Source organism: Mytilus edulis, chromosome 9, assembly GCF_963676685.1.
Source record: "Mytilus edulis chromosome 9, xbMytEdul2.2, whole genome shotgun sequence".
Classification (NCBI taxonomy): domain Eukaryota; kingdom Metazoa; phylum Mollusca; class Bivalvia; order Mytilida; family Mytilidae; genus Mytilus; species Mytilus edulis.
The window spans coordinates 82,162,955-82,307,133 of record NC_092352.1 but is presented as its reverse complement, the minus strand read 5'-3'; the positions used below and the strand labels follow the sequence as shown (position 1 = coordinate 82,307,133).

General features: G+C 32.8%; 3 protein-coding genes across 6 annotated transcripts; 1 reads left to right on the top strand and 2 right to left on the bottom strand.

Moving 5' to 3' along the window:
- Positions 1-32,167: 32,167 nt before the first annotated feature.
- On the bottom strand, positions 32,168-51,110 carry LOC139489184 (uncharacterized). 3 transcript variants are annotated; one of them, XM_071275365.1, is made up of 6 exons: positions 50,980-51,101; positions 43,737-43,826; positions 43,321-43,388; positions 41,510-41,681; positions 36,432-36,632; positions 32,168-33,139 (listed from the first exon to the last, which is right to left on the bottom strand). In XM_071275365.1, the coding sequence occupies exons 4-6, from the start codon at positions 41,661-41,663 to the stop codon at positions 32,169-32,171; spliced, it is 1,326 nt and encodes a 441-aa protein (XP_071131466.1). In that variant the 5' UTR covers positions 41,664-41,681; positions 43,321-43,388; positions 43,737-43,826; positions 50,980-51,101; the 3' UTR covers position 32,168. The 3 variants fall into 3 exon arrangements, with proteins under 3 accessions (XP_071131466.1, XP_071131465.1, XP_071131467.1); XM_071275364.1 differs by lacking the exon at positions 43,737-43,826 and having other exon boundaries at positions 50,980-51,110; XM_071275366.1 differs by lacking the exons at positions 43,321-43,388; positions 43,737-43,826 and having other exon boundaries at positions 50,980-51,098.
- Positions 51,111-51,389: 279 nt separating this feature from the next.
- On the top strand, positions 51,390-66,188 carry LOC139489183 (uncharacterized). Of its 2 annotated transcripts, XM_071275363.1 has the most exons (6): positions 51,460-51,558; positions 59,726-59,822; positions 60,135-60,278; positions 64,029-64,172; positions 64,644-65,564; positions 65,838-66,188. In XM_071275363.1, the coding sequence occupies exons 2-6, from the start codon at positions 59,729-59,731 to the stop codon at positions 66,086-66,088; spliced, it is 1,554 nt and encodes a 517-aa protein (XP_071131464.1). In that variant the 5' UTR covers positions 51,460-51,558; positions 59,726-59,728; the 3' UTR covers positions 66,089-66,188. The 2 variants fall into 2 exon arrangements, with proteins under 2 accessions (XP_071131463.1, XP_071131464.1); XM_071275362.1 differs by lacking the exons at positions 59,726-59,822; positions 60,135-60,278; positions 64,029-64,172; positions 64,644-65,564; positions 65,838-66,188 and adding exons at positions 54,642-56,361; positions 57,083-58,260 and having other exon boundaries at positions 51,390-51,558.
- A 1,516-nt stretch (positions 66,189-67,704) lies between these two features.
- Positions 67,705-104,798, bottom strand: LOC139489182 (formin-like protein 3). The gene is made up of 23 exons (XM_071275361.1): positions 104,481-104,798; positions 89,261-89,353; positions 88,362-88,573; positions 86,889-87,027; positions 85,071-85,121; positions 84,769-84,867; positions 84,327-84,482; positions 83,307-83,423; positions 81,987-82,127; positions 80,964-80,990; positions 80,058-80,211; positions 79,229-79,383; positions 78,618-78,753; positions 78,105-78,232; positions 77,429-77,497; positions 76,877-76,963; positions 75,290-75,358; positions 74,261-74,332; positions 73,475-73,601; positions 72,626-72,723; positions 69,665-69,829; positions 68,178-69,035; positions 67,705-67,866 (listed from the first exon to the last, which is right to left on the bottom strand). Exons 2-22 carry the CDS (start codon positions 89,342-89,344, stop codon positions 68,409-68,411), a joined length of 2,913 nt encoding a protein of 970 aa, XP_071131462.1. The 5' UTR covers positions 89,345-89,353; positions 104,481-104,798; the 3' UTR covers positions 67,705-67,866; positions 68,178-68,408.
- Positions 104,799-144,179: the final 39,381 nt, after the last annotated feature.

The window sequence follows — 144,179 nt, the reverse complement described above, 5'->3', positions numbered from 1 at the left end:
ACGAAGTTGGTGGAAAGCGGAAGATAAATCTGGAATTTCGGCATTAGACAGAATACATATGCACATTGCGCTTCGAGAACATCATTTGGACAATGTCAATTTCGGGCGCTTTCCTCCACCAACAATGTATATAAAAGGGTGGCCTTTGCAACTATGGGAAGCTCTTGTTGCTAGTATTGACAGTAAAGCCATTTTGTACTCTCTCGCCAAAAGAGGGACATACACTGTTCGCGCTTTCTCTAGCATGATGGGGGAAACAATTTTTGCTGAGGTGACCAATCAATATAAATAAGGAACAAACGGCACTTTAACTGCAGCTTTTTATTGGGAAAAGTTTGGGACAGATGCACATCAGGCTAGATACAGAAAGGATCTTCACTTACCGAACGTCTAGATCAAGTGTATACAATCTAGTGGAAAACGACCATGCACACGAAAATTATGTCGGTGATAAATTGCAGACAAGACAACAATCACAAGATGAATTCATGTGATTGAGCCAAGGTAAAATTATATTATTCATTTTTAACGTACACGATTCAAAAGCGGAAACTCTGAGAACTGAACTGAACTACGGTTTTCATTTTGAAATGGCGTTTGCATAATTTGTTATGTGGTGTATATTGGAGGTCAATTTTGTTGGAATAATGGCAAGGAAAGAAATAACAATTTAAAAATTGTTTGGTAAATACCTGTATGCTTTCGTTTTCAAATAGGTAATTCCACATAAGTATAGCTAATTAGATCAATTTTTGGTATCTAGTTACATATGTATTTGGGTATTTAGAAGTATATATTTCTTTTCAATTCACTGGAATTGCAAGCTCAATCATACATATAAACACAACCACATTTTTATAAATGATGAGCTGTTATAAATTATTTCCTAACTAAGTGCACACATAATTAAACTAAGTGGATAAAAATGGAATCAAATATAGGCAACAGTAGTATACCGCTGTTCAAAAAGTCAATTTTCGATAAAGAGTAAACAAATCAATGAAACAAATCTAAACCAAAACCGAGGGAAACACACCAACCACAAGAAAACAGCAGAAATAGACATAAAGTCAAAAGCAACCACACACAGAAACAGACTGTCTGATTTACAGCTGCCATATTCCTGACTCAAAGCGATACGATATAAATGATAGTTATTTTTAATTTAGTTTTTACCGTATATTCAATAAGCACTTATATAGCAGGGATAAATTTTTTGATATAAAAGCACGTACACGTGTTTCTGGTAAACAACGTCTTGGAACTGTATATTTAAGGAGAAATGCTTTTCAGAAGGGTAAACTTGGTGTGCGGTGGGAGAAAGCAAGAGTTAACTAATAAAAACTGTTACCGACACGTTAAATGGAAATACCAAACGAGTAACAATCTATTATTTGCATGTACTAATCTGACAACTGAACTAGTTTGTTTTATTGTTATTTTTGGGGAAATACGTTATAAATGGTGATATATTTATATGTTAATAATGTTATTTGTTGACTTTTACGATTGTTGATTTTGATTGTTAATGTTGACACCTTAATAAACATTATAAACTATTATGAAATGCATAATTTGTTATGTGGAATATGATCGTATATTCGATGCAAATTTTCCGAAAATAATGATATGGAAAAGCAATTATGATCAAAAACAATATATTTGGTAAATACCTGCTTGTTTGTTTTTACAAAATTAATGTAGTTTCACATTTGTAAAGCTAGTTACGTTTATTTTTTATATCTAGTTTTTGTATTTTGGTACATACACCAAAACACACACACACACACACATACACACAAAATAAAGGAGCAACTCCGACTCAATAAATGAAGAATAAATTTAAAAAAAAACATGATATCAGAAATTGAAAAAAAAAACAAGACTGTCATGAGTATTAATTTTATGTGTCTGTCACAGGTGTTTTCTTTTTGATGTGAGCATCTAAATACCTCTCTGAAGTGAATATTTTTTCACATTAATCACGTGGTATTCCGCTATTATGGACGGCCTGGTGTTGTTTTAAATTATCCTTCCTATTATAATGTTTACCACATATTGAACATGAATATTCCTCTTTGACGGTACGTACTGAAACCCGGACCGGACCGGACTCCGGACCCGGACTTTGGTATGAAACCCGGACCCGGACCGGACGCCGGACCCGGACTAAATGCCGGACCCGGACTGGGTAATAATTCTGAATTTTCTTAGAATCACCTTTTTCTTTTTTTAATCAGGAGAAGGAAGATAATTTTTTGAGAACTGTAACACAGTACATTATAATAATAAGATAATCAAATTTGTTGATTCTCGGGTACACGTCTTTTATTAATGTTTCCGACGACAATCCAATAAGAAAAAAGTTGAATGAATAAAAATGAATAAGTTCGTCTCATCAAATCATTTGTGAAGTTTTTATATCTCTATCGATGTCTATAGTTTGCGAATACACCTAGTCCGGGTTTACTTCAGGTCACCATCCGGACTCGCCTGTTACATTTATATTTTTCGTTAAATGTCGGATAAATATCTTATAAATTTCTTATGTATTACATGCTTGATCAAATGTCCCGTCAATATACTTTACGACAATAAACAGTTTACACACAGTTAGTCGTCGTAATGCAATACACGCAGGAATAGTAAACTTCAAGCTAGTCCGGGGTCATGTCAGGTCACAGTCCGGACTCACCTGTTCAAGAATGTGTATTACATTGTTGAACGCCGCTTAAGTGTCGTTTATTGATTTTTCCGATGACAATCGAATAACTAAAGAAATAGAGAAATGAATAAAGGAAAAGTAAAAAGTAAAAAGGGGGAAAAAAATCTTTCAATTAAACAAATAATTTAGTATATTTATATACAATCCGTACACTCCTGGTCCGGGGTTATATCAGATCACAGTCCGGACTCGCCTAATTTTAATTTGTTGATTCTCGGGTACACGTCTTTTATTAATGTTTCCGACGACAATCCAATAAGGAAAAAGTTGAATGAATAAAAATGAATAAGTTCGTGTCATCAAATCATTTGTGAAGTTTTTATATCTCTATCGATGTCTACAGTTTGCGAATACACCTAGTCCGGGGTTACTTCAGGTCACCATCCGGACTCGCCTATTACATTTATATTATTCGTTAAATGTCGGATAAATATCTTATAAATTTCTTATGTATTACATGCTTGATCCAATGTCCCGTCAATATACTTTACGACAATAAACAGTTTACATACAGTTAGTCGTCGTAATGCAATACACGCAGGTATAGTAAACTTCAAGCTAGTCCGGGGTCATGTCAGGTCACAGTCCGGACTCACCTGTTCAAGAATGTGTATTACATGGATGATCGATCGCTGCTTAAATTTTATTGGAGCAATTCCAACTTTGTATCATCCAATCAGGAGCCGCAGAAGATTATATTCAGAGTACCATCTTGGGGTAAAAAATATCCCGGTTAACGTGTAACACAAGATTATTTCTGTATTTCTTACCAAAGGAATACTATTGATACGGAGATTACGAGTGAATAATTCATAAGCGATGTATATTAGTTTATTTTGACAATGGCTGCTAAAATAAAATTATTTCACTATATTGAACATTTTTATTTATTATTTCATTAAATCTCGGAGCTAATGCCCCTTTAAATCTGACTTCTATACATGCTTGATTATGATTGATAGTGTAGTCTTTGACACCTTTTGCGTGAAACATTGGATTGTTGAATTATTTTAATAGACTTTGTGATGACAATCAAATAAGAAAGTAAATCTTTTTTTTTTTATTATTTTATTTATAAATACCATGTTATCGACAAGTGACGCGTTATTTGCAATGTTGATATAATAATAAGAATGATGTGATGTGATGTGATTGCCAATGAGACAGCTGACAAAGAAGACCAAATGACACAGACATTTACAACTATAGGTGACCGTACGACACCAACTACAGATATGAGAATACTCGCAGTTACTGATCACAGCTAGTACAAAAAAGCAATCCATCATAGTTTTTACTTTGGTTATTTAAACACTGAATTACCAATAGCCTTAATGTATTTTGTAAGTAATTCCTGGTTAATTGTGTCTTCTTTTTCCTTTTTCTTTCAATTAAACCAATATCCTAAAGCGAGTGTAAACCTTTGTCAATAATTCAATCTGAGGAACAGTATTAGAGAAGAATTTAGAGAAACAGAATTCGGAGAAACCATATAAGTCTTAATAGAGATTAAAATAACTCGGAGGAACAATAAAAAGTCATAAGGCTTCTGAGGAACAACAAGAGATCATAAGAATTCGGAGGAAAAATCAAAAGGCATAAGAATTCGGAAGAACAATAAAAAGTCATAAGAATTCTGAGGAACAATAAGATATCATAAGAGTTCGGAGGAACAATAAGATATCATAAGAATTCGGAATTACAATAAGAGATCATAGGAATTCTTAATGATACTAGTTGACAATTCATAACATATGTACAATTGGGTAACGAAAGAGGTTTATATTGATGAATAGAATCAATGTGACATTCACCTGCAATTAACCTGTGCACAATCGGCGCAAATGAAAGATCGAAACTTTTAAAAATCGGCGCAAATGTCAAACACCCAATAAAACACGAGACTTTCATTACACAGTGACATAACAACGCGTAATTGGTGTTCTCATAAGAGGAAACTAATACTAAAAGTGATTAATTAAGACTGCCAAAACAATGTTTTAGAAAAGCAGGAATTCTATTTTTCCCTTAATGTCTAGAAGAAGAAAACAATACAAAAAAAATATAACCCTCGAATGTATCAAACTATTGCGCTTTACTCTTCCTATGAAAAGAATTTAATTTGCTTTCATTGATAATAAAAAAGATTTTATTAATTTCAATAAAACAATAACGACAAAGGAATTATTATATATCTCTTCCTTACTTTACTTTTAATTACTCTTTTTTGTTCAATTTTGCGCTCGGAATGTGGATTTTTTTTTTTAATTTATATATACTGTAACTAATAATTTATATGACAGTAATCTTAAAAAAAATCAAAGTGGTAAAAAACCCACAGTCCGGGTCCGGCATTCAGTCCGGGTCCGGTGGCCAGTCCGGGTCCGGGTCCGGGTTTCATACCAAAGTCCGGGTCCGGAGTCCGGTCCGGTCCGGGTTTCAGTGCGTACCCTCTTTGACGTCATGAGTCTTTTTGTGTCGTTTTAGATTGCTACGAAAATGGAAATTTTTGTTGCAAACAGTACATCTATGGTCTTTAACACAAATATGGATTCCCAGATGATCCTTTACTTGCTTCTTTTCTTCAAATAATTTGTCACAATATGAACACTTAAATTTTTTACTGTTTTCATGCTTTTTCAATTCATACTTTCCTTTAAAAAAATTTGCATGTAGTGCATTCGAATGGTCTTTTATCTGAATGAATTCTGGTATGTCTTTCATGGTTCGCCTTATTAAAGGATTTAAAACTGCAGTTTTCTAGTGAGCATTCGTATGGACCTTCATTTTGGTGCCTCAGTTCATGCTGCCGTAACGTTGATTTGTTTGTGAACAGTTTGCCACAGTGTGTGGTTATTATCTTGACTATTATTATAGATAGAGATAAACTGTAACAAGCAATAATGTTCAGCAAAGTAAGATTTACAAATAAGTTAACATGACCGAAATGGTCAGTTGACCCCTTTAGGAGTTGTTGCCCTTTTTAGTCTATTTTTAACCATTTTTCGTAAATCTTTTTAATCTGTTACAAAAATCTTTTCCTCTGAAACTACTTTGCCAAATTAATCCAAACTTGGCTACAATCATTTTTGGGGTATATAGTTTAAAAAATGTGTCCAGTGACCCGGCCAACCAAACCAGATGGCCGCCATGGCTACAAATAGAACATAGGGGTAAAATGCAGGTTTTGGCCTATAACTCAAAAACCAAAGCATGTAGAGCAAATCTGGCATGGGGTAAAAATGTTTATCAGGTCTACATGTATCTGCCCTGAAATTTTCAGACGAATCAGACAACCCTTTGTTGGGTTGCTGCCCCTGAATTTGTAATTTTAAGGCTTTTTTTGGTTATTATCTTCAATAGTATTATAGATAGAGATAAACTGTAAACAGCAATAATATTTAGCAAAGTAAGATTTACAAATAAGTCCAGATGACCGAAATGATCAGTTGACCCCTTAAGGAGTTATTGTCCTTTATAGTCAATTTTAACAATTTTTCATAAAATTTGTAAAATTTTACTAGCATTTTCCACTGAAACTACTGGGCCAAGTTCATTATAGATAGAGATAATTGTAAGCAGCAAGAATGTTCAGATAAGTAAGATGTACAAACACATCAATATCACAAAAAAACAATTTTGTCATGAATCCATCTGCTTCCTTTGTTTAATATTCACAAAGACCAAGGTGAGCGACACAAGGCTCTTTAGAGCATCTAGTTTTTCTTATTACATTTTGACTTACATAATGCATAACAAAGTGGTCTTATGTGTTCGATATAAAATGAAAATGTACAATGCATTCAATCGTTTATATTTGTAACTGTTTGTCAAAAGAGGAAAACATCTAATTACTGTGGATATATTAATGTTCATTAAGTAGCAGTTTTCATGGTTTTCCTGGATTCAGATCACGAATGCATATGTTCTATCGATTGTATCTCATATTATATAATTATAAATTTGATATAAATGATCTTTGTATCTTAATAAAATATTTTATATCAACCTGCAGAGTTTCTAAAGTACATGTATATCGTTTAGACATTTTCGACGGTTTAATTCACGCTTATAATATTTTTTTTCACTTTGGTTTAAACACTGTTCAATCAAATCTTTGGTTTTCTTTCAAAGATTAACCACGATTGCTTAATTTTTAAAACGAGTCCTTCTCGTATATACTTTCATTAACTTACATGACTTAGGAATTCGAATTTGAAGAAAATAATCAAGTAAAAGTGAGAACAACTTACATTTTTTTTTTGATTTTTCTACCCTATATACCACATTGCCTCACATTCTCATTAAGAAAAAATTCACACACCTAATTAAATGGGCATTTAAAAAGTCAGAATGTGAATATATATGTTCTAACTCTTTTAGGTTATTTTTAGTAGCAAAAAACTAAAAATCTTTGTCCATTGGACATGCTTTGATATAATATCTTCCCTTGAATTTTTACTAGATAACATTTTTGTTCGCTTTGGAGATTCCGTATATCGTCAGGTCTATCGGAATTCTAATGGGGACTAACTGTGCACCACTTATTGCGGACCTGTTTTTGTATTGCTATGAGTTACAATTTATGACAAAAATCAGCAAAGACCCATCGAAACAACATCTGATAAACAAATTTAATGATACTTTTAGATATTTGGATGATATTTTGGCTCTCAACAATTACAACTTCAGTATGTATACTAAAGAAATTTATCCTGTTGAACTTATTTTAAATAAAGTTAATACCAACAATGACCACTGCCCTTTCCTCGATCTTGATAACTATATAACTAACGGAAAGCTTAATACTAAAAGTTATGATAAAAGAGATGATTTTTCATTTCCCTTCGTTAATTATCCATTTTTAGATGGTGACGTTCCCTTGTCACCATCTTACGGTGTTTATATATCTGAACTTGTACGATTCGTTCGTGTATGTAACAATGTTTTAGATTTTAACGAGAGAAATTTATGTATTACTGAAAAATTATTACACCAGGGTTTTCGATATCACAAACTAGTCAAAACATTTACTAAATTTTATCATCGGTATAAGGACATCATTCGTAGCTCAACATGCAGACTTCTTATACGTTCAGGTATTTCTCATCTAATTTTTTATGGAAATATTCTTTATAACGCACCAAAACAAAATCTCAGTATTCACCACAGAAACTAACAAAACCTTTAAATAGTCTTATTTAGAAGGGATATAGTTACGATATTGTTGTCAGGTCATTAAAGATTGCATATTTTGGCGTTAATATTGATTCACTTATACGGTCTTTGCATCGGAACTAAACACATTTATTAAAAAAACAGTTGTTGGCATGACACGGATTATGTTCGTCTCATATATAGTATGATGGTATAATACTAAACCCCTAACGGTAAGGATTGTGTCTGATGTTCATATGATGAAATCATAATCTTTCAATCAGTTTAATTGAAGTCTGGAGCTGGCATGTCAGTAAACTGCTAGTAGTCTGTTGTTATTTATGTATTATTGTAGTTTTGTTTATTTTCTTTGGTTACATATTCTTACATCAGACTCGGACTTCTCTTGAACTGAATTTTAATGTGCGTATTATTATGCGTTTACTTTTCTACATTGGCTAGAGGTATAGGGGGAGGGTTGAGATCTCATAAACATGTTTAACCCCGCCGCATTTTAGCGTCTGCCCCAATTCAGGGGCCTCTGGCCTTTGTTAGTCTTGTATTATTTTAATTTTAGTTTCTTGTGCACAATTTGGAGTTTAGTTTATTATTACTGAACTAGTATATATTTGTTTAGGGGCCAGCTGAAGGACGCCTCCGGGTGTGGGAATTTCTCGCTACATTGAAGGCCTGTTGGTGACCTTCTATTGTTGTTTTTTCTATTGTCGGGTTGTTGTCTCTTTGACACATTCCCCATTTCCATTCTAAATTTTATTTAAGCTTTATTAAACAAACATTGTTAATATTGGAAATGTTAACTTTTTTCGGAGCACACTTGTAATTTGAATTTATCAGTTGCAAATCAGACCTATTTCTGCTTTTTACTGACCCTTGTGATAGGTCTGCTCGAAATCATGCATTTGAACAGGTTTTATGCACGAATAAAATGTCAATCTCTACTTTATGCCAAAGAAGTTGTACAGTTCTTAGTCACAACAAGGATTTTACTTACAGATGTATATAAAGTTGTCATGACAATATTCTTACTTCCAGGTGTTTCAGAAGATATAGCGATCAAAAAACCATCCAACGATGTTTTAAAGGCATTGTCAAATCAATATATAGGTAATAGTGGCATGCAGATTGGAATAGAACTTGGATTGGACAGTTCTGAAGTACAGCGTATTCAATACGAACACAGAGGAAAATTAATACAGCATAACGAAGAAATGCTAAGAGTTTGGAGCCACACATCATTTCCCAAGCCATCAGTAAGAGAGTTTATTGAAGCGTTACAAAGTGTTGGAAAGATTAATTGCGTGAGTGAAATATCATTTTAAACATTCAGCAAATATGTCTGCTGCATTTGTTTTAGTTTTTTCCTGTTTGGGGATTTTACCAACAATGTATGCACACAAACAAAACAATCAACTGGACATGAACACGGTATATTCTACAATCGTGATTGGAAATAGCACGCAATAGTGTATTATATTTCATTTAAGGTCACAAGAACAAATATATATATAAAAGTCAGAGAAAAAACACGCCTTTGTACAAGTCAATGTTAATTCTTTTATAATTGTCATCATTTAACATTTCAATGTATTTGATATCTGCCTTAGGCCTATTTATCTTAATAATATTTTCCAAACGTGCATTTGTATTCTAAAGGTCATACATGTTTTAAATTATTTTAACATTCGTGTTAATAAATTGATTTCGTCTATTATTGTTTCTCTGCATATTTTGAACCAATCACATTTACTTTCAACAAGTGATAATTTACATATAAAAAAGAACATGTGGTATGATTGCCAATGAGACAACTCTCCATAAGAGACCAATATGACACAGACATTAACAACTATAGGTCACCGTACGGCCTTCAATACTGAACATGCATTGTTACAATTTTAGTATTAAGAAAAGAAAACGTTAGAGAGAGTGAAAAAAAAATAACAGTCAACAGGTTTTCACCATTTTTAAAGTTTTCAACAATACGCCACAAGTGAACTGTAATTCCCGATAGTATAACAATGTCAGTAGACAGTGTGCTTCGGTACTGATATATCTTCGTTTTACCATTTAGAAAAATTCGTATTTGTCATTTTATTTTTATCATTAGTTTTGATGTATCATTGTGTTTGTTGTTGTAAAGATATCTCTAGATTTCAATAATCAGTAATAAAGGTACGATAATATTGTTATGATTTTTATGCTTTATCAACTGTCAATGGACTGTGAGACAAACTTTATTATAGGGAACTACGCAGTTTTTGGACTATTCAAGAAAATGGAAAATACTCAGAAGCACTTATTCTAATAGGGTTTCTATATAGTTCATGATTTCAAACGTGTTTTAAAATATCTACGATTGTCAATGAGCACACAGATGTCTAGCCTTTTCAAGGTGCCCGATTGCTTCGCCCTTACTGAACGACAAATATGATATTGATTTAGCATACAAACCTCTAACAATACTGTTTTATACGCAATTAGTAATCATTAGAATGTTTAACTCAATTAATTCTGGACATCTAAGCTCATTCATCAACGCTCTGCCCAGTGAGTCGTTGTAGCCTAGTGATCCCGGTAAACTTACAGGAGCCTCTGGCCTTTGTTAGTCTTGTATTATTTTAATTTTAGTTTCTTGTGTACAATTTGGAAATTAGTATGGCGTTCATTATCACTGGACTAGTATATATTTGTTTAGGGGCCAGATGAAGGACGCCTCCGGGTGCGGGAATTTCACGCTACATTGAAGACCTGTTGGTGACCCTCTGCTGTTGTTTTTTATTTGGTCGGGTTGTTGTCTCTTTGACACATTCCCCATTTCCATTCTCAATTTTATTACAAATAATAATACTACCAAAACTGGCTGGTCTGCTTCACAATTTAACTTTGCCTTGCTATTAACACAGATGGAAGTCTAGGGAATACAATGTATGACAAACACAAAGCTGTCGTTATTTCAATGGTCAGGTAAACATCAATAAACTCATCATGAATACCAGGATTAGCATTTTATATTAGCGCCAGACGCACGTTTCGTCTTCAAAAGACTCATCAGTTACACTCGAGGAAAAAAAACTTAAAAGGCTAAATAAAATACGAAGTTGAAGACCATTTGTGAACAAAAATTCTAATATATTTGCCAAATACAGCTTAGGTAAGTTATTCTTGGGGCACAATAGTCTAAGTATTTGAAAAAAATAAAGTTTTGTTAACAGGTTATTCATATTTATGATAATGATAAAACGTGCTCTATATGCGTAACAAATCACAGAAGCTATCTGCTTATTGTGACAGTCAGAAAAATAAATCCATCTCATGTTGTCGTTATTGTGACATTGCAAAATGAAAATCATAACCACATTTGTACTTACAATGTACCATGAGCAACACAATTGATGCTGTATGTAAAACACTTACGGAGTCAATTTAACTGATCCCGCTTAACGGTGGGTTTCCTGAGGTCAGTCTTTATAGTGTTTGATGCAATGTTAAAATGTTGTTGTTAGTCTTTATCTTTACCCGTTTTTCGCCTTTTCACGTGCTTTGGTATGTTTTGTCTTTTACGCACGTGCATGCAGATATTTTTTATGAATTTTTCTTGTAGCTTTGTAGTTTTATCCCTTTTTTGACAGAACTGTGTCATTATCCAATTATATTCCATCAAAATGAAATTATCTTTATTCATTTATTACGACCTCCACCCCCAATTTTTAAATAAAAACAACATAAATATCCCTTTTCCAAGGAATTTCTTACTTGTATTATGCTACATTTAAGTATTCTTGTCTTGAATTGTTGCTTATACTACTAACTTGGTCTATATGCCATTTTGAATTTCTTTGTTTCATGTTTGTGTGGGTTAATGTAGTCATGAGGGTTATAACACAATGTTGACTGCTGTATTTTTGATATATTTACCTCGTTTTTTTGTTCACGCATCGTTGTCAATATGCGTTCGTTAATTAAACTATTCATTGACCATTGTTGAAATAAAAAAATGTATTTAATGTGTTCTTTAAGAATATATTTCAAGTTAGCTTAAAGACCAATTGTGTTTTCATTCCGTCATCACGGGTTCCATTCGCACATGCGCTGTGCGATGATCGAATTTACAGCGAGAGGGCTTGTAACTATCTGTAAAATATTCAGTATGCCTTCAGTATTGTGAAAAATTTAGATAACAGCCTGGTACAAGTCTAGGTAGTAAATGCATTAGGGGAAATGTCGGCGTTTTAGTGTCTAGGAAGTCAATATGTCAACATCGGTGCAATTTATGAAGATTTTGATAAAAAAACAATCAATGTTACAGACCTTCTAAAATTCAAACTGACCATTATTCCGTGCGTTCATCGTGTATCGTGCGTGTTGCGTGCGTGCATCGTGCGTGTATCGTGCGTGTACCAATCGTGCGTGCATCATTCATCGTTCCGTGTATTTTCCGTGTAACGTGCGTGCATCGTGTATTCTTAATCGTGTATCGTGCGTGTATCGTGCGTGTAACGTGCGCTCATCAATCATTCATTCTTTACCGTGTATCGTGCGTGTATCGTGCGTTCATCAATCATTCATTCTTAACCGTGTATCGTGCGTTCGTCAATCGTGTATAATTGTGTATATCAGATAACGTGCATTTGACAAACGTTATCTCTAATTGTGTAACATACATTGCGGTTTTTTTTTATATAATAGTCGGTTATAGAGCTCACCAAAGCTTATATTTTTTCTCACGGTTAAAGTATATATATATGTTCCGACTTTAAATAAAATGTACAGTCATACTTACTTTCTTGTGAACACTTAATTAACTTCATCGTACATAACGTTCATAATTCAATTCAATTCAAATCAAATCTTTATGACTTTTTGTGTAAATATTTTTTCATCTGTGAATATTTCGTGGTTATTCAGTGAATCTTGGCTGGGACTGACACATTTTGATATAATTACATGTTGTACGTAAAAACAATAACATGATACTGACATTTCTACGACAGAAGAGTTAAAATTGGAATTTCTATTCAACTGAGCGAAATATACTGTTGGCCAACTGTTATTTGTTAAAAATATTCTGTCAATTAAAAACAAAAGTGCTTTCGCCAAATTTAGATGTGGGTAGCTCCACTAAAAATATAGAAACTGGAAAGTATGAAAGAAAAGAAGTCCACGAGATGACATGTGTTGTAGCTCTACTATTGAAGATGAATTTCATGTCATTCTAAAATGCCCATTACATGTAGTATTAAGACAAATATTATACATTTTAATGAACATTTTAACCTTTAATTACCAGATAGCATAAATTTTATATTTTCATTTAATAACGGCAATGTTACTGCTATAGTCGCAAAAAACACCAACAATATTTTATTTAAAAAAACTATACAAATCTTTGGTTGAACTAGCCTAGATTATAATTCTTCCCTTATTTGCTACTTAGATATTTTCAAATATTAAAGTTTTGGTAAATGCCATTATAAATATCATTTTTGTCTTAGTTTTTGATGGTCACATGCACGTCGTAATGTTATTACATTGAGAAAATGCAATATACAAGATTGTCGGGTAAATGTGGATTGCGGATTAAAATGTTAAATGTCAAACTTGATTTAACAAATTAAACTGAGGCGAATTAACACGAATATGTATATTCTCTTCAACAGTGTTTGAATTCTCTGTTCTGAATTTCATTTAAAGGGAAACTTCGCAAAAAAATCAAAAATTGATATTATATTCATTCTGTATAAAAATGTTCAAATTCATAGATATTAAAGTTTTATTCCGCTAGATAAGCGATCACCATCGATTTTAAATTTAGAGTATCAATTCTCCGAGATCCGCCATCTTGTCTTCTTTCCCGATGAATAAAAACGATATGTCTATAAACCACAAAGAAACAAAACTACAGTAACCGATGTAGTCGTAATTGCGTGTCGATATCTTGTCAATCGTACAGTTGTTTAATACGACTAACTAACTTGATACGGAAAATATTCTTACTTTTTTTAAATTACCATGGTCTGTTGTTTTTAAACTGTTGATATTGGAATTAGGTGAAAAGTCAAAGTTGAAATCATAAATAAGTGTTCCGTGAAAATTGTTTTCGAAAATCTAATTTGTTCATAATTCTTTAAAGTAATAAACTTTTTTCAAATATATTTTGATCTTCCCTTATCTGATCACCAGCATGGCTAAAGGTATTACTTCCAAAGGTATTGTGAGGGGTGTGAGGTGACACGTCCAGGTATTCAAGCGATTTCCTGTCGGGCTTGCAAGTTCATGCATCGTTTCACTTCTGCAGGTATTGATCAGTGTACACGGCTGATAACTTATAACTTATAACTTTCCATTTTGAACTATCAGATGTATAATATACAACTCTGTCTTACTTGTCATTACTAATGCCCGCCTCACACTGTCCCGATTTTTATATACGATGGACACCCGAATGCGAAAATTGTAAGTTCGTACGAAGTTGGTCCCGATCTCGTTAAAATACCAAAAAGTGACCGATGCAAGTACGATCAATGACGAAGTCTATACGATGGTGCCGAAATTATATACGATAGCAAAAGATGGACATACGAAGGTTAACCGAAGACGGGTATTTAAGCTTCTATCTCAGCCGAAGCCTACACGATGGATCACGAAGGCTACACGATGGATTACGAAGGCTAAACGATGGATTACGATGATGTCGTGATGGCCATACGATGTCTAAAAGACGTCGTGTACAGCTTACGATGCATTCAAATTATATGCCGAAGGCATCACGCGGTCACAGTGGCAGTTGTAATACAAGGTAATATTACCCTTGTGAACACTCTAAAACCAATATGCTTTAAAAGATTTTAACCAAATTTTGGTATATTGTTCCTACTTGTAATGATCTGAAATTTTTTACGTTCAAGGCCAAGGTCAAGGTCATGCAGATGGACTTGTTTTTTCTTCTTGAAATAGCATAATACACAGGAAATTGGTTGCTCATTTTTTTACCTGCTGGTTCTAAAGACAATATTAAAGGTATTTCCAGTTACTGAATGTTTTGGTTGATTTCTAAAAAAATAGTTTATGTATCAAATATAAATATTTAATTTAACATTTTCTGCATGTGTCATATACAAATATAGTGTCCATATTTGTCCCCAATATATTACATACGAAGGGATGCCACGCTCAGCATTGCCTTGTTTGAACTGTAAAATGTTTGCACTAGTCTGAATAATCACCCATAATCACGGTGGGTATGGTTGTCCTGCGAGAGAATGTTCTGTGCTGGTGATTCGGTCCTGACGGGTGCTGGTGATCAATGAAAAAATGTAAACAAAGACGAAAATGATGATTGTTTACGTTTTCACTCATAAAAAATAGAAGAAAACAGTTGAGATTTTTCAATTTTGTTTCTTATGGGTTCATATGTAAACCATTAAAAAGTTGACCCTCTAAACTGTTTCAGTAAGCGTAACACAAAAATGCTCATTTTCAGAAAATCTCGAACTGAAAAAATAAAACAAAAATGCTCATAGAGTCCGCTTTCTATACCGCAATCCACACGACAAAACTATTTTGTGAAAAAACATTGCAATTTATTAAAATTTAGCATTTTTTCAATTTATTCATGTCCTGATACTGTGCTGGTGGGTCCTGTCATTGTGCTGGTGGGTCCTGATACGGTGCTGGTGATTTTGGATAAGAAGTTGCTCATATTTGAAACAAATGTTACAAAATCAATAAAATTGGGCAGATAATTATTGTCAATAGGATCTATGACTCCTATTTTAGCTCTTGTGCATCCATTTGGCTGTTTAATATGTGTTTTCAAATGATCGTTACTTGTATTACACAATTACATAACAGGGCAACCTCTTTCGTCCAATATCAGATAACAATATATACTATCTGAAATAAAAATAGTTTTATTAAGATATTAAATGCCCCTTACATTGATGCTTCAACAATGATCAAAGGCCATGCTGCATAGACATGTTTGTTAGCGCTCCGCATACCCCTCCCCACTTACTCAACCCCCCCCCCCCCCCATTTCCTCCTTCATTGTTACAGTGGTGTAGCAACACTACAATTTATCACAAAAATAATAACACAAAGACACACATTATTGAACAACAAATGCTCACAGGTACTGAAAGCTAGTTCAAAGCCGCATTTTCAACTAATAGATAAACCATGTTCTCATATGCAAAAATCCCAATCGTGTCGATTAAAAAAGTCTCAAAACTTCAGTTCACATTTTAATGTTTGATTAAGCAGAACTTTAATTAAAAGTGTGCAGTGAATCTTGTGCTCACAATAGTTATTGTCATAATTATGTTTACATAAGACTTATAAGGAATTAAGAAGGTACCAAGGAATATTTTACAGTTCAATTTAATGATCATGAATGGAAGGAAATGGTACGGAAGTTTACATAGGACAAAAAGAAATTGATAGTATTTTTTGGCGAAAGACTTAAACGCTTCTTTGCATTATATAGTAAAACTCTTCTTTAAAAGCATGCAAAAAATAACTTTGATTGACTTGCTTGCTATGTTTGCTCCAAGGATATTTTCAAACAATAGGTAGGCGGAGATTCAATACATACTGGGATTTGATTGGACAAATACAAACTGACAGGAATTGAAGTTAATGTTTATTGTCCAAACAAATTTTAGTATATAGTAAACATACTACTTACCTGTCGTTTACAACCATCCAAACAATCATAGCAAGCAATATAATCAAGGTTTGCTTTGCATGTATTTATAGAAGAGCTGTAAATTCTAAAAAAAAAATCTTGTCGTAGATGGTTAAATCCTCAACAAAATATCATTAACTTTGTTGGAACGAATAAAGGTTTTAAATCAAATTTTTGTGGACTTTTTAGCTTCCACCCTGACAAGGCATGTTAGCTGTTCGTATGCTGTTGCACCTGACGCACTGAAACTTTCACATTTCCATCTTCTTTTCTGAAATATTTTACCCAGCTCATACTTGACAGGATTGTTATTCCAGTAAAAGGTGTAACCAATGACTTGAACACAAGTAGTTTTTTAATGTCATGGTTATCTGTCGCTATCTAGAATTATGCTTAGCATTTATTTCAGATGACACGGACTCCTCACCCAGGTGACCCTGCTGCCTTTCATAACTTTATCCGTATACAATTATTTTAAAATAGATAACCAAAGGCTGCAACTCATATTTTTGTATTTAAATGATTCGTTGTAACGAGAATATTTGTGGTGAATGGAAACTGTGAGGGTCAAAATCTTAAATTGCTTATAAATGTTGCTGGACCCAGTTTCGTTATCTGATCTGAATTTTCTAAAATGTGCAAGGTAGATAAACATTTTGATTTTTTTTTACTCGGTAAGTTTGCCCCAATCGCTTGAACGTTTGCAATATTACAGCCAATTTCAATGAGTGTGTAGACAAAGGGATTACTTTGGTTATCTTGCTTGCTGAACAGAAAAGTCATTGTAAGTTATGTAAACTACCCTACTTTAAGAGTAGACTAGTCCGACAAATGACACATCTTTCTGTCTGTAGGACCAAGCTACTTCGAAAGGAGGGTACTTTACCTTACCTAACAATGACCTCACGGTTTAGCTAACAAGCTATTTTGGAATTTTGAAATGAAAAAGCTAAGAAATCTTAGTTTTGTTAGTGTGTACTAGGTTTTCGAAAAAAAATACCTGATAACCCTTCAGACAAAAAAAAATGTTGAAAATATCTTACAGATACAGCAAGTGATTCTTAAAAGCTACATGTATAAGATACATTTTTCTTTTAAAATACAACTTTTAAATCTTACGGGAAACTATTCCAAGCTTAAAACTTTCACTGTAACCTCGCATTAACTTATCCCCCATCTCCCTCCCCCCGAAAAAAAACCCCAAAACAAGCAAACCCGCAATACTATTGTCATTCTTATAGTCAGCACTCAATTGTTCACAAACAAATGTGTTTAAAGCTGCTAAAGACATATGATTCAAACGCTCAGTAAGTCCTTTTTTCTATATTTTTGCTCTCCATTTTTATGCAAAACCTTTTACATTTTTATTTTATCGGTTATTGTTGAAAGTCGTACGATGACGTATGGTTGTTAACACATACTTTCTTTGGTTTCTTATGGAAATTTTTCCATTGACAACAAACATACCACATCATCTGCATTATATAAGTATTGTATAAATTACAACGTATTTTGGTAATCTTGCAAAATGATCGTAATCCCGAAAATCGTTAACATATTTTCTTATCTTAAAAGGGGCAAGAAGGGTTCCATCAACAGGCCAATAAATAAAATTACAGTTAATTTAAAAAATAAATAAAAAAATAGGTGTATTTTTTCTCTCATAATAACAGTAAACAGATTCACAACAATGTCAATTTCAAGAAAGCAGACCACAGTTAATTAGTCAATAACAATGCAGCATCAATGATCTTGAATATATGCTTCTTTTAACTAAAATATAAAGGCACAGAACCAGGACATTGGAGCACAGTACCAGGACCGTTTTTCTTATCACCAGCACAGCGTCAGGACAATTCCGTTTAACGAACTTGTACGACTTTTGCAATATAATATTGTTGTAATATACTTTGCATAGTACTTATGACGCATCAGAGAAAAATTAAGCAACAAAACAGTCGTTTTATTGCCGTTCTGATACAATGTAAACAAACCCACCAGCACAGAATCAGGACCCACCAGCACCTGACAGGACCAAATCACCAGCACAGTACGTTCTCTCGCAGGACAACCATACCCACCGTGCATAATTATGCCCATGTTTCCTGATCTATCTTAAAGGTAAGGTAATGGGTTCGTTGATCCCTTTTATTCAAAAAGAGCTCTTTCCAGGACCAGGAGAATATCATAATAATATAGACAAAAGGAAAGATGTGGGGAAAGCAACAAATGCGGCAAAATATGAAATATAGAAAACAAAATGGTTATGGAGTAAACATTCGTGTGACAACAACTCAGACGATACATACAAAATCAGAATTATGAAGAAAAAGTTGGTTTCCCTATATACGTGTACCTGCAGTGTTGGTGTACGAGGCGCGTTTATGATTTTCATTATGTTACTTGATATGAAAAATTGACAAAAAATAATATTTTACTTGTAAAGTAAATCCTGAGCCTGTAATAGCTGCTCTTCTTGTTCCATTTGAATTAATAGAAACAACGATGTCGCCTTTCTTGTTCTCATAGAATCATATGATATGAGCTCCATGTTTTGTGAATGTCTTTCTTAACTGTCGTATTAGACTGACCAGTGCATATCGCGCATGTCACTTTAAATGTATTATAGCGCGAAAATTAACTTACATTTAGCTGGATTTATTGCCGTCGTATTTCCATCTTGTCGCCTTCGTACTTTTATTAGATGGCAACACGACGGGATTACGACGTCTTCACGAAGTCGTGTTGCCATCGTAAGACCTTCGGGTAGCTTCGTGATTCATTCGTGTAGACATCGTAATGTCAAAACTGCCCGATGGAAACGATGGAAACACAAATGCAATACGATGTTCAAAGATGCATTCCCGGTGACATTACGATGGTGAGGATGGTGATACGAACTCAATACGAACCCTCAACATCGGACGCACCTTCGGGGATTTTTTAACATGTTAAAAAATATAGAACCCTTCCCGAAGTTATCCCCGAAGGCTAGAAAAAGTGGCCGATGGTTCTACGATGGTTAAAGATGGCACTACGAATAGCCCGATCTGGATACGATCAGTCCAGATTTTGAAAATTTCCATAATCGTGTTGCCATCGGCGTAAAAATCGGGACAGTGTGACGCGGGCATAAACTCATACGCTTGTTTATAAATAACATTTCTGGTGTAAAGAATATAATTCATAATATATAAATAATACCCAAAAAATAAGATTTGATGAAATTAAAATCTATTTAAATATTTTTTCCAAGGGTGAATTTGGGAAAATGTAATATATAGTCATTGTCAATAGTGAAGGACAGATTGGAACAGACCAGAAATATTGATTTAAAAAAATGTATGCACTTGCCGACGATTCGTTTATACGACTGGATATAAAGTTACGGAACTATAGCGCAATTTAAAATATATACGTGTATACATTGAACATAAGAAAAAAACATATATTTTGAATAAATAGGGGTAAAAGTGTTGTAAATAGACTAGCCAACGTATGCCAACAGTATGTAATCATCGAATGTCGATAGACTACAGTTGTATACCAAAAGAAGAAGAGAACCAATTTGATTTAAATACAGGTTGATGTATTACTTTTGCTTTGGTTCATTGAAGCTGTGGACCTAGGAAAATCACAGATTTATATTTCAATAAGATTGTTCTCAAACAAAGGAAGGAATTCGTCATCACAATTGTTATATATGCCACTGGACGAACACTAATTATCCCCAGGGGATGTGAATATTTTGCTGGGAAACTTTTGAGTATCAAAGTTTCAAATTAATTTCGGGATTTATTTTCTTTCTTGGTATTCAATAACCGAAAAAAGAATAAATTACTTGTTCGCTAAATAGGGATATTCTTGTCAGATAAAAGAATTTTAGTTATATTTAAAAAATAGGGAAATATGACATTAAATTGGTTCTGTCTTTTTTTAAACATCGTTAAAACGATGTGTGTCTAAGGTGAACGCCACAAGAACCCTGTAATACTAGTACGAGAGTATAGCATGTAAACATTCCTTCTCAATAATATGGTTGTATTGGAAAACTTTTCATACAGATTGACAACTCATTGTCCGATATGCATGTAATATTTGCCACATGACGCCCATAGTTCTTTCTACCATCATCACCTTATTCCTTGATATTGCTGTAAACATCGATGGTTCACACCCAAACAAAATTGGAGTAATGAACCTTCAGAGCTTCTCCGTGTTATACACTTGTGAAATATATAGACGAAATTTCTGTATTGAAATGAATCTACATCTCACAAACAGGATTTTCAAATAACGATTTTGAGTAATCACCTTACAAACCAATATAAACGTATGGCAAGATATAACCATGAAGGAATTTAGTTTTTGTCAGAACTCATCACTATATCATAAACGTATACGTATATATATGCATACAGTTTCAAATATCAAGAACAAGCGTTCGATGTCGATAGTCTGTTCTCTAACTGTTCAGAGTTAGACATGTCACTTGTTCATTCTTGGAAGCCTTCATATTCCCCGTCTAACGATGGGAACTCTTTCTGATTGTGTTGACTATAAATGCTTGTATGGTAATTCTGTCGTTTATCTGTACAAGCGGTTGCATTTCCTCTCCTTTCCCAACAAACAAACGAACGAAACGCAACTAGTCTGATTTCTCTGGAGCTCATCCTCAATGGCTCTTATACGTCAGGAAACTTACATGTATACTAATAATGATTGTTTCATGAACAACGATGTATGAACGAACTATTATAAATTCGTCAATATCTGTAATGCATGACTAAAGTAAAACTTTTATTACAACTACTGTATTACTTATTTGGATTAATGACGGCTATCATGTTCAACATTGCACAACTATTATCATAGAATTTTTAAAAAAATCCTCAAAAATCCTCAAAAGATATAATGCCTTAGCTTAGATAATTAGTATTCTTTTCACAAAAAGTTCGTGTAAATGATTGTCAAATGAATTTAATTATGTAAGAATAAAATGTTAAAAAGAAACTAAAAAAAAAATTATGCATGTTGTATGTTGTATTTTTTTGTCAATTAAAAACTTTAAAATTGCAATAGTTTTATTAGCATTTAAACACAGCCAGATTTGAATACAAGTTAAGAAATTCCGGTAAAGTCAATGATATCAAACAGATGTACAATGGTATATCAAATTGGGTAATATTGCATTTAGTTTTTATTAAAGATTAAAACTACTATTTTTTGCTTCATATTTGAATCTTTACGCCAATTGCCGCTAAGAAAGTAATCAAAAATTGTTTCCTTTTATTTTTATACATTTTCGGAATTACGAATCTGAATTTTATTTTCAATTAATTTACACAATTTAATTATTGTATCTTTATTCTCATCGTGTATTTAATCTTAGTGTATTAACATCATGACAGCATATACTCTAATCCTTTCTATTTATCCTTTCCAAATAACAACATTTATACCTGTGTACGCTTCGGCAATGGACATTTGAGCGCATTGACAGGACATTTGAGCGAAAAAAAAAGGACGTTTGAGCGCCAAAGTATAGGACATTTGAGCGCCTAAATTTTAGGACATTTGAGCGAAAATAAGAATAAGCGTAGGACATTTGAGCGAAAACAAGTCTTGGATAGAGAATTGTCTTATTGGCAATCAAAAAAAGGCTATCCCAAAAATCCCTTTAAGCCATTTACTAATGTCTGAATCAAGCTCTTTGTATTGTTGACTAAGTCCAACTTTCTGGATTTTTCGCCACCAGGCTTGGCCTAAGTGAAACCTACAGCATTTGATCTCTATAGACGGGAAAAAATCCTTCATAACTTTCATTACCCGTTCTTCAAAATCGACGTGTACTGCTTTCGGTTGAAGTGTGTGACCTTGATCGGAACATAGCCTAGAAAATCAACCTAACAATGTTATATAGGTTACAGTACGACCTTCAACATGGAGCCTTGATACCTAACCCTATATGTGGTAGCTTATATTCAAATGTGTTAAAAAATTAATCTAAAGGAGGTATAAGATAGACATATAATGATATAGATATAAATCAAAATTAAAAGAAGTTATGGAAGTTGAAGCGTAACAGACGAACAAGTAGTTTACATTAACATTAAATTTGTAAAAAAAGGTACTTACTGTACATCTCCAGGATATTTCTTCTCCTTTTAGTGTTTTGTCCACTCTATATCGGAAACTGTCACAAACAAGGCTTCTTTTTCCCTTATTAGTCTCGGTCAAAATAATATCCATTTTAACACGTACATGTATTATTAGTATTAAGATTTCAAGTGCCAAGGGACATTTCACAATGAATTATAGTAGAATTGATTGGTAAATAGAGATCAACTTAGGATTTCACTTACATAAACCAGCCAGAACCGGTCGAATTACTCGGGTGTGAAATAAAATAAAAAATATTTATAACTAAATCTTACTTTTTTTTCTTACTTTTAAAAAAAAATCTTAATTCGTGTAAAATTATCAGGGAAAATTTCGCTCAAATGTCCTGTCTGAAAACTCAGGTAAGGTTAATATCCCGGCGCTCAAATGTCCTATGAAGTCGGCGCTCAAATGACCCTATGTGCTTTTTTCTTTTTCGCTCAAATGTCCTATGCCCGTACGCTTGAACTCACACCTGCGGCTAAATAGCTACAAGGTAAACGAATTGACCTCAAGCCGAGAAATATACAGTGACCTTTACAAAATAATATACACACTCTGCTCACACATTAGTTGCATTGAAATGATTATCAAAACAATAACGGTAAATAGAACTGAAATATTTTCAGTTCAATATCAGTAAAAATGTTCAATAAATATTTTATGAAAAAAATCTCAACAATAATTAATTAAATTTATTCAAAAACATTTACTAGAGATAATTTTATAGGAGTTTAATTCAATCAATACAAAACGGTATATATATGCATATTCACTTTCGTTCATTCTTATATTGTGGTTTATAACTTCGACCATTCGTTAGCTGTGCGCTTTTAATTACGTATATTGTCGATAAGCTATAAGAGTTAAACAGATTTTATTTTTTCCCAGAATTCAATAAATCGGGCTAATACGTCACGACCCACTCGAGAATTCAACCAAAAAAGTTACAAATACTTGATTTTCTCCGTTATTAGAAGGAATAAAATTTAAAACTTTGCAAATGTGTTTTTTGTGTTAAGATGAACATAATTAGATGATAAGTAAAAAATCGCGGAATTTCCCTTTAAACTAAGCTAATTATGTTTTGTGGAAAATTGAATAAAAATAAACATTATGTGTACTTGAAGGCATTATTTTAATTAAACAAATATAAGATCAGGCAAATATAGCATGTATTCCTTCAGAAGGATTTTAAATTGAGGAACTTTTAAAACTTGAAATTGAATTTACAAGTTTAAGATATATAATCTTGGTTTTTTTTTGGTTTTTTTTATGATAAAATAGTTAAATATATGGTATTATCATAACAAGTCTTTATTTGAATGGAATAAACATGGAACACTTTCACGGATTCATTTTTCATTGTGTTCATGGTTGCCTATCAATGACACCGTTTTTAATGTATGTCTAAAAGATTATTATCCGAAAAAAAAACCCAATAGCTCGTTGTTAACTAGGTTGGTCCCCTCCGTAAAACATTCAGTATGCCTTCGGAATATACAAATATTAAGGTATTGTCAAGAATTTCAATGACGGCCGGGAAACAGACTAGTGGTTAACCTTCTATGATTATTAAAGAATGACGGATGTTTTATTTCGGTACGTCTAAACACTGCTAAGAATTCCTTGGTGCACTAAAGCCTTGACTATACAATGCCACTAAGGACTAAAAGGAGTGCTGTTATATGTATTATTTTTATATATATCATTCTAGAGATTGATATTTAATGCTTAAATTTCAAATTTTACATATAAATATCATAAATAAACGAGATATTCAACATTATTTAGACACGTGCCGGTTTTTCTTTGATATGCCGAAAATCAATGAACCGATTGACACGTGCCAAATAACATAACAACAGATTAAACAATCACGATCTTTTTATCTTAAGTAATTTAAAACAATTGTATCGAAAAGATTTATGCGTCAAATATTTATAATTATATGTGTTGTTCTTATTCAAAACAAGGATTTGTATAGTGATTTTATATACTTGTCTCACTATACAAATCCTTGTCAAAATGATAAAAAGGACAAATAATTTTGCTGTTTCTTTATTTCTTTCCCAACAAAATTGTTTGCCATAGGAGCACGACTTTGATGTGCGCTAACTTATAAGTAAGAGTTTGGTCAGCTTGTTAAAATGTTAATGTAAGATATACGAAGACAAAAGGAATATATATATTTTTAAGTGTTTTGTTTTTTATTTTAATTCCGACAAAGACGCGTTTATATACAAATGGTTTCACTAAAAATATGAGTAAATTCCGAAAATCATCATAAGAAACAACTATGTAAAGTTTCATGAAATGGATAAGCGGTTCTCAAGTTACAGTGCGACATGTGGACGCCCGGCAGACGGACGGACGCCGGACATTTGTATACCATAATACGTCCCGTCAGAATGTTGACGGGCGTATAAAAAAAGCGTAGTGCGCCCGTATGTCAGAAGGAAATCTGATTTGTATGTTTTTTGTCGAGTCTTCGACTTTAGTCTAACAAGCGAGACTTAGCGATCCTACATTCCGTCGGCGTCGGCGTCGGCGGCGTGTACAAATATTCACTCTGTTGTTAAAGTTTTTGAAATTAATAACCGTTTCTTAAACTTTCCTGAATTTCTAACATAACTTGGAAAGAAGCTTGTTTATGATCATAAGATAGTATCCAGAAGTTTTTAAACATTTATTAGATTCATAAACTGTCCTGGGTTTTTACCAAACTTGGACAGAAGCTTTTTTCAATCAAAAGATAGTATAGTATTTGATTGATTTATTTCCTCGTTTTTTGTTGAGCCTGCAATTAACAGAAAGAATAGGCGAGACACTGGGTTCCGCGGAACCCTTACGAATTTTTTTAACAAATTGTTTGTTTAACATATTGTATGAGATCATTTATGAAATAATGACTGTGGTTTGTTTATTACTCACTGTTGAAGGCCGTATGGTGACTTATGGTGAAAACTTCTGTGTCATTTTATTTCTTGCGATGAGTTGTCTCATCCCCAATCATACCACATCTTTTTCTTGTTATCAAAACTTTTAACACGTACTTTCAAAAACTTAAAGAACGATTGTACGAATATGTATTGAAATCTCGTAACCAGCATGTTCATTTGTGGACAAGTATCATTTGCGAATCTATAAAACACGTATTCGAAATGGTGATTAACTGGAAACCACTAAGTATACCAAAATTTGTGAAAACGCTACACGAACAAGTCAAGCGGACGACGGACGACGACGAAGTGATACCAATGTACGAACACCAAATTTGTATACCGGCTCGGAAAAACCGACATTAGATATATTGTTCTGTTGACAAATTTATTATTTACATGAAATATTTACAAAACACACTTAAGAAAATACTTCTTCGTTCTGAAATATTTTTTTCCAGCAACAATTCATTTATTAGTATCCAACTTTACCGATCTTGTCGATTAAACGTTAACACAACAGATAGGAGGATTCCCGTGTAATCAGTTATGTAATTTGACACATGTAAAACGGTTCATTGATTTTCGGCATATCAAAGAAAAACAGGCACGTGTCTTAATAATATCGAATATCTTGTTTATTTATTATTATTTTTCTATAAAATTTGAAAATTATGCATTAAATATCCCATAATATGAAAAGAAATTACATGTAACAACATCCCATCTAGTACTTAGTGTCATGTTATACGTTCTTAGTGCACTAAGGACTCCTTATCAGTGTTTAGACCCTCCCGTGGTTTTTTTTTTACCATGGGGTGTTTTTTATTCTGTTACTGAGGAAATTTTCTATTCTTTGTGAATCCATATGACAAAGACTCTGTTAAGGATAAATTTTGTCTCGTAGAACAATCGGTAGTTTTTTTCCATTTTTTGTTCATTTTTATCGGATATAAAAGATTGAAAAATACAAACAATTGATTGAAGTTTCGTATGCATCTATCAAGACCAAGCAATTTTTGATTAGAATAAAGGGTTGCCTTGGTTTTATAGCTCAAAACGGTATCATTCATTTTGCTTTACATCGGATTGAATAATGAAATAATAGCTCAGCACACTTCGGCGCAGACCAGCACACTTTGGCGCAATGGTGTGCGATGGTTTATATACCGCGGGATACCTCAATTAAAGTCTACATATGTGTAATTATTATGAGCAGTATTTTCGTTTCAATGTCAGTATATAAAGCATTTACTATAGTGTTATTGTCTATGGATGTTATAGTTCAAGTTGTTGCGTACTAATTGAGAGATCGTCCTATTTGATGTTTTGCATGTGGAAATCATTCTTGCTTCTACATGTTTCCTTACTTAATTTGTTCTTCTAATGAGATCCTCATTTACCATTATTTAATCATAAGAATAGTGTGTGGACCCGTATGTATTTAGGAAATGATACTCAATCGTACGTAAAAACAAATCTTTCGTATATTTCCCGTTTCACAGTCCTACATGTATATTGAATTTTAATCACAACTCAGTAAGTTGATACCAGCGCGGGGTACATGTATGCTTAAACCTCTTATTCTAGATGTCAGGTAACTTTCTTGTGTTTATGTTCATATGCTGGATTGCTGTCTGATTGACGAATACCGGTCATTTTATGTATATAGATTTTTTTTTAATTTTTTTTTTTGGGATGCACCCAGTTGCACCTTTTCATTTAAGATACATTTCCGTGACGTAACCTCGAAAGATCCGTTTAGAGATTTTCTGAAAATACAATGGTTTTTGCCTTATTCAAAACTAAAACATTAGCAAATATAACTGGTGGCCTTCGGCTGTCAAGTGTTCTTTTTCGGGTTGTTGTCTCTTTGACATATTCTCGATTTTTATTCTAAATTTTAAAATAATTTAAAATATGATTAACAATTGTCAGTTCAAAATACATTTAACAAGTCAGTGCGTTGATACAGGTTATATTCTACTGAATTTACTATATCCGTTATTATTACGTAACATATATATTATACAAGTCCTGTGTCCAGGTGGAAATAACGGGCCCGTAATAACAATATGTGATTTGTATGTCAGGTGAAAGTGACAACGGGTGGGTATGTATACTAAAATGTTTATCGTCTTCCATTATAAATGAGGGTGTGGATGGGGGTTTATAGAAGGAAATTATAGACAAAAAATAAAGAATACAGAAAATAATCAGACAAATATATAGAAAAAGAAAATGATGAGGTACTAGAAATGAATATACATGGAATAAAGAATGATCGGCAACAGGTAAAATAAATTATAGAAGAAATTGCCTAAAATTATAGAATACAGAAATAATCAGAGACATATAATGAATCCCCATTCAGACCCTCATGATCTAACATTTAAAGCTTTAGGAAAATTATGAGCATGCGATACAGTTTTAGACCGACAGTGATTTTTTTTTTACAAAATCAATCTGTACATGTGTATATGTGCTAAAAAATATATCTTCATGTGCTAAATTTAAAAGGGTTTGAATTATTCGACATTTACTTAATATTTCGGTTTCTTGGACCTTTCTGTCTTTTGAGCAGACACCCTTAACATTTTTTGTTTCAAAATATAAAGATATGCAGATTTCGGTAAAGAGATAAGGAATATCTTCGTTACAAAATTGGGTTCTTACTACATTTGTGTTACAATTCTTTGTTAATAATTGATTTTTGTTAAAAGAAATTGATTTTAATTAAGAAAAAACGGTATTTTTGTTGAATATTTATCTAGTTAAAAAAGTGGTTAATTTCTTCATAATAGTTGGGAAAAAAAATCTCCGTACGGTATGACTATCAAGCCACATGTTATTTCTAAAAAAGAAGGACATATGCTCTTAAGCTAATGGTTAAATCTCGAAAAAATGCATCTTTTCCCGATATTTCACAGTTTGTCGTCGCGCAAAATAACATTTACGGCATCAATTTTTAATGTGTCGATAAAAAGAACGAATTCTTCAATTATTAAGCAAATAAATTTCTGTCAAAAATCATTATATAGGAAACTATTATTCAGGTCATATAATATGTGATAAGACTGATAATAAAATACTAATTCAATGTCATGCAATAAGGTTTAAATGCTAAAAGTTTTTAGAAGAAAGAGTTTAATGTCTACTTTTTAAGATTAATTCTGCGAATTGTTTTTGTCTGCAAAAACATCAAACAGAGAGATGAAGAGAATCACAAGTAATTGAATAAAATGGAGGATTGAAATGGAGAATGTGTCAAACAACAATCCGACCAAAGAGCAGAAAATGGTGCGTCTAAACACGGCTAAGGACTCTTAAGTGCACTAATGAGTTATAATATGCTACTAAGGACTAAAAGGGGTGCTGTACAATTCAAACAAATTTCTTATCTAGATAGAGATTGATATTTAATGCATATATTCAAATTTAATCAATAAAAGATCACAAATAATTATAATTGAACAATGCCTGTGCCGGTTTTGTTTATTTTTTCCGAAAATCGCTGAAATATAAGACACGTGTCAAAAACACTATTACCTTAAAAAATAAAAAAAATAATTATTTGGATAAGAAAATTACCCTGACATTTAGATATATTTACCATAAAAATATGTTTTTAAATTTGAAAAAAAATCATTTAATATGCATCGGTTTATGAGCAAATGAAAAAATATAGAAAATTGTTAAGCTGTTTCGTTTTCAGGAAGGAAAATAATGTTTGCATCGAGAAAAATAGCCCCTCCCCTATAAATGATCATTAATTTACCTAAGTGGGGGCTTAAATTTCGACACCGATCGCGAGGCCTGACTGCTATAAACAACAGATTACGAACAGCAAACGGGGATACACCAATTGATATATATGAAAGACAACGACGGACACGGACACAAAATGATTGCACTGATCGAATAATTTCAACTACCATTGAGATCGATTTTTCAAATCTCCTTATCAAATTAGACATGCATTTTAAAAAAACATTGGGATATCTATTACCGTTTGGTTTCAAATTGGAATTAAAAATTGCATTTTCCCAAAGAGTTCTAGGTAAAACCCCGAGAATCTCACCTCCTAGAAATTTAAAGTGTCAGGATGTTTGAAGATATGTATGAATTTTTATACTTGAAATTGTATAAGGAATATAAACAAATTCAGTATGTTTACTGTACAAACAAACAACAGACATCAATTGTGTCTTATATTGTTTAATTCATTTTTACTGGGAGAAAACTTTGATTAATTGATTATTCAGTGGTTGTTTAAACGTCCAGTGGCAAACATTTCATGCATATTCAGGACGAAAAGTCGTTTCAGAAGTATATATTGAAGTATACAAATGTTTAAATTTTCTAATTATTTGGTAAATATCATTTTCTTAGCTAGTTCTAATCTAATTGTACGAATCAAATTTTTCTGAAAAAATAATATCTTTTGCTCTAAATTAACACATACGAATCTGATAACAATGGATAGTATAAGGAACATTGTAACTTACATAAAAAAAAAAAGAGATTATGATTGTTTAATCAGTTGTTATGTTAGTTCCCTCGTGTCAGTCGGATCACTGATTTTACTGTCCTGCTGATAAGTATACATGTAGAGAACTACAAAAATTTGCAGTGCATGTTAACATAAAAGAATCAATTAATTTCTGCTATGCTTGTAGTGAATACGAAAACAGCTTACAATACTTTTTTTTTTAGATATATACATATATAATCGTTTATAAAATTTATCCGTCAAAGTGAGAAAAAAATATATAACATGAAAATAAAAATACATTGATCATTCATTTATTGCAATCAATTATATCAAACATGTAGTTGAAATAATTTTTTAGAACCAGTCACTGTCTGTAGAGATAATGCGTCGGACATTGTATGCATAAAATATAATTTAGATTTTTAACTGTATGAAATAAAATTAGTAAGGGTTTCGCGGAACACAATGTCTCGCCTTCTTTTGCCGTAAACTTGAACTCTCGGGCTGAACAAAATCAAGACACTATATTTTGATTGTTAGGAACTTCTGTCCAAGTTCACAAATATTTCCGATACCTATAAAATCTCCGACTTTAATTAAGTTATTTGAATCTGAGCTGTCAAACTAGCATATTATCTATTATGCTGGTATCGGCAAAACATCAACAAGTATTGCCTTTAATTCAAATGCATATCAATTTTAAATACTATTCTAAATAAAATAGCTTTGAAAATCGTGTAAAAAGCGTTCGTTGTTCATTCGTCAATGAATCATTCAACGTGCGTGTATCGTGCGTGCGTGTATCGTGCGTGTATCGTGCGTGTATCGTGTATTTATCATTCATCGTGCATCGTGCGTGTATCGTGCGTTCATCATTCACCATTCATTTTGCGTTAATCCTCCGTGTAACGCTCATCGCTCATCGTGCGTGTATCGTGTATCGTGCGTGTACCGTGCGTGTATCGTGCATTCACCGTGCGTGTATCGTGCGTGCGTGTATCGTGCGTGTGGTCAGTTTGAATTTTAGAAGGTCTGTAACTTAATATTGAGTTAAACTCAGCCATTTAAATATATACGTTTTGCACATGTTTAACATTTCTTAAGTGGAAGTTTCATTTGACGTTAATCGTGTGTTAATATGTACGTTCATCCTGTGTTAGGCGCACCATCAAATGATATATTTTGGATTTTTATGCCCCACCTACGATAGTAGAGGGGCATTATGTTTTCTGGTCTGTGGCTCCGTTCGTTCGTTCGTGCGTCCGTCCGTCCGTCCGTCCGTCGTACCGTTCGTTAGTCCGACTTCAGGTTGAAGTTTTTGGTCAAGGTAGTTTTTGATGAAACTGAAGTCCAATCAACTTGAAACTTAGTACACTAGTTGCTTATGATATGATTTTTCTAATTTTAAAGCCCAATTACACTTTTGACACCAATTTCACGGTCCACTGAACATAGGAAATGAAAATGGGAGTCTCAATTATATTTTTTGGTCAAGGTAGTTTTTGATGAAGCTGAAGTCCAATCAAATTGAAACTTAGTACACTTGTTGCTTATGATATGATCTTTCTAATTTTAAAGCCCAGTTACACTTTTGACCCCAATTTCATGGTCCACTGAACATCGAAAATGAAAGTGGGAGTTTCAGGTTAAAGTTTTTGGTCATGGTAGTTTTTGATGAAGTTGAAGTCCAATCAACTTCAAACTTAGTACACACGGGTCATACTCATATATTTGATTTGTTATATATATACGGGTCATAATCACACCTGAACTTTTTGACCAAAATCATAGATGTGAAAGTTATTTCCGGTTGTAATAAGAAATCAATGACGGATTCGAACAAAACGATGTCCATTACAAGCAGAGAATGCTGTGCACCATAAAAAGACAGGCTGACAACGAGGTGTAAGTAATTTAATTTAGTCGAGGACCCGAGATGTCGCGGGTGTGTTCTATTTTGTATAAAAAAAATCACAACATCTAATTAGCAATTTTTAATGCATTCCGTTTAAATAAAATTACAGAGAGTAAAACAGGTATTAAACTTACAATAGTATTCATCGTATATCCCGTTTCAGTACAATGCAAACCTCTGCAAAACAATTTCGAATCACTGACATTGTCATCATAAAATGATCCAAATATATATTGTAAGAGGAGGGTGGCAACGGCATGACCTCCTTTAATTATACCGTAATTTCTGTTATAGTTGTCAATGTGGAACATTTCACTAACGATAGAGCTTACTAACACATACAATGAACCCAATGACAATCCCGTTAAAACTACAGATAAAACAATAAAAGCCAGGTTTTGAACAAAAAACATATTACTAAAAGAACATAGTGTTTGTAGCAGACAGGACAATAAAAGAAAGGGGAGTCTTGTCAAAGATTGTCGCAGTTTATCAGATAGCAATCCAATTACAATACCACCAATTGACGAAAATACGGGACCATAAATAACCATCTTAGAATCAAAACTACTCAACCCCGAAACTTGACTTAACACCGTTAAGTTGTTTTTTAAAACCGAACCCGTTGCAAATGCTAGCGTTGACAACCAGGCTAACAACTGGTAGTTTGGGTCTTTGACAATTTGCAGAAATGTCTTTTTAAGTATAACGTCTGTGGGATGCACTTCTTCACTCATTAAAATTGGATCGTGAGTATCATCGGGTAATATATTCGTATAATCTGTTTCCAAATGTACTTCACGAAGAAACAAAAAACAGAATATGTACACAAATACACTAAAGAAAAATAGAAATATCATCAGCTGTTGAAATCGGTGATTCTTTAACGGAATGATGTAATAAACAACAGAAAACAGCAGCATTCCAATACTGATACTTTCTCCCATTATTGCCATAATTATTCCTCTGTATGCTGAAGAAAAATTCTTCGCAACTATCTTCTGTGATATAATAATCTGAATAGAATCACTTAATCCTAAAAAAATAATAAAAAAAAATGAAATACACATCTGATTTTTAAAAATCAACATCATTCATGGCGGCTGAAAACATGGTTATCTCCGCCATAGTAAATAAGTGCCTGTCAAATTTATTACTCTGTACATGACTGATTGTCGTGTGTTGCCCGTGTATTTATTTTGTTGTTTTTTTTACAATTTATTCTTTTTGTGTGTCTTAAGCTTGTTGTTACGCTGTTGTGCCAGGTTTGAAGAGTTTTTGTTATTTCATTTTATTGAGGTTTTTACAATGTTTTCTTTTCTTTTGTTTTGGAGTTATCCTTCTGTCCAAGGTGTGAAAAGGGTTAGGAATTTGATAACATATTAACCCTGCCATATCATGAGTGTGTCTGTCGCAAACAAACCTGTAATGACGTTGTCGTCGTTTCTTTCTGTATATTATATTTGCCTTTCGTCTTATGTTTTAGAAATTAAAGGTCGCCGGTTAAAGTGCATTTTGATACGGAAGAGCATTTAATAGCTCGAAATACGGGATGAATTTTGGTCATTAAAGAAGGTCATGGGGCGACTTATAATTTATAATATGTACTAGTACGTCATTTTATCTTTGGTGAATAGACTCCACTTGTATTTTTATCTACTGATGAGTTAAAACTTTTTTCAACCGATTTTAATAGTTCGTTTTTATTTTGTACCTCTGTCCCGGGTTAAGGAAGGGTTGGGATCCCGCTAACATATTTAACCTCGCCACATTATGTATGCATGTGCCTGTCCCAAGTTGTCGCATGTTTATGTGTTACCTTGTTGTTTTTCGTTCTTTTTTTTTTCATAAATAATATTTTTCTCGTTTGAATTGTTTTACATTGTCATTTCGGGGTCTTTTATAGCTGACTATGTGGTATGGGCTTTACTCATTGTACGGTGACCTATAATTGTTAACGTGTGTGTCATTTGGTCTCTTGTGAAGATTTGTCTCATTTGCAATCATACCACATCTTGTTTTTTTATATAAGTTGTCTTATTGGCAAGCATACATGTACCACAATTTCCTTATTCTATAATAATTACATTACGTGTATATTTCACTATAATTTAATTTTGGATGTAACGCGTCTTCTGATTGGCTGACGTTATTTTGTTATGAGCACATAGACAAAATATAGGCATGTGACCGTAATGTCATCAACGTTTTTTTCATGGTTTTCTACGGTTTAAAATGGAATTTAGAATTAAATTATAAGAAATGACTGTAATATTTTTTTCTGTCTATTCGAAATACGCTACGCGCGTTATTCAATGTGCACCAAATTTTTTTATGTTATTTCTTCATAGACAGAAAAAATATTACAGTCATTCCTTAAATAATACGTTATTTTGATTGGTTAAAAATATCGTGTCATTATAAAATTAACATTTATTTCAAAATGAAATGGTACATTCATGATGACACGACCTTCCATAATAAAGAGCACAGTCAGGTAAATAAAAGAAAAACTTTATAGAAATCTTTTGGTCGTGATCCTTGCAAAAAAATGTAATAATGTGTACAAAAATGTATGATTAAATAATATGAGTAAAACAGGCCTAATACGGAATTAGCATGTGCATTACTGATGACGTTTCCCTGTTAATATGAATCATGATCGAATTAATATTGTTTACCGACCCCTCCAATACAGGTCCAGCACAGAAAAAGCCGTATTGACCCATGTTCACTTCCGGTTTCATTTTTTTACTCCTTACTACATTTTTGACGTATCGTAATTCATAAGATAAAAATTGTGTTATATTAAATAACATTTAAAAAAGGTGAATAATCATTGTGTTCCGTTTCTTGTAATAGTTTGTAATGGCCTTTACGAGAAAAACATCCGATCATTTTCACAAGTAGATCTCTAATTGTTTGAAAATGATTCAAGAAATCAATGATAATTGGTAAACTGTCTGAAGTATTTTTCAAAGCGACTTTATACTTTCTAGATCAAATGAATTCAAACAGCAAGTAATACTTTGTTGGACGAGCAATTAAAAGTTTAATAATACATCGTAACTAACGAAAAGATTTAAATAGATATAAGAGGATGTGTCAATGAGACTACTCTCCATCAAAGTGAAGTTTGTAAAAGTAAACCATTATAGGTCAAAGTTTGGTCTTCAACACAGAGTCTTGGCTCCCACCGAGCAGCAAGCATTAAGGGGCCCAAAATGAATAGTGCAAAACAATTGAAACAGGAAAACCAACGGTCTAATCGATATAAAAAAAAACAGAAACGAGAAACACTGATGCAACACATCAACAAACGACAACCATTGAACATCATGTTTCTGACTTAGGACAGGTGCCAAATATAAAGCGGATTTCAACGTTTTCCTTCACATGTACATGAAACAATAGTGTAACATCACAACACAATATAACATTTTAGTTAAAAGGGTTTACTCAATCAAAAGACATATTTACACATACAAGTCAACATACACTGAACGAATAAATATAATCTATGACGCAATGTAAATTAATTGATTGTTGGTTCAATCGAAGAATTGACATCATTTATTAAAGAATTACGAACTGGTTGTTTCTGTATTCTCGATCAGCTGTATTGGCCCTCAACTCGACAAGTCTTCGGGCTATACTGCTAACTTCAAAACTACAACAGGGCAAATGAAGAAACAGCCAGTTCATAACACTACAGTACTAAATGCTTCTTTTGGTAATTTTATAGGATTGTAAAAGCGTTAACCGTGCGCACATTAAATGAATGAAGCAATTCTGCGCTTCATACGAAATGTACTGTACTTCAGTCAACGCCATACCACCCAAATAAATTTACAAAAAGAAGCTTTCGGTTTTTAGATGAACACCAGTCCAGAATTTATCTTCATACGAAACGCTCATCCAAAAAAAATAAAGATAGTGTTGATAAGCCATGTGAACCAATTGAATCTATAACTGTTTACGAATGATTATAGCAAATTCATACAAACTTATTTTTATATTGCAAATTTAAAAGATCACAATTTATTATTAAAACCGTAAATTTCCCAGCTTAGTTTCCACGTAAAGTACCAACAAAAAAATGAAGTATGTTTTTGTTTTGGTATTGGTAACACAATATAAGAAGCCGAACCGGTTTATAATATACTGAAATCTATCTCTATCAAACCAATCTTAAACCTTTGTTTGATCGAGTTCTATTTATTTGATTTCTATTCTTCCTTGTTTTAAAATTATTCCAAAATGACATTCACTCAATAAGTCATTATACAATGTAGTATTTTTGAAAACCAATGTCGTCCTATACTCACCATTACATAGAAATCCGAACATAATGAAGTAACTATTTTGCATATGCTGATCCAATGTCGCCACCCATAATACAGTCGGTCCAATCAGAGTGAATACGAAACCCACCACCAGGAAACACATGGGATTTAATGAATCTGTAAACGTGCATAACACGAATCCAATTCCATTTCCTACAGTCTGGATGGACGCGAACATTTCAACTAATAAAACAAAAATATAAGAAAAATTAGAAGTTATTCAATATAAACAAAACTAAATATATATGAAGTCATTATATAAAATGATAATGATTGATCATCTAAAAATTGGTTTATTATGTTAAAATACATTACATTTCATAAAAATACCAGAATGTACAAATCTATGAGACTCATAAAATACAAATGTTACAGAATCATGTTTCTGTTAATATTACAGTGTCAAAATTCTGAAAATTGTAAGTTTCTTTCTGTGTTGTAGTTTCAAGTTTTTTTTTTCTGTCAGTCTGTGTTATTGTGTCATGATTCTATGAAATAGTGTTATGGTTTCAAGTTTCTATGTTACAGTATTAATTTCTTAATGTGTTACAGTGTAAAGATTCTTTGTATTAAATGTTTCGAGTTTCTATGTTACAGTATTAATTTCTTAATGTGTTACAGTGTAAAGGTTCTTTGTATTAAATGTTTCTTTCCAAACAACAGCGTGAAGTTATTTAGTGTTATAGTATCAAGTTTTTCTTCTTCTGTGTTAGGGGATTTGATTTGTTTGTGATACAGTTGCAAGTGTGTTACCGTGACTGTGTGAAGTTTGTGTCTTTGTTACAGTGTTAAGTTTATATTCTGTGTTACTGTGTTGAGTGTCTTTCTTTGCTACAGTGTTTAGTTTCTTTCTGTGTTACAGTATTAAGTTTCTTTCTGTGTTACAGTGTTACGTTTTTTTTCTGTGTTATAGTGTCAGGGTTTTTTCTGTGTTGCAGTGTCAAGTTTCCTTCTTTTTTTAACGTTAAGTTTCTTTTCTTTTTTCTGTGTTACAGTGCTTAATTTGTTTTTCTTTGTTACAGTGTTAAGTTTCTTTTTTTTTGTTACACTGTCAAGTTTGTACTGTTTCAATGTTAAATTTCTTTCTTTGTTACAGTGTTAAGTTTCTATTTGTGTTACACTGTCAAGTTTTGTTCTGTGTTTCAGTGTTAAGTTTCGTTCTGTGTCACAGTGTTAAGTTTCTTTTTGTTGTTCAGTGTTAATATAAAAATAGAAGATGTGGTTCAATTGCCAATGAGACAACTCTCCACAGGAGATCAAATGACAGACATTAACAACTATATGTGACAATAATGTCACCGTACGGCCTTCAACAATGAGCTAAGCCCATACCGCATAGTCAGCTATAATAGCCCAGAAATTAAGTTCTTTTTGTGTTTAGAGTGTTAAGTTTCTTTCACTGTAACAGTGTCGAGTTTCTTTCTTTGATACAGTGTCCAGTAATTTTTTTTGTGCTATAATGTCAAATTTCTGTTTTACGGTATCAAGTTGTTTTTCTGTGTTTTAACAGTATCGAGTTACTTTCTGAACTTGACGGATATACCTGTATGTGCAAATGACCATTTTGAAATCACAAGGTAAATCAATCTTTATAAAACGTGACCAACTATAAGGTAAACAAGGACAGACACTTTTTTCTTATTAGCTATCCAGTGATATTGTTTGCCTTAAATTAACGGAGAATAAAGGCTTTTTCCCCTGGATAAGAATCCCAGTTTGAAAAAAGATGGCTTAAAATTATTCCCAAAAAAACAACTGTTTTCCCAAACAGTGCAATCTTAGTAGTAATCGTGCAGGAATACCAACCCTTATGAAATTTAAAATGTTGCTGCAGCATTGCCGCAGCGTTGCGGCTTTAAACCTAATCAGGTTGCCAGAGGATTGTTGCCGGAGTAGTGCCGGATGATGCTGCTAGCGGCATTGTTCTGGCACCATTGCGACACTAATTCCTTTCAAAATTTAATGAGCACCACAATATAGCCAGAAAATTTGATGATGTCATTTCCTGCGTTTTTAGCTATTCCCTGTACTAGTGTGTTAGAAATCCACCATGTTGCTTGTGATTATAATTGTATTGAAGAATTGGTGTTCTAGCTGTTTTTTGTGCCCCACCTACAATAGTAGAGGGTCATTATGTTTTCTGGTCTGTGCGTCCGTTCGTCCGTCCGTCCGTCTGTTCGTTCGTCCGTCCGTCCATCCGTTCGTTCGTCCGTCTGTCCCACTTCAGGTTAAAGTTTTTGGTCAAGGTAGATTTTGATGAAGTTGAAGTCCAATCAACTTGAAACTTAGTATACATTTGGCCTATGATATGATCTTTCTAATTTAAATGCCAAATTAGAGTTTTGACCCCAATTTTACGGTTCACTGAACATAGAAAATGATAGTGCAAATTTCAGGTTAAAGTTTTTGGTCAAGGTAGTTTTTGATAAAGTAGAAGTCCAATCAGGTTGAAACTTAGTATACATGTTCCCTTTGATAAGATCATTCTAATTTTAATGCCAAATTAGAAAATTTATTCCAATTTCACGGTCCACTAAACATAGCAAATGATAGTGCGAGTGGGGCATCCGTGTACTGTGGACACATTCTTGTTTTTGAAAGATTTGAAGACTTGTAAGTAAACTCATATCAAGTAATTGCATGTATAGAAAAGATCAATCTTGCATTGTGTATTTCCAGGGGCGTAGCTAGGTATTCATTCAACTGTAGGCACAAATCGGCAGGGGGTCTGGGGGTCGCTGAAGGCCCCCAGCAGGTCCAGGGCAGAGCCCTGGTAGGAGGTTCAGGGGGGCTTCGCCCCCCCCCCCCCCCGACGTAAAACGGATTTCAGCGTTTTGGCTGCAAAATTTTATGCACAAAAATATTAAATTTTCTGATTATTTAATCATGATAATTATAATATACATGATGAAAAGTTCGAAGAATTATGAATAATTTACCATAACATCTGAATGGTGAATTAAATAACGCAGTACAATTGGAAAATCAAATATTAAAAAAAATTATTTACAATATGTACTGCCCAGCATAGATCCGCGTATCCCTTTAATTAAGCAGTACACCCTGTTTGGTATTTTCAAATCTATTCCCTTATGATCGATATATACGTTAAATTAATTGTTAGTACATATTGACGATCCTTCATTAAAAAAAATAGGCACGTGCACGTAAACACTGATATTACTATATAATAACACTAGAAAGACATCAACCATCAATCTTATGATTCTTAAACCTTTACCATAGCCACACAAACACATACACACATAGTCGATGCCTAATGCAAAAGTTCTGTTCTGTTCATTCTCACGTAAAAAATTCAAGAAATTCGTATTTCTTTATATCCCGCTCTACTGTAAAATCCCTACCTACTTAGGAATTTGAATAATTGTGGTCAGTACACGTAGATCTGAGAGTACTCAAAACTACTGGAAGCTAGTTTATAGATTGGTTTTTAAACATCTAGTGTAAAATATTTATGCAAGTTTAGAACAAAAAAAAAGCAAATTGATTATTTACAATAAACACAACAGGGAGTTTAGTCATGTAATAGGTGTTGTACAGGACGAAGGTCTGGAAATTTGAAAATGCCATGCATTGGAAAATGAGGGATTATTGGATAGGAGCAGAAACTTTGCCTTTCAGTAGACCAACTACGAACTCCTCAAAGAGTGCATTCTCTCTACAACTAGGCATAGGATTAAATGTCCCCATTCTGACCAGACGTGACTACGTATTTATACATCCTTCACAGCCAAACGGAAGACCAACATTGGCAAGTCGGGTGAAGACGAAGTGGAAAGCTAGTTGAAAACTAACAACAACTAATTAAAGTTCATGTGTCTAAGTTGAGGTTCATTCAAGTTTTTGTTAATAGAATTGAAATGATCTGAACGAAAGTTCTAGTTTATAGTTTCTATATAACATATAAGGTACACACATTAAAAACATTCAATTCTATCCAATATTCCATTCACTAAGGACGAGAGACTAGTACACATGACATTCGATAATTAGAGTTATGACAACTTCACTGGAGTTCATCTGCATATAACGTTGTTTATTAATTTTTTTTCAATAAAAAAAGATATTTGTGAAAAAATTATGTGTAGGCACGTGCCTAAAGTGCCTAACGGCAGCTACGCCCCTGATTTCAATAACATGGCCTCATCTGAGTTCACTATACATGTATCGGTGAAGTTTGTGTTGGTTTTTTTTTGCAGTAGTTTAATTGCATACTTGAAGTTTGGTAAATAACACAATATTATTTGCTAAACTTAGGGCTCATTAAAAATGTTCATTATTTTTTATCAGATACCGCTGACATTTATTTTATGTGCCTGTGCATACAAATTTATAATGCATGAATGCATGTTATATATATGCATTGACAACTTGTTTTTGCCGGCACAATACATTTTATACAAAGCACGGCCTATTCGCATGTGTTGTCACTAAAATGATGCAAGAATATAGCCGTATTAGCGCCGCAACAGCGCCACAATCATAATGCCAGAAAACTAATTTGCATACGAAATACGTTATAGCCGCATCAGTGCCGCAACACGATGCCAGAATATTGCCGCAACGGTACCAGAATATAGCCGCAATTATGGTGCCAGAAAACTAATTTGCATACGAAATATGCTATCGCTGCATCGAAGCCGCAACAGTTTGCAGCAACAAAGCCGCAGCATAGCCATACTGCTGACGCAACTATGTGCCAGAGGGCTTATATTTCCATAAGGGAACTGAAAACACTCATTTATACATTTTCATGCCTAAAATGACCATATGTGCATATTTAAGGGTCTACATTTAAGTATCAATACTAACAATAATGGGTATAATTTCAAAGCAGGGTATGACTCCTGAAAGGGGGTCTGCAAATTGAAGTTTCAGTCAAATTCATGGTTTATTCTAAATTTCCGAATTTGATAAAAATGACGCATATTTTCCCAATAAAAAAGGGTAGAGGTAGTTTTGAAAAAAGCCAACAATATCACTGCTATCATATGATAATCGCTTTTGGTTTTGGTTTAAAGATAAATCATCCTTACCTTGTTTCTTATTGATGTTAAATATAACTTGAACCTCATTTGCATATACATAGAATATATCCGATGGTCCCAACAGCATATTTGCAAGAACACCAGCAACAAACGACAACCATAATCTCAATTTCTGACTTTTGATCGGTGATGAAATATTCATGTCTGTTGAGTATTTATGCTTAAAATAATAATAAATGTAAAAATAAAAGATGTAATATGTTTGTCAATGTGACAATTTAAACTTATAAAAGATCGACTTACACCAAAGTTAACAGCTTTAGATCAACAAGGATTAAACAGGTCGAGAACTCTAGATTTTCTGACGTCAGAATATATTTGCATACATATATAGTAATTTCCAAAACACAAGGCCAATATGGTCTTGAAAAACTGACCAATCGACTCAATGCACTACAATGCATTGTGGGCTACTACGAGTAAACTACTACTTAAAACACGTCGAATTATTGGGAAAACAGTCACTTAATATATTGTCTGGGACTCTCATTACCAAAGTTTTTATTCTGCAAATATATTTAATGTAAAATATATAACGTAATCTTCAATTTGCATGCTCAGATTAAAAAAATATTGTTAATTGGCTTCACGATTCGACTTTCTTTTTCGCCTTGCAAAAGTAGTTGAACCGGTTTTGTGCATTGTTATGAATTGAACCTGCATTAATTTCACGACATGACACAGTGAAATATCCAATGAAGTGACCACTGTCCAGTAAGAAAATCATTTGAGCTCTTTTAAAACTGTATAATGTCATTGCAAAATCATTTTTGCCTAGAAAAACACGAAACTTTCATTGAAACACTTCTTTCTGTACTGAATGTGTATTTTTTTTATCAGGACCTGAACTAATAGTAAGAACATCATAATATTCAGTATGCTAAAAAGAAGTGTTATGAAAGCGGCAGGGGCGGGTCCAGCCATTTTAAAAAGGGGGGGGGGGGGTCCTAACCCTGGACAAAAGGGGAGGGAGTTCCAACTACATGTCCCCATCCAAATGCACTGATCATCCAAAAAAAGGGAGTCCATCCCCAGGAAACCCCGCCCCCTGGATCCGCCACTGAGCGGGTCAGTATATAGCTCAATACATTTTTTATAGTTTCATCCATCGATAATATCCGTTTTTTGCTAATTTAATCACAAAATATTAATACCTCAGAGGTTTTTTTATCATTCGGCTGCTGTCCTGTTGACATATGTAAAATGTCTCCAAATTAAAAGTCTCTGGATCATAGTGGGAGCCATATTACATGTTTGTACCTATCATTTTTTTTTTTCTAAGGATTGTCAGTTTTCCTATCGAAGGTCGGTGGTTTTCTCCGGGCACTCCGGCTTCTTCCACCAAAACAAACTGGCCGCCACGAAATAGCCTAAATGCAGGACTTTAAAGTGGCGTTAAAACACCAAAAGTAAAATCCATTCAAATCATTTTGATGTACGACCAATGATTACACATAGTCCTTTAGATTCTCAAAAGGTGAATAAGATAATGATTCAACAGAGACCATGCAGCTGATGTATATGTTAGCATTTTATGTCAATGTACGACTTTCAACAATGAAGACAAACCCATACCACATATATTAATATGTTAATGACTTTATGTTAAAACCGATGATCGGCAAAGAAAGTAGACCTGTTACGCTTATTCTTCTCTATATTTTTGCATATATGACCAAATGGTTGTTTGTATATATTTTATTTTTCATTTTGATTTGGGGTTTTTTCCCTAATATTTTCCCCCTATTTTTCATACACCGTAAACTCGTTTTACATACTTTCAATTGATTCAATAATACCTTTCAAAAAAGTTTCTACTCTGTCGGAAAACGTCTTCATCAGTATATCATTGATGTACTTATAATAACTGTAAAAAGAAAGAAAAACATAAAACAATAACATGCATTTGTGATGCATTTAATTTACTAAAGTTTTTTATTTTTGTAAATCGGCGTAAAATCTAACGAAATGCATGCTTGGTAATATTTTCCAGAGCATACACCAAAATACAAAAAAAAAGGTTTAATCCCAACACATGCTATCTGTGCGTGTCATGAGTGTTTACTGGTGGTCTTTGTTTGCTGTCTATTTTTTGTCGTCCTTACTGTTTGGATTCTTCTAAAATAAGTTCAATTTTAGATTTTAAAACAAGGAACAGATATGATATTTAAGTACGGCGTGCTCGACTTAAGTATGGATTTTATTGTATACTTACTGTAATAATAATGTTTTTTTCCTCCAGTATTAATCTGCAGTATTTTATATCATGAATTGACACTTGAGTGAAAAATGTAGTTTTGTATGCCTGAATATTTAAAAAAAAAAAATCATGCCGTATTTCTCTATCGATTAGGTACCGAATAATCATATTCAATAGTAGGAGGGAAAATGCTTCTGATTTTCTATAAACGTTCCATATACATATATATCACTGCACGGCCGACACTCGGCTAACCGAGAGATTGGTCGGTTAATCTATATTGAGTATGCGGCTATATGGGCGATTGGTCTGTTAATCGGGTTGGTTATACGTCTGTTAAGAGTAAAACGCACAATTTAATGTTAAACACTATTAAATATACAGATTTTTTGGCATATTATAAGAACCAAATAAAAAAAAGAAAAGTGTCTGACAAAATGATATCTATCATAGAACATTTTCAACCTGTAAAAACATTTCATAGTCTGCGCAGTTTTCAGTAAAACTAAAAGGCGTCGCGCAAGTGTGTAGTATTTACGTTATACGCATAGCATTTTTTCTTAATAAAAGGCGAAACAAACAATTTTAGATATCATTTAAAGAACACAAAATAGTACTTTGGTTCTAAAAAACAAATTGAAATTATTAAATGTTTCATAATTGTTATATAACGTGAATAATACCACGTTTTAAGGAAAATTATGGGAATAAAGTCTGTTAATGGGTTGGACAATTGAAATTGTGTCAGTTAAGAGTTATTTAGCCACGACAATATATAGTTTTGCTACCTTTATATTTTCCCACTGCAAAAGTTAAGAATGAGATGTTCTTGAGAGAGAAAAAAATGACAATACAGTATCCTTCTAGTAACAGTAGTTTTATTTTGACTTGCTTTTCATTTAATTGAAGGGTGTGTCACTTCAATATAGCGTGATATGGATTGGCCGCTTGAATATGCATGAATTTATTATTAACGTTTTCAATCAGCCTTAATTTTTGTGTCTGTTCAAAGTAGCTTGTTCTCAAATCCGACTGAAAGTGTCCCTCTAATACAACACAGGGTACATATAACCTGTTGTCGTTCTCATATGCACATGATATTTGTCACTGGACGTTAAACCCTTATTCGTCAGCATTATCCAACTGGTTCTTTTCTTCTATTACTTAATCATATGTTGTTTACAAATCATTCTAAAGAAGTAAATGGAAAGGGGCGAATGCAGCTAAATTTGGTTATCTTGAGTTTTCATTCATTTTGTTCCGTTTAGTTCCTTTCTACATTAATGCAGAGGAGAACTGTAGTTGTCCGTATGTAAACTTCTAGCATTTGTCACCAATATGAGTACATCGCAATCCGTTACTGTTTTAACACACAGGGCCGTTTTATGTCTGTATTCTTTAACAATTATAATTCCTCTCTCTCTGGACAATGCATCTCTCTCTACTGTCCTTATCTATTATTCTATATTCTGCGTCTCCATCCAGATTCTCGTGTAGGGTCCAGATTAGGGTTGTTGTTTATTTCTGTATTCTTTAAATTGTTATGTCAATTTTCTCTACATTTTATTTATCTTACTCATTATTTTTTTCTCTATTCTTTATACTTAAGCATCCCAATATATTTTACTTACTGATGTTTATTTACATTACGATGTTTATCTCTGATTTATATACTGGTTACCAATGTAAATGACAAATTGGCGTCATTCATGACAATTAAACAGTAAACAGAATCCACATGATATACTAGTATGCGACCATTCTTGGCTTTTTGAAACCATTTTTATCAATGGTCAATTTCCATTGTCTAAATTGGTCATTGTTCACGTGTTGTTTAAGAAATATTTGATGCAAGCTATAATACTTTATTGTAGTTTTAACATTGGTAGGCATTATATTCGTGATTATTTTTGCCCGAGCGATAGTGAGGCCTAAAATAACACGAATATAATGCCTACCCAAAACTACAATAAAGTATTATAGCTTGCATCAATTATTTCGATTCTGAATAGGACAACTTAGGTAATTTCTATGTCCGATAAGTATTAAGTGTAAAAGCGTTTGTGTAGGCTCTTCCAAGAACCTAACTCTTTTGTTTGTAAAGAAGCTAACGGCTGGCACTGTGATTTTTTGGGGGAGTTTGAACAGCCAGCATGAACGGTTGTCGTATCTAGGTCAAATATGTTAATTTCGGAATGCAACACATTACAGTCATCATAAATAAATTGGTACCATCATGTGCACCATTTAAGAGTTTAAAGTGTTTTAAAGTTAAGGAAATATATTAAGTGCATGATAATTTGATAAAATTCATTATTCTGAAGAAGTCAATATACGCATGTGCAAACAAATTTTATTGGATTTAGTGCATAGGTTTGTTCACAAAGCGAAAGAAACACGTCATATTAGAATTCCGTATAGTTTATGTTTCGTTATTCATGTGTTGTTATCGTATATTTTAGCTGCTCGCCTTGAGCCTACCCATTTGATCCGATAACAGTCACCCCATATAGCAATAAAATTATTCTTGAATGTGTTACCATTCATAACTCTTAACAGACCTATTAACAGACCGGGTTTTATATATCCGACCCATTAACAGACCAGGTTTTAAATAAAGATTGATTAATGTCACCAAAATACAGATTTTCCTGTAGATTTTTCGCACAGTGATATCAATATGGTTGACAAACATAATACCCGTCTTTTTTCGATATTCAAAATATTGTATGCAAGTAAATTCAACCAACGTGTCATTTGTGTACATTTTGTGTGTGTAAAATGTGTATAAATCTATTGATGAGTAACCCGCCTTTTCATTTTATAGATCGTACATCGAAGCTAGAAAAAAATTAATTACACCACTGGATTCAGTACATTGAATTGTTTTGCTAGACATGACTAACTTTTATGATAAAAATATATTTAAAAAGTTATACAATGAAATAGGCTGAACTTTCAATGATTTTCTCGATAACACCTGATTAACAGACTTTAGCCAACCCGATTAACAGACCAACCGTCGATATAGCCGCATACTCAATATAGATTAACCGCCCAATCTCTCGGTTAGCCGAGTGTCGGCCGTGCACTGTGTAGATACTATTCTGTACGCTATCCAGAAGTCGCGAGTTTTGCGGTAAGTTGATCATATGTACATTGCTTAATAACTAATTCAGCTGGAATCGATATTCTCAAATGGTTTAGAATTAAATTCGGCACATTCATTATTTGTATTTTTGCCTGAATCAAGAGATTTTCAGTCGGTGAACTTGAAAACAATCTTTTTACCCTCTTAGTGTACAAATTAACGTAAAAACAGACTTAATCAACTAATTTTAAATAAAGTATATTTCAAGTGGTGGTAAAAGTTTCAACCAGATCTTTGAAGCCAGAAATAAGAAAATTACACTTGTTTGAATTTCTCACTGTATGATCAGTGTTTATTTCACTGCATTCTAGTGGTGATTTCAAAGTTATTTACGATACATTAGAAGGTGGAATTTTTCTAAATAACACAAATATATTTCAATAAATTCACACCCTGAAAATATATGAAACATGTTTTAGCTTGATAGGGTGTACTCGACTTACTACATTAAGTATAACATGTTTAAATATTGCTAAAATAAATTACGAGGAAGTTTTGTTGTATATATAAGTTTCAGAAATGTCCTCCGTTATACTTAAAATTGTACAAACACACAGATTTAATTGTTATATAAAAATGCATGCATTTACACACATTCGAGGCCGTACTGTAGCCTAAAATTATAATAGCCCACAGTTCCCTCACTTTGTTTTGGATATAGAGCTGTCTCTTTGACACTCTATTGTACACCACTTTGTAAAGCGGGGGTTTATAGTGATAATGAAGTCCGTCTTTTCGTTCGTCCGTTAGACCGGTACAGTATGTTTCGTTGTTTTTGTAAGTGCATCTCAGATGAATGTCTGATGACAGAAATTACGCGTTATTGCGGAGGAGCATTAGCGCCACACATTTTTTTTAATTTTTCTTCCTATCTTTGCGTTACAACGCAAAACTTTGCGTCATAATGCAAACATTTGCGACATAACGCAAACTTTTGCGCTATAACGCAAAAGGTTATAACGCAAACCTTTTGCGTTATATAACGCAAATCTTTAGCGTTATAACGCAAACCTTTAGCGTTATAACGCAAACCCTTGCGAAATAACGCAAACCTTTGCGAAATAACGCAAACCTTTGCGAAACAACGAAACAACGCAAACGTTTTAACGCAAACATCTTGATTTCAATTATTCATTAAATTTTTTATATATGTCCGTCTGTCATTCATTTTAGTTGTGATTTACTAGTAGATAAAAGAGAAACATCCATACAAGGCCAAATAATTATAATATAACTATGCAAAGGAATAATGGAATACTTGAAGTGCAATTATACATAAATTTAGACTGATTTTTACATCAGAAAAGTATATAATTTAACAAAAAAGTAGATATATTATAGCATATAGGCTGGCATATTCAAATTGAAAGATAAAAAACAATGTCATACAATTGTGAAACTTCCAAGTCAAATAGACAAAATGATCTTTCTGCTTTAAAATGAATTATTAATAAGGAAATATTTAATGTTTTTTAAATCTCAGAAATGATAAGGATTCTTTGATAGAAAGTCATTGAATTTTTATTTCAATATAGTGAAGTATTTTTAAGATGCTTGGGTAGGAATTTGAATGGAGAGAACATCTTCATTCTATACATTTATTGCCAAAGGGTAGCTTGTTGTATTCGAACCAACTTTACACAGTTCTCAAACGAGAGCTTACTTTGAAAGTATATTTATATTCGGTTATAGCTATATTTATTAGCAGGGTAATAAGGGTTGATTTTTTTCTTCGGTATAATCTCAATTTACTCAATTTTCTTTGTAATATATATGTCGTGTACAAGTTGCCATTTTGTACAGGTTATAACATGTACAAAAATATTGTACATGTTATAACTTGTATAATGCAAAAATACAAGTTATAACATGTACAAAACTACCTCATACATGTTATAACCTGTACAAAATATTGCTTAAAAATGGTTTTAACTTGTACAAAATTTAAGGTTAATCTTAATGAAGTAAAATATACATTTAAATTCACCAATGCATAAAGAACAACAATAAATAGGCCAGAACGTGTCTTTTTCTTTAGAGGACAATGATCACAAAGTTTCAGAAATATATGTTTCATATGACTTATGTTGGCAAAATGTGTTTTACTATTGCCCTATTTTACTATTGCCCTCAGAGTGGACACTCACAATTATAATTCATCAAATAAAGATATTACTTTAACCTTGAACTTCTTGTGCGTGACAAGAAGTTCAAGGTTAAAGTAACATCTGTCCTGGCTATCCTCTTATGTCTTTTAGTGTGAACTAGAATGAAAGTATTTTACTATTGCCCTATTTTACTATTGCCCTCAGAGTGGACACTCACAATTATAATTCATCAAATAAAGATATGTCCATAGATAGTCATAAGAGGATCATAAGACATGTCCTAAGATATATCTTATGACAAGTCTTAGGAATGCTTCGTAATACCGACCCCTGGACATTAACTGTATCAAAAAAGGACAAAACACACTAACATGAAGGAATAATAAAAACGTTATGAAAATATTATTGAGGTCAATAACATCTGTTGCGATAATAGAAACATATCCTTATTTTTCGATTTTGTACAAGTTAAAACCATTTTTAAGCAATATTTTGTACAGGTTATAACATGTACGAGGTACTTTGGTACATGTTATAACTTGTATTTTTGCATTATACAAGTTATAACATGTACAATATTTTTGTACATGTTATAACCTGTACAAAATTGCAACTTGTACACGACATATATACTAGTAATAACATTGATATCATCTTGGGGGTCTTTATATTTTGCTGTTTAGTGAGAGCCAATGTTCCGTGTTGAAGACCGTATTTTGGCCTATGATGGTTTACTTTTACGAATAGTGACTTAGATGGAGTGTTTTCTTATTGGCACTCATACCACACCTTCTTATATTATTCTGCTCATTATTAGTCAATGATATGATCTAATTATTCAAGCATTTTACTTTGCAATGACTACAAAGGTGATAATTTTTTATACAGCCTCCTCCATTAATAACTGCTGTTTCCTTTGAATCTTAAATAAGAAATAAAAATCACGACTGGTCATACAGTCAAAAAATCTGAAATCGCTTCTATAATACAGTCAGTTCTAGACTAATTGTACAGTATATTTTTTATGGGAAATACGAATATTCTACTTAAATACGAAAAGATTATTGAAACAGTATATATTTAACTGTAAACTGATGCAAATATTTGCAATAAAAGATTATTTGCTTTGTACTACGAGAGCAAACTTGTCCATCGATTTCACTTGTTAATTACAAGTTGGAGTGATGCACACGTATATCTTATATTCTAATGCATGTTTTTGTTACAGTTACTCAAATGTATATGCTATACATACCTTGAAGATGTTCAAAGCACTAATATAGATATAGGGGTAAACAAATGATGAGAAAAGTCACTGTAGGCAAAACCGTCCTGTTAGCCAGTTGGAAATCATCGCTTCGAAAATCGCAACTTCCAGATAGCGTACAGAATAGTATCTACACTGTGTATATACATATACCAAAGTGAAAAGTACTTCACACAAATTCTATAGATTTTCTAAATGGATTTAGCATTTTTGTCAGCTAAGCTGACTGCTCAAGCCAAATATTTTAGACAGTCCACACACTTTATTACATAGACTTTTGGTATAAAATTTGAACCATGACAGATTACCTTTTTTGTTTTTCCGTGTCATGCTAACAATAATTGTTTACAAAAAGTTCTAAACAACCTCTACAATAAAGGAAAAACTCGTGATGAGACACTTAGAATTTACAAAATATAAGTCGAGCGCACCCTAGAAGGTGTACTTGAATTGTTTCAAATATGTACTTGTATAACTAGTCTATTATCTTCATTTAAAATCTGGATTACGGAAAACAATTCATTACAAGCACTGTATGTAGTTAGCCCTATCTATTAGGTGCAGAATTTTGACATATAAGTAGTGTATACATGGATAGGCTGTCGATTTTTTTTGGTCGAATTTCCATGAAAAAACAAAAGGGTACAAAATCCTCAAAGAATATATTAAGTTATAGGCAAAAGCTTAAACATTATTATTATATTTTATTGTGAACATATAATAAGAACTTACATTTAAACTGCATATTATTATCTCCTGATCTGTTAGTGAGAATCAATGATTACATGCATGAACGATGAACGTGGTGTTTGCTGTAGTCAAGGACCACTCGATTCAATAATATGTTTGGACAAAATATATCATATGAATAAGAAAGTCGAGTACACCCTTTGACATTTAAGCATGTTTCATAACAATCGTAACTACTCGGCCATTCTCGCTATGAAATACAATAACCGTTATTTCCGTTATTTCTTCGTGCTACCGAGAATTACTTACCTTTTACAAGAATTGTCGAACGTTCAGGAACGAAGGGGAAATCCTGTATTATTTCTAGATCTATATACATGTACAATAATTTGATGTATATCCCAAAGGTTTGAGGCTTTTGATCTCTGTACACAAGATCCTGGTACAAGTTCAGATACACGTAATCGCTCGTAAACGTTTAAGATTTATTTCAAATGAGTACAACGTTGCATAACTAACATCGCAGCTATATATAAAGGAGCTTGACAAGAGTGAAAGAACATAGCCAAGTATATCTTGTCCAGGACTCAGAGAGTAACAATAATCATAATTACTAAAAAGGTATTGTATGATAGGATATATCGATACTATGCGTCTTAGCTGTTCATAAACTTTCCAGCTTTAAGCTTTAAAAACTCAAGTGTTGCAATTTAAATTTAAATTCCGTCAGGGTATGATTATCAAGTATTGAGTATTTGCATCATCGATTAAGTTAACACACACTTCTTGAAATGTAAGCCCTTTTTGTTCACGAAGAAAATGTTTGATAATGACAAATCTTCTGTTTTCCATGTTGAATTGGTCTTTTTAGAAACTTTAAAATAACTTTTATTTTCCCCCCCTACTTCTTCATTTGAACTCTTGGGAATAGTAATTGTCTCATTGACAATCATAATGGTATCACCTTATTTTATGCGAATTATTGACATTTGTAATGAAATTTCATAGAATATTATGACCCCTGGCGTCTTTGTGGTATATTTAGTAGTGTCGGGGGTGGATTTTCACCCACACATTGATCTACTGATATAATAATATGGAAACATAAATATTTCTGTTTTCATTATTTTTATTCTTTCTTTGATTGAAGACAGTCTTTGAGATAATTTTAGTTTCTGATCAATTCATGGTTTACTTTTCGAAATTGTGACTTGGATGGAGAGTTGTCTCATTGGCACTCATAGTGATACCACATCTTCCTATATCTATATGTAACATACACTATTGAAAATATTACATTTTAATATTGTTTAAAAAAAGACGTGTGTCTTTGATTACTCTAATAGCCAAGTCAGTCCTTAAATGTTTACGTATAATCTACGGAGCAGAAACTGTATTCGTTATACCCATTACGATTCAAATCTATACACATGTAAGCATTTTGTTGATATCATCAGGTAATGTTTGAAATGTACCCTCTGATTTTCCGAACTCCGAAAAAACGGAAGCGTTAGGTATAAATACGCTATGAAATATGCTTTTATAAAATGTAAATAATATTTATTACTGTATACTATGTTTTTTTTAAACTGTTTGAATGTCTATATTCACTTATTTTTTCCTACATTGTTGATTATAAGTTCCATAACAAATAATGATGCTTCTTTTACTTACGTTATAAACGCATACTGATGGAGGTTTCAAATAGGTGCAGATTATAAAAAGCAAAAAAACAAATGAAATGTTGAGTAATACATTTGGAATAGTTATTTTAAGGATTCTTCAAAGATAACCATATTTACCGCTAGAATTTCACGAAGAGATTTTTATGATTTCCTTAATAGCAGTAACTCAAATGTTTGTATGTTTAAGTATTAAGCTTTCCGGCTATACCTACGATCTAATTTTTTACATAAAACTTGAATGTCTAGTGCAGATTACTACGCGGTGTGCACATTATATAATCATAAGCTCAGTTTTGGACGTTCAGAAAAAGCTAGTTTATCTAAATAAGGATGGAGTTAGACAACTCTTTATATCCGATAAGGTTAGGAATATAATTATTACGAGGGCAAATTGTTTTTAAAAGACAAATTCAGGGGTCAATTTTGAGGTTTTTGCAATTCTAGATTCTAATAAATACATAAATTTTCTCCACATTCCGTAGATCTGTTACTGAATGAAAAAACTCTCTGGTGTCTTCGGAGTTTTTTTTTTGAAAGGCAAAGGTAATTGCTATAGTCTTAATTCAAATCGCAGTCCAAATGTCCATCATACTTCCCGTTCGAATTTTGGAGTTGGCCTTTTAAAATGCAAAATTTTAATGCTGTGCGTATTTAACATTTTCCAAAAGCAGTCCAAATTTCCCACACACTGTTCGACTTTCCTTGTAGAGATTTTTTTATTACGCAGTAACTTGTTTTCATACTGAAAATGCCTGAAATATTTGCCACTGGATTTTTAACAGAAAGCGCTTAATCCTACCCCTTTAAAAGTGTCCTGTACCAAGTCAGGAAGATGGCCATTGTTATATTATTGTTCGTTTCTGTGTGTGTTGCATTTTAACGTTGAGTCGTTTGTGTTTTCTCTTATTTTTGAGAAATTGAGATAAGACGTGGCACGGTACTTGTCTATCCCAAATTCATGTATTTGGTTTTCATGTTATATTTGTTATTCTCGTGGTGTTTTGTCTGATGCTTGGTCCGTTTCTGTGTGTGTTACGTTTCGGTGTTATGTCGTTGTTCTCCTCTTATATTTAATGCGTTTCCCTCGGTTTTAGTTTGTTACCCCGATTTTGTTTTTTGTCCATGGATTTATGAGTTTTGAACAGCGGTATACTACTGTTGCCTTTATTAATCAATTTCGTGAACGCTTACCAAATTGTATGGCGTCGATCTAGTCTTTGATCATTTTGGTTAATGCTCTTAACAAGCGCGGTGTATTATTAACTATGTTTTACGCAATTTTTTTTTTTTTTTTTTTTTAATAATAATTGAATGAATTGAGCATGAAAATAAGTCGGGTGTAAATTCTTTTATATTATAAATTATACTGAGTTTGAATGATAGTTTAGTTCAATAAAATGTAAAGAATATTTATGAATAATAATTAATTCAATGTATTTTTTTGTGTATATCGATTTCAGTGACATTGTACACAGTTGATGTACAATAATACGCAATCAGATTGATAAAAGGAACGTCCAGTGGCAAATATTACATTTCAGATGAATAGTATAAACATCTAGCGGCAAATATTACTTTTATATTAAAGACTAGAACATTTTCATTTATATGAACATGTATTAATTTTAACTTGACCGACAAGTCGGATTTAAAACGTGTTAGCCCACATATTGGCAGTACGCAGAAATAATGGTCAACCTGGCCGCCTACACATGTTTATTTTTATTAAGACCGAACTTACTGCACAGTGTCTCCTTGGTTGCAGAGAAGATGCAAATACCAATTTGTTATACTATGATACAAATGTATTAAACAAACAACATATAATTTTATTTTTAGTTTGAAGATCCCTTATAATTCATAAACATAGGACAAATAAATCCTTCTACTAGTATTATTTCAGGCTGAATTTACAAGTACATGTATGTTGATACTTCCTGTAAAAGAATTTTCTTTTTTTCAATATACTAGTAGTTTTATTTTTGATAAATATCGTAAAACTATTTTTCCATAACGCAGGTACTTTTATTTTGCGACGTCACAGAAATGGAAAATTCCCATGCAAGAACAACTTTAGCATTCATACAAAAAAGGAAAAATATTCCTGAAACAATTACACTCGATGGGACTAATTTAACGATACCGGAAGTCCTTGCAGTCAGTATTGAGCCAAAATTGAAAGTAAATATTGGCAAGAAATCATTAGGAGAACTAGAAGCAAATGCAGCATACTTAAAAAAAAAGTTAGAAAAGGGACTCGTCGTTTATGGGATAAACACGGGGTTTGGTGGAAGTGCCGATGTTCGTTCGTGGGAATTTCAGGACGTACAGAAAGCGCTGATTCGTCATGTTAATGCTGGAATGGGGCGGTTGTTTCCAACCGACAAGGTCAGAGCTGCGATGGTTACAAGGGCAAATTGTCTTTCAAAGGCATACTCGGGAGTTCGTTCTGAGGTTGTCACAAATCTGACAGATCTAATAAATACCGATATTGCTCCCGAAGTTCCACTTCGTGGTTCCGTTAGTGCCAGTGGGGATCTGATGCCTCTAAGCTATATTGCAGCAGCAATAATTGGAAGAAAAGATTTGAAAGTGTCTAAAGGAGGGAAGATAATGTCTTGTCCAGAGGCTCTTGCAGAGGCAGGGATATCACCAGTTGTCCTTGGACCAAAGGAAGGACTTGCAATAATTAATGCAGATTCATTCTCTGCCGGATTCTCAGCTCCAACTCTGTATGACGCAAATCTGCTTCTACTTCTTACTCAAGTATGTACTGGATTGTCAATTGAAGCTTTGGAAGGAAGAACGGAAAGCTTTCATCCTCTTATACATAGCTGTCTTCCGCATATAGGTCAGAAAGAAATAGCAAGTAACATGCTGTCAATTCTAGAAAACAGCAAGCTAGCTATCACGACTTTAGACATGAACCTACCAGATAAATATGGCTTTCTGAAGCAAGATCGTTACAGTTTGAGAAGTTCGGCACAGTGGCTTGGGTCAGCTGCTGAGACACTAAACGAATCATGCCGAAGAATAACAATTGAACTGAACAGCGCCAACGATAATCCCATTATTGATCATCGTACAGATAAAATTTTGCATGGAGCAAATTTCCAGGGAGAAACCATGTCTATCGCAATGGATCAAACACGACAGGCACTTGGAATTTGCGGGAAGCTCCAATTTGCTCAATTTTCAGAGGTTGTAAATGAAAAGCTGAATTTCGGATTGCCACCGAATCTTAGTGGATGTGATATCAATGTGGATTTCGGATTCAAAGGCTGTGATACAGCAATGGCCTCTTACATGTCTGAACTCGATCACTTTGTCAACCCTATGAGTAATCATGTGTTAAGTGCCGAAACACATAACCAGTCAATCAACTCAATGGCTTTAGTCTCCGCTCGATTCACCTCAGAGGCAGTGGAAATTTTACAAATGATGACAGCAAATTTACTTCTTTTGACTGCGCAAGCCGTCGATCTACGTCATATCCGGAACATCGTTTTAAAAGAAGTCGAGGCGATGACACAAGAATATCCGGATCTAGCGACAACGTTAGATAAAATAGAATGGTATGAATTGTTGTTTTCATCTAAAAAGAAGACTGATAAGGAGGCGGATGTCCAATCAGGAAGGGACCAGTTTGCAGCAAACGATCGTCTATCGAAGAGATTGTCTGACTTGTACAGTTCTGCTTGTAATGGAAAATTGGATGCCTCCAAACAGATGGGTCAAGGTAAGTGTCATATTTTATATTTTTTTTTTGTATTTCAAATTTTAGTATTTTAATTTATGAGTTGCTTGAGGTTTGTGGGTCTTTCGACCTGTGACTGAAATAAAAAAAAAACCAGTAAAGATACTTTTCAACACAATTCATCATGATATTATAGGGAAAATTATAAAATGTCAAAATATTCAAAATCATTTGAACTTTATTTATCAACCAGTCTTACGTTGACCACTTCCGTTCTTATAAATAAAAGTAATATATTATACATGCAAAGAAATGAGGTTTATTTGCAAACTCATCAATTAAAATGTAAGAAATGAATGGAACGACTAAATTTTCAACAACGAGTAATATTTCCCGATGAATAAGGCGATAGAGTATGTAAGCCAATTAGATAACTACCCACCAAACAACGAATGCCGAATAAAAACTAGCTCATACTACGACCGCCACCTATTAGCATAGTAAACGCTAAAATTCCGAAATGACCATTATATGTAAATGTAAAAAGAGGAACCAACGACTAGATTATATTAAACAATGACATCTATGTCAGGCAACACCGCAATGCAAACTACAATATATATAAATCATTCTAATGGTGTGGCTTATACTTGAAAGACAAACTAGATCCAATGAAATAGCATGTGCATGTCTTCTTTGTTGGAAAGCAATTATTGATAGAATATTACATTTTGGTGAGTTCATACTTTACTTTCTATTGCAGGCACAATGAAAATGTACAACTTTATTCGAAAAGACCTTGACATTCCTTTCTACTGTGGACAAAATGGTATCGATTCCTGGCTTAGAAAGATCCTAGAGTCCATACAGAACAGAGATATAGAAAATGTGCTCGAGGAGATATTTACACCAATCGTGAACACAGTTGACATCAACGGCAAAATGTGAAGTTTTACCACGTTATCCGTCTTACAACTAAGAACATTTGTATAAAAACTCTTAAGGTTGTTTAAATGAAAAAGATATTTATTTATATTTACCATAATTCAATCATGAAATATTTGTATTAATGGAATGTTTTTCGAAATATAAGTTAGATGTAGAAATCTTTCATGTTAAATTAATTTTGTGTTTTGTAGTTAACACTAAGATGCGTGATTTTCATTTTACATTTTTTGTACTTGTATTAAAGCATTATTTACTTTTATAAGGAGAGACCTTTAGGATTCACAATAGTTTTCTCTCTCATTATTGCAAATCTCAGCAATCAATTATTGTATGAAATATTTTATAATTCATAAGTTGTATGATTTGAATAATAGTTGCAATAATGGACAACACAGATTCATAAACTCACAATGTTATGTCATACATAAATGGTTATGCAATGTTAAAATCTGTAGCGTTATGCATTCCAAATTGGGAACATTACATTTCCCTGAAAATCCTGAAAATTTAGTACATGCAAGATATATTTATATTTAAATAACTTAAGTGCCGTTTAACATATTTATTAGAATATTGGCCTTCAAAATAAGATTTTTTTTTTTTTAAAGAATAACATTTTTCATTTAATTTGAGAATGCATTTACTATGCCAAATTTTAAGTTCAGTTACTTTACGAAGAAAATGTAGCCTTGTTAAATGTTTTTCTTTTCTTATTCCTACTGTAAAGACAAAAGACACACTGTTTTGAATTGCATATTTTTTTTTTAACATTTATGCTAAGACTTTTTAAAGTAATTTCTATATTCATTGACACCTGTGCAAATGTGCCAAGGTTTTGTGAAACTTGACATTATGTAATTATGATAGGATATTGTGTTTTATCTATTTTCAACATATGCGTTTTGTTCTAATATAATTCATATCACATACATGTATTCACACACATGTAAATTATATGTTTTAAATGAAATAAATAAATATAACGGCTTTCTATATAGTACTTAGTTATCAATTGACAAAAACCTATTTTGTTGTCTTTTGTACCGTCAAAATATGATAAGTGGTTTCATAGTAGAGTTCGGTTTCACACCCAGACTCTCTCTTATTCACATTGTACCTCATACATACATGTATTCATATAACAATTTACCTTGTTGAAAATAACACTTTACAGAGATTGTGCTTACAAAAATGAATTTATAGAAGGTATCGGATTCGTTATAGAATTTATCGTGTAACTTTTCATATTCAAGAAAACAAGTTGATGGTTAAAGTTAGCTATACAAAATATGTTCATCCATTGGTAGAAAAGACTACATGTATTTAATTACCCAATTCATTTAACCACAAACAACAGAAGCCCATAACAAATTCAGACGACTATGCCCTGTCATTTGACCTTAAACAAGTTTTCACGAAAAAAAAATACACCTCATGATATATTTGTTATGGACCTACGACTATTTCTTCTTCAAAAAAAGAAATAATACTAGAAAAAGAAAGAAAACTGTTTTGACTGTTGTTCTCCAAATACCATTGAAAGTTATCAATCAGTTCAATCATTATGACTGTTATATTAAGCTTGAGTGAACAATGTTGCTTATTACTTTCATTTTTGCTCATTTGGTAGGATCATCTCGAGAAATGTTTGACATAAAAAGTAAAAGAAGTACGCATCGTATACCCTGGACAAATTGATGTTTCTAGTATGATAAGGCATGCTAAGCATAAAGAATGTAACACACTGTTACGTAAAATACCGTGTTATGTTGAATCACACATACAATTGCATATATAAAAAAATCACGTTTTAAGGGGGTCTATACCTGATGACCGATTTCAAATTTAGTTTATCGTTTCAAATTTTAAGTTCATCCCAGTAACTATTTTAGGAGCGACTGTGCTTACATATGTAGTTGCTTTATGAGTCTACATGGTAATCTGGTAAAATTCAAATAAGAAGATGTGGTATAATTGTCAATTAACAACTATCCAACAGAAACGGAGATGAACTGACGTAGGAATTAGCTCATATAAGTTATAATAAGGCCTTCAATAATGAGCAAACCTCATATTGTTAATTTAAATATAATATAAAAATATGCGTTTAAAAATAATCTTTACAACACAACATAACTGTGCGATGTTCATACATATGCTGGAAAATATGCATACCCACGATCTATATTTAAGTTCCCTACTGGTTTTGACAGGATGACTATAACCGAAAATGTCACGTATGCACCCAATAATACATAAGTTGCAGGTTTTTACAAGATAATTCTAGAGGAACATCTTAAAGTCTCCTCATATGTAATTGTTGAATATGGTACTCAACTCTTGGTTTGATGTAATGAACAGTTTTTTAATCTTGTCTTTATTTGGTTAAGTATTTTTTTAACCCTCTGGTATATTGTATAACTCGTGATTTAGTCGTACACATTACTATAATTTTCAGAGTATGGCCAAGCCATGTGAAAAGAAGGATGAAGCTCATGATTTAAAGGAAGACGCACAAGCTCCGGACGGCGGATGGGGATGGATTGTTCTCGTAGGTTAGAATACTTATATAAAGTTAAATATTTTGAAATGATATACAGATGATCTAAAGTGTTATCAAATTGAATATCAATTTCAATTGGGTTTAAATAATATATAGTAAAAAAGATCAGAATAAAGGGCGACCAAATCACAGAATACAGAGAGAAATAGACAGATAAAGAAAAGGGAATACATTCGTATCTACGGATGACTGTTGAGTGTAGTAACACGTTTAAAATCAATTATGCAATTTTAAGTAGGAATGAAACGTTACGACCTAATAATACTTTTTAACTGATTATGCATACATATTTATTTGATAAAAGGTGCAGTGTTACTGAACCTTTTGATCGGCGGTGCTGTGACTACGTTTGGTGTATTATACGTTGAATTGTTGGACTTATTCCATCAGAATGCAAGTAAAACAGCTTGGGTTGGTTCAGTGGCTAACGCAATGGGTTTACTTTTCAGTAAGTTATGTTTCTTTATTGTATAAATAATAGAGATAGTGAGGTTTATTGTTACATATTATTCTAATTTATCAAATTCCAATTATAGCAACGTTAAATGTATATTATTTTAAATGACTGTCATCTAACAATTTTTGAACGCTCTTTAACGTAATATATTCGGTTTGGCACTTCCATTAAACTATTTTGGCTTCGAGTATCGCTACCTACAATGTACCATGGATTCGAGTATCGCTACCTACCAACGTATCTAGTCTTCGTGATCGGAGGCACATAAGGCGACCATCATTTAATAAACATTATTGACGAAATGCGCCTCTAGTGCAGTACTATTGGTATCGTTGATGTTATTATTGACGTACATTCGAGTTGTATTCGTAATTAAAAGAGGGACGAAAGATACCAAAGGGACAGTCAAACTCATAAATCTAAAACAAACTGACAACGCCATGGCTAAAAATGAAAAAAAGACAAACAGAAAAACAGAAAAACAATAGTACACATGACACAACATAGAAAACTAAAGAATAAACAACACGAACCCCAACAAAAACTAGGGGTGATCTCAGGTGCTCCGGAAGGGTAAGCAGATCCTGCTCTACATGTGGCAGCCGTCGTGTTGCTTATGTGATTACAAATCCGGTAAATAGTCTAATTCGGTAGGTCACATTCATGAAAGGGAAGGGGATTGTAGTTACGACGTAAGGAACATATCCGATATCATTTGTGAAACGGTTATTCCATAACGGTCAACCAACTCGTGATGGCGTCCGTAAAATTTACGAAGGGATGATTTCAACTTCACCACTTGGAACTCTTGGTTTAATAGCTTCCTTGTGAGCAGTAACCCTCTATCAAGAAAATCATGATAGGAAATGCAAGCACGGGAATATCGTATCAATTGGGAGATATATACCCCGTATGCAGGTGCTGCTGGAATGTTGATACTTAGAAATGGAAAGTTCACAATTGGAAAGCTGAAATCATCTCTTTTGTCGTAAAGTTTTGTTTTCAACCGACCCTCATTGTCAATTTCTAGATGTAAGTCAAGATATGAAGCCGACTTAAATGTATCTGTAGTATCCTTTATCTCCAATTCGATGGGATAGATGCGTTCCACATAGTCACCAAATTTTGAATTGTTTAGTGAAAGAACGTCATCTATATAGCGGAAAGTAGAGTTAAAGGATATTGCTAACTTCTTTTCTTTCTTCCTAAGAAGTTCCTGCATGAAGTCAGCCTCATAATAATAAAGAAACAAGTCGGCAAGTAGAGGGGCACAGTTTGTTCCCATTGGGATGCCGACAGTCTGTTGAAAAACATGTCCTCCGAACGTTACAAATATGTTGTCAATCAAGAAATCAAGCATCTTGATAATATCGGTTTCAGAGAATTTTTTGTTTGAATCAGAGTGATTCTTTACAAAGTATGATTTATCCCTCCCTAAGACAAGATACTTGTATCTACGTTGGCCATTCTTTTTTATGAAGCAAAGTAATACCAACTCTTTCAATTTGTCTTTTAGTTTGGAATGTGGAATACTTGTGTAAAGAGTAGAAAAGTCAAATGTTTTAATACTGTTACAAGATGAAAGAGAGTTAGATTGTATGTACTCTAAAAGATCTTTGGAATTTTTAAGTATCCACATCTGATTCACGCCACCTCTAGAATAGGCAGTTTCACAATAACTTTGAAGCCCGTCTTTGATTGCTGATAAAATAGATGTTAATAATTTAGAAAGAGGTTTCGTGGAGCACTTGGAAGACCCAGCAATATACCGTTGTTTGTAAGGACACTTATGTAGTTTAGGTATCCAATACAGTGATGGAAGATCCAGTTCTTCATCTTTGGTTGAAATACCAAAGGAACAAAGAACAGACCTATGATTATCCAGGATTTCCTCTTTGGTAAGTGTCGTGAGGGTATATGTTGAGTTTCCAAGTGAATTGTCTATACCTAATTCGTTTATCAAGCAATTAATGTAGTGACTTTTACAGACAAAAACGATGTTATTTGGGGCTTTGTCTGCGGGGACAACAACATATTTATCATGGCGGTCGGATAAGTGTTTAGCAACATTTGGGTCTTTAAAGATTGACGTAGCATGGGCATTGATGGACCCATTCAGTTTCTTAATTCTGATTTGTATTAACGACCTCACTGCCTTAATCCATTCGGATAGAGTGTCTACGTCTTCCTTTTCACGTTTAGCCCATTGCCTGGCATAATCCTCGACTGAATCCATCAATATTTTAAAGTTGTATTTCCAATTGATGGATTTAGGCTCACGATATTTCGGACCTTTCGATAACACATTTCGTAGAGAAGTGTTATTAACAATGTTAAGGTCACCGGTAATAACGTGGCCAGCAGGATTGTATTTGAATTGGGAACTAGCACAAGTGCAATCAGGAGGTTTAGACTTGAAGTCGTCAATATCGAGATTCTGCAAAACGCGTTTGTAACTGAAAATTTTAGTTGCAATAGGTTTGGTATAGGTATAAGAAATTATTGGTACAGACTGGTCTTTGAAATAAGGAGGTATTTTCGATTGAACTAATTTATGATGAAGGATATTGCCTAGGTTGACGCCATCGAGACCTTTGTTGGCAAAGGAAAGATTAGAAAAGATCTTTTCTCTTTTTCATCTTTTCCAATGCGAACTGGCTTGAAAAGTCTGTGACTTGCAATATCCGAAAGTATAGCTTGAAGTTTGTATTGGTTTGAATGAGGGTTTGTAACAGTGGATTCCAAACATAAATTGAACAGAGAATGAAGTTTTGAAAGGGGTAATGAATAAAGTTTCGTGCGAATGTGATGAATACCTAACGGCTTTTGTATGAATGGCAGCAAGTCATTAATAGAGACATCATGCAGAGAAGGTGATGTATAATGACGATGACCATGACTGCGTCTACGTCGAGGAGTCGAGTTGAAAATATTCATCACATTCACCGAGTTACACGAAGGACTAGATAGAATACCTATACCATCAATTTTGTCATTGCAGCCATACGGTGTTGCAGTTCCCAATTGTCTAATCCAGTAGTCTTCTTTTTGTCTACGGAGAGTCGTTGAAAGATTAGGATTGTTAGAGCTATGGTATATCTTTTCGATAATGCGAACTGTCATAGAAACGATGGAATGATCGAGCTGATTGAAATGCTGGTATAGAATGTCGTTAGCATTGAGGTTAATGTCTGATCTATGACCTCACATACGTTTGTTTAGCCTTCCTTTCGTTTCACCGACGTATACCAATCCGCAAAGGTTGCACTCTAATCCGTAGACTACATTTATCGATTTACAATTCAGATCATCGTAACTTCTGGTAAAATATGACTTCTTGGTCAAATTGCTAGTGAACTCAGCATCTGTAATTAAAATAGCACAAGTTTTGCAGCCTTTGGTCTCACATTTTGAAATGCGACAGTGTTGTACTGTGTCATCAAAAACCAAAATGTCTTTAAGGAGAACTGAACATGGCTGTATATGTGTAATATTGCTTTTGTCACTAGAACGATGATCTGAATGAGTCGTGTTTGAGATATTAAAAGATGACATGTGTCGCTACAAGTGCATTTCTATACATACACTTTCAATAGAAATCTTCTTCAAAACCTTAGCTTGCGTTATTGATGCGTTTTGATACTGTACTGTTTACAATTCAAATGTCATTATATAATCCTATTGCAAAGTTCATGTATATGACAAACGTCTTCCGTAAACAAATCATTTAATACTTTTTAGGTCCTGTTGCCAGTGCGATGAGCACAAGGTTTTCCTGTCGCTCAATGGCTTTAGTCGGTGGCGTGATTACATCCATTGGTTGGATAACAACAGGATTTATGCCAAGAATAGAATATATGTTTATAACTTACGGCCTTGTAGCAGGTAATTTCAGTTTATATGCATATGGTGCCTATATATTGGTTTATAACGAAAACTCTTTATACCAATTAGGCGTATGTGCCATTGTTCCAAAAAAAAGAAACAGAAAATCAAATTTCGGAACTCGGTAGAAAAATATTACGGCAAACAAAAACAACTAGAAATACAACTACAACAAATGTGAAACACTTAAAAGAAAAATAAAGATTGATGAACACGAACACACTGCAGTAGGCGCGGTAATAATCTATGATTCTCCTAAATGGTAGACAATTCTCGCCTCACACTTGACACTTAATGTGTTGTTCATGTAAAATACATTATCATGAAACATCGGTGAAATAAACCGTGTGACTAAAAAGTTTAGAATATCGTTATATTTTGGATCATGGTCTGCAGATTATTTAGCAAAAGATGTGATCTTAGATATCACTAACATAAATCAATATACATATGTCCTATGTATTCATTTAGGTATTGGAAAGTCAATGGCAAACATTCCAAGTATTATAATGGTAGGGAGGTGGTTTGATAAAAGAAGATCGCTGGCTAACGGTCTTGCCACGGCTGGGGCAGGAGTAGGAACGTTTATCTTTGCACCACTTTTAGAATTTCTCTTGAGGAAATACGGTTTTCAAGGAACAATGCTAATTATGAGCAGTGTTATGCTTAACATTTGTGTTTGTGGGTCTTTCTTCCGTCCTGTCCCCCAGAATATCAAACTCAAAGGATCCAGTTTGACAGGGATCACAAATAAAGTATTTGTAATAGATGAATCTACTGATTTCTCTATGGCTGCTGACTGCGAGATTCCACACAAGACACCAAATGGAATTTCTAATAAAATCACAACAAATAACTCTTTAATTGATACAAAGTATCGACAATCAAATAATAATGAAAACAAAACTTTAAAAAGCTATTTAGATTACACATTACTGTCGAATCAGCGTTTTATTTGTTTCTGTATATCTGTCATGTTAGCAACGCTTGGTCACTCACCTGCATCTATTATGTTACCTGCATTGGCAATGCAATTCAATATTAAATCAAAAGAAGCAGCCTTTTTATTGTCCATCACTGGAATAGCAGATATAGTCGGGCGTATAACGTTCGGTGTAATATGTGACGTCAAGATTTTTAAGAAGAACCGACAGACCTTATATGTGTTCGCTATTTTCATAAGTGGTGTTGCTAACATGTGCTGTGGATTTGCTAGCGAATATTGGCACTTTGTGATTTATTCGTGTATTTTTGGATTATTTGCCGGTTCCTACAACGTTTTGACGCCAGTCATGTTGGTAGACCTTCTTGGAGTAGAGAACCTGGCGAGCTCATGTGGTTTAGCTCTGTTGTTTCAAGGTCTTGGATTTCTCGTTGGTCCACCTATTGCAGGTATTTATAATGGGGAAAATTTGTTTAATTATAATGGAAGAACTAACAAAATAGGTTTTGTAAACACACATTGTGATTATCAACAATAAAATTTATTAATCGGCATTTTTTACTTTAAACTACTCTCAATATAAAAAAAGAAGATGTGGTATGATTGCTAATGAGTCAACTCTCCACAAGAGACTTTGACTTCTTAAATTACATGTATAAAACATATTTATTCAAATGATATGTATTCAATAGATTTACACATTATTTAATTTTCTTTCACAGGATTTGTGACGGACATCGTTGGCGACTATCAATCAGGATTTTACTTTGCAGGAGTTGCTATGGTTATAAGTGCTATTGTCGTTAATCTATCGACTTTTTGTAATCTCTTCACTACTCTGAAGAAAGACAATTACGAAATAGACAGAGATGAAAATGGAGTAAATGACTTCCAATTTGTTGAACACATACAAAATGAAACGAAGCGGTCATCAGATATAACGATGATTAAGTTAAATGTAAGAAGTATTTGACATGATACAATTTATGTTATTATTCGTATTAATGATAAAAGGCATTTCATTTATACACTGGGAGTCTGTGTATTGCAGGAAATATAATGTACGTGTGCAATTTTGTTATGTTTTTTTTTCAATATGGTAGTTCTGGGTTGGGAGAGATGACTCTTTAAAACAGTGATGTATTTGTTAAAAATAAAATAACAAAAAATTAAAAATTAAAAACTCCGAGGAAAATTCAAATGGTAAGTCCCTAACCAAATAGCAAAATCAAAAAGCACAACCTTATCAAACGAATGGATAACAACTTTCATACTCCTGACTTTGTATATACATTTTCTGATGGAAAAATTGTGGATTAAACCTGGTTTTGAACAAGCCAAACCTCTCACTTGTATCGAATGGTAACTAGCTGACGTCCTCTGCTATTATTCATATGATAAAAAATGTTATTTAGGTGTTACTGTACCATTGATTCTAAGAGTTGTGTCCTTTATCCTACGTCTACCTGATTGAACTGTAAATAATATGGGATTGAAATGTTAGTTTATAACTAAATATGTTAAGTTTATAGTACAAACGCATAACAAAGGGACACAAATATGACTTCAATATTAGTAATTATAATAAGTCTGTTGGATTTACGATGAGATTATATGATAAAGTCATTGATACTGTTTTGAAACAAAATTTTGAGAATATTAAGATTTTACAAGAAATTTAGGTTACAGCCATCTTAGTTTAAGTCTAACGTTTAACTTCTTTGCTATTGTTACGGTTGTATTGGCATTGATTCGTATAAGAAAATTTGATCTTTGCCTCTAAAACGCTTGGTCTTGTGTGTTTTATGTATACTAGTACACGTTATTCTACAATATCAAACACGGATTCAGACGTTTTTTTTTAAATAGTTTACTCAATGCAAATTATTTCACAAAAATAAGGTCAAGTCAACAAAATAACTCACAACAAAGATAAAAGAATAATCTTTGATATAACAGTATAATAAACTCATCATAGATACCAGGACTAAAATTTTACACTTACGCCAGACGCACGTTTCTTCTACAAAAGACTCATCAGTGACGCTCGAATCCAAAAATGTTTAAAAGGCCAAATAAAGTAAAAGTTGAAGAGCATTGAGGAACAAACATTCCTAAAAGTTTTGCAAAATACAGCTAAGGTGATCTACTCCTGAGGTAGAAAAGTAGAAAAATTCAAAGTTTTGTTAACAGTTAATGTATCATTATGAACATGTCAATGATAACTCAAGTCAACACAGAATAACAGATAATATTGGAAATGCATTTGAAATGCATAGGAATCAAAAGTAAAAAAACTTGCATCACATCCTTGCTGGACTGTACAATTTACGACGGAAGACCTGATTACAGGTGTTTAAACTATCACCCTTTCGTAAAACAAGGTTTAATCCACCATTTTTCACATATAAACATGTCGGTATCAAGTCAGGAATATAATAGTTGTTATCCATTCGTTTGATGAGTTTGAGATTTGATTTTGACATTTAATTAGGGACTTTCTGTTTTGAATTTTCTTCTGAGTTCGGTATTTTGGATATTCTACTTTTTTCTATTCGTAACTGTTTTCATGAACAAAAATAAATAAATATATATATGTCTATTTATTGCACAGTCAATTAATAATATTGGCATGAGGTAATATACAGCTCAAATATAACAAATTAATATATCAATACAATTACAACTTCAGATAAAATAAAACTAGTGTTTTCCACCGTAGAGAAAATTGGAATTCAACAAGAATGTGTCCTCAGTACACGAATGCCCCACTCGCACTATCATTTTCCATGTTCAGTGGACCGTGAAATTGGGGTAAAAACTCTAATTTGGCATTAAAATTAGAAAGATCATATCATAGGGAACATGTGTACTAAGTTTGAAGTCGATTGGACTTCAACTTCATCAAAAACTACCTTGACCAAAAACTTTAACCTGAAGCGGGACAGACGGACGGACGAACGAACGGACGGACGGACGAACGAACGCACGAACGGACGCACAGACCAGAAAACATAATGCCCCTCTACTATCGTAGGTGGGGCATAAAAATAATGAATAACCAAACGTATGATAACATTTGATAAGCAATAGGTAAACATTGATTTATAAAGCTGAACACAGGTCTTACAAAATTTCTTATTATTTATTTACATGTGTTGTTTTATTGTTTATCATAATTTCGTTAGTGGTATATATTTATTATATATTGTTTCTTTTTAGCTTTAAAATGTGTTCCCTACAGCTTAATATATAGTATTTTCCCTTTTAGTCAAAATGGAAAATAAAATAATTTATAAATGAATGATAGACCGAATGGTATAAAATTTTCGATTGACAGGACTAGATAGATGGGTTTCGTAACCATTTAAATCTCCTTCAAACTCCTGAAGGATCCGTGACACCTCACTACTTAAGTCATCATATTGATTCTCAACCAAGTCAGGGGAGTTACTTCTTGGGTAGTCAGGTGGAGGCTCGTTTGTAAGATTAGATGTCAACAGAGGTGAACTTGTTCGTTGTTTACTTTCTTCTTTTGTCATGACATATTTTTTCAAACAACGTCCCCCTGATCCTTCGAATGCACTATCCCCGCTATCACTGTCCTGGTGTTTTAAATTACACCACTTCTCACCGTCTTTGTTTTTTGAAGTATACGATTGTTCTACGAAAACAGAAGGATCGACATATTGTGATGGTGTTGTCATTACAATCCAATTTTTTATTCGTTCCTTGTCGTCCATTTGCTTTGTGGCGTTCAGTCCAAACGTGTCCAAATCCGATTCTATTATTTCTTGAGAAAAGAGTTTTGATTCGGTTTGTTTTTGAAATTCATTTTCTTTTTGACTCATGTAGTCAGGAAACGGCTCCAAAGTGATATCCTTTGATAATTTTCTGACAGGTAATTTTTCAACTAAATTCTGTAATGAAATGAAATAATTGATATAAATAATTGTGAAGTAATATCATGAACAAGTGTTAACGTTCCTTTTGATTTAACTGTTGCAATGTTGTTATACAATCACATTTGTAGTTTTTATAATTTGGAAAAAAAATAAAAAAACAATACGTTACACGGTAAAGTCTTCATTGAAATATCTTTTTAAATATATACTGGAACAGACCATGCACTCAGAAGCTCTGCACACGAAACATATTTAAATTTGGTTACACATTGTTTTGTATTCCTAAACACTTTTATATAATTCATTTGAGTAGGCAAACACAACTTTAATGAAACGGTTTTTGAACTATTCAAACATGATTAAATGGAAGGAACAGTCAATACAACCATAACTACATTGATTTATTGAACGCACGAAAAAGGTAAGGACAAACAGCTGTAATGTCCATAATTTTAGCCGATGCCTGAAAACACAACATATAGTTTTCATTTTTATTTCAGCTTATACCGTATGCACTACAAACCATACAATTTTTAAATATGATAAACGCAGGATATATTTTACAATGTATCTGGAAATGTTTTAAATCGTTATTTATAAATGTTTAAATAGTAAATACTGAATTCTAACAGCCAAAAACATACCTCAAAACGTATTGCAAACGTATTTATGTTTGATAACATGTCTGCTGGTTCTATTAATTCTTTGTTTTCATTGCAAAGGACGCAAACATCATTAAATAGTTTGTCCATTTCTTGAAAATGTTCATAAAAAGAATTAAATCGGCTGCACACTGAATGGTGAGTTTTCTGAATAAAACTTAAGGAACAAAATGATCTACATGATTCAATATTATACATGTAAATTTGCATTACTTGTTTATAACGAAAATCATGTACACGACATACATAAAAAAAATCAATATTTAAAAACACCCGACCGAATTGAATTGTTTTGGTAACAGTTAATGAAGGTATATGTTATCAGCTCAAATACAACAAATTAACGTCTGATTTTTAAGTTCAGATGTGTGTTGAATTTTCATTTGAAACTACAACAAATCGTTTCAATTTAATTTAACACATATACTTCATTAAAATATGACATTTGCGTTAACACTTTTTTCTTTTAATTTAAAATAAAACACTTATTATAAAAAAGAAGATGTGGTATTATTGCCAATGAGACAACTGTCCATAAGAGACCAAAATAACACAGACATTAACAACTATAGGTCACCGTACGGCCTTCAACAATGAGCAAAGCCCATACCGCATAGTCAGCTATAAAAGGCCCCGATATGACAATGTAAAACAATACAAACGAGAAAACTAACAGCCTTATTTATATAAAAAAAATGAACGAACAAGAATGTGTCCTCAGTACACGAATGCCCCACTCACCCTTTCATTTTCTATGTTAAGTGGACCGTGACATTGTGATAAAAACTCTAATTTGGCATTAAAATTAGAAATATTATATCATAGGGAACATGTGTACTAAGTTTGAAGTTGATTGGACTTCAACTTCATCAAAAACTACCTTGCCCAAAAACTTTAACCTGAAGGGGGATACACGGACGAACGGACAGACGGACTGACGAACGGATAGACGAACGGACGCACAGACCAGAAAACATAATGCCCCTCTACTATCGTAGGTGGGGCATAAAAACAATTGTGTAACAAACAAACAAACGATAACCACTGAGTTATGTCTACCTGCTCGTTTCTGGCAAAAATTAAATATGCTTAATATTCTTTATACTATTATTATAACCAGATGCTCCGCAGGGCGCAGCTTTATACGACCGCAGAGGTTGAACCCTGAACAGTTGGGGCAAGTATGGACACAACATTCAAGCTGGATTCAGCTCTAAATTTGGATTGTGATTAAATAGTTGACACAGCATAGGTTTCTGACACAGAATGAATGTGGTCTAATGAACTTAAAAAAAATGTTTGCCTTTGAGCAATTCACTATGCTGTTGAATATTAATCCTCTCAAAAAAATGTTTGAAGAAATTTTCTTTTTATTTATGAAATCTGAAATGAAAAAAATTGACCCTCCAATTTTTTTTTCACATCCCCCTTTCCCTTATTTCAAAACTGATCTCAATTCAAATTTCTAATGAAGTTTGCAACAATAACTACTCATTTAAATACATCATAAAATATTAAAATGTAAAAAAAGTGCTTGTTATCACTGAATGGTAAAGATTGTTTTAATCTATCAGTTGGTAGTAAAAGTGAATATACATTGTATATTGTATAAAACAATGATTTAAGTTGATTCAACTACTATTCTGGACAAAGAAAGATAACTCCAATTGAAATCCAATTGGAATTTCTTGCTATTGCACAATATTGTGCAATTAGATATTTCTTGCTATGGTGGAATACTGTGCAATTGAAAATATTTGCTATTGCACAATACTGTGCAATTGAAGATTTCTTGCTATTGCACAATACTGTGCAATTGAAGATTTCTTGCTATTGCTGAATACTGTGCAATTGAAAATTTCTTGCTATTGCACAATACTTAATATAATAATTTTGGATCCTGATTTGGACCAACTTGAAAACTGGGCCCATAATAAAAAATCTAAGTACATGTTTAGATTCAGCATATCACAGAGGCCCAATAATTCAATTTTTGTTAAAATCAAACTTAGTTTAATTTTGGACCCTTTGGACGTTAATGTAAACCAATTTTAAAACGGGACCAAAAATTAAGAATCTACATACACAGTTAGATTCGGCATATCAAAGAACCCCAATTATTCAATTTTTGATAAAATCAAACAAAGTTTAAATCTGGACCCTTTGGGCCCTTTATTCCTAAACTGTTGGGACCAAAACTCCCAAAATCAATACCAACCTTCCTTTTATGGTCATAAACCTTGTGTTTAAATTTCATAGATTTCTATTTACTTATACTAAAGTTATGGTGCGAAAACCAAAAAAAATGCTTATTTGGGTCCCTTTTTGGCCCCTAATTCCTAAACTGTTGGGACCTGAACTCCCAAAATCAATACCAACCTTTCTTTTGTGGTCATAAACATTGTGTTTAAATTTCATTGATTTCTATTTACTTAAACTAAAGTTATTGTGCGAAAACCAAGAATAATGCTTATTTGGGCCCTTTTTTGGCCCCTAATTCCTAAACTGTTGGAACCAAAACTCCCAACCTTTCTTTTGTGGTCATAAACCTTATGTCAAAATTTCATAGATTTCTATTTACTTAAACTAAAGTTATAGTGCGAAAACCAAGAAAATGCTTATTTGGGCCCTTTTTGGCCCCTAATTCCTAAAATGTTGGGACTAAAACTCCCAAAATCAATCCCAACCTTCCTTTTGTGGTCATAAACCTTGTGTTAAAATTTCATAGATTTCTATTCACTTTTACTAAAGTTAGAGTGCGAAAACTAAAAGTATTCGGACGACGACGACGACGACGACGACGACGACGACGACGACGCCAACGTGATAGCAATATACGACGAAATTTTTTTCAAATTTTGCGGTCGTATAAAAATAAAAAGCGTACTATTATCTGTTTTGCAAAAGTAATACAAGTCATTTAAACATATACAAAAAGGATACATTAAGATCGTCTGATGGACACTTTGACTGTTCCGTTTCGATCACCTTGATACCACGTTTCGTTTCATCTATAAATAGCTGAAAGCTTTTGATGGAAACTGAAATAATAAACACAGAAATATATGCAAATGTAAATATCTTTATATTTGATTGAATGTTGTACAGGGTTAATAAAACTGCTGTCTTATATCCTTTTATATCACTGCACATATTCACATCAAGGATGTTCACTGTCAAAAAAAAAATAATCCGTATGTCGTACATTGACAGTATATAAATAGAACTAAAAATTAGAACAACATTTAAAAAAAAAAAACAAAAAAAAAACCCTACTTTTTTAAACATTGATTTTCAGTCTACATTCCATAAAATGGTAAAGAGAAATGTAGGAGCTATCGTGCAAAATTACAAATGGCATTCCATTAAATCAGAGGATTCCGAATATCTGATAAAAGATCAGTAACGAGAGGCCAGCGAGTATCCTTAATAACGAAATGCCTGATTGTTTACTCCTAGATGACAACCATTGTTTAAACTTTCAAGCATATACAAATAATATTTGTCCTCTTTATTTTATATCCTTGTTTAATTTGAAATAGCTCAAATAGTTCATGAACATTCACAGGAAATATCATCAACCTGGAATCTGAGCAGATTATGCATGTTTATGCATGTACGTCTGTTGTTATTTTCCCTCTCTTTGGACGGTCAGTTAGCAACCTTTTTGTATACTAGTATATATATAATATTATCTTGTTCTACTTATACACAACTTAAGGGTTGAACTCATTGTTGATCATAGTTGAAGGTCGGACGGTGACCTATAGTTAATAAATTCTGTGTCATTACCTTTTTCATCTATCTCAATTGATATATCTTTGTACCAGTGCAGTAAATGTGGATGTGTACTACATATTTCGTCAACTATAGTCTCCAAAAGATTCCATTTAGTAGGTTCCAGACATGTTGATTCCAACTGTAAAACGGCAAACTATATTTTTGATATCATTCAATGTTATTGACATGTCTTTTCTATGTGAATATACTATGTATTTTTAAACTATCAGTATATGACATTTCAAAAATAAGATTTACAATGGTTTAATTAATAGAGATTTCATATATTAGAGTCATTTATATAAAAGAAATTGAACTAAGGTAAACATAATTATCCACTTTAAAAAAAGATGTGTTTATTAAATTGCTCATGTGAACATGTATATTGTATGGTCTTAGTTTATAATTGTACATGTAAACATCCTCCTACTATTTCATATGTAGAACAGTTGTCTAATTATCAATAATCCATTATGTCTTTCTTGACATTTAACAATAGAAGGCAGCAATACATTCCTGAGTGTATATAATATCTATATCAAATATTGTATTTATATAAAAATATGTAACTAGTACATGATTTAATATAATTGTGTTTAATATAAGGAAATATATATTTTATATAAAAGAGGGGCAAAAGATACCCAGAGGGACAGTCAAACTGAGAGATAGAAAATAAACTGACAATGACATTGTTAAAAAATATAAAAATATATAAATACAAACAGACAAATAATGGTACACAAGACACAACATAGAAAACTAAAGACTATTCTATAGTATACTCTTTGTACTTACTTCTATTAGAAATGATAATTTAAAGTCTAATGGTGTAGTGTAGAAATTGTCTACCATGTAATCTTTTATTATCTGAAACAAATCAAGAATGTTCAAAAAAGCTCAATAATAAGTTGTGTAGTTATTTTAATCAAAAATGAAAATAAACAGCTTTCGAGAAACCTGCCATGACCAAGACAATGTATGTAATCCAACAACATGAATAAAGTTCAAATATAAGACGTTTTTTTTTTCTATTTATGCTTGGCTTGTTATATGCATGTTATTCGACATTTCAATTTTAATGGTAACTCTAGGATTTACATCTGCTGTAATTTCATTGTCCGAATAAAAATAATAATTTAAAAGTCCGAGATATTTGACGAGTCCACTGTAGTAAAACAAGGAATCAGCTCACTCTTTTGATTATTTTTTTCATACTTACATTTGGAAATTAGTTTTTTCTTTTCTTGGAGGCCTTATAAGTCAATTATACTTTTTAACTTTTTTTAATAGATTTAGTAACCTCCATTCGTTTGATGTGTTTGAGCTATTGATTTTGCCAATTGACTAGGAACTTTCCTTTTTTAATTTTCCTCGGAGTTCAGTATTTTTGTGATTTTAATTTTTACGAAATTTATATTTTAGTCTATACCGCTCTTGAATCAATAAACATTTATCAAAAATATTGGTAGAAAAGAAATGATAAATTAAACCAGTACATAAAGTTACCCTTAACCTTTTGTATTAATTATATATTAAAAACACACATGGCTTCAGATTTAGATTTTTTTTCCTCATAAAAATAAGTCATGTTAAATTTGAGTTAACCTTTCTCATTGATATTTTTTCATTAATACGTATTTTTTCTGTTCAGTAGTGCACATAGGAGACGAAATTGATAGACTGTATCCTCAGTAAGGACCAAATATCAATACACAGCGGAATTAAAGTATTCCAATTTGAGATGAAATGTTGTTCATATCATACTACTTTAGTACATATTATATTAGAAAATTATTATAAATAATTAATTGTCGTTGCACTCACCTCAAGTAAACTCTTAAAATGTTTAAATTCGATAACGGTTTTGCAGCAATCTTTTATTTGGCTAACTTCCTGTAACATATATAGTGCCATAACGTTTACAATGATAAACAGTTCTACAATTGTCAAAGTTTTTAAGGAAATGTATGAAATGGCTATTTTGGCTAAAAAACACTTTTGGACAGAAATCATCGCCTTCTCCTGTCATGTTAGGAGAACAAGTATTTGTGTTATCTTTTGTTGTTGCTTATACTACATAAATATGTGCTTAAACTCTTGATATTAAATTAAATATGTTATGTTAAATGCATTTAGAAATTTAAGTTCCCCCTTACCCCCAAAACAAAAAACGATGGAGAGAACAAAAGGATAACGGATTATTTCTTAAATATATATTGTTCTCACTAAAATTTGATTCCAGATTGATAAAAACTACTTAATCAGTTTGTTCTGCAGGTGTACAAGGACCACAGGAACATTTGTATATATAAACTCATTACAGATACCAGGATTAAATTTTGTTTTTACGCTAGACGCGCGTTTCGTCTACAAAAGACTCATCAGTAACGCTTGAATCCAAAAAAGTTAAATAGGCCAATTAAAGTACGAAGTTGAAGACCATTGAGAAATAACTTATTTCAGTGGTCATTGTTTATCATTCTTCTTTCTTCCCCTTTGTTTAGATTTACATGAAAATTATATTGCGTCAGTATCAAACGTTGTTCGTTGTAGGTATTCATTACGTACATATAGACAATAACTGTTTAGTGTCTTTAAATATCAGCTGTATTTGTACGAAGCTAGGAAACAAGGTGTATGCGAGCTTTAAGCGAGCTATTACACCTGTTTCGAGCCGAGCCGAGTACAGCTGATATTTAAAGACACTAAACAGTTATTGTATTTATCCTGCAATTAATTCTGTATATTATTTGTGTTTTGAAAGATACAAAAACACGTTTTGCATTTATTTTCGATTTGAGGCCCGTGTAGTTATACGATACATTAAACACACATTCAGCTGAAGACGGATTCGCAAAAAAAGAATCTCGAATGGTCAACAATAATACATTACTCAAGGTGAATAGTTATCTTTTTTAACATAACTAATTTAAACATGCATGGTGAAATTGACATGGTTGTTTTTGTTACACTATGATACACATTCAAGTTTTGAAATCGATAGTTGTCATCGTAGAAAAGACTGCTGTTCATGTGTGTATGTTATCAGAAAATTGTTGTTATTCTTATTGCTCTAAAGAAATGTTTGAAAACAAACAGAACGTATAAAAGTAATCGATACGTCGTTGGAATGCGATTGCAATACACATTCTGAGGTCACGCAGGTTCATACAATACTCAGTCCGGCAGTGGGCGGAGCTTTAAAGCGATATCTGTATAGTATACAGATACAGCATAGCGATATCTGTAGGGCTGAATCTGTATAGTAGAACACCCAATTGCAGGATAAACATTTATATTATGATCGTTCTCAAATTTAATTTACACTCACATAAACGAATAAAAATAACAAATAATACCATTATTTTACGATTAAGTCAAAGCTACAAAGTACACTGAATGCTTTCTTACCTTGTTCTTTCTATCGACTGTTTTCTGATATTTGTCCACAAATTGCATGATATTAAGCTTTTCTTCTAAGCGCTCAACAGCCATCATCTATCAAACATTAAGTACTTAATATTTGAACAAATGTCTATTTTACATTGCACACTAGTGTTCCATTTTCTCATTTATATACATATATAACAGGAGGTACAAAAATATTTGTCTCAAAAATTGTTCCTTGTTCGTTTTTCCTTAGTGTATACTGACCTGCTTAGAGCTAGAGAGACGAAAGAGACATTCAAATTCATAACACACTGACATTATCATGACAAAAAAATGACATAAAAAAACATATGACGGCAACATGTTATAAGATTCGATATTTGAATAGTCGTGAATGCACAATATCTATTATGACTGGTAATGTTGTAAAAGAATGTTAATCAAGTCGTTTTTTCCTTGTGCACACGTTTCTGACATCAATGTCCTATGGTCGCAAATGGACAACTTTGTTAAATTTAAATTTGTATTTTATTTTCATTTTTCTTTAGTGCACACAGTCAATAATTAACTCACCTGTACAAGAAACTGTTCTGCTTCTCCAAGATTTTCTAAATCGCATTCAAGGGTTAAAATATTTCTCATCTAACAAAAAAGAAATGTATTTCATAGTTTTTTTGTTTGAAATGAATTTGTTATTCAGGGGAAAAAATCTTATTGCTTATTAAAAAAAAAACAAGTGTCGGCAATCAAGAAGTTCAGCATAAACGGTTCTGAAAACGTTATGGTTTACTCCTAGGATGTTTTGTGTTGTAAATTCATGGGTATTCATATTATTGCTGCAAAAACCAGTAGCTGGAGTATATCTATTATCGGTTTGCCATATTTCAAGACAATTCAAATGATTCTTAATTTAGTGAATGCTATAGACAAAGCTTGTCTTTTCACTGCAATTTTGTAAATTCAAAAGTGAACGGTGTTCATATTGTAAAATGTTTGACAAACGCTTTAAATCTTTACAACTGTTACATATTCTCATCAGTATCTTGTATGCTCTTTAATTTCTTACTTTATTTGGCCTTCTTTTTTTATAACTTTTTTGGATTCGAGTGTCACTGGTAAGTCTATTGTAGACGAGACGCGCGTCTAGCGAAAATACAAAATTTAATTCTGGCATCTATGATGAGTTTATTGGTAACTATGATGGGTTTATCTATTGTACTGTTAGAAATACAGAAAATTCAGAAGTTACCTCGTTTTCAGTTGGCAACAGTTCAAATAATGCTTTGACATTTTCGGTAGCTATGTCCTCTATATCGTACGACTGTACACATTCCACAATTACGTCTAGTGGCAATCCTATTTCTTTTTGTATCTGCACTATTATTATAGAAATAAAAGGAATATAAATATAACATGCATGTTAGACTAGAACAATTATTGTATAAAAAATATGTTTTACATTTTAACATTGGGCCAACTTTCTCGGTAATCAAATTAACGACACATGTGGTTATCGTCTGACTACCAGTAACGGGGTTAAACGTTCGAATGCTATATTATTTGACTACCGTAGATGTACAAATGAATTGTCAACAAAATAGATTAAGGAAGAATGTATCAAACCTGTATGGTATCAACTTTCTGAAAATTTTGTAATTCATTTCTCCATTTAATTTTACTTAAACATTTGTCAATTATTCATGAAATTGTGTCCATCTCCTCTCCCTAATGTTATTAAAATTAACTCTAAGAAAACACTTACAAAATCTGTCTGCTCTAGTCTTTTCAATAAAAGTAATTTTTTCACTCTTTGCTTTGTTCTGTTCTCCACTTTCATTTCTCGGTTCAATGTTTTGGTTATAGTCGTGTTTCGGCTCACTTTTTTCTGAATTCAATGTCTAATAATATTTTAAAAACATAGTTGCATTCATTAAATCTGCAAACAAATATTTTAATGCTTAACAGGAATTTTCTATTAATTTCTCATTTTAAGCCTTATTGGATATATTAGACAAATTTGCAAAAACCAAACAAATGCAAGACATACAGCTCACCTTAATAAAACAATATCAATTCATAGGAAACTTACTATTTTCATAGATATTCAATGCATGCTATGCGAGGTTTAAATTGAAATCAAACAGGTCTATAAAAAATCAAATGCACGTGTACACTGTCTATTTTTGTCTATATTAATGTTTTGTGTATCATGTATGCAGTCTTTGTGTGTCATTTCGATAGTTAAATAGCGTCTAGAATAGAATACACACGAAATGATATAATGTTTATAATATACAAAGGAAAGACTAAAAGCAAAAATTTATCATGCAATACAGATGACAAGTAAGACATAATGAGTCATTTAAAACTTACTTTGTATGATAATGGTACAATTGTGTCTTTAGATTGTCTTTTTAAAACAGGAAATTGGTGGCCAGATTTTCGCCAATTGCGATTGCTTCCTCGGCGTATGATTGGTTGATTTATTATATGTGGCTCTGGACCAGGATTTGCTGTTACTGGTTGAACTAGAACATATTAACTATCATTTTACTGACAAATATTCTTGACTACTGCATAGTGCATATATATATTTGTATTAAAACACATGATTTCATATGTTTGTTGGAAATTTGTCATTGCAACCTATTGTTCTTTCTCTCCACGTTACATGAAAGTAAAATCGCAAAAATACTGAACTCCGAGGAAAATTAAAAACGGAAAGTACTTAATCAAATGGCAAAATCAAATGATAAAACACATGAAACAAAACCATTTCTGTAACTGTAACTTGTTCAGCGTTAAAATTTCTGTCTACAATGTATATCCGACTAGACACGGTATTCAAAACAATAAATCATCACAATGATATGCTTGAATATTTACCAGGAACGCTTTATGTTATCAAAATAATTTGTCACTTATAAAATGCCATTTTCTGTAAATATCAAACTTAAAATTTCAAACATGCATATATTTGACTACCTATGAAAGTCTTCTGATGCAATAACACTATCGACGAGTTTATATTTTAAATGATAAATACGTATTATCTTTTCTATTATTTAAACGTTTTATGGCTTTCCAAGATGTTTGTCTCAAACGTACTGGATGCTGCTTTTTCCAGAAACATTTTATGTGTGTATGAAACGCATATCATATTTGTCCTAAATTATATGGTACGCGTGCAAACTAAACATACCTTCAAAAGAATGGTTACTATCTGAATCTATAGAATCTAGTAGTTGATCTAACTCTTCCAATCCTTGAATGGTTTCCGGTTCAGGACTTTGCTGTTTATGGTAAGCATGGACAATATTATCTGGTTCTTGGTTTTGCTGTAATCTTCTAGACAACTGTACAGTGAAAACATATCATCAATTTATAAATACATTTAAATATATATGCTTCTTTATGTGGACTTATCAAGACAATTTTTTTGGTATTTATAATAATAACAAAATAAATGATTAGAATTGGTTATATATTGCAGTGAAACAATTTGACGATGAAGTTTTAGTGTTGAACGTAACAAAAAAGGTTAATGCATATCAAGGCGAGAGGATGTAAATGTGATATGGATATAAACATTTGTATATAAAGGTACAAGTTCACAAGGTTATAATTCACATGAATACAATACTGTCACATTACCAGTACAATAATTTCGAGTACAAAACGACCAGTCACTTATTACAAATGCTTTGTGCTCAGCAGAGACACATATATATATGTTTTCACAGGCCACGTAGCGAAGACGTTACAAAAGGAATTTGTTAAGACTTTGGTTTGACCCGGTCGGGGATCAAACCCATGACCTTCCGCGCTAGTGGCGATCACGATATCACAAAAACAAGTCCATTTAGGTTTTGGCAATTTGAGATTGGTTATGATGTGAACACTTATAAAGTGTTAGATAGTTTGGTTGCCTTAGTTTATTTTCATAATATTTGCAATACCGTTTCATCTGATCGATAACATAGCCGCAAATCTCATTTGCTTCCTTTCAATAGAAAACAGGATATCTGGTATCGACAATGAGCGAAAACAGAAAAAGAATGACGAAACATCGTATCACATTCCATACAGTAGTAAAATCTATATTTACCTGTAACTGTGATTGAAGTTCAAACACCTACAAATATATTTTTTTTGATAAACTGTTATTATCTTAAGTTGTAAATACATGTAGTTTATTTAACTTCAAAACGTACAAAATTTTCTAATACGCTACTCTACACTCTATACATGTCACTAGTTTAACCAAAAAACAAAGAGTTATAATTGAAGAAGTGATTTTTATTAATATGAATATGTTTTTAATGTTATATTTAACATTGCCATAAAAACGGACGGTTTTGTATGCCACAAAACCAGGTTCAAACCACTATTTCTTTTCTTAATATGTCCTGTTCCAAGTCAGGAAAATGGCCATTGTTATATTATAGTTGGTTTCTGTGAGTGTAACATTTTAATGTCGTGTTTCTGTTGTGTCGTTGTTCTCCTCTTTTATTTGATGCGTTTCCCTCAGTTTTAGTTGTAACCCGAATTTTTTTTCAATCGATTCATGAGTTTCGAACAGCGGTTTACTACTGTTGTCTTTATTTATTAAGGTATGCAATTGTTTTCACGAATTTATATTCCAAATAACTTTTATATAATGTCATCGCACCAGTTTACAAATCAATAGTCTCTTAAATCGTTATATTTCCCAACCCAAACAATTTGATATTTCTTTTTTTTTAAATTTATTTCACGTTTCGTGGAACCACAGCATATTCCATGTATGCGTATTGTGTGATATTGTGTAATTGCCACAGTTTTCAAAACTTTAAAAAAAAACCAATTCTGGCTACAATCCACCAGAGTTATAAATTCCAATCAAAACGGACTAATTAATTCATAAAACGATTAATGAAGATTGAAAATTGGTGTATTTTGCTTTAAAAAAATAGTTATACATGCATGAGACCTATAGTTGTTAATGTCTGTGTCATTTTGGTCTTTTGTGGATAGTTGTCGCATTGGCAATCATACCACATCTTCTTTTTTATATGAGGTCGATTACATTGACTAACTCAAAGTGTTGATGTTTTCTTAATTAAATTTACACATTAGTATTGAAGCTTACCCTTTGTTGTAGTTCAATGTTTAACTTGTATAAAGTTTCATGGGATTCTAACAACTGGTCCACATCTAAAAGACTGTTCCTGTAATCTATTATTTCTTTTCTTAATTCGTCTTTTTCGTCAGTCGATTTCATCTCCACGCTCTTAAAATTTATATTCAAATGAAAATTATAGACACATGATATAACGAAACATGAACAAGGCTAGTATGTGGTTAAACACACGCAGTTGTTGGTGTCTACTTGTCATATTACACATTTTCATTCTCAATTTCATGTTAAAATGCATTTGTTTTTTTCTATGGTCGGGTTGTTGTCTCTTTGGCACATTCTCCATTTCCATTCTCAATTTTATTATTACTATAAATTAAACATAATTTAAAACAAAAGTTCGAGATATTTTTTAGTGTGGACACGTACAATGTAATATTGTAGAAAGCAAGTTGTTATCCACATTCGCTCCCCAGACATTACAAGTGTCCACACTTGTAGCTTAGACAAAATGTAAAACTCGTAAAATTACAGCAGTATTATTTTTTGATAATTCTTTAGTTTTATTTATTCATCTTTATTTATAATATTGAACGTTGAATAGTTTAATGCGCTTCGTCTTGATTTTTTTTTAGACATGTATCATTAGTTACAAAGTAAAAGTACCATTCATTTATTGTTCAACAACATTGACAGTTTCCAAATTCACTTTTGTGCAACTATTTATCTATTGTTATAAATGTGTGATAAATTAAGGTAACAGTAGTTAGCCGATGATCAAATATCGTATTAAATTAAATCAGACAAGACGAATCGAAGAAAGCAACACACACTGAGAGAATCTGTACTAAAATGAGCCACAAGACGGGTGCTGCAAGCCGGGCAGGATCTGCTTTCCCTTTCGGAGCACCCGAAATCATCGCTAGTTTTCGGTGAGTTCGTATTGTTTAGTCTTTAGTTTTCTATGAATGTGTTTTGTGATCTATAGTGTGTCTGTTAGTTTATTGTTGCTGTTTAAAAGTGTTTTTGATTTAGCCATGGTTATTTTCGACTTATGAATTTGAATGTCCATCTAGTATCTGTGTCTTTTATTTAGTCATCAAAAATCAGAAAGAAGTGAGACTGGGTGCATCTACAGAGTAAGCGTATTCTGCTGTTTGTACATCAACCGTTATGCGTATCCAAACAGTCAAAACGACTATTGCTGCGGCGGTCAGTCAATGGGATTGATTCTGTATATACTACATGTATTTACATTTAATAACCTGTATTACTAAGAAAATTTTCGTTTTATGAATGACTGTAGTGTTTTTCAATGTACTTGTAACATACCGATAACAAAGATTTTATATCTAAACCAGCACTCTCCACTTCTGATTGGAGAAAAATCCGTGTGTTACCATCGGGCGAAGAGGTAAGAAGGGAATTTATAAACTTCATACAACAAAGCTGAAAGAAAGGAACTTGGAAATGTTAATTTGAAATTGTAATGAATACCACATAATACATTTGACAAATGCTATTGCCTCTAAATTAAGCCTTGCAGTGAAATTAGCTAAGGCAGTAGCTCATTACTGAAGTAAAAGATGAACACTTATTATATTCACACAACTTTCTTTTTTTCGACATGTAAATAATCATGCGAAACAATACATGTAGTTTTAGAAAATAAGATATAACCACGGTTTGTTCCTCTATACAATAAAACATTTGCATGTAGACTTTATTAAAATTACATTTTTTAAGAATATTTTGTAAATCATTGAATTACGAATACGACCTAAAATATAGTAACAGTCTCCTCAGGTAATCAAAACTTATGTAAAACTGCTTAAGAGAACAAACAATCTGATACAGCTAAAGAGACCGATTGCCCCAGCTTAACGTACAATTATTTAATGGTTGGTTTATGTTTAAAATTAGAAAAACAATATGTACAAATGTATATAGATATAAGAAGATGTGGTATGAGTGCCAATGAGACAACTCTCCATCCAAGTCCTAATTTGTAAAAGTAAACCATAATTGGTCAAAGTACGGTCTATAACACGGAGCCTTGTCTCACACCGAACAGCACGCAGCCCCTCCCCCTAAAAGCCCAATGTAAAACCATTCAAACGGGAAAACCAACGGTCTATTCCATATAAAAAAAAACGAGAAACGAGAAACATTTATAAACCAGATCTACAAACGACAACCACTGAACATCAGGTTCCTGACTTCGGACAGGTGCAAACAAATGCAGCGGTTTTACACGTTTTAATAGGCACCAACCTTCACCCTTTCCTTGAACAATAGTGTAACATCATATCATAGAAAGACACACTTTTAACAAGTCAATAATGTACATACCTGAAATGAGACTTGTATTGCACTGGAACCAGCCGTCATTAGCATGTTGATCAGAAACTTAAACCTGACCGGTTCACAGTTCTTTAGTCGAAAGTAAGAAAAGCATTCTAGGTCTCTATGGAAACCTTCATCTTCCATCAATACTTTACTCATAACCTTAAAGAAAATGAATCTTTAAAAAAAAATGATTTCTGATATTTGAAGTATACTTAACTTAATACACAATAATCCTTAACATGGATGTATTCTAAAAATTTCTCTAAAAATTGAAAAAAAACCTTCCATATACATTACTTATAACTCCCCTCTAAAAAAAAGGAATGGTTAAACAACTGTAAAATTAATCTTAATTAATCAGAATTAATTGAAAATGTTTTTTTTTATATATATGATATAGAATTTCAGAGCTAACGAGTCGTTTCTTAACGATTATCTAGCGTACCTCCAGAGCAGTACATCTTGCCATGACATTTGAACTAAGTAAAGCCTCGGCAACATTTTCTAAACCATACGGCACCTCTAGTAAAATCTTAACTGAACCCTGAAAAAAATAGAGTGAGATTTTATATGCATGATGATTCTACTTTTTATTGAATTATAGTAGATTGTGGGTTTGGTATTATGCCATTTAAAGCACAATTCAGGTTTTCTACATGTGTATCATGGCGACAAAGTCTTATTGTAAAACTCACAAACTCAAGGTGTGATTATAAATTTCATTCGTAATTCAGACTGTTAACATACCCTGTAACGGAGACAAAATTTGATGCACATTACACATTCTAACTCTTCTATCTGTAAAATAAAGAAGAAAAAACTTTTAAGAAAATATAAAGTTTGAACATCATGATATGATACAATGTATGGACGTTTTATTAATTGTAAAAACTGAAACTTTCAAATCATAGATTATGTCTTAGAAAAATTGTGTAGATGTAATTGTGACGAAAGGCTATGGGACGACTATGCATTAAAAAGGGCGAAGTCAGTAGTTACTGTCCCCTTTCCTATTTGAACCCTAAACATCAAAACATTGGAATTATAAGGTACAGTTACAATTTCTTTATTTGTCTTAATATTTACCTTAAACTTCATCGTATTAATAAGTTACATTTTATTAAAGTTACAGTGAGGTTAATCATCTGATAACTTGCATTATTTCGGACTATATTCTACTTTCCAATTCAAGTAGTTATGCATATATCTCTGACTATTTTATAAACTGGCAAATGAGTTGACTTGTATGAAGAATCCTCAGCGTGAGATGTAATAACAATATAAATGGTATTTTTATGGTCATCGGGTACCGTAATATCTTCATTGAGATAAGATATTATCGTTTCATTACTTTACATCCCTTGTTACTATGATATGCTCAATATGGCACAGTCCAATAAAGGTCGACTCATCCAGGGTTGATACACCCTCGTTACTAGGCAATATAGGATAATGGTATTGTCCAAAAGTGGTATATCCCAATCATCCAGGGGTATATAAACAGCCGTCAGCAGTCAGTCGGGGTCGGTATTACGATCAGATCACAAGTATAAGTGATAAGATAAATACCTGCTTATAGTTCCAAACATTGGATTCACTGCTCTAGTCTTTCCAATAACTGAAACTTAGCAGAAGTATTACCTTAAGCTATAAGTGAGCTGTATCGAGAGAAACATAAGAGCTAGAGAGCTTAGAGAGCTTCGTTGATAAAGATAAAGCGGAAAGAGCGACAATTTGTGAGCCAGTGGAGCTACAGCGCTAGTGAGTCTGTTGAGCTAAGAGCTACAGAGCTAGTGAGCAAGTAGATCTTGCTATTTAATTGACCTATAGAGTCAGTAAGCCAGTAAGGCTGAATAATCATTGAGCTGGAGGAGCTTTAATGAGCAGAGAGAGAGAGAGTAAGAGAGAAATTATAAACAATAAGCAAATATACAAGTCTCAGATCTCGAGAATCAACTCGGGTACGGACCCCAGACACGTTACATAATAACAAGATCAGACACACCTTTATATACCTACCGAAGTTAAAAAGGGTATCTTTAATTTTCATCCAATTTCGTTAAAAATGTTTTATATAAAAAAAAAATCTCAAAGAAACTTGCATTGATTATCCTGCATGTTTGTTTGGCATTTTGCTTATTCATTTATTATTAGCAAAGAAAGAATAGGTTTTCATGTAGAAAGCCACATACATGCATGGCAAACTTATTGAAATCACATGTCTGTCCTTTTTTCTCGCTTGTCTGATCAGTTACACTTTCAACCGAGTTTGTCCTGACCATTAACAACACAACAGATGCAACATGCATGTAAACTTTTTGTAGTGATTTGCTTAATATTGTCGGTCTTTCAGTCTTTTTTCTTTTTTCCCCAGAATTTTGTCGTTCTATTTTCGACTTATGCGGGTTTTATTCTTCCTTTGGTATCTTTCGCCTTTTTTTATGTCATGTTAATGAGGAATCGGGAAATACATGAGGCTCAAGGTGACTATTATAAACATTTTTAGGAAGAAGACCTCACATGATTTTTATCTCTAATACTATTATAATGTGTGTCACCACTTACCATTGCACGTTTTTTCGATTGTAATTTTTCTCTGGCAGTTCTTTTCATATCGTCTCTGGTAAATTTCTGAATATTTTTCAACAATGTGAGCAGCAGAACTAAACCGTTATTAGGACTGCTTATGAAATTCTCTAAAAATCTGAAAAACAAATTAAAAATTTACTGTGTTTGTATTCCAAGTATGTTTTTATACGTGTGTGGGCGTTGGTTGGGTTGTAAATAATTTCAATATTTTATTCTTTTTTATTATCAATTTCGATAATAAAATAAATATAAATTTTATCTGTATATATAATCCTTATATATTTGTTTTGAATTACATGGAAGGAGATAGAGGGCAGGTCAAAATGAAGTCAGAGTTCGATCTTTAAGGTGGTTTTCACATCCATTTCACAATCGTAAAAGTTTATAGGAATTGCAATAAAACTTGCCCTGTCATACTTTAAAAATATAAGACCCGTCGAACAGTTAGTATATTAAACAAAACTGAATAAGTTTAATTTATGAAATGAAAAGTACACAAAATATCATCCATAAAAAATTTGATGTCTGAATTAAATTTTCCTTTATGTCTTCCATACAATATATACGTTAATAACTCGCAGAACATCACAGATATCTGACCCTTTTTGTGATCTTATATCGGAATGTTAACCTGCTTAAATGGACAAAATATGTTTTTAATGATACACAAGAAACTCATTCTCATACATATAATACAACCGATGTAAACAATTTAGTATTTATGTACAACTATATTTTATTTGTATTTTAAATCTCGTATATTTAGTAAACTATATTTTAATTGCATTTTATTTCTTTAATGAGGCTGACAATAACTCTTTTGAAAACTTAATCTATTTGATCATAGATGTCCTTGAATCCATCGGTGAAAAATTGTGTCTGAGAATCAAGAATTTGTCTTGTCTTGTCTGAAATCAAGATTTATTTTGTAACTACTTTATACAGTTGATCAGTTAAATGACCCTATTAATTTAGAATAACGAAATTAAATGAGCATAATTTTCAGTCTAAGTCGGTATTTTTTTTTTTAGATAACTATTTTACAAAAGATGTATAATTTTAGCACACTACGAAACGGGAGAAAAGCTCGGCGAGATCCGTTTTTTTGTCCCGTTTCGAAAGCTTGAATACAATCACATTTTTCCGACAACATACATAATTATAAAATTATGTATGTAGATGAGTGTAACATCTATGAATATAACAAATTAAAAGAAAGTAAAAAACAAATATAAAACCGATTCACAATTTTTTTTCCTCTTTGCGTTGTGGTTCTTCTGTAGAATTATGCATTGACCAATATTGTATTAAATTATCATCACATAGACGGATTAGTTTGCGCAATATCCAAAGATAGAACCATAAGTAACATTGTAAAACTGATAAACTTATTCTTAACCTATAAGAATAAGTTTAAGTTTTTTTAAAAATAAATAAAAAAAGTTATACCTGTCATACGACATCTTTAAGTCGAGTTTGAGCTTCTTCAGTAGATAAGAAATTTGTTGTTCTGAACCGGTTCCAGAGTGTGAACTCCCGGTGGATGAGTTAGACCTGGTGCTCCCTTTACTGTAGGAGGAATCATCGGTAGGAGGATTTTCTGTGAATTTCCGAAGGTATTCAATATACTTCTCGACGCTGTACAAAGGTGGACGTTGTTTCTAAATTTAAAGAATTTTTTTCGAATATAACATATAAGTCAATGAAAGGAAAATGAAAAAAAATTAATATGAATTTTAAAATTTTACGTGCAAAAAACAACAGCACGTCAAAATGGAGTTATAATGGGTTTTTTTCCGGGTAATTGCCTTATTCTGCGAGACCACATATATGGTAACCCAAAGTTTTTGGTTTGGTTCGTGTTGTTCAAACTTATTTAAGTGTTTTAATGAGGTGTTTGGCCAGTGGACCTTTTTATCTTTTCGTCGTCTTGTTCGTCTTTTCTCGCTAATTCGATTATGCATCTTATGTTTGACAGCTAAGCCTGATAAACATTGCAGTTGTATCACGACTTTGTTTGTTGTCAGTGTCAAATCTGACCATAGCAGAAGGAATGTTAAGCTCACAAAAATCATATATGTAGAATTATTAAATTTAATTAAAAAAAAAAAGAAACCAACTTCAAAAGCATTTGCATTGCTGTCCCTCATCTCAAAGTCAGCGAAACCTTCAGCAAAATACAAAGCTGATACCTCACTGCAAGGTCCAGATGGCCGCTAACAGTAGTCAGGTTTAGCACAATTATGTGCCATTTACTGCATTTAATCCTGCGATTAATATTTCATAAAATATATAGGTAGCTTACGATAAGAAATAATAAAATGCAATTATTAGAGCAGATGACATACCTCGTTAAAAAGCATTTTCCATTTTTCATCCAAGTCCTTTATTCTTCTCTTTTGTCTGTCAGCTGGACTTTTTGGAGAAGCCATTTTCCGAATCTGTAACGAATCGGTATTATTATCGTCCATCTTTATTATTGTGCTGATTTTAAACTCATTGTACGACAATATATACCAATTAACATATGACAAAACAGTAATTGTTTTGTATTATTTAAATATTCAAAACAAAAAGAAGTCCGTTCCAATTTCTTAAAGGGATCAAGTTGGAATAAACGCTGATAGATTTAAATCGAACATTTTTAACATGGTTTTAAATCATTAAATGTTTAACAGACCATCTGCTGTCCTAACTGTCAATCAATGGCTAATCGATGTCCTTTTGTTATCTGACCAACATGAAATATACATTAATGTATTACGGAATTTGTTGATAACATAAAGATTTAGGTTTATTGGTAGAACAATTGGAGTACATTATCTTCTAAATTATTATAACCTTATTGCCAATTGACGGAAACTAACTTTAAATATATTATATAGATGTGAAAAATTGTCCATTTTGTGAATGAAAGAAGTGACATAAGCATTCAGTTGACTGTTTAGTATGCTAACATAACCAATATACATTGATGACGATACCCGAGGTTGATATCAAAGTAAAACAACAAAAAACCCGAACTCAGAGGTTAATTCGAAACGGAAAGTCCCTAATGCGGGGTTCACACATTGCCGATTATTGCTCCCGTTTGAGATCAGACAGCGATACGACACGAAAAGTGAAAAAGTCGGATTAGTATCCTCAATTATCTGGAATGTCCCATTATTGTCTGAACGCAGTCGTTTTAGTTCGTAACAGATTCCTACTGGTCGGGAAGGGTCCGAATAGTTCGGCAAAGCACCCCGACAGTTAGGTGCGTCCCGTAACATTCGGGGAAACTCAGCCGATTTTTTCTAGTCGGATTGCAATCGTGCCTATGTCGTGACAGATTCTGCTGTATCGGATCGAATTCCTAACAATGTTCTGTGTATTTGGGACGGTGTCCTGTTGAGCGGGAATGATCTGGAGAAGTCCCGACAATAACAGAATACAATACGACTGAGACCAGACAAAGCCGTTTGCAATGCGATAGAGCGGACCGTGATAGGATTACGTTCCGACAGTACCTGATCATCCCGATTATGCCGGCAGTTTTCGAACGGATAACTTCCGTCAGCGTCGGTTCACTGTCTTGTCACTATCTGATCTCTGTCGGATTACATTCGGTAGAATCGGGACGCAGTCGTGACAGACTCGGTCGAATTTTACCTGGCGAAAGATACAAATCGAATTTCCATCCACGATTCACAGGATCTTGATCAGACTTTTGACAAATTTTAATCGGGAATGGTCCTGTCAAGGACGGCAGTAAAAATCGTGAATGTGTGACCCCAGCTTAAGCAAATGGCAAAATCTCAAAAGCTCAAACACACCAAATAAGTGGTTAACAATCATTTTTTTTTCTCAAAAATTTGCAAATTGAAAGTTTATGATTGTTTTTGTACAAAACAGTTTTCTCTCTTTTTAACGTTGAAAATACGTTTTAGAGACGAAGTTTCTAATTTTACAGCTTGCCAGCTTGCCAGCGGTGGTATTTTCATAGCTTGTTAAAAGGAAACAGTTATATAAAACAAATGAAAACTAATCTTTATGATGAATATTTTATTGACCAATGTTATAAGCCCGAGTCAATTCAATTATGTCCTGGTTGATAAAGTTAGCACACTTATTCTGTTTTACTGACGCACATTCACTTTAAATTATCTAACTTGCAATGCTTTCATCAATTTCACTGTGAACAATGATTCAACAAATCGTTCGAAGATACCAAGTAACCAGTCGAAAATCTCTATTCGAAGACAAACATAAAACCAATTAAAGAACAACAAACTAAAGGAGGACGATAATAACCTAGTGTGAAGTGGTTTTCTTTTGTTGATGTGTTTCATAAATGTTTCTCGTTTCTCGCTTTTTTCTTTAAATTATACCGTCGGTTTCCCCGTTTGAATAGTTTTACACAGTAATTTTTGGGGCCCTTTATAGCTTGGTGTTTGGTGTGAGCCAAGACTCTGATCGGTGTTGAAGACCGTACTTTGACCTACAGTGGTGTACTTTCAACAAGAATGCACACGGTGAAATGTCTCACCTTATATACTGATCATTGATATTATGTTGATAGTCCTAAATTTAAAGCTTTACTACAACTATCACATAAACTTAACTTGGCATTATTCAAGCAAATGAGGCCAAGGTCATATCAACCTAACAAGAAATATATGTACATCATACAACAATTCAATACACCAAATATAGTTGACCAATTGCTTATTGTTTTTAAGAAACCGACTTAATCAAGAAAACTAAACATTGACCAATGAACCATGCACATGAGGTCGGGAACCATGCCCGGCAGACATGTACAGCTTACAATACTTCAATACAACAAAATTACGGTAGTAGACCTATTGCTTATTGTTTTAAGAAAAACAGACCAAAACACAAAACATTGGCGATGAGCAATGAAATGTGAAAATGGGTCACTCACAATCAAATATAACCTGCGAGACTGACATGTACATCATAAAATATTTCCATACACCAAACATAGTTGACCTATTGCATATAGTATTAGAAGGAAAGACCAAAACTCAAAAACTTAACTTTTACCACTAAACCATGAAAACGTGGTCAAGGTGAGATGATAGGCACCTGCCAGCTAGACATGTACATCTTACAATCATTCCATGCACCAAATATACTTAGTAGTTGACCTATTGCATACAGTATAAGACAATCAGAACAAAACACAAAAACTTATCTATAACCACTGAACCATGAAAATGAGGTGAAGGTCAGATGACAACTCCAGTTGGACATGTACACCTTACAATCCTTCCATACACCAAATATACTAGATATATTGCTTATGGTATCTGAGATATGGAATTAACCACCAAAACTTAACCTTGTTCTCTGATCTAATAAATGCATGAGGTCGAGGTCAAGTGAACACTGTCTGACAGACATGAGGACCTTGCAAGGCACGCACATACCAAATATAGTTATCATATTACTCATAGTAAGAAAGTAATTAACATTACACACTTTTTCAAGGACAATGGACATGTGACAGATGGAAACTGTGTAGTATAAAGCATCTATATACAAAGTATGAAGCATCCAAGTCTTCCACCTTCTCAAAAAAAAAGTTTGTAAGAAGTTAGCTAACGCCGCTGCCGCCGCCGTCGGATCACTATCCCTATGTCGAGCTTTCTGCGACAAAAGTTGCAGGCTCGACAAAAAATTTGACCTGGATGGAAAGTTGTCTCTTTGACACTCATACCACATCTTCATTCGGAAATTTAGGTAACAGTTTTTTACCAATGTTAAAAACCTAATAAGTCGATTCCAAAGATACAAACTAAGGGAGCTAACAAAAACTGATGAAAATGCATGAAATCCAAAGCGAGCAAGAACGGTTGTTCGGCAGGCTGAGTGTCTCCTGGTACGCATGCACCACCTCTCATAGGAAACAACAGTGCAGGCCAATGTCACAAACGGGGATATGACACAATCGGTAAAATTAGATTATGCGACTGTTCTTGTAAAAAACATCTGTAGATATATATATATATATATATATAATTGAGAATCGAAATGGGGAATGTGCCAAAGAGACAACAACCCGACCATAGAAAAAAACACAACAGCAGAAGGTCAAGAATGTATTAAACCATTTTTTCTCCCTGAGATGGATGCATGTTTTATTGCAGAATGTGCTTTATAGAACCTACCAGGAATAAAATACCGTGCTTACATTGTAATTGTAAGTTATAACGAAAACAGATATAGACTCTCCCCACAATTCACCTCGCGTTTTAAATAAAAACACACTCTGCAAAAAGCCCAAAACATATTAGAAGAAGAAAAAAAAAAGAAACACTGACTTGCATTTGACATATGGAGAATTCATTCCATTCACTAAACGCAAAGGTGCATAATTCTTTCAAGAGCCTAAAATAGTACTCAACTTTTACATTGAAATATAGTTGTTTATTATTAATCTTCAAACTTCGACCTGTTTCTAAATTTACAATCTTTTAGTTTACGAACTCGATCTTAAACGCTGATTAAATTTGATCAAGCATTTAAAGATTCCAACACCTTGAACAGTGTCCTCTTACCCAATCTTAATCATCGTAAAAGTAAACAATGGTCCAAATAGGGCATTAAATACTCATGATAAAAAATCTTTGATTCAACGTTATACTTTGTCAAACAGAAATCTTGAATTTTACAAGTGGTGGTCTTTGATTTCAATACGATGACACCTTATACAAAAGAGAGTGAGTGACACCTATCTAAAATTATGAATTATGATATAGTCGAAAAATGTTAACAATTATTTTAACACGCGGTCGTAATTATGTATTCAAAAATAGTCAAAATAATTACAAAATATATTTGAACAAAGCGTAATGCACTTTGTTACTTTTTATACCTTTCAAGATTTTTAAAGCTTGGTCACGTCATAAGTTTTATATATCAATATTATATATACATGTATATGTATTAGAGAGATCGCAAAGGAGATGTGAAAAAATGGTTTTGTTTTAATGAATAACCATGTACAAAATATTAAAAGTTAAGAATGATAATCGGTCGTCTCCAGGTAAATTTTGAATTAATGCTACACGGATAGTTCAAGACAAAGAAAATCGACATACATGTATTGAAGTGGTACCTTTGTTATGTCTGTAGAAAATGTTGATTAAGACACACATATAGCATTACAACCCCTTTAAATGTGACTAGAATACAAACGATTACGTTTCTCATGTCGAATATCTGTTACTGTATTTGTTCGAAGTAGTTAAGGAATGATTGTATTTTTTTTCTGTCTATGAAGAAATAACATAAAAAATTTGGTGGACACTGAATAACGCGCGTAGCGGGTTATTTAACAGTGTGCACCACATTTTTTTATGTTGTTTCGAATAGACAGAAAAAATATTACAGTCATTTCTTATAATTTAATTCTAAATTCCTTTAAACCGTAGAAAACCATGAAAAACGTTGATGACGTCAAGGTCACATGAGTTAATTATGTCTATGGGCTGATAACAAAATAACGTCAGCCAATCAGAAGACGCGTTACACCAAAAATTAAATTATTATTTAATAACACTGTTACAGGATTGTGACTTTAATATTATAAGGGGTATATTAGTTAAGTAATCTCAGCATTATCAATTTACAGATGCTCATGAAAACACACAAACCAAGAAAAGAAGCAACGAAACATAATGGAACTGCATAGGAAACTAGAACCAGTATAGCTGCATTGTTGATCACCGATTTGAAGTTGACTAGTTCTAACATACATGTCATATTGAAAGGAACAAAGACTGGCGTTCATTTGTTTGCCCAATAAATTATTCGATGCTAATTCTGAACAGTTCTTCTCGTCTAAAGAAAATATTGGAGATACTATGTCTTGTAGCGTTGACACAAGAAGACAACAACCCGACCATAGAGCAGAAAACAGCCTGATGCATATGCCAATACATGTAGGTCTTCAACACAGAGAGAATATACATATTTGAGTCAGAATATACTTTAAATCGTTGGCAGCAGATACATAGATATAAGAATATGTGTTATGAGTTCCAATGAGATGTATAAATTGGTCAATAAAGTGTAAGAGAAACGGTTGTTTCATTAACGTACAGTCACAAATATTTCAAGTGAACATGTATATATAACGAAAATAGTTTCATGTTTTCATTAAAACACATAGCCGTCCGGCACTAGATTTTAAAGTTAGCGTTGATAACTATTTTGAGTAAATGAAAATAGGAAAAATGTTGATTGTTTAAGTTGTTTGATGAAGTAAATCATATTTATCTATAACGTTTAAATATCTTGCACTATAATTAGGTCATCTGTTTAAAAAAAATCAGTCATGATATTGTGATACACATAAAAAAAGAATAAAGATCTAAATGACCCTGGTATGAAATAAATTCAGGGGATTTGTATTGACATCCTCTTTTATAAACTCTCTTTCTCCTCTACTCATCCACCAAATCAACGGATTAGACTAATTCTGCTGTTCTTTGTCTATATGGCATCAACGGCTGACATCTTACGTGTTCTCATATTCGTGAATTAAGGTTCAAAATATAATTTGTAATCTTAAGATTGTTACTTGATATGGGAAATGTGTCAAAGAGACAACAACTCGATCATTGAGCAGAAAACAGATCATGGACATTCGACACAGAAGGAAAATCCCGGTCCTGGAGACAGGCTTCAGCTGGCCCCTACACTAAAATGTGGACTTTGTTCAGCGAAAATGAACGTAAACTAATACAAATTACGTTGACATTAAAATTATTATAAATCAAATAGTTCATTATATTTCTTATTATTGTTAAGATTGGAGTTAAACTATTTTTTTTTGTATAATGGCTAAATTAAAATAAAAGTTACTTCATTACCATCCATTGATTGAAATTCAAGAGTCGTTGAAGATGTGATAAATAAATACTTGAAAATTATGCGATGTGCAATTTAACAGAGAAACCACATGTTATCAACACAAATTGGAGATTTGTCAAATTGGCATGAAATTGATCAGTTTTATTACTTCATATTAAAATGGATTATGATCATATTACAAAATATTACAAAAGATACAATGTGGTCTGTGGTCTGAATAAATCAACATTCTTTCAAAGATTAAAAATAGTAAATTTGGCTATGTTACGACGGGTTCGTCGTTAACTTTTGAACTTTAAACAAATCAGTCTTAATTCTAATTGACATGTTCACGGCATGCGATATTTTTTTGTTATTTATTACACGTAGTTTTTATTTCGTTTGTTATGAATATATACAATTGAAGATACAGCGGACATTTTCTACCATTATTTGATTGATTTAATTGATCGAAATCATTAACACGAAAAAATGTGCATGCATATATATGTACTTCATCTTTTCCAGCACATTCTAGGGATTACAGAACATAGTTAAGTATTTTCAGATACATGAATTTGCTAAATTTAATTCGGTCGCTAATTTGATTTTGATTAAATTACTTACAAATTAAATGAAGTGTTTTTGTACTACGTCCTATTATGTCAAATGCACATCTAAATGCAAATCAAATAGTTCGATGGAACTAAAATTCCATACATACACTCCAGTTGCAATATAACTCTATTCAACTTTTTTTTTAAATTGTTGTAATTAAAGTTAAACTAGTATAGATATTCATTATTTAACTTCCAGCAGGGTGGTTAGGTATACAGAAGTTGATATTGAAACGACTCCCACAAGAATTTTCGATCTGACATTCATATTTATGCAAACAGTGTCTCAAACAAATTCCTTAATAATCTTCTATAACGGCCATACAATGTAAATTTCATCCGGCGCTTGACAAACACTGAAGTCAAGTAAAAGTAAACTACTCCATTGAAATTGACATACAATTAAAGTTATCTTTGTAAATTTTCTCAAATGAACTTTTTACAACACTTTAAATAGACTTGTATATCGTGTAGCAAAATGTACATATTTAGACAGAACTTTTCTCAGGAAATTAAAAATACCTTAGCGATCTTTCGTCCTGATTAATGGGTTTATTATGCTATCTTCTAATTAATCAGTTTAGATTGTGGGTGTTGAAATTTAAATGCAATAATACAATTAGAAACATTTCTTGTATAACCTTGATGTGTAAATATGAACTACCAATTGTACTCGTTTGAAATGGTTTTTCTACAGGTTATACTTGTTGACAATGGTTTGGGGTGTCATAAAATATACAAAGTATCAAATATTGAAATCTTAAAAGATACGTTTAGCGCGAAAATAAATTAAACTTGCGTTATGGACAACATGTTCAATTACGAATTACACCACGTGGGTATATTATAATGAAACATAAATAAATATGTTTTGTATCTAATCGTCCTAATATTATTTCGAAATATATGCAGTGGGAAGTAATAGATTTCCCAATGGGAGTAAATCGTAATACAAATAGGTATTGATTAACATGATTAACTGTTATTTGCCTAACATTCTATTACATACAGTTTTCATAAAAATGATAAAATAAGATAAAGAACAAAAGTAAAACTTACACAAATAAACATTATCGTCTAAATTATATTAGAATTATTTCTTCTATAAAGCAAAACTATTCAAACGGAGAAAAAATAATGATAATGTGCTTTCTGTCAATGTTTTCAAATCAAATGAATGTTAAAAATATCATTTAAACAAAGCAATGTTTAATCGCAATACAGCACATTGGCTGATCCAAGGATGGGGGGTCCGGGGGATTGAACACCCCCTTTTTTTTGGACGATCAATGCATTTGAATGGGAGCATATAGTTGGACTCCACCTTTTACTCTGGGTTGGGAACCCCTCCTTTTTAAAATTGCTGGATCCGCTCCTGCAGCAAACTCAACTGGCTACAATTATGCATGGTGTTTTTAATATTGTTTCTGAATTTAGCTTCGGTGGAATCCACAGCCGATATAGCATAATACACTGAATTTATAAATACTATTGAAAATATTAACTGATAAATGATCTGAACATTCACATGCACTCAAAAGTTATTATAAAAATAAAAGTTTGGTTTTTATGTCAATTACAATGATCAAAAATACGATATTATCGCAAATAAGGCAACCCAACTCAGAAAACACAAATAAACGTCACTGAAAATGCCTTCAATGCCATCTGCAGATGTTATTTGATTTTTTTTCTTGTTTTTTTTCAAATTGAAAATGCCTTTTTTTCCCTTTTATGCACATTTCCAAATTGAAATAAGAAAATAAATGAAAATGCTATCTATTATTAAAGCAACAATAAATGAACAGACGGACACGGATCGGTCCAGTCAAAGCAACAAACTGTAAATACTATTATCTATTTTTCATGGTTATAAAAATATGTTTTCTTTAATATTAAATGATCGAAAAGGACATGGAAATATTCGATTATGTAGGGAAAAAAGAACACACGTATTATTGATGGCAAATATGTAAGAAAAATGTATTATCTTAATCAAATTTAACTGTACTCACAGAATCGCCATTTTCTTTAAAAGAGATGCAGTTAAGAATTGACAGAAGCGAATACATCACTTTCTACAACTGTCAAATGCGACACGATTACTTATTAAATTGTAAGAAAAATGTTTACTCCACCAAAACAATGTAAAAGAATAAAAAAATAAATGGCAAAAAAAAGTGTATACTAACATACCTACCTATGGGCGAAAATGCATTTGTACAATTTCCTTACATGAAAACATAGCAAAAAAATACTAATTATTGTAGTACCATTATACCTACAAGTTAACAAGATATATATAAAGTCACTAATGGGTTCAACTTAAAGGTAAAAATTGTATACAAACATTTAAAACGTGTCACAAACTTACAAACTGTCAAATCTTAGTTGATAAACAAATGGGATTAAACGATTTAAAAACAAATAATGACAGGATCATCCTTCAGATTTTTCCGTTGAGTTTGAAATTTCTTCCCATTGAAGTTATGTTACTTTTGAAGTAGTTCTTATGAGCTCAATGAATAAAGCATTACATTTTAGAAACACCGACCTTTCACACACACAATAATTTGAGGTCTTATTATATGGTATGTGGAAACTACGTGGACATTAAAGCAATGAATATTAAAGACGTGGAGTATCCATCATCGAGACAGCAACCCATCGACACGATAACAAAATAGACAATTAGATCAAATTAAAGTACAGTAGGCATCCTAAACGTGTTACATACGGTATATACTGTATGACAAGTTCAGAACAGAGTCTCTAATAAAGATCTGATATCAACACAAAATTCTCGAAATGGACCAACTTTGTTTTTAATATTTATGATCAAGTACAACATAAAGGGGTTACAATCTGGAGACAGGCACATGCATAGTTATTTTCCGTAGATATTCAACGATATGATCTAGTATATTTTTAAAGATTTTAGTATAATATATACTTTTTTGTAGTTTTATTCGTGTGGTTAACCTTAATGAGGACAATTTGTTTACAAATAAATCCAAATATTTCCAACCATAATGTATAAAAACTAAATTTATTACAAAAGAAACACTCAAACCTTAATACTACATTTTAAAATTAAAAGCATCTACTACTTTTTTAGTTATTATATTAAGCTTGTAATGGGGAAAATCAATAAAAAAATATGTATAACAGATAACAACAGATTTTTTTTATAATGCTTAGGTAAACATCTTCAGTTTTACAAATAGACAGTTTATTTACACTAAGCAAACACGCAAAAAATCCATAAATATCTTCAAACAACTTTATTACGTTTTGTATGTTTTATTAAATATGTGATTATTTATATTAACACTTGAGAACTGAAGACTACTTTAAGTCGTTACTAGATCGGAACAAAAATAAGTATCACGAAACAAAGAAAGTAATTTGTAAAAGTAAATGTAGCACATTTTACGACGCTCATGTATGTATAAGGTCGTTCAAGAAATTAGTACTGAATTTGGAAAATGTTTAGTACAAATCGTTATAAATATATGTAAACAAAAAGAGATTCATTATTTATCAAGAGTATCGGACAAGGTTATCAATGGGGTATACTATATGGACGTCGTATAAATGGCCATGTTTTATTCTGTCCACTGTTTGAAGCAACGTGTAAGCCTTAAAGCAACCGACTATCCCAAGGTAGAACTAGAAGAATTAATAGTAATATCCAATAAACCAATCAAACACTAAAACCAACGGCCTCATCTATTTAAAAATGAGAAACGAGAAACACTTATGAACCACATCAACAATCGACAACCACTGAACATCAGGTTCCCGATGTAGGACAAATGCATCGGGTTTAAAAGGTACCAACCTTCATCCTTATCTGAATCGGACTACTAACACAAAGGTTCCTGGTTCGATTCCCGTTTGGGATGAAAATTTCAGGAACTCAATTTTCGGCTCTCCCTTGACACCATCTGCGAGTATGGTCTTGAGGAAACGATGATAGTCCGTCGGAAGGGGACGATAAATGGCTGACCCGTGTTAAGAGAGAGCCATATCTCTTGCACGTTAAAGACACTCATGTAGATTTCGAAAAAGAGTAGGCTAATGCCGCTACAAGGCAGCACTCGCATCCGCAAAGTGGAAAGGGATTAATATAAGTTGCAAAACTTGTTTCCCAATCCACTATAAATAAATATGTTTAAACTAAACCTTATCTGAAAAAATAGTGTTACATCACAACATATAAAGACACACTATAAAACTAATTGAAATCTATTTCAGAAATTCATTACTACATGTATCTGTTGGGCTTCAATACTTCAGTAGATGACCCCCAATTTTCAACAGGAATCACTGCACCGAAAATATTCAGAATCAGTAAAAGAAGGACGGACGAAAGATACCAGAGGGACAGTCAAACTCATAGATCAAAACAAGAGGGGACAATTTAAAAAACTATTGATGTACAAAACAAATCGCCTTTTCGTGATATAGATCCCTATATTACTACATTTTAATATCAGACTCCCTCACTTCTGAGATGATGTTCACGTGACAAGATAGAGTAACAAGTTTGCATTTATCTTAGTTATTAAATAACTGTTTATTATAAAGAAGTAAAATGGATAAAATTATGCATAGTGTTGCCATTTTTGCTAGGCAAAATTAATTAATATAATCAGCAATTGTATTGCTTTTACAAAGTTTTTTTTCAAAACTAACTTATAAATATTTTCCTATTTTTTCGTCCTTACGTTTTTCTTTCATTTATAACTAAAACTAAATTTCCGCTACTTTTTGTTTAAATTGTGCTGAAGCAGAGTTACTGAACAAGTATATTATATTGAAATCACACGAACACGTCAACACCCGCAATCAATTTCACGTCCTGCAGCTTCTTACAAACATCTCTCTATAATGTTCATTCAAACTATCAGTATTCCCTAGTTATCAAACTAAATTGCATTTTCACTTAATGTCACTAATAGAAAATTGGATTTCGCTTATTATTTGATTATTTAATGAAAAGGTCTAACTCAATAAGACGTGTCTAGAAGCTTTTTTCTGTGTATTCATTCGTGTTATTCAACAAATACTGGGATATTATCAGTTAATTTGAAAGTAAATGAATCTTCTTTTGATCAGTACTAATCAATAGTTAGTAATTATTGTTTTTGACTGATATTGGCAAATTATTTTTCATAAAAACCAATTCGTGCTCGACAAACCGGAATCACGTTATGTACGAGCCGATAGTAACTGAACTGAATTTCTTCAAAAGTGTTTATTTCATTTTATTCAAAACATGAGTAAGATAGAATTGGCCATTTGCAAATGTATGTAATATTCAAATTTGTGAGACAGCCCCGAAATTTGTGTGGACCCAGAGAGGACCAAACAGTTTTTTTTTTTTATGTCGTTCTAATAAGCTGTTTGTGATATTACCCCATCCCCCTTTAATTATCGCTACCATTACATGATAATGATGTTTAACTTCTCCCGTAAATATAAGAATAAAAAATAAATACAAATATTAAAAAATTATAATTTTTGTTTTTGGGTCCAATTTTCATTTTGCATTTTATAGATTAAAGCATCTTTATATTCATGAAACATTTTGAGAGTAAATGAACATAATCATTCGCTTGAGTGTCACGTTAATTCTCACGCGTTTGCTAATAAATACTTGATAGATTAACGTAACGGCCGGATTGTAAAATAACTGATCGATGTTGTTTGTATGTGAAGATTTTCCCTTTTTATAGACATACATCACTAATCTATACAATTTGCAAACCGCTGATAAATCATTAAATTGACTAGTACCTTTCATTAGAAATCAATATTGTCTTTGTTTACGGTTCATCTTAAAGAAATTAACCAGAGATTATTTCAGTTTTTCCCCGTCATTACTCTCGCAGTGTGATTAAAAGACCAGCACGAATCCAATTGAAGCTAGTTATAAAAACAAAAGGATTTTCATGTTTTAAAATCTATGCTCCTAAATAGTTAAATTAAACAATCATGCTGTTTTAATATTTATAGCTTTTGTCACCATACCCGACTAATTTTCAATATCGAATGGTAGACAGGGTATACATGTATGTCATTCTGTCTTTTTCCCGTCCGTCAGTTAAAACTCGCACACCGTTTTGCTTTGAGTGATGTATAAATACACAGCCACGTCGGATCAAAATTAGCACATTACATTTGATTACTCGTGTTACATGCAGGAGTAAAATGTACGATGCTCAAATCACGTTGAAGATCCCTTGTGAGAACTGTTTTGGGGTCTGTAAGTTGCATGTTTCAGGATGAAAATCGCCTCTTTTCCAACATATTGTTTCCCCTTATTTGAAAGTTTAATTTTCCAATCTTTCATCCCTGGTTCCTATAGTTTACAGAACCAACATGTTTTATTAATACATGGTCTGTTCTCATTATAAATAGTAAATGATTTTTCCAATAAATGTTTAAAGCAAACACCACTGAGTCTCAATCAATGTATCTTAATGTTTGATCATGATTGAATACTCAATCATATAACGAGAGCTGTGGAAGAAATGTCGGCTTGTCAATACACTGTATATAGCCGTTTACAGGAACTGCTAACCCTTCCGGATCACATGAATCGGCCGCAATGTTTTTGTTGGGGTTTGTGTTACTTTATGGACGTCAAGTTGGTTACCTATTCCCTATTCCCTATTCGTTACTACTTTATGTTACATGTTTTGTGATTGTTGTTTGTCATTTCGTCGGTTTTCATTATGGCAAATATGTTGTTTGTTTTTATAGTAAGGACTGAAGCTTTTTGATTGCTACCTTTGCATGTTCTTTCTTGAACTCTAAATTAACTGAAATCTATCTTTCGAACCTGGCGTAAATATTGATTTTGAAATATCTGATTTGTACTGGCGCAGTTCTTACTTCAATCTTAAGTTAGTATAATATATCGTATTGTCGCTAAGAAAATTGTGATGAATAATATATGATTTATAGATCTTTTTCCTACTGCATTTTCTAATTTCCAAGAACACCGTGACAATTTCATTGTCTATCATTACCTCATTTGATTGCATGTAAGTGCCAAAACTACAAAATATCATGTATGCTACATGTATTTAGTACCTTTGGTTACACATTTTGTTTAGGTACTGTCATGTGCAAAAAGATAGGAAAAGAATATCAACAACAAAACCTCATTAAATAATATTTTCATAGTGTTTTCCGTTTCAATTATACAATTATGTTTGTAATGTGAGCTTCACTGTATGGCGCCATAGTGTATTGTATTCATGGAAAAATGTATTTTAGCATTCAAACTCCCCACAACGAGAAACAAATATATCACCTGTTTGTAATATGAAGTTAATAAACTCCAATGTGAACATCCTCTCAAACCTACTTTTAACAAAGTAAATGTTTCAAAATAGTTCAACACATAATGTTGTGCTTTTAAAAACGTATTACTGACATGGAACACTTTGTATTCGTTATTCCTTAGCGTTACAACAACATATAAAAAAGAAGATGTGGTATGATTATCAATGCGACAACTCTCCACAAGAGACGTAATGACATAGAAATTAACAACTATAGGTCAATGTACGGCCTCCAACTATGAACAAACAGAGATCACGACCTTTTGAACGACTGTGGCTGCGTACATGTATCAATACATTGTAGATCAAATACAGCCATCCATATTCATCACTATATTACCAAAGAATACATACGTTTTAAATCCAACTTAAGAACAATATGATATATTATATAATAAAATCGTGATGCTAACATCGTGTGCGTTTTAAAGTACGATTCAGTTTGTCAAATACTAGCAGAAGTTAGCTGAATAATAAATCTTCAACTTCAGAGTAAAAACAAAAATGTAGGAAAGTGGAGACTAAGAAGACACGCGAATACCAAAATAAAACAAAATAATAGCAGGTAATTCTATAATATACTACTGAGTTGTGCACGGATCGTGATCGTTCAAGACACTTAAATGTTATAACCTCCATAAAAAATATGTTATAACCTCCATGATAAAATAATAAAAAAGATAAGTAAGACATTTTACAAAATCATGAGAATAGAGAATACTCACAGTTGCAATTCATTCACATAGACTACTATCCATTCATTGAAAAAATAATCCGTTGGTGGTATGGAAAGTCGGAAGTATGAACGTTCAATACAATATCACTTATAATCAATGATTTTCCCTTTAAATTGTAATAAATATTCGTATTATTGACCAGAGAGCTCACTCGGAACACATTAACTCCCCTGACACAATCGCTTTATTTCCTAATTTTTAATTCATATTTATAAAAGGCGTGTACCTCCCCTACGGTGTAGGTGTAATCGTAGATCCTTCGACAAGCATCTGAAATTTCAATTCTAACACCATTAAGAGTATCGTATTTTTTTAATGCATGGATCGTATGCATATTTTCAATTTGTGCTTTTAAGTGATATCGAATATGGCTAACGATTATCGGTATGAAATCGACACCGGATGAACCCTTTCTCTACATTTGGTATCATTTTAAATTTGACCCTTTGAAAACTAATTAAGACATAGCTTATCTCGAATAAAATCGGACCTAATGTGCACTTACCGAAAGGTTAATAGGAATTTCGGTGACTTTGTAGATAACCTGATAAAATAGATGTATCCATTTCATTTCTTTCACGCAATAATATAGCATGTTAAACAAAATTGCAATAAACTCATTAAAGGGCATATATTAATGAAAAATAAAATAGCAATACAATGCACAGTTTTTTCTTGTTCGTTTATTTTTAAATGATTGATGTATTTAGTTTTGTTTGTTTGAATTAAAAGTATTATCATTATTTATATAACCCCGTGAATTTTCGGTATAACTCCGTGAACTTCGGCACGGGTTACATTTAAGTCTGTAGGTCTGTAGTCGACACCATATACAATATATACAAAGGAGTATGTTCAGTAAGACCCCTTTTTGGCCCCAAAATTAAGCAGTTTTGCAAAATTGTGAAAATGTAATCTTTTAGCTATTTTTTGGAAAGTAGAATGCTTCTGCTACATAAATATGTGCTGTTTTTGACAATACAATGCACATATATCGTGAACTAGCATCATAAAGTCATGCTAAATTACTGAAATCTTCACAAGTATAGCATTTTAGTTAAATTTTAGACGGTTTCCGTCTTAAATGAAAGTGGCCGCATTCGTGTTCATTCGTAATACTGAAATGTAAGTTGTATTTGATGATAATACATAACATATATAAAGGTTAAGGATGAACACGGATGCGGCCACTTTCATTTTTGACGAAAACCATCTGAAAAGTGACGTTTTTTGGCATATTTGATAGATTTTTCATATTTAAGCTTCAATCGGAGCGTTTTTAATGACTGAATCAGTTAAAATCTTTAACATAAACTAATCGAATCAATTGAAATAGACACTTAAGTGTTTAAAAAGTGTCCTAAATATCTCGTTAGATTGAACTGAAATTTGGTGCCAAAATCGGCCCTTACCGGACCTACTCCTTTATTTACACACGTTTACAGCTTGAAAGCTAAGGGAAGACTACTCCAGCAACAGTTTACAAAACATATCAATTAAGTCAAAGATAAGGGTATTAAAATATTATAAAAGGTTCAAATAATCTCTTTGAATATTTGAAATAGGAAACATTATAGGAAAAAACATTAACATTTAAAACAAAAATATTCAACTTTAAACTAAAATGGAAAATATTCAATTTAAAACGAGAGTTCATATAAATATTCAAATCAAAATGAGAGTTTATATAAATAAACAATTCAAAACTAGAGTTCATATGAAGAAGCACTTTGAAAATTATTGTAAAAGTTCCTTAAGTCACTTTTCTTCCGGTTATATTTAACTAAAGGCTCTCATCAACCGAGTTATATTAATAATGATAATAATAAGTATCATAACAGAGAAATATGAGATGACATCGTTAACATGCAATTATATTTGAGACAAAAAATTGCAGCGAAACATTTCAAAGAATAGTTTTCCTAAAAAAATCGATTCTGAATTTGGAAAAACAATTTCACCCTTTATAGTTCTATATGACAAACTAGTTAGAAGAAAAACATCTGAACATCTGCATTTCTTAACATGACAATGTAAGTTGCTTATAAAACAGATCCTTTAGGATACTCTTTCCTGTAGAAAAATGTTAGTTGCCTCTAACGCCCAGTGACAAATATGTCATGCATATTACAGATTAGATAAAGTAAACGTGGCTACGTATTTGTTTATCCTGTAGATCTTTGTGGTTGTTCAGCTAAATAACACCCTTTAGTATACAAGCTTGAAACTGTGCACGAAACTATACATTGAGTTTTCTTTACTACAGGATCTTGTTTTTTGTGTATAAATGTACAATATGATCGATTTGTAGACATCTTAACATGAGAACTCTCAATATTTTAAATTATTCATTATCCTGTAGTGCACTTATCAATTTAAAAGTATATCAATATTTTGAAAACAAAAAAGACAAACTGTAAATTTGTTCTTTGAAGTGAAGAAATTGATCACTTAAAATAAAAAAAAAAAACCAAAAGGACAATCACTAATTGTAAATACAAAACTATAACAGTACTTTTAGTATCTTATTACAGCCGATGAAAACATGAAAATAAATACAGATGGGACATGTTTTTATGTTTTATTTAGATACTTAACAGGTATCAAAGGTACCAGGATTAAAATTTAGTACGCCAGACGCGCGTTTCGTCTACATAAGACTCATCAGTGACGCTCATATCAAAATATTTATAAAGCCAAACAATTACAAAGTTGAAGAGCATTGAGGATCCAAAATTCCAAAAAGTTGTGCCAAATACGGCTAAGGAAATCTATGCCTGAAATAAGAAAATCCTTAGTTTTTCGAAAAATTTAAACTTTTGTTAACAGGAAATTTATAAAAAAAAATGACTATGTAATGAAACTATTATTGTTTAACTATTATGGTTTTGTTACAAGGAATGTTTTCAGACTCGATTAAGCCCCAATCCCACTAGACCACATTCGCACCACGCTCACCGCGATCTAAAATAAATTCATATCGTGGTGAGATCGCGGCATAATTTCATAGAAATTGATCCAATATCCACCCATTTAGGTGCGAATCATATCTCTGGCCTAAATTCATAGAAATTGATCCAATATCTACCCATTTAGGTGCGATTCATATCTCTGGCCCAATTTCATAGAAATTGATCCAATATCCACCCATTTGGTGCGAATCATATTATCTCTGGCCTTACATTAATACTGTGCTATGTACGCAATGTTTCGGGTTATTTCGGAAATGTTTTTATTCCAGGGAAACCTTCATCAGAGACCACCCCTATTGTTTTTGTTTTGATTTGTTTAGTTTTGATTTTTGATTTATTTCTTTTTTATTACTATTTTACTTTAATTTATTTCTTTTTTTTTTTATTATTTTCTTTTAAATATTTTAAACAGTTTCTGAATTGTGTTTTTCATAATTCCTCTTTTTGGTTTTTTTTTCTCTCTTTCTTAACTTTTTCAACCAATGTTGAATACATTAATTAAGCGTTTCAGAGTACGAATTTGTCCTCAGGAGAATATCAGTTTACATGTGTTGTTTACATGATGGTCATTTCAAGGTCTAGAAATTTTATGGACTTTTTATTGCATTCATAAGTGAACTTTAGCAGGTCATGTTGTTTATTTCATAGAAATTGATCTAATATCCACCCATTTAGGTGCGAATCATATCTCTGGCCTATATAAGAAGATGTTGTATGAGTGCCAATGAGACAACTCTCCATCCAAGTAACATTTTTTTAAGTAAACCATTATTAGCCAAGGTACGGCCTTCAACACGGAGCATTGGTTCACACCGAAAATCAACGGTCTAATCTATATGAAAACGAGAAGCATGGTTGAGCCGTTAGTGAAAATGGACAAGAAGTCCCAATTACATACTGACAAACAAAACCTAGAGATATTTAATATATATTTTATTTGAAAATGACAATGACTCATTGAGAATGATGGTCGTAGTATGAACGTAGTCAGGTCGTAAGAAGAGCGTGATGAGGACGGTGAGGCATACCTGTCAACTGACCCGTATTCTGCGGGTGTGACCCGAGATTTTCACAATTCTGAGGGATCACCCGGGACACCCGTCGGTTCATTGAATAACCCGGGAATTCCGAAAATGACCCGTTTTCACCCGTATTTCTTAGCCTTGAGATTGATTTCATAAGTAATATTCCTTTGAAATACCGGCAAATTCGTAATTGTTCCATGAACAGGAAGTTCATCTAGCTGTGTAAACTGTCAAATGAAGTGACCTATTAAGTGCATGGCTTCACTTAACAGCTTTGGTGTCAAACACACTGTTAATTAACTATGGTCGTGAACAGCGTGGTATAGTCGTAATTGAAGCGTAGTTGTGTCGCGATGAGAACGTTATAGTCGTAGTGAGGTCATAATAACGTCGCTGTGAGATCGTAGCGTATACCCCAGTCCCACTAGGCCACGATCGCACTACGATATGTGAAAAAAATGCAAATTTTGATGATCGTGGTACAATCGTGTAGGTCGCAGTAAGGTCGTACTACGATCGTGGTGAGGTCTTCAAGATCGTGAAGAGCGTGGCCAACTTTGAACAGGTTCAAAACAATCGTGGTGCGGTCGTGGCGAAATTAGGTCGTAGTAGAAGCGTAGTGAGAGCGCACTAAGATCGTAGTAAGATCGCAAAGGTCGCTGTACAATCGTAGCGAGAGCGTAGCGAAAGTGTGATTCTATTCGGAGAGATTGCACAACGATCTCACAGCGACGTTATCACGACCTTACTACGACCATCACGTTCTCACCGCGACCCAGCTACGCTTCCACTACGACTTTACCACGCTGTTAACGACCATAGTACGATTCTAGTACGCCCTTGCCGTCCTCATCACGCTCTTCTCACGACCTTACTACGTTCACACTACGACCATCATTTTAATTGTCATTTTCACATAAAATATATGAAAAAAACTCCCTAGATTTTGTTTGTCTGAATGTATTTATCCATTTGCTCTAACGGCTCAACCATGCTTCTCGTTTTTATATAGATTGGACCGTTGGTTTTCCCGTTTAAATGGTTAAACATTAGTATTTTTGGGCCCTTTATAGCGTGCTGTTCGGTGTGAGTCAAGGCTCCGTATTGAAGGCCGTACCTTGGCCTATAATGGTTTACTTTTATAGATTTTTACGTTCATGGAGAGTTGTCTCATTGGCACTCATACTATATCTTCCTATAAATATTGACACATCTGTGTCCTCTGCTATCGTTCACTAAAATATCGTCATTTGAGTTGTAATTTAGGTTCGATTGGTCGTTCCGACATCTCTTGATGACAAGTATTATACTACTTATGTGTATAGTATCAGTTTAACTGAAGTCTGGAGCTGGCCAGAGGCGGATTAAGGGGGGGAGGGGGACAGGGGGCCCGGCCCCCCTTTTTGGGAAAACATTTGGTTGCTTATATAGGGAATCACTGAAGCGTGACTGGAGCGGGCCCCCTCTTAGGTCAGTCAGTGGGCCCCAAGTGAGGAGCCTCTGACCTTTGTTAGTCTTGTACTATTTTTAATTTTAGTTTCTTGTGTACTATTTGGAGTTTAATATGGCGTTCATACTTTGCTCCCTCTGCCTCTATATCAACCTCTACCACCACGCCCACGTGTTCTGATAGATTTTGGTGGCATGACTGTATTGTTTCCGAGAAATCTCCGTTTTAATCAGAAATAGAAGGAACTATATTTATATGAAACACGATATTGACGGTATTGCTGAGAACGTAGTAAGATCGCGGTAGGAACGTATAGTATAATCGTGGTAAGAACGTGCTATAATCGCAGTAAGATCGTGTTGCAATCGGATAACTCGTGGTATGGTCGTAGTGAGAACGTGAAGAGCGTAGAAAGTTCTTTATAAGCGTAGTGAGGTCGCAGAATAATCGCGGTGAGAACGTGGTTTAATCGTAGCCGGATCGTTGTAGAAGCGTAATTAGGACGTAGTAGCATCGTGAAAGCAACGAAAATTAACATTTTCATGCCGCTCATACCGCGACCTCACCACGATCTAAATTTATTTTAGATCGCGGTGAGCGTGGTGCGATCGTGGTCTAGTGGGACTGGGGCTGTAGTTTCTCCGAAAAGAATCACGCTTTCACTACGCTCTCGCTACGATGGTACAGCGACCTTTGCGATCTTACTACGATCTTAGTGCGCTCTCACTGAGCTTCTTCTACGATCTGATTTCGCCACGACCGCACCACGATTGTTTTGAACATGTTTAAAATTGGCCACGCTCATCACGATCTTGAAGACCTCACCACGACCGTGATACAACCTTACTGCGATCTACACGATCGTATTACGATTATCAAAATTTGCACTTTTTTCACAGATCGTAGTGCGATCGTGGCCTAGTGGGAGTGCGGTATTAGTATGGACCATTGACGGCACATTTGATAATAATTTATACACGATACTGGTTATGTTCTTCTCATATATTTTATGTTGGTATGCTACTGAACCTTCAAAGTAAGGGATTGTGCTTGATATTCGTATGATGATGACATATTAGTCATCTTTCAATCAGTTTAAGTGAAGTCTGGAGCTGGCATGTCAGTAACTGCTAGTAGTCCTTTGTTGATTTATGGACCATTGTCTTTTTGTTTAGTTTCTTTTGTTATCTCTTCTGGCATCGGATTTGGACATCTTTTGAACTGAGTTTTACTGTACGTATTGCTATGTGTTTGTTTTAGATACTTTGGCTAGAGGTATAGGAGGAGGTTTGAGATCTCAAAAAATATGCTAAACTCCGCCGAAATTTTGCGCCTGTCCCAAGTCAGGAGCCTCTGGCCTATGTTAGTCTTGTATGATTTTTAATCTTAGTTCATTGAAATATTTCGGAGCTTAGTAAGACGTACATTTTCTTTGAACTAGTTCACATTTTTGTTAATGGACCAGCTGATGCCCATAACCGGGGATTTTCTCGCTGTATTGAAGACCCATTGGAGGCCTTCGGCGGTTTTCTGCTCTTTGGTCGGTTTGTTGTTTCTTTGATACATTCCCCATTTCCATTCTCAATTTTATTGTTTGGAATATATAATTGGTGTATTTACTGCGAGGTTATGATCAGAGAAATAGTTATTTGTATACAGTTTAAAAGATATTACGAAATGGGTATGCATGTACTGCTGGGCAAATGTTTTACAGTATTAAATGGAAAAAGCCGGAGCCATTTCGAAATGTAAATTTTTGTGAATAGTTAAAAAATGTATGTAGCAAAAATCAACCTTGAAGATCAATAATATTGTATTATTCCATTGTTTGGCAAATTTCCTTATTTATTTTAGTAATTTAGAATATCCTGTTGTGATAAAAGTTCTAATGACTCGACAATTGTTATAAAAATAATAAGAAGATGCAGGGCCGTAACTACATGGAGGCAAATGAGGCAAACGCCTCATGTTGGAAATTTAAAAAAAAAAAAAAAAAAAGATGAAACAAGATTGTCTTCATATCAACCTGAATTGTTTTCACGGAAAGTGTCTTACAAGAAGCAAGTTCTCTTCACTCTCTGATATCGCCCCTGCATGTTTTTTTGTGATCCATGTTTCTATTTGTTTAGTTGATGGTCTATTATTTGTACTTCTGTCTTCCGGGTTTGTCTTTTGTTCATTTATTGTCCTACTTTATAACTATAGTCTGCAGAGTGTTGATTTTCATTTGTAAAGTGTGGTTTTGCAATGTTGCAAGTCCACTGATGTCCAGACTTTGTACGAGAAACTATTTTAAGAATATACGGTGCTACTGGACATAGAAAAAAATTGTCGTTTCTGCATGGAGAATTGAACTGGATATCAAAGAATACAAAACTGGCTCTTTTTTGTAGATAAAACTAGATAGCTGACATGCATGGTTTAAATTAAAGTAAGACCACCAATTTCCCGGTATCAAATCATCTTTAAAATCAAAGTACTGAAGTACTGAACATCGGATGACCGCAGGTTCTTGTGGATGGTCAAAAGCACATGTCACAGAAACAGATCACATCTCTATACCTGAAACTTGGGTTAATTTACAGAGATATTTTTTTCTGATACAAGTTCGTGCTTGGATGATGAATAAATGACAGGAAATTCAACCTCACCGTAATAACTATTATATTGTAGTGCAAGAAATCAGTATACCTTGGACTATTATACTTATATAATAATAGTCGTAGAGAATACACTGGTTTGTTGTTATATATATTATTAATATTACGATTGCATGTATATCTAATTTTCATCTATTTGTATATGATAATTCTATTCTACTATTATTATAGTGCAGTGCAAGTGCATGGTGGACACTCTTCTGTAAAAAAAATCAAAGCCTTAAAGGCTGTAAAAGCAATTGCTGCCATGTTAATGTTTTGGGGACTTCTAATTTTCATCTACATATATAAGAATTAAACCTGACAGGACATGGTTGTCTAGTGAAAAGCAAGAAGGTTTTGACTTTATATCAATAAAAGACTTAAGCAAGAAATCATTTTTAATATGTTTAATATTTCACAAGGAGACAACAAGTTTACCAGGCTAAAGTCGGGGGTAATTATGGATTATCCCCTGGTAGTGTTTGTAACTGGGCAATAATTACTTTTATTTATTTAACTTTAACAATTTTCATAATTAATTTAAATTAACCATTCAGTTAAAACATTTCACCTTTCGAGACGCTAATGTTGAAAAATGGGACAGAAATAAAATAACTTACAAGGCATAAACATGTAAAAAATAAATATATATTTCAGCTTACTAAAAATATTTTCATAGTGTTACTTTGACATCTGATTCAGTTCTTAAAACTAAGTCCCACACACATAATTGTTCATTTGATATGTGTCATCCTCATGCGATACGAGAAGTTTTCATGTCGCTAAATAGTCTTCTTGTCGCTTAATTTATTCTTCTTGTCCGTTCTTGTCGCTAAAATTCTTCTTGTCGTTATTAGTGAGACCGCTATTTTTAGATTACAGGTGGTCATTTACACTACACGTATAACCTGTGTAGTGATTTTTATTTCACGATAAATTTATGAATGAACGACATTTTATGAATGAACAAGAGCACCTGACCTCTTTCTGAAACACCAATTAAACATATAAAATCGTATTTATTAAGATATAATTCAGTCAAATTTTCACCACTAAATCAACAACTGAAATGATTCCATATTTTGTTGAACCATCGTACAACCGGAGAACAGAAATCGCAGGTATGAAAATGCACTTTTTTCACTGGTGTTGAAAACCCAAAACTAATTTGACTATTATTTATGAATGACGGAAATTTAAGCGATAACAATACATCGGAGCAAGGAGGTTATATTAGAAGGAGAGAGGACGAAAGACGATAATTACACATAAAATGTTACCGACTTTTCTGTAAGTGGGTGTTAATTACTTGAGATCGACTCTGTCACAGAGGGAGATTTTGTCCTAATTACATACCCGAGTAAGAACGGAAACATCCGAGGTGTCACAAACTGACTGGAAATATAATTATTGATATATTAATACGATTTTTTGTGATATTTTTAATTAAGGAATTAAAAATTAAAATTCTATGTTAAAAGTTAACTTCTAACCAATAGAAATGAAACGAATATCTGTCTTATTGCCGTCAATGTTAATACCAACAGAAAGCACTTTTACGTTGTTCCCGATAAATTTCTCTATGTTTCAATTGCAAATATTCTTTCCGGTCGTTACCGGTCACCGTAACTAAAGTACTTTGCATATTCGTATATTTTCTATGATTATAACCTGCCAATTCTCATCAACAGGAATTGACAGGTGAAGCGAAAATCTTTGTTTAAAGCAATGTAGTGCTGAATAAAAATCGCACACCAACTTTCCTTTAAACCCTCATAACTTTGTCATTTCTTTATCTTTTTTCACGGTAGACAGACGATTGATTTTGAAATTGCGCGTCCAATCTTTTTCCATATCAAAAACACCTATATACTGCATTGTTACCAAAAATACACCTGAACTTTAATGACCCACTCACTGATAACAACCACGTGACATATGCGATTTATCTATTAGCCCGAACTGCTCGCGGTAACAGCCCGGTACATCAGAGGGCCATGTCAAGTGGGTGATAAACATGTCGGTTTCTTTATATTTTTATCATTTTTCTCTGATCGAACTGCTATCCTGGGGATGTTAATTTTGTACCAAGCAGAGTGTTCACTCTCCTTCTAATATAACCTCCTTGATCGGAGTGACCTCAAGGTCATCCTCTGTAAAAACGTCAATGTATTGTCATATGACCTTTTACATTGAAGGATTAAACTTGCATGAAGTCGTGTTCAGACTCTTAAACAGAAAATAAAAGAATATGGAGTAAACGTGCAAAGGACCTTATCTCACACAAAGTCAATACATAGAAAAAATACAAACGATCAATGGCCAAAGTTTTTTTCCCTATTCTTCATCTTGATAGTTGATGGAAGGTCTAACTCTTCAACAATAAAAGAATCATTAATACCGTAAAACAAGGTCAATATGGTCCTTAGTGTCGACTTAATCAGTACTAGTACTTAAAGTATAATACTGCATTGTCACTATATTTAAATATAGTCATGAACAATCACCAAAGTCTGAACTAAGCACAACACAAGACAAGAACAGACAGACATAATGATTATGAGAATTTCGGTTTTTGTTTTATCCTACATATCGGTCTACTTTTAATGTTGTCCCTGATAAACCTAAAAGTCTTAAATTACAATGAATCTATGTTTTTGCTTTGAGACAAGAATATTGTAGAAAGAAATAGCTAAAAATTAATTGCGTTTCAATATAAGAAAGAGTCCAGGAAACGCTCAGAATGCACGATTTTGTGTTATTTTTCTCAGAGCTTTTGGGGGTCTTGAGCGTCCCCATGAGACACCTTGCCAAAAAAAAAATCGCATCGCTACGCTCGGCGAATATATTTTTCCTCAAAATTAAAAGAGGCTAGTTACGGCCCTGAGATGAGGTATCATTGCCAAATGAGAAAACTATCCACCAGAGTTCAAATGTTGAAGTAAATAAATGACGACCGTACGACCTTCAACAATGAGAGAAACCAAAACCGTGTGCATACATACATGTATTTACTTACAAATATGAAATCTTCACTTTGCCACAATATAATAGAATCCAGAGGCTGACAGTGTGTGTCCATTTTGTTTATCATATATAACCCAGAATTATTTCACACTATATTTTATAACTTTTACCGCAATATTTATTAGATTTAACCACTTAATAATGTTTAGTGTTTAATCTTATTAAGTTCCTATTAAATATATTTAATCGAATTACAAATCAAAACACAATTGGTAAGAAGTCGATTTGTTAAATGATCAATACACTAAATACTTATAAAGTGTAAACAGTCACGTTATTACATTTCTGCTCGTTACTATCCCCTTCCATTAAAGTTGCAATTTAGTTCAAGACAACGGTTGAATTTAAAATAACACTTTTATGTAAATATTAATAATCACATTAGATGTATGTTTCATTACAATACGTTATTCTGATTGGCTACCTGCACATCATGTGTTATTCCTTAAGCAGTTGTATCACTCAATAGAGAATTTTAAGTTTCTGACGTACTTAATCGTAACAAACCTTAACATTTCAAAAATATGTTCATTGTTATCTCCCGTTGACCATTTAACTTCTGAATTCGTATATTAGAGGTTTCTCAACATCTTATACGAACGAACGAAAATCGCCCTACTTGACGTAACTTGCCGTAACGAGAAAAGAGGGAGCAGTAATTTATCTTAAAATATTGGATTATCGGCTGTGCTCTTCTTCCCTTTGAAATGTCTTTTATATGTAAAATATGCATGTTTGATTTTTTAAAAACATTTTGAATCAAATACATATTATATTTATTTGATATTATATAATATATAATATACAAGTTACTGTTCAATCAACACAGTTGAAAGTCTTACTGATCTATAAATTTAAACGAAGAATATATAATATTTAATCAAAGGACAGTAATCGTACAAGAAATTTTAATAAACATGATGACAACATCACTATTTAGTATTATATGTGAAAAAGGTAAATATAGATCTATGGATGGAAAGGGATAAGCATCTTTTTGAATCTTAGATAGAAGTTGATTAACGGTAAAATTTCTTTCGTGGACATGAGGTAAAATAAATCTAGAAGTGAACGCCTTTCGATTTAAATTTGAAAAGAAAACATCCCAATAAGTTCCGGAATAACTTCTTTGCCCCAACCACTAAAATCCAAATGATCTCTTCTTATTGATATATTGTTATAAATTGGTAGACTTAACAAGAAAAATAAAGGAAAATATTGAAATACATATTTAAACTTATATATTGTGTCTTTTTTTTTGTTATCATGGCCTTTCTTATTATATGTGTGTAAGTTTCCTTTATAGTATAATTATAAGTATATACATATTTTTTTTTTCTTGTTTATTGTTTCCGTTAAACTTCTATGGCATACTGTGCATATTTCCTCTGTTTTTTCATATTTCTCATTTTTCTTTTTAGTTACATTGTAGGGGTGTAATATATAAATATATATATTTTGATAACTATGCGACTACCAGTTTTGTTAGGTCTGTAGCACTCATAATTTCAACAAAAACACACAAAACTCTATTTCTAACGATAGATAGAGTGCACCTTTAAATTTCTTAAACTGATTCCCAATAAATATCAGAAATTAAAAAGCTATGTTACGACGAATCTATCCAATTGCAAGATACTCTCCAACACGAAAAAATGAAACTCATAGTAACTCAAACCAATTGGACCCATAGCAGGGACGTGTGGATATATGAAATATATTAAAGTTGTGTTACTCAATCACTTATCAATCCTTTGTCAAACGCTAAATTCGCAATGAAGTGAATGGAATATTTGCCAATGAACGTTAAACACCAAACAATCAATCAACCAATTGCAAACTAGATGTTTTGATTTTTTTAATCAAGGACATTATAAAAAAAATTTCTTTTTGAATAAATAAGGGAGATAAATCGAACGCATATATACGACATGTCAACAAACGGAACTCGACGTAAGAAAACGAATCAGTCAACAACAGAAAATAAATTGGAATACGGATGTTTGATGATAACAATAAAATGCAAGGTTGCAAAAAAGGATATTGAGTTGTTTACTGTTGTCTTTTAAACACACTGCAGTATCGGAAGACATTTATTATGGATTTTATTATAACAAAATTACTGCTCCATAACGATACGTTCGTAGAGTTTCGTCCGTTCGTAAGATGTTGAGAAACCTCTATTTTGACGTACGTAATACACCTTAACTTGGTCGTTGTAAAATTGTGTTTGTCTCCCTTTTTCCGTTTAGTTTAAATTTGTTTAATATAGCGTATTCCACGAGCGAGACTCAGAGTATACACTTGTCTTATATACAAAAAGGCCAAATTTTGTTCGCATGGGCCACAGGTATATATACTTTGAAATTTTCTGGCTGGAATAATGATAATTTGCGGGCGAGAATTTGAAGGACGTCGAATAATTATTAAGGTCTTTCCTTTTACTAAAGGGAAAGACCTTACTGTATTTCTTCTGACTATTATTATTCTTTTTGTTCCGCCAAACTTTGACAAATTTATCCGCGTTAACCGTAAGACGTGTCGCTTTCATATTCACACTTTGTATAGGTGTCATGAATACCTATCCTGAACTCACCCTGTGAGTCGAAATATTTTGTCGGTTCGGAGTAATCCCTCCGAAACCCAAAAACCTTGTTATCGTTTCAACACCGTAACCGTAATAGGTAGAAAAAAAACGAAGGGTGAAATTTGTTCAGGACCTGACCCCGGTTCTTCGTTACATTTGGATCGAAAAGATTCAACGACTCATTGGTAGGGTTATGGTAGCAATACACAGTTAGGAGTTTAGTTTCGCATTTTGGCCCCTGTGGATTTTTCAAATAGGAAAGTTATTGTGTAATAAAATTCATTTTTAGACAGATGAGTGCTAATTTAGCCTTCAAAGATGGTTTATAAGAGCATCAAGATTATTTTTTACATGTTTTATGGGCTGTTTTCTGTTTGACAATCCGTATTTTCATAGCTAGACCGGCCATCGGTCCAGAAATTAATATACTGTTTACAAACACTGTTTTTCTACACGAAGTTTTTGACGCAATTTTACAAAAAAATGAGACGAAAGACATATGATTTTCCTTGGATTTGCTGAATGATATATGTACACAGTTTCAGAAAAGGTACTACTTCAAGCGATTGAAGTTCTACTTTTAGCCAAATTTTGGGGTAATATGTGACATCTTTCCCCCCCCTTTTTGCAATATTTTATAACAAATAAATGCAGATTGTTGCCATGGATACACCAAAAAGAAATTATATTTTACCATTTTATATACTGGATATAAAATCTATGGAAGATTCTGATTACATACATATGCCCATATATGACACAAACAGTAAGCTTGATATTGCAAGAAAGGGGATGGTAAAATTGATAAGGGCAAATTTTAGTATTCTTTCCTAACTGTTTATTGCTACCTTATGGCATACTTACCAAGCTCAGAATTGTATAATTTAAGACTTTCCATGCCACAAATCTATTGATATTTAGATTCTAAATCAACTTCTGAGTAAATTAAGTGTTTAAGAATGACAATATATGTCAATTTTATTGTTTACAGTCCTTAGCAACCAAAATTAGACATTTTGACACAAGGCTTATATTTGTACTCTATTGGCTTAACTCTTGCTTCTGATGGATTGGGCTGCATGTAGTAGCCTAAGTATTGAACGCGTTGGTTTTTTTCTTGCGAATATATCAAATTATTGTTTTTATCAAGATTTCATGTTACATTTTGGCATATATTAAATGTATAGTTAAATCAGATGTAAGAAATTGATTACTTATCACCAAGTTTTTTAATCAAGTCTTTGGTATGCAATAAGCATAAAGATTAACATTTTTATGCTTGAAATTGCTAAATTTTATACAATGTTGCATCATCAGAGATCTTATTAAGATATTCAACATTAAAAAACTGACAAAAGAGGTACAGTTTTTAAGATTTGGCTAAAAATTGAGGTGGAGACAAGATTTTACACTTTGACTTGGCACCTTTCTTTAAAATCAGTTTTTGTCGCGTTTCAGTGTCAACTGCTAACCTTCATAAAATATTCATTACTCAACCAATTTTCAAAAATAAAAGGCCATTTTACTCGTATTAGCTAGCAGAACTCAGAAAATAAGTTAAAAGGGAGAATTTGAAAAAAATATTTACTATTAAGGCATACTTACCAAGCTCAGAATTGTATAATTTAAGACTTTTCATGCCACAAATCTATTGATATTTAGATTCTAAATCAACTTCTGAGTAAATTAAGTGTTTAAGAATGACAATATATGTCAATTTTATTGTTTACAGTCCTTAGCAACCAAAATTAGACATTTTGACACAAGGCTTATATTTGTACTCTATTGGCTTAACTCTTGCTTCTGATGGATTGGGCTGCATGTAGTAGCCTAAGTATTGAACGCGTTGGTTTTTTTCTTGCGAATATATCAAATTATTGTTTTTATCAAGATTTCATGTTACATTTTGGCATATATTAAATGTATAGTTAAATCAGATGTAAGAAATTGATTACTTATCACCAAGTTTTTTAATCAAGTCTTTGGTATGCAATAAGCATAAAAATTAACATTTTTATGCTTGAAATTGCTAAATTTTATACAATGTTGCATCATCAGAGATCTTATTAAGATATTCAACATTAAAAAACTGACAAAAGAGGTACAGTTTTTAAGATTTGGCTAAAAATTGAGGTGGAGACAAGATTTTACACTTTGACTTGGCACCTTTCTTTAAAATCAGTTTTTGTCGCGTTTCAGTGTCAACTGCTAACCTTCATAAAATATTCATTACTCAACCAATTTTCAAAAATAAAAGGCCATTTTACTCGTATTAGCTAGCAGAACTCAGAAAATAAGTTAAAAGGGAGAATTTAAAAAAAATATTTACTATTAAGGTAGCAATACACAGTTAGGAGTTTAGTTTCGCATTTTGGCCCCTGTGGATTTTTCAAATAGGAAAATTCATTTTTAGACAGATGAGTGCTAATTTAGCCTTCAAAGATGGTTTATAAGAGCATCAAGATTATTTTTTACATGTTTTATGGGCTGTTTTCTGTTTGACAATCCGTATTTTCATAGCTAGACCGGCCATCGGTCCAGAAATTAATATACTGTTTACAAACACTGTTTTTCTACACGAAGTTTTTGACGCAATTTTATAAAAAAATGAGACGAAAGACATATGATTTTCCTTGGATTTGCTGAATGATATATGTACACAGTTTCAGAAAAGGTACTACTTCAAGCGATTGAAGTTCTACTTTTAGCCAAATTTTGGGGTAATATGTGACATCTTTCCCCCCCTTTTTGCAATATTTTAAAACAAATAAATGCAGATTGTTGCCATGGATACACCAAAAAGAAATTATATTTTACCATTTTATATACTGGATATAAAATCTATGGAAGATTCTGATTACATACATATGCCCATATATGACACAAACAGTAAGCTTGATATTGCAAGAAAGCAATGAAAAGGGGATGGTAAAATTCATAAGGGCAAATTTTAGTATTCTTTCCTAACTGTTTATTGCTACCTTATGGCATACTTACCAAGCTCAGAATTGTATAATTTAAGATTTTTCATGCCACAAATCTATTGATATTTAGATTCTAAATCAACTTATGAGTAAATTAAGTGTTTAAGAATGACAATATATGTCAATTTTATTGTTTACAGTCCTTAGCAACCAAAATTAGACATTTTGACACAAGGCTTATATTTGTACTCTATTGGCTTAACTCTTGCTTCTGATGGATTGGGCTGCATGTAGTAGCCTAAGTATTGAACGCGTTGGTTTTTTTCTTGCGAATATATCAAATTATTGTTTTTATCAAGATTTCATGTTACATTTTGGCATATATTAAATGAATATTTTAAATCAGATGTAAGAAATTGATTACTTATCACCAAGTTTTTTAATCAAGTCTTTGGTATGCAATAAGCATAAAGATTAACATTTTTATGCTTGAAATTGCTAAATTTTATACAATGTTGCATCATCAGAGATCTTATTAAGATATTCAACATTAAAAAACTGACAAAAGAGGTACAGTTTTTAAGATTTGGCTAAAAATTGAGGTGGAGACAAGATTTTACACTTTGACTTGGCACCTTTCTTTAAAATCAGTTTTTGTCGCGTTTCAGTGTCAACTGCTAACCTTCATAAAATATTCATTACTCAACCAATTTTCAAAAATAAAAGGCCATTTTACTCGTATTAGCTAGCAGAACTCAGAAAATAAGTTAAAAGGGAGAATTTGAAAAAAATATTTACTATTAAGGTAGCAATACACAGTTAGGAGTTTAGTTTCGCATTTTGGCCCCTGTGGATTTTTTAAATAGGAAAGTTATTGTGTAATAAAATTCATTTTTAGACAGATGAGTGCTAATTTAGCCTTCAAAGATGGTTTATAAGAGCATCAAGATTATTTTTTACATGTTTTATGGGCTGTTTTCTGTTTGACAATCCGTATTTTCATAGCTAGACCGGCCATCGGTCCAGAAATTAATATACTGTTTACAAACACTGTTTTTCTACACGAAGTTTTTGACGCAATTTTACAAAAAAATGAGACGAAAGACATATGATTTTCATTGGATTTGCTGAATGATATATGTACACAGTTTCAAAAAAGGTACTACTTCAAGCGATTGAAATTCTACTTTTAGCCAAATTTTGGGGTAATATGTGACATCTTTCCCCCCCTTTTTGCAATATTTTATAACAAATAAATGCAGATTGTTGCCATGGATACGCCAAAAAGAAATTATATTTTACCATTTTATATACTGGATATAAAATCTATGGAAGATTCTGATTACATACATATGCCCATATATGACACAAACAGTAAGCTTGATATTGCAAGAAAGCAATGAAAAGGGGATGGTAAAATTCATAAGGGCAAATTTTAGTATTCTTCTTAACTGTTTATTGCTACCTATGCCCCTATGAAAATTAACCGGTGTCGGTTGGCCACCAAAACTCAGAAACCGTAAGTCGTAGACACCTAGGATCTTAACCAATCATCATCAATTTATGTATCTTTGAAAAATACCTCAAGGTCAAATTTGTATGTTGACCTTGACCTTTGACCTAACACCTTGTTATGGGATAATCTCAGGAACCATTATACTTACAGAAGTTTTAAATAGTGGAAAATGTTTGGATTATTATGGCGCAACTTTGTTACTTTTGACCAAAGAGATTTGACCTTTCTATAAGGGGCATAACCCCTGTTTTAGGTTTCTGAAAAGACAAAATCAGCTTTTACTATATAACCAAAGGTCCTAGACCCTTGGGGTCTTTAGAATGGCATTGGGGAGTAATAACCTTGACAAAGGTCAAAAGGTCAAGGTCATGTCCCAGATAGCGAATTTAATGTTTTTAACCTTATATAAAGGATTTTTAGTGTGTGTTCGAGCTTTTTAAGGTTGACCTTTACCTTTTCAATACATTCTACGTCTGTTGGAACATGTATTTTACATTACGAAAGGAAAGACCTCTCAATTGTTCAAGAACAATTGACAGTTTATTTTTAATGCATTTCTTATTGGAAAATTGAAAATGGGGGGGGGGGGGGGGGGGGGGTCACTTCGGCTCTCAATATATACAGTTACAAATATTTCATGTTTTCGTGCAAAACGAGTTTCTGTGGTCGACCAAATTGTTAACATGGCGTTCAAAGAGTATACGGGAAAATTAGTTTTTTTTAACATACATATTCTAAAAAGGATCAATTTTATCAAAGATAAAGGACCTTGTACAAGTTCAGTTAATTAGGTGAATATATATACTTGAAGGTTGCAATGTTTTTCTAATATTTGGGCATATTAAAATAACATGATTATATGATTATCAGATCGTTCTGGGAGTTATTTTATTTGATTGCCTTTAAAATGAGTATGGGCTTTACTTTTGTTTTGTCTTATTGATAACCCAGCTTTTCTTTTTTTCAATGAATGATCTGTGTCGTGTGTGCCATAATCTATTAAGAAAAGTAGTCCATCTGATGAGTTTATATTTTTTTCAAGTGATTTTTATAGTTCGTTCTTATGTTGTACTGTTGTATACTGTATACCACTGTTCAAGGTGAGTGGAGGGTTGGGATCCCGCTAACTTAAATTATTAAACCCCGCCACATTATGTATGTATGTATGTACGCATACGGTGCCTGTTCTTAGCTACATGTAGAACCTGTAATTCAGTGGTTGTCGTTTGTTTATGTGTTTCTTATTTATTTTTCGTTCATTTTTTATTATATAAATAAGACAGTAAGTTTTCGCGTTTATATTGCTTTACATTTTCATTTCGGGGCCTTTTATAGCTGACTATGCGGTATGGGCTTTGTTCATTTTTGAAGGCTGTACAGTGACCTATAGCTGTTAATTTCTGTGTCATTTGGGTCTTTTATGGAGAGTTGTCTCATTTGCAACCATACCACATCTTCGTATTCACAAATCTGCTTCATGATCATACAGACTACACGCAACTCGGATACATAGCAAAATTGTGGTTCTATGGCGGTAGATAAGTAAAAGGGGCGGATCCAGAAATTTCAAAAAGAGGGGTTACAGAATAAAGAGGAGAAAAAAAACAATTGTTGTCTCCTTTTCTGTAATCTTCCCGTAATCTTTCGAATTTTCCGAAGAAAAAAAATATCCAATCACAGACCCGCACCCCTGGTACAACCACTGAGTACATTATTTGTAACTTTTTATCTATTGTACATTGTAAGCTTGGATGGTCTGCATGGAGGCAAACTACCGAGTATGACATACGATATTTGACTTTCTTCTGTTCAACTGAAATTGATGCGCAGAATTCCATGACCCTGCCCCTTGACATTTTTAGGTTTTAAGTTTATTTTATTTTCTGAGTCATATTTTTTTTTTTTTTATAGATAATACATATCATTAATGTTCAGTATATATTTTTTCTCGATGTATCTAACAATTATTGTGTTTCAAGTCATATAATCATGAGACAAAGGTTTGAGTTATTTAACTTGTTTATTCTGAATTAAACTTGATGCACATAAATGTTTTCGTAGTGACGACGTAAAACTTGCCACTAATTATTAATAATCAGACTGAAACGACTAAATCGAACTGAAAAGTTTAGATTTTTCAGTGTATACAGTTCAATTTTCAGATCACAGTCCTTGCTGTTATGTATATCAGTTGAGTCTGTTACAGTCTCACTCACCTGCAGATGGCAGTTAGGTCCAGTGCTGTATGCCCTGAGGTAATCGGTGCCCTCAGGTAATCGTGGCAATAGTGCCCATATGCGTAGTAATAACATGATCTAAAAATAGAATAAACTAAAAATACATCATTGTACTTTCTATTTCGACTGACAGTATATGTGCGAAAAATAGGAGAAAACAGGAACACATACAAATTTTTACAATAAGTTACGACAAATAATTCACGAAAAAAATCTTAATATTTGGTTAATTTGTGATCATTGCAACGTGAACAGATATTTATTTAGTGAAACGTAAATGAATTAAAATAATTAAAAAGAAAACACTTTTTGAATGGCGATTTAAACTTTTATAATGATAGTTGTCAAAAACTGGTTTCATAGAGATTTATGTAAATGAATGTATAATACAATTATTTTAACTAACTATTAAAGAATAAAAGTTATCCACACATGCCTATAAGGCAGCAAACATTTGATTTTCGGGGGGGGGGGGGGGGGGGGGGGTCTATGGATTTTTTTCCTTCGGCGAAAGACAATATTTTTTGGAGACAGGTCGAAAACATTTTTTTCTTTCATTTCAATTTTAGCATTACATATAGTGGCAGCTGAGGGTGAAACAAACATTTTTTTTCTTCTCAGGGTCAAAAACAAGTTATTTGTTCCTCAAACAATTAGAAACAAACTTTAAAAAAAACCATAGCCACCACCCCCCTTAAAATGGAATGATTGCTGCCTAAGTTTCGTGAATGTCCTGTTGAAACTTTGACTATCATTGTGTTTGGTAATATATGACACTTACATATGGACAGATTACGCATATATTGATTTTGGTTACTTTTTTTTAAAGTAACATAAGTAGAAAATGATAACATTTAATAGACAGGTTTTTAAAATCAGCCCATCTTGTCCGACTGCATGAGGGGCAGTGGCGGATCCAACTATTTAAAAAAAAAAAGGGGGAGTTCCCAATCCAGGACACAAGGAAGGGGTTCCAACTATATGTTCCCATTCAAATGCATTGATCTCCAAAAAAAAAGGGTTCCTATCCCCAGTACACCCCATGACCCGCCACTGAGCTGTTACAAAAAATATCGCTATAAACTGTCACGGCATTATTTGAATTTAAGTGTACTGCATGCATCTTGCACTGTAAGATTAGTTAGCATTAACACTAATGCAGAATTGTTAAATAATTACCACCTTCGTTGGTTTTTCTTATCTTTGTTTGAAATGTATTTTATTTAAAGCTTCGTTGTGTACCATTCTTTGTTTATTCGAAAGGGGTAGTAGAGATATATATATATATATATATATATATATATATATATATATATATATATATATATATATATACAATTAAAATAGAAGAACCTAGATAACGATATGTATGCGTTCAAAAATGATACATATAAAAAAGAAGCTGTGGTATAAATCCCAATGAGACAACTGTCCACAAAAGGACACAGAAATTAACAACTGTAGGTCACCGTACGGCCTTCAACAATGAGCAAAGTCCATACCGCATTGTCATCTATAAAAGGTTCAGAAATAGCAATGAAAAACAATTCAAACGAGAAAACTAACGGCCTTAATTATATAAAACAAATGAACAAAAACAAATATGTAGCACATACTAGTAAACAAACGACAACCACTGAATTACAGGCTCCTGACTTGGGGCAGGCACATATACGTTTGTTTTCTTCATAAAAGTTGTACAAACAATCGATATGTGAAATGTATTCCATCAATTATATCAAAGTATAAATAATCATCAATCTTTATCATTTAAGCAAAGCATACATTTATAGATCCGTATTTTACTCGATTGGCTTTAAAATAGTTAATAATATATGACACTAACATATGGACAGATTACGCATATATTGATTTTGGTTACTTCTTTTAAAGTAACATAAGTAGAAAATGATAACATTTAATAGATAGGTTATTGAAAATCAGTCCATCTTGTCCGACTGCAAGATGGGCATTGGCGGATCCATCCATTTAAAAATAAAGGGGGGTTCCCAATCCAGGACACAAGGAGGGGGTTCCAACTATATGTTTCCATTCAAATGCATTGATCTCCAAAAAAAAAGGGTTCCTACTTAGAACACCCCTGGACCCGCCACTGTCCATTGTTCAACTACTTAATTGTCTGTTTTACTTACTAGTACACTTGGTACAATAAAAAAACCTGATAATAAATTGTTCAAATAAATCCTTTGAAAATAGTGGAATTAATTACTTTTGGAGTGTCAAAAACTCGTTGGAAGTACTTGATAAATTGCATGCATATATTGGTGATTTTAAATCTGTTCAAAGTTTTGATTTTTCTACCCTATATACCACTTTGCCTCATATTCTTATTAAGAAAAAATTCACATCCCTAATTAACTGGGCATTTAAAAAGTCGGTATGCGAGTACATATGTTCAAACTCTTTGCGATCATTTTTTAGTAGCAATAAACAAAAGAACTATGTCAATTGGACATGCTTTGATACTATTTATGCGCTTGAATTTTTACTTGATAACATTTTTGTTCGCTTTGGAGATTCCGTATATCGTCAAGTTATTGGAATTCCAATGGGGACTAACTGTGCACCACTTATTGCGGACCTGTTTTTGTATTGTAACGAGTTACAATTTATGACTTAAATTAGCAAAGACCCATCAAAACAACATTTGATACAAAAATTTAACAATACTTTTAGATATTTGGATGATATATTGGCCTTCAATAATGACGACTTCCGTATGTATACTAAAAAAAATTATCCTGTAGAACTTACTTTAAATAAAGCTAATGATAACAATGACCACTGCCCTTTCCTCGATCTTGATATCTATATCATAAACGGGAAGCTTAATACAAAAATTTATGATAAGAGAGATAATTTTTCATTTCCTATTGTTAATTATCCATTTGTAGATGGTGACGTTCCCTTGTCATCATCTTTTGGTATTTATATATCTCAACTTGTACGATTCTCTCGTGTATGTAACAACGTATTAGATTTTAGCGAGAGAAATACATGTATTACTGAAAAATTATTACACCAGGGTTTTTGATATCACAAACTGGTCAAAACATTTACTAAATTTTATCATCGGTATAAGGAAATAATTCGTAAATATAACTCAACATGCAGACATCTTATACGTTCAGGTATTTCACATCCAATTTTTTATGGAAATATTCTTTATAAAGAACAAAAATGTCAGTATTCTCCTCAGAAACTAACAAAACCTTTAAATAGACTTATTAAAAAGGGATATAGTTACGATACTGTTGTCAGGTCATTAAAGATTGCATATTTTGGCTTTAATATTGATTCAATGATAGAGTCTTCGAATCGGAACTAAACACATCTATTTCTTAAAAACAGTTGTTGGCATGACACGGGTTATGTTCTTCTCATATATTTTATGATAGTATGATACTAAACCCCTAACGGGAGGGATTGTGCCTGATATTCATATGGTGAACACATAATCTTTCAATCAGTTTAATTGAGGTCTGGAGCTGGCATGTCAGTTAACTGCTAGTAGTCTGTTGTTATTTATGTACTATTGTCATTTTATTTATTTTCTTTTGTTACATCTTTTGACATCGGACTCCGACTTCTCTTGAACTGAATTATAATGTGCGTATTGTTATGCTTATACTTTTCTACACTGGCTAGATGTATAGGGGGAGGGTTGAGATCTCATAAACATGTTCAACCCCGCCGCAATTTTGCGCATGTCCCAAGTCAGGAGCCTCTGGCCTTTGTTAGGCTTGTATGATTTAAAATTTTAGTTTCTTGTGTATAAATCGGAGTTTAGTATGACGTCCATTATCACTGAACTATTATGCATATTTTTAGGGGCCAGCTGAAGGACACCTACAGCTGCGGGAATGCTCGCTACATTGGAGACCCATTGGTTGCCTTCGGCTGTTGTCTGCTCTATGGTCGGGTGGTTGTCGCTTTGACATATTCACCATTTCCTTTCTCAATTTTAATAACTATATTTCTGATATAATTTTGTATTCTATAAACGGCATCTATATATTTACACTACAAATCTACAACTCTCAGTCTATGGCTACACGTGCTGATCTTATCTATATTCATGCATAATATTCATTAGGTGTGTATGAGTATCAAAATCGTATCATACGCGATGATGACCAGCCAGTACACACTGTAAGGATTTTATTCACCAGTATTAAAAAAGAGAAACATTGCAGTACGAACAGTAATCTATTTTTTTTTCATTTGACATTACTTTGAAAGTAACGTAGTTACAAGCACAGGTTATATAGTATACAACTGCTTTTTTAAAATGTTAATTGTCTTAATTAATCTTATTTGAGAGATATTGGATATTTTCAAGGAAAAACCTCACATCTCCAGTGTACTTTTGTACATGGTCAGATAACCTTAGGTCATCTCTAAATTACTGTGTATTTCCTGTATCTCAGATCATATCTATGATTGCTCACATGGTGAGGTTACCTCAGTTCACCTCTGTATGATGGAACATTGTGAGGTTACCTAATATTACCTCTGTATTGCTGTACATGGTGAGGTTACTCTGTATTACTGCACATACTCGTATTACCACAGTTTGTATAAACTTTACAAAACACTATTTTTTTAGTTTTCCTCAGGGCACTTCTGCATTTCTGTACATGGCCAAGTGCACATGTTAACTAATGTCATTTCTTAACTACTGTATATAAATATGTAACCGAAGAATACCTCTGTATGTAAGAATATGGTGAGGTTACCTAAGGTCACAACTTCATGGTCATTGTACCAGCTGCATGTTACCACAGATAAACTTTGCAAAACGCTAATTTTCTACAAACCTCAGGTTACCACAATTGAATGTTCATAACTCCCTTCGTCAGCTTAGTCCAGATTACATCTATGTTCTTTTTTTTCACGGACAGGCTACCTCAGGTCATCTGTAAATTACTGTACATGACCAGGTTACCTCAGGTCATCTGTAAATTACTGTACATGACAAGGATACCTCAGGTCATATGTAAATTACTATACATGACCAGGTTACCTCAGGGAACCATTGTACTACTATGCATGGTAAGGTTACCTCAGGGAACCATGGTACTCCTGTGCATGGTCGGGTTACTTCAAGGAACCATTGTTCTGCTGTGCATGGTCTGGTTACCTCAGGGATCGATTGTACTACTGTGCATGGATCTGTTACCAAGGGAACCATTGCACTACTGTGCATGGTCAGGTTACCTCAGGGAACCATTGTACTACTGTACATGGTCAGGTTATCTCAGGGAATCATTGTACTGCTTTGCATTGTGAGGTTACCGCAGGGAACCATTGTACTGCTGTGCATGGTGAGGTTTCCTCAGTGAACCATTGTACTACTGTGCATGGTCAGGTTACCTCAGATAACCATTGTACCCGGTGCATGGTCAGTTTATCTAAGATCACCACTGTAAATGGTCCTTGTACCAGCTGCATGTTATCATAAATAAGCTTGCCAAAACGCATATTTTCTGAAAACCTCAGGTAATCACGATTGATTTACATGGTCATAACTCCCTTCGTCAGCTTAATCCAGATGACATCTATGAGATTTTGTGAACGGACAGGTTACCTCAGGTCAACTGTAAATTACTGTACATGACCAGGTTTTCTCAGGTCATCTGTAAATTACTATACATGATCAGGTTACCTCAGGGAACCATTATACTACTGTACATGGTCATGTTACCTCAGGGAACCACTGTACTACTGTGTATGGTCAGGTTATCTCAGGGAACCATTGTACTACTGTGCATTGTCATGTAACCTAAGGGAACCTTTGTACTACTGTGCATGGTCAGGTTTCCAAAGGGAACCATTTTACTACTGTGCATGGTCAGGTTACCTCAGGGAACCATTGTACTACTGTGCATGGTCAGGTTACTACAAGGAACCACTGTACTACTGTGCATGGTCTTGTTACCTCAGGGAACCACTGTACAACTGGGCATGGTCAGGTAACCTCAGGAAAGCATTGCACTACTGTGCATCGAACCTTAGTACTATTGTGCATGGTCAAGTCTCCTCAGGGAATCATTGTTCTACTGTGCATGGTCATGGTCCCTCAGGGAACCATTGTACTGCTGTGTATTTTGAGGTCACCTCAGGGAACCATTGAACTACTGTGCATGGTCAGGTTACCTCAGGGAACCATTGCACTACTCTGCATGGTCATGTTACCTCAGGGAACCACTGTAAAACTGGACATGGTCAGGTAACCTCAGGGAACCATTGTACTAATCTGCAGGGAACCATTGTTCTATTGTGCATGGTCAAGTCTCCTGAGGAAATCATTGTTCTACTGTGCATGGTCATGGTACCTCAGGGAACCATTGTACTGCTGTGTATTTTGAGGTGACTTCAGGGAACCATTGAACTACTGTGCAGGGTCAGGTTACCTCAGGGAAACATTGCACTACTGTGCATGGTCAGGTTACTTAAGTGAACCATTGAACTACTGTGCATGGCAGGTAACCTCAGGGAATCATTGTACTACTGTGGTGGTCATATTACACCAGGTAACCACTATACAACTGGGCATTATCGGGTAACCCTTGTACTACTGTGCAGGGAACCATTGTACTATTGTGCCTGTTCAAGTCCCCTCAGGGAATCGTTGTTCTACTGTGCATGGTCAGGTTACCTCAAAGAACCACTGTACAACTGTGCATGGTCAGGTTACCTCAGGGAACCATTGTACTTTTGTGCATGGTCAGGTTACCTCAGTGAACCACTGTACAACTGTGCATGGTCAGGTTATTCATAAAGATAGACAAGAATGAGATTTACAGATAATTTAGAAGACTGAATTTTTTTCTGAACTCATTTTTTTCTGTTTGTTTATAGGTTTATGGTGAATGGAAACATAAAATTTTATATAGACTTTTTAAAAAATCTTGCATCTTTTGGGGATATCATCCAGGAAAGTGAAAGGATATCATGTTTACTTGAAGTGGTGAGGTCTAGTAAAAATAGCAAACAGAAAGTAGAAAAAAAATTAGTTGACTTCAGGATTGCGTAACTTTTTATTTTTCGTGGCAAGACCAACTTTTTTTCAATTAAATCACAATTTCACTTTGGTACATACATGATATGAACATGAATTTTTTTTTCTAAGTTCAGCTGTTTTGCATGTAAGCCTATGGAGCAGTCAATAACAAGAGTGCAACCTTATGTTAATTTGATTTGAATCGATTATATTTGTTGTTATTTTTGGGGTTACCTGAGGTAATCCTGTTATGAAAGAATACTTCGTAGATACTTCGCTGGTATATGCATTTATGCTGTATTACACAATTTCTTAATTTAAAATGTAGGACTTCATAGATTTGTATTGTTTATGCGATTATATGTAAATGTTACCTGAGTTCACTTGAGTTAAATGGGTTGTATTTGGTGTTATAATTGGGGTTACCTGAGGTAACCCTGTCATGAATGAATGCTTCGTAGATACTTTGCTAGTCTTTACATTAATTGTAATAAACCAACTTATTCATTTTGAATGTAGGACTTCATTGAAATTATATTGTTTATGGGATATATATGTAAAGGTGATCTCAAATAACTTCCGTTAAGTGGGTTATATTTGTAATTATATTTGGGATTACCTCAGGTACTCCTGTTATGAAAGAATGCTTTTTTAGATAGTTTGCTAGTGTAAACATTTATGTTGTAATCAAACAATAGGAAATTCTTTATTTTACACGTAGGACTTCACAGATGTAAATTGCTTATGCGATATTTAGAAAATGCGATCTGTCTTAACTCGATTTAAATGGATTATACTTGTAGCTATTTTATGGGTTACCTGAGGTAACCCTGTCATGACAGAATACTTAGTAGATACTTTGCTAGTATATGTATTTATGCTGAAATAAACCAACCTCTTCATTTTCAATGTAGGAATTCATTGAAGTTATATTGTTTATGTGATGTATATGTAAAAGGTGATATGAATTAACTTGAGTTAAATAGGTTGTAATTGCTGTTATTGTTTTGGTTACCTCAGGGATTCTTAGTAGATACTTTGCTAGTATATACATTTGTATTTTAGTTACACAATTTCTTAATTTAGAAATGTAGGACTTCATAGATTTGTATTGTTTATTTGATGCATATATATTTAAAGGTGCCTGAGTTTACTTGAAATAAAGAGGTTATCTTTGTTGTTATTGTTATGGTTACCCGAGGTTATCCTGTCATGTAAGAATACTTCGTAGATAGTTTTCCAGAATATACATTTAAGTTGTAATAAACGATTTACTTTTTTATAAATTTGAACTTTATAGATGTGAATTGTTTATATGATATTTAGGAAAGGCGACTTAAGTTAACTTTATTTGAATTGATTATATTTACTGTTATTTTTGGGGTTACCTGAGGTAACCCTGTTATGAAAGAATACTTCGTAGATACTTTGCTGGTATATGCATTGATGTTGTAATTACACAATTTCTTAATTTAAAATGTAGTACTTCATAGATTTGTATTGTTTATGCGATGTATAGATATAATTTACCTGAGTAAACTTGAGTTAAATGGGTTGTATTTGTTGTTATTTTTAGGTTACCTGAGGTAATCCTGTCTCAGGTAACCCTGTAATGAATGAATTCTTCGTAGATACTTTGCTAGTGTTTACATTAATTGTAATAAACAAACTTCTTTATTTCAAATGTAGGACTTCATGAAAGTTGTATTGTTTATGTGATGTACATGTAAAGGTGAACTCAGTTAACTTCAGTTAAGTGGGTTATATTTGTAATTATGTCTGAGGTTACCTCAGGTACCCATGACATGAAGAATGCTTTTTAGATAGTTTGCAATTGAAAACATTTATATTTCTTTGTTTTAAATGTAGCACTTCATAGATGTGTATTGTTTATGTGATAAACCGGAAAGGCGACTTAAGTTAACTTGATATGAATGGATAATACTTGTTGCTATTTTATGGATTACCTGAGGTAACCATGTCATGACAGCATACTTAGTAGATACTTTGCTAGTATATGCATTTATGGTGTAATAAACCAACTTCTTAATTTTGAATGTAGAAATTCATTGAAGTTATATTGTTTATGTGATGTATATGTAAAGGTGATCTGAATTAATTTGAGTTAAATAAGTTTTATTTGTTGTTTTTGTATTGGTTTACCTCAGGTAACCCTGTTATGAAAGAATTCTTAGCATATACTTTGTTAGTGTATACATTTATATTTTAATTACACAATTTCTCATTTAAAAATGTAGGACTTCATAGATTTGTATTGTTTATGTGATGCATATATATTTAAAGGTGATACCTGAGTTAACTTGAGTTATATGGGTTGTATTTGTTGTTATTATTGGGTTACCTGATGTAACCCTGTAATGAATGAATTCTTTGTAGATACTTTGCTATTGTTTACATTAATTGTAATTTACAAACTTCTTTATTTCAAATGTAGGACTTCATGAAAGTTGTATTGTTTATGTGATACACATGTTAAGGTGACCTCAGTTAACTTCAGTTGGGTGTGTTATATTTGTAATTATGTCTAGGGTTACCTCAGGTACCCATGTTATTAAGAATGCTTTTGAGATAGTTTGCTACTGTAAACATTTATGTTGTAATCGGACAATTTCTTTATTTTAAATGTAGGACTTCATAGATGTGTATTGTTTATGTGATATATCTGAAAGGCGACTTAAGTTAACTTGATATGAATGAATAATACTTGTTGCTATTTCTTGGGTTACCTGAGGTAACCCTGTCATGACAGAATATTTAGTAGATACTTTGCTGGTATATGCATTTATGGTGTAATAAATCAACTTCTTCATTTTTATAGTAGGAATTCTTTGAAGTTATATTGTTTTTGAGATGTATATGTAAAGGTGATATGCATTTACTTGAGTTAAATAGGTTGTATTTGTTGTTATTGTATTGGTTACCTCAGGTAACCCTGCTATGAAAGAATTCTTAGTAGATATTTTGCTATTGTATACATTTATATTGTAATTCGACAATTTTTTAATTTGAAATGTAGGACTTCATAGATTTGTATTGTTTAGGTGATGTATATATATAAAGGTGACCTCAGTTAACTTGAGTTAGATTGGTTATCTTTGTTATTATTGTTATGGTTACCTGAGGTAACCCTGTAATGAATGAATCCTTCGTAGACACTTTGCTAGTGTTTACATTAATTGTAATAAACAAACTTCTTTATTTTAAATGTAGGACTTCATGAAAGTTGTATTGTTTATGTGATTCACATGTAAAGATGACCTCAGTTAACCTCAGTTAAGTGGGTTAAATTTAAATAAGGTCTGGGGTTACCTCAGGTACCCATGTTATGAAGGATGCTTTTGAGATAGTTTGCTAGTGTAAACATTTATTTTGTAATCGGACAATTTCTTTATTTTAAATGTAGGACTTCATAGATGTGTATTGTTTATTTGATATTTCTGAAAGGCGACTTAAGTTAACTTGATATGAATGGATAATACTTGTTTCTATTTCATGGGTTACCTGAGGTAACCCTGTCATGACAGAATATTTAGTAGATACTTTGCTAGTATATGCATTTATGGTGTAATAAACCAACTTTTTCATTTTAAATGTAGGAATTCATTAAAGTTATATTGTTTATGTGATGTATATGTAAAGGTGATCTGAATTAACTTGAGTTAAATAAATTTTATTTGTTGTTTTTGTATTGGTTACCTCAGGTAACCCTGTTATGAAAGAATTCTTAGCATATACTTTGTAAGTGTATACATTCATATTTTAATTACATAATTTCTCATTTAAAAATGTAGGACTTCATAGATTTGTATTGTTTATGTGATGCATATATATTTAAAGGTGATACCTGAGTTAACTTGAGTTATATGGGTTGTATTTGTTGTTATTATTGGGTTACCTGATGTAACCCTGTAATGAATGAATTCTTCGTAGATACTTTGCTATTGTTTATATCAATTGTAATTTACAAACTTCTTTATTTCAAATGTAGGACTTCATGAAAGTTGTATTGTTTATGTGATGCACATGTTAAGGTGACCTCAGTTAACTTCAGTTGGGTGTGTTATATTTGTAATTATGTCTGGGGTTACCTCAGGTACCCATGTTATTAAGAATGCTTTTGAGATAGTTTGCTAGTGTAAACATTTATGTTGTTATCGGACAATTTCTTTATTTTAAATGTAGGACTTCATAAATGTGTATTGTTTATGTGATATTTCTGAAAGGCGACTTAAGTTAACTTGATATGAATGGATAATACTTGTTTCTATTTCATGTGAGGTAACCCTGTCATGACAAAATATTTAGTAGATACTTTGCTAGTATATGCATTTATGGTGTAATAAACCAATTTCTTCATTTTAAATGTAGGAATTCATTAAAGTTATATTGTTTATGTGATGTATATGTAAAGGTGATCTGAATTAACTTGAGTTAAATAGGTTGTATTTGTTGTTATTGTATTGGTTACCTCAGGTAACCCTGCTATGAAAGAATTCTTAGCAGATACTTTGCTAGTGTATACATTTGTATTGTAATTCCACAATTTTTTAATTTGAAATGTAGGACTTCTTAGATTTGTATTGTTTATGTGATGTATATATATTAAAAGGTGACCTCAGTTAACTTGAGTTAGATGGGTTATCTTTGTTGTTATTGTTATGGTTACCTGAGGTAACCCTGTAATGAATGAATACTTCGTAGATACTTTTGGTAGTGTTTACATTTATTGTAATAAACAAACTTCTTTATTTTAAATGCAGGACTGCATGAAAGTTGTATTGTTTATGTGATGCACATGTAAAGGTGACCTCAGTTTACTTCAGTTAAGTTAAGTGGGTTATATTTGTAATTATGTCTGGGGTTACCTCAGGTACCCATGTTATAAAGAATGCTTATTAGATAGTTTGCTAGTGAAAACATTTATGTTGTAATCAAACAATTTCTTTATTTTACATGTAGACCTCATAGATGTGTATTGTTTATGTGATATATCGGAAAAGCGACTTAAGTTAACTTGATATCAATGGATAATACTTGTTGCTATTTTATGGGTTACCTGAGATAACCCTGTCATAACAAAATACTTAGTAGATACTTTGCTAGTATATGAATTTATGCTGTAATAAACCACTTTCTTCTTTTGTTATGTAGGAATTCGTTGAAATTAAATTGTTTATGTGATGTATATGTAAAGGTGATCTGAATTAACTTGAGTTAAATAGGTTGTATTTGCTGTTTTTGTTTGGGTTACCGCAGGTTACCCTGTTATGAAAGAATTTTTAGTACATACTGTGCTTGTGTATACATTAATATTTAATTACACAATTTTTTAATTTAGAGAATGTAGGACTTCATAGATTTGTATTGTTTATGCGATGTATATATAAAGTTACCTGAGTTGACTTGAGTTTAATGGTTGTAATTGTTGTTATTATTGGGGTTACCTCAGGTAACCCTGTCATGAATGAATACTTCAGATCATTAATTGAACTTTTATAAAAAAAAAGTTTATAATTTTACCAGCCATCCCCACCCTACACGTACATACGAAATGAATGATCGGTGAATACAAATAATAAAATCATTTGGGAAGTTTGTTGACCTCTTTGGTATTTGGTCACATTAAAATTTGGTATTAAGATCTACCTAAATAAGAACTATATTTTCGTGCGTATTTAATCAATGACGCATTACCACGATTACCTCAGGGCACCGATTACCTCAGGGCATACAGCAGCGGACCTAACTTCCACCTGCCACTCACCTACACGAGTTGGTATAAAAAAATGAAAAGGACCCGTCCTTACTTAATTAACCACAAGGACTGTAATTTGAAAAATGGACAAAAAAGGTTTAATGAATGGCTATTATCTATTTTGAATTTATTGAACCATAAAACTAATTTTTGACTCTTCACATTGAATAATCCACGAGGCGGAATATGTAAAATGTGAAGAGTCAAAAATTAGTTTTATGGTTCAATAAAATCAAAATAAATTATTGCCATTCATTATAAATAAATTTGTATCAAAAATATAAGGCTTAAAGAACTTTTTTATATTATTTATATTAACAATAACAACGTACACACATGTTGGCGTATGAATACACGTCAGAGTGGGCGTGTCGCCATCAAAATTGACAACATTGAAAATAAAACTAATAATTTTAACCAATCAAAAAACAGTAAATACACCAAATTTATTTATTTTTAAATATTGACAATTTTATCTTTTAAGAACGAAATTTAAACAAATCTTGCATGACTTTATTCTGCAACCGTAGGAACACCTTATTCTTCATCAGGATCATTTATAAATCCAGTCCTTCTCTTTGCAAGTCAAACACATAACTTAACTTCACACGACGTCAACCTGTCGACCTATGCATTTATCGAATTTTAAACATGTCGACCTTAACACTTGTCAACATTATGGACCTTTTTATAGTCAACCTGCCAACCTTTCTAGTGTCAACCTGTCGGCCTGTTACTTTGTTACTGTAACATATAAACCGATTTACCGATTTACATCCTAAGTTATACCGATTTACTCCTCCGATTTCCCGATGGAACTACAGTCACTGTATTGTTTATCTTACTTGACCTGACATTATGAGGTATAGTCAGATAGTTAAACAGCTTTCTGCACAGTTCGAAGCAGACCTATACATTTTGTATAGTGAGGTCGATAATTCCCTCAGTCCCGAGAAAACGGAAGACGGATAAAAAAGAATGGAAAATATTGACTTTCAAAAACAAAGAATACCAAAAAAACTTTGTGGTAAACCTTTTTTCTGTAAATGTGTTATATTCTTACTTTTGTACACATTTTCAGCTAAATGCATGTCCATGTTTTTGATAAGGAAGCAACCCTTTTATTTTTAGGGGAGGGGGTACATGGATAAATTTGTTTTATTTCTAACATTTTTGGAGAAATTTCGATTGAGCCAATTTTGTCATTGCTTGCCTACGTGATTTTTTCTATATTCCAAACAACATTTTTTGTAATATGCATAAGCGAGGATGACAAATACGACTATGCATATAAATTAATCCTAACGTGTCTGCGTATTTATATTTCCACGACTTTTAATTGCAACTGATAAGGTTTAAACGTTTCCGATGGTGATAAATCATGAAAACTGATTCGGACGCACGAAAATTATTAGACAATGCTATTTTTAGTCACATGCATTGGCATATTACCTTAATGTTCAAGTGCATTGGTTTAGAACCATAATATTACCACAGTTTTACAACCGGTACCGATTTTTTCATTACCATGATTCCGCTCGAAAAAAATAATTGTTCTCTGTCATTTCTACATGTCTATACCTATTATTTCCTTCCTTTTATTTAATTCCTGGTTTTGAGTTTTATATTAAATAACTTGACACGAGTTAGAATTTGCATATCAGGTATAAAAATCCATGCAATTTGAATCAGCAAACACCATGGTATCTTTATAAGCTGAAATTGGACTTTTAGATTTCAGTCACTGATTGTACTCTTAGATCGTTCCTTTGTACTGTTTGTCTTTTTGTTATTTGTTGTATTGGTCCGAGTAGTGGAAGGGCCGGGCACTCACACATTTTTACCATTCCGCTATGTTATCAATGTGGCTACACCAAGCAATTAGCGCATAATGCAGTGGATGTCGCTGTCTGGCATATATTTGATACTACAATGTAAATACATAATTATATAATTGCATTAACGGTACCAATTTTACTGCAACAGATGCGGATTTCGACAATACATGTCTCTTCAGGGATGCTCGAGGCCAAAATATTTGAAAATTAAAAAAGAAATATTAAGAAAATAACAGTCTTACAGTGCAAAACAGACACAAAGTATAGCCGAAGCCAGACAGGATCCATTTTAACATTTAAAACCCTAAAAGTATAAACATTAACACACTGCTGTAATTGTCATACCTTGAAGGTATTTTATTCTAGAAATTACAACAGGGAGATGAAAGATACAAAAGGAACATACAAACTCATAAGTCGAAAATAAACCGACAACGCCAAGGCTAAAAACGAAAAAGACCAACAGACATACTATAGTACACAAAAACAACACAATAAACTAAAGACTGTACTTCAAGAACCCCACTCAAAACTGGGGATGATCTCAGATGCTCCGGAAGGGCAAGTAGCTCCTGTTCATTATATGGCACCCGTCATGCTGCTCATGTTAGTACAAACCCGGTAATAAGTATGATTTGGTAGGTCACATTCGGAAAAATATGACGGGATTGTAGTGACGACACTAGCAACATATCCGCTATCATATGTGAAACCGATATTCCGTAACGGTCAACCAACACGTGATGGCGTACGGAAAATTTTCGAAAGGGATGATTTCAACTTTGAACTCAACCCTTCACTTTTAAATCTCGTTCAATGAATTGAAAACAAGTACTAAAATATCAGTCCACTGGCAGTCAATCAATTTTTGATAACTCTTTCGGCCAAATATGAAAGTCAGTAAAAAATATGGTATACGTGCCAATTAGACAACTCTACACCAGAGAACAAATGCCATAGCTGTTTACAAGTATAGGTCATCGTATGTATTTGTTAGCAAACTTTTGAAGTCATTTTTATTAATATTCATATATAATAACGATGTTCAAATTTTAATAAGATTAAATTATTTGAACATTACCAAAGACCATTATACATGTACAATGTACTTTTTTTTTTAAATTTAAGGTGGTACCTAACACTACAGGGAGATAACTCTATAAAGTCATTTTTACGTTTTTAGCTCACCTGGCCCGAAGGGCCAAGTGAGCTTTTCCCATCACTTTGCGTCCGTCGTCCGTCCTCGTCCTGCGTCCGTCGTCGTTAACTTTTACAAAAATCTTCTCCTCTGAAACTACTGGGCCAAATTTAACCAAACTTGGCCACAATCATCATTTGGGTATCTAGTTTAAAAAATGTGTCCGGTGACCCGGCCAACCAACCAAGATGGCCGCCATGGCTAAAAATAGAACATAGGGGTAAAATGCAGTTTTTGGCTTATAACTCAAAAACCAAAGCATTTAGAGCAAATCTGACATGGGATAATATTGTTCATCAGGTTAAGATCTATCTGCCCTGAAATTTTCAGATGAATCGTACATTCCGTTGTTGGGTTGCTGCCCCTGAAATGGTAATTTTAAGGAAATTTTGCTGTTTTTGGTTATTATCTTGAATATTATTATAGATAGAGATAAACTGTAAACAGCAATAATGTTCAGCAAAGTAAGATCTACAAATAAGTCAACATGACCAAAATGGTCAGTTGACCACTTTAGGAGTTATTGCCCTTTATAGTCAAGTTTTAACCATTTTTCGTAAATCTTAGTAATCTTTTAGAAAAATCTTATTCTCTGAAACTACTGGGCCAAATTTAACCAAACTTGGCCATAATCATCATTGGGGTATCTAGTTAAAAAAATTTGTCTGGTAACTCGGCCAACAAACCAAGATGGCCGCCATGGCTAAAAATAGAACATGGGGGTAAAATGCAGTTTTTGGCTTATAACTCAAAAATCAAAGCATTAAGAGCAAATCTGACAGGATGTAAAATTGTTGATCAGGTCACGATCTATCTGCCCTGGAATTTTCAGATGAATTGGATAATTGGTTGTTAGGTTGCTGCCCCTGAATTGGTAATTTTGAGGAAATTTTGCTGTTTTTTTATACGACCGCAAAATTTGAAAAAAATTTCGTCGTATATTGCTATTACGTTGGCGTCGTCGTCGTCGTCGTCGTCGTCCGAATACTTTTAGTTTTCGCACTCTAACTTTAGTAAAAGTGAATGGAAATCTATGAAATTTTAACACAAGGTTTATGACCACAAACGGAAGGTTGGTATTGATTTTGGGAGTTTTGGTCCCAACATTTTAGGAATTAGGGGCCAAAAAGGGCCCAAATAAGCATTATTCTTGGTTTTCGCACTATAACTTTAGTTTAAGTTAATAGAAATCTATGAAATTTTGACACAAGGTTTATGACCACAAAAGAACGGTTGGGATTGATTTTGGGAGTTTTGGTTTCAACAGTTTAGGAATTAGGGGCCAAAAAGGGACCCAAATAAGCATTTTTCTTGGTTTTCGCACCATAACGTTAGTATAAGTAAATAGAAATCTATGAAATTTAAACACAAGGTTTATGACCATAAAAGGAAGGTTGGTATTGATTTTGGGAGTTTTGGTCCCAACAGAATAAGGGGCCCAAAGGGTCCAAAATTAAACTTTGTTTGATTTCATCAAAATTGAATAATTGGGGTTCTTTGATATGCCGAATCTAACTGTCATGACTGTGTATGTAGTTTCTTAACTTTTGGTCCCATTTTCAAATTGGTCTACATTAAGGTCCAAAGGGTCCAAAATTCAACTTAGTTTGATTTTGACAAAAAATGAATCAGTTAGGTTCTTTGATATGCTGAATCTAAAAATGTACTTAGATTCTTGATTATTGGCCCAGTTTTCAAGTTTGTCCAAATCGGGGTCCAAAATTAAACTTTGTTTGATTTCATCAAAAATTGAATAAATGGGGTTCTTTGATATACCAAATCTAACTGTGTATGTAGATTCTTCATTTTTGGACCTGTTTTCAAATTGGTCTACACTAAAGTCCAAAGGGTCCAAAATTAAACTTAGTCTGATTTTAACAAAAATTGAAATCTTGGGGTTCTTTGATATGCTGAATCCAAAAATGTACTTAGATTTTTTTATTATGGGCCCAGTTTTCAAGTTGGTCCAAATCAGGATCTAAAATTACTATATTAAGTATTGTGCAATAGCAAGTCTTTTCAATTGCACAGTATTGCTCAATGGCAAGAAATATCTAATTGCACAATATTGTGAAATAGCAAATTTTTTTTTAATTAGAGTTATCTTTCTTTGTCCAGAATAGTAAGCAAGAAATATCTAATTGCAAAATATTGTGCAATAGCAAGATTTTTTTTTAATTGGAGTTATCTTTCTTTGTCCAGAATCAACTTAAATCTTTGTTATATACAATATACAATGTATATTCGTTATATACAATATATATACAATAGTTATTGTTGCAAACTCGATTAGAAATTTTAATTGAGATTAGTTTTGGAATAAGGGAAAGGGGGATGTGATTAAAAAAATTGGGTTCAATTTTTCTCATTTGAAATTTCATAAATAAAAAAGAAAATTTCTTCAAACATTTTTTTGAGAGGATTAATATTCAACAGCATAGTGAATTGCTCTAAGATTAAGTTCATTAGAACACATTCATTCTGAGTCAGAAACCTATGCTGTGTCAACTATTTAATCACAATCCAAATTTAGAGCTGAATCCAGCTTGAATGTTGTGTCCATACTTGCCCCAACCGTTCAGGGTTCAACCTCTGCGGTCGTATAAAGCTGCGCCCTGCGGAGCATCTGGTTGTTATTATCTTGAATATTATTATAGATAGAGATAAACTGTAAACAGCAATAATGTACAGCAAAGTAAGAACTAAAAATAAGTCAGTATGACCAAAATAGTCAATTGACCCCCTAAGGAGTTATTGCCCTTCATAGTCAATTTTTAACAATTTTCTTAAAATTTGAAGATTTTCAATAACAATTACCACAGAAAGTACTGTTATAGATAGAGATAATTGTAAGCAGCAAGAATGTTTAGTAAAGTAAGATCTACAAACACCTCACCATCACCAAAACACAATTTTGTCATGAATCCATCTGTGTCCATTGTTTAATATTCACATAGACCAAGGTGAGCGACACAGGCTCTTTAGAGCCTCTAGTTTAAAATTACGTTGTGTTGTAAACGGAATATAAAAGCTTCTCAATGATCAAAATTGGTGTTTGTCAAACTGCTATATAACCAGTGTAATTTTTCTGACAAAACGGTTGGTTCAAAATTTTTGAAAGTTTTATATTTTTGTTATTTACTTTGACAAAATTTTATGAAAATTAAACGAGCCAAATTAATTTTATTGAAAGTGTTGGGTACCACCTTAAGTAGTTTCACATGTTCTGTTGATAGCTTCAACACCTAACATTTTTTTAAAGACATCGGTCTTTTGTAGAACACCTATTAGTAAAGAGTTCTGTTAATAGTATATATTCCAGTTTTGTTAATATCCTTTTGGCGTGGCTCGGTACTTATACATCCCTCCATTGTGTTATTGTGATATGGTCAAGTTTTGTAATTATTTTCTTCCATTTTTGCTTATGTACTTTGACTATATGCTATTTTATTTTCTTTGTTGACATTT

What these genes read in the sequence shown, in the direction of transcription:
- LOC139489184 (XM_071275364.1), bottom strand. Translation starts at nt 41,663, where the DNA reads ATGAATATTTCATCACCGATCAAAAGTCAGAAATTGAGATTATGGTTG. An exon ending in TAACATCAATAAGAAACAAG is followed by an intron (nt 36,633 to 41,509) that starts GTAAGGATGATT and finishes TTGTTTTATTAG; the next exon opens with TTGAAATGTTCGCGTCCATC. An exon ending in GTTCGGATTTCTATGTAATG is followed by an intron (nt 33,140 to 36,431) that starts GTGAGTATAGGA and finishes TTATTTTTTTAG; the next exon opens with GATTAAGTGATTCTATTCAG.
- LOC139489183 (XM_071275362.1), top strand. Translation starts at nt 54,669, where the DNA reads ATGGAAAATTCCCATGCAAGAACAACTTTAGCATTCATACAAAAAAGG. An exon ending in CTCCAAACAGATGGGTCAAG is followed by an intron (nt 56,362 to 57,082) that starts GTAAGTGTCATA and finishes TTTCTATTGCAG; the next exon opens with GCACAATGAAAATGTACAAC.
- LOC139489182 (XM_071275361.1), bottom strand. Translation starts at nt 89,344, where the DNA reads ATGGCTTCTCCAAAAAGTCCAGCTGACAGACAAAAGAGAAGAATAAAG. An exon ending in CAATACAAGTCTCATTTCAG is followed by an intron (nt 83,424 to 84,326) that starts GTATGTACATTA and finishes CCTTTCTTTCAG; the next exon opens with CTTTGTTGTATGAAGTTTAT. An exon ending in CAGAACAGTTTCTTGTACAG is followed by an intron (nt 76,964 to 77,428) that starts GTGAGTTAATTA and finishes AATGTTTGATAG; the next exon opens with ATGATGGCTGTTGAGCGCTT.